Here is a 144179-nt window from a genome sequence, read left to right on the forward strand (position 1 = left end):
CTGGAAACTACATACTGTGCAACAGATGCTTATTCAAATGTAACCTGATTTTTTTCTTTAGAGCATAATTTCAAGATTAATTCTATTCATTTGCTTCAGTAACTCAGCAATGAGTCATCTTCCCATTGTCTGGTCTGTATTACTTATGATTCCTCACTACAGTAAAAGGGAACAAATTGGTTGCTAGTATCTTTGTGAGAGAAGAATATCTGCATCACTCATTCAGCAAAGAAAAAATATTGAGCAAAGTAATTGCTGCATCCTGGGAGGTAGTAGTTCTTTAATAGCACTATTCTAACTTCACTAGAGACCAAGTGAATGTCAAAAACTTCACTTTATTGTCAAATTCAGTTTCCTCATCATTTCCTAAGATCCTAGGAAAATGTCAAGTAAATCCAACACAATTAGAGGTATCCTTGACAGAAAGGCCATACTCTTCTCCCTCAAGAAGTTATTAAAAGAACATTATAGAGGCAGTTTGCTCAGTACCTGTGGAAAATTGATAGCTTGTACTTCACATGTTCTTAAACTGAATAAAAAAATTACTCTTGGCAAGGAGAGCCTGGAGGTTGATGCCAGAAGCATACAACATGATGTGGATTCAGTAACGCAGGATGCTTTCATGTCAAACACATATTTAGGTAAATTATTTGTGGCAAGCACACTTCACTACTGGTGTCACAGAGCCCCTCAACTCAATGACTTAAATAGGTTCTTAAAATGAAAAGATAAAGGGGGAAAGTACTTTGCAACTGAATTTTCTTTTTAAAAAGATACCAAGCAATTTCAATACTTATACTTTGTAATTATTTTAATGTCATAATAAATAATAGATATGTTCCCATATGCTCTTCCTGAAGGAATTAATGATTTAGGCTGAGCTATAATATGCTTTGACATTACAGCAGGAATCTTTTTAAATCCGAGATTTAGGTGTCCTAGACTTTCCACTTAATGGAATTCTACTAAGTGGAATTGGGCATGTTGTTTGACACTTGAAGTAATATCCTACTTTGGGTCATAATAATCTTGCCAAGAAAAAAGGTCTAATTTAAATCTGATATTTCTAGGGGGAAAATGTTTAAAGCTTTATGAAGCTATTTTCTAAGCCAAAAGTAGCTTGATAAAGTATAGGCTGCATTTGCTTGTTTGTCAGGGAACCACTAAACAAGATATTTTTACTAGCAATAAGACTTTTACAAAAAATTTATCTCTAATTGACTATTGCTTCAATTCCGTGTAAATATATATATATACAGTTTTATGCATGTGAATAGTCCCATTTAACTCAGGTAGAATATACACATATGTCAAATAAAAGGAATATGAATTTGTTTGACCTACGTTTGATTAATAAGTACTGGACATTAATTATGTGTTAAAAGTAGAGGTAAATTCTAACAATCTTATATTAGCAATGTAAGTCATAAATTTATGTATGAGAAGGCTGTTATAAATTTCCCTACATAAAATATATAGCCCACAGGTAAGAAATAATATCTTAATAAGCTTTATTAAAGACCATAGTTTGAATTATTAATTTATAATATAAAACTACACTGAATAGAATTTTAAATATTGTATGAAATACCTTATATCTTTTTAAACACCTTCTCCATCTGGTATCTTTTCATTTCAGAATGAAATTTCCTTGGCAAAGAATAATTTTGCAGATTTTATTTGGATAAATTCATGTATCTTAATGTATACCACCACAGAATAAGTTGGTGCTAACATTGTGCATTTCTATTATATATGCCACACAAGAAGATGCCTAGCCTTTCCATTTCCCTAAACTTATGTCTCAGATTTTCTCACCCTAAATTCCCTATACTATGTCTCAGAGGAAGATACTGATCAGCTTTATCATAGCTCACAGACTTTGTCTTCCTTAAAACATCTGATCATTTCTGAACATGATTGCATGATCAAGTTATTTGACAGAATGCTGTGCAGTTCCTCAGCACAGGAAAGTCATGGTCAGCATCAGATAAGCAAATACAATTATACATTGTGGTTTACTCCCATAGGTTCAGGCATCCACAAAGCAACCACACACATGTGCATATGCACGCACATGTGCACTCACATATTTTGTTTTCCTTGCAGTTACACACTGTTAGATTATCTTTACCAGCTGTGGCACTCTTTAAAGGAGTTCACTATCTCATAAGATCAAGATCTCCTCTGCATGTATGATGATCATTCCTTCAGGAAACATCAAAATGGGTGAATTCTTTGTTCTCCTATTTAAGTCCTACAGCATATATTTTGGTGAATAAATTTCACTTGATAAAGAATATATACAGTATGTCTCTTTCTCCTCAGACATCCAGACACCTAATTATCCCCTCTTCTTTCCTCACTCTCTCTCCTTGTTATTCCAGTATTTTACATTTAATTACTCCCTTTGTAACAAACTGAATCACAGTAACCAACGTTAGATCAATAGTTCACTACACAAACAACTTCCTCGTAGTTTAATTATGGTTATTTCCCATGGTTGCGGACAAGACAGCCCTTATCCTTTTTCTAAGTTAAGAAATGAATATTTTGTGCTTGGAACTGATAGTTTCTATGCACCAGCTATTTTCTTAAAATGAAAAATGTGAGGAAAAAACTATGGTCATCCAAAGCCTTTTTTGAAGTAAAAAGAACCTTTCCACTGCCTGGAACTGGTCTGAATGATAGGCTTATTGCCACTTTGGATAAAGAGAATGAAAAAAATCTAATACGGAGACTCCAAACTCACACTGTAGTGATTATGGAGAAGGTTAGGTGACTTTGGAAAAGGAATCTAACCTACTCAGATGAGCTGTTCTCTGCTTTCCTTCTTATCAGGGTTTTCACAGTGTTAGTCCCAGCATCACGTACTTGTGCCTTTATTTCTTTTTAAAATTTTTTTAATGATTATTTTATGATATATGATAGAAATTGAATCAGATGATGTTTTGTAATGCTAAAGGTCAAATTTATACTCTGTGTGTGAATTTAGAACTCTATTCTCATGCAAGTGCAGGAACCTGCTCTATGGAACAACTATTTCTCTTTTTTTCTTTTTTTGCAGAAAGTATCTAGAAAAGAAATGGTAAATAAACAAAGAAAAAATAAACCCTGGGACTCTTTCTCCCTAAACAAGTGGATACTGGAGATATTATATGGAACAGTGAGACTTGTCTTAGGTGGAATTAATATTCAGCCTCTTTTACTTGGATTTCAAAGGCAGCCATATAACTATGAATTGAATGGTACATTAAGCTAATAGAAATCTTATTAATTTTATTGTTCAGTAATAATTTCAAAAGTCTGATAAATTTTCAAAAGTGCAGTCTTGGCACCTGCTGTATCTAAAACTATTAAATGTACCATGAAGTACAGATATTTGCAAAATTTCTTAAGTTCTTATATATGTCACTATATTTTGTCAAATTATGCTTATGTGGAGCATTGTCTTATTTTCAATAAGTCTGAAGGGGATCTGTTTTGGGATCCAGAACAGCACATTTTCTGAAGTCAAAAAGGAGGAGATGATATAGGAACATATGAGATACTAGAAACCTTACTGAAAAACATTCACAATTCCTTCTTTTGGGGGATGCATAAGAAAATTTCTTGTGACTGTCCACAATGTTATTTTACCTTGACAGATTAACTCAGGGGTGGGGGGAGAGGGGGAGGATGCTGGAAGGAGAAGGGAGACATTCATTTTGATTAACACTGTGTATGTTTATATTCTTATTCCCTTACTTTGCCTAAAGGAAAGCACTGTGATTTAGAACTTTAATGAATCACTGACATTCAGAATTTGGACATTCTCTTAAAGTTGGGGGTTGGGAATACAAATGAATTTTAAGTGAAGCTGAACAAGGGCATTAGTTTACATTTAAACTGAGTTCAAGTCTTGCTTTTTTTTTTTTTTTTTTTTTTTTTTTTTTGGCATGGGCTTAGAGTCAATGGAACTAAGCCAGGCTATTTAGTTCAATTTTTCAGTTGGAAGTCATAAGTATGCCCATTTAACTTGAATCTTTTAAATCTTTTAGAGATTCTTGAAAACTTTGTATGTTCTAGATTTAACTTTATAAGTAAAACTTTTTTTTTTCTTATATTCTCTCTGTATATCCCCTCTGTAGTTAGAAGTGTAACCTTGAAATTAATCATGAAGGATCATTATCCAAGTAAGAAAGCAAAGGTAGAGATTCTCAGAAGAGTTGCACATAAAAATATTTCATGGAAGCCAATCCCACATTTATTTAAGCCAGCTGTTTGAGACCAAGACAGTGATTCTGAGGCCTTTAAGGCACTGCTGACAAAAAGTACATTGCAAAAGAAAGTAATTACTATCAAGCAAAGGCAAGAAATTTAAGGAAGGGGGGGGGGGAAGGAAAAAATGCACCCCAAAATGAAAAGACAGTCTTCCTGAACATCATCAGGAAGCGAAGAAGCTGAAGTACTTTGTCAGTCTGTCGGTCTGTGAGCAGAGACAGTCCTGCTGCAGCCAGGGCTCCTCTCTCCTGCTGCATGCACAAGAGCATGCCACACCATCTAAATGCTATCCGGACTTAGCGCTGGGATTTTAGACCATCTTCTGAGGATATATTTTAACACTGAACATGCTAGAAGCTAGCAGGCTTGCTAGGTCATCTGACTATAAATAAATTGGACCAAATCCTGAGGGTATATGTATGCCATACTCGTTACACCAGAATGGAAATTCCTGAGCTAGCCTTTAGCTAACGGTCCATTAGAGCAGCGCCGAGCAACACCACGTACAGATATTAATCTATGTCGCCACAACCCAGCTGAGGCAGGCACAATTTCTCTCCAGATGCCTACAAAGTCATTCTTCTGTTTTCATTGATTATATAGGCACTTATTTTAGATGTTTCCTGAAGCACCTGATATTTAGTCTCACATCTGGTAATGAGTTAGATGGTCTGGATCTGGTTGTGGTAAAAATGGTCTGATAATAATTTAAAGGTTATAATCAAATTGGTATCACATTATTACTGTAGTAATTCTGTTACTTTTTATGTGCGTATTGAAGATTCTCACGTAAAGCAATATGCACATTTCTGTAATGATCACAGACTAGGAAACATAGTCTTTCATAAAATATTTAGCAGATATGGGCATTTCTCTAATGGTAACCAGTTATGTATCTGAGGATCTCTTGTATTTTAAATTCCAATATTAGGAAATGAAAATAAAATGAAATATTGTGACCTAATTTAAGTGAAATAGAACCCAGAATTCCTTATAGAATAGATTCAAAATAATATAATAGGAAGCAGAAAACATCATTACCCCTTCAGGTCAGCTTTCAAAGAAGCCTTTTACACACAGTGCTCTAAAGAGGATGCTTTTGTCTCGAAAAGGCAAAGCTCAAAAAGCTTTTTTTTCTTTTCTTTCTTTTCTTTTTTTTTTTTTTTTTTTTGCTAGCAAAGCTATTTCATTAAATGATTATAAAATAATAATTCAGTCTAAGACTTGCATATTGACTCTTGGTCAGATGAAAAGAGGCTGATCTGCTTAAAGAACCTGTGCTGGCCTTACTTAGTCTAATATTACTCTTCTACATCCCTAGCTATGGCAGTCTTACAGCTGTTCCACCTAAAGTTCAATAAAACTAGGCCTTGGGACATTAGATGTCCTTTCTTATCCCTTCTTATCCAGTTATTAAGGAAGTGGACTTTGTTTTTTACTTTGGAATGTAGGACTGGAAAATCACTTGGCCTTCCCTCTGTGTTCTGTTTAACACAGCAGAGAAATTGGAGATTTTGCTATGCAAATAGATCATTTAGCTGTGATTTCATGCATGTGAAAGGGCATACACACACATAAAAATTAGCAAATTAATAAACCTTCCAAAAATATCCAATAGAATAAAAAAGTTTGTGACTAAGTACAGTCTAACCTATATTTAAATTTAAAGTGGATACATATTACTGATTATCATGAGCTAAACAAACTAATAATCTACTGTGTGTATAATTAGAATAGGTCAAGTTGTGATAACAAACATAGTTTCCTTTTCACTCTGTAGCCACGGAAACTATATATATTTTGGTGCTTTCTTGTCTTATTTTTACTATATTAAGCCTAATAAAGGCAGTTAGGGTATGCCTTATAAGCATTTCTTGTTTACACATGAAGAGAAGTTGAAGAGAAGCTCTTGCCCACATCCAGGGCAAGATCTGACTACATTCTTTTTTTTTAGCTCTTGATGAATACTTAAAATAAAATAAAAATGAAGATTTAAAAATGGCTTAATTTAATTGTAAATTACTTTAAAACAAGTTATTATTCATTGATTTTTAATTTTAAAGATAACCCTTCAAAAGTTTTTTTTTTTTTTTAATTTTACTTAATGTTAACCAATAAAAATTGAGAATAGATTCCTTGTGTTTTCAGTGGCATCTCTATAGGACTATTCCTTTCAATCTAAAATAAGTGTGTACGCTGTGTGGGAAGACATAAAAATGTGAGAGGTATCTATTTCTTTCAATTAGCTATACAGAAAAACAAGATGGTTGTTATTTAGATAACTAAAACTGAGGAATTCTACCCAAATAATTAAAGTGTTTATACAAATGTTATTTAGATATTAGCATTTCCAGTGCTAATGAACTCTGAAATTTTGAAATAATGTTTTGGTGACAATTTTCATTTTAGAGTTAAAATGTATTTTTAGGAAAAAAACTTTTTTGATCTATATATTTCAAAATCACAGCTATACATGGAAGCAATTTTTATGAATCTGGCACGTCATACATAATTCTGCATTTATCCTAATACAAGCTCGGTAGGGAGAAGATGGTAAAGATACTCAGTTTCCTTAGTCTTGCCTATATGCAAGCAAAAGACAGGTTACTATATAGGGTTTGTGTTCAACTATCAATGAAAGAAAAGTAACAGCATGTTATGGTCGTGAATTGTCTTCAATAATTTCAGTTCAGTCCTTCAGCTAATATGCTGAATATATGTTATGAACTATGCATAACTGTTTGCCTGTAGATGACTGCAAAATTAATAAGGGAAAGGGAATTTTTAATTGGTAGTTTGGATCTTTTATAGATATTTTGAAAGAAAAAAATATCAAAGGGCAGGTTTTTAAGCTGGTTATGGAATGGATTCTCAAGGAATGATTCAGAGTCTGATTCCCACTGAGCATTTAATTCAAAGAATAACAAAATATTTATGCAAAAAGAAGCAGCTTCATTAGATAACATTCAGAGTCATTTGGAACAGTTATTTGCCAGTGCTTTATCTTCTGAAATGGTTAACCTTCACCCAAATCCGATGAGGGTGGAATTGGAGTCAAAGTTATAGACATGAGTGCTATACCAGCTGGGCTACAGAGAAAAGGGGTTAAAAAAAAGGGCCATCATCTCCACTTTCTGTGAAGAAGGACAGAACTGACTTAGACACCTACACCTTGGACAGTACATAACAACACATTAATTTGACCATTTTTCCTAGGATATTTAAAAATTGGACATTGGAAAGCTGACTTTGTTCCCTTTTGTGACTACATTAGTCTTTGTAGATGTTAGTTACCTTAATTATGGTCTTAAATTAACTGAATGTGATCACTAATTTTGAAAGTCTGTATGGACTTTTAGAAAGCCTTGTCACCTGACAGAAGTAACAAAATCCATAAGTAACAAATCATTGGCTATCTTTGTATGCAATCAACTTGTAAGTACCCTTCATTTCAATCACCTTAGCACTCTTCTTCCCAAGATAAAAGGGTGTAGTGATGATAATGATAGTGAGTAATGCTGCAAAAACAGAAAAAATATATCTGGTGTGATTATTGAGTTGCTGGATTGTTTGCAGTTTAGGTGTAGTATCTGCTTGCAAAGAGATTACATGCTTATTAGATCCTTGAAGTATATATACACTTAACTTGAGAAAAAGGACCTAATTTACTGTTGACTGAAGTCCACGGGACTATTTTCTTTTGTCAGAATGAAAATCAATGGACTCATGCAGCACTACATATCAATTTCTTCCATTTAGATTACAGTGATTCTGTGTGCCTGATTGTGTATAAACAGACTTCTCACTCCTTCAAATATCTTGTAAATCATCCAGATATAGGAAGATACATAAAATCATACATTTCTCTACACATTTGCATATTTCCTTGCAATTTTTAAATCTGCTGAATATATTTTTTAAAAAAGATAAAGCTGAGGGAGACACGAAATGTTTCGTTCTGAGATTTCAGAATTTTAAAATGCTGGTTAGACACAAATCAGGATTAAAAGTTCAAAATCCCAATGAAGAGCGAAAAGTTATTACCAAATGAAATATTTCAAAATTCTCTGTTTTTTCCCTATAGAATATTTGCTTGAACTGCATTACAGCAAGCTATTTCAACATTTTATCTTAGAAAATGTTGATGTAATAATTACATTCCCATGAAACATTTTAAAGATATGGAATTAGTATTTTACCACAAAAGATATAAAAAAAGGTTCAATCAGCTTTACTTATTAAGAGAAATGACTAAATATATGCATAATAATATCACTGAGAATATGTTAGAGATAAAATAGGTTAAATAGAGATAAAATAGGTAAGATTAAGTGTCAGACTGAGATCACAATGAAATTATTGTGATTTATGTGTAAAAATTCAGATTATGTCATGAGGTTGTATTATAAACCATTCTGCTTTCAATTTCTCCTCACTTACTATATAATTGAAAGAAATAATAATAAAACTAAGGGAAAGAACATGCAATCAATAAACAAAATTGGTTCTGATGTTCACTGTGTTATAAAAATTTTTACTTTTTTTCCAAAAAAGTAAAATTCATTCAGTTTGTCTGAGTTTCTCCTAATTTGCTACAGAACTTGTAGTGCCAAAGGACAAAATTATTTTGTTATATTCAGAAGGGTATGTAAATTATAATGGCCTGAAATTGTGATTTCTACAAAAATAGGGGACACTAGTCAAGACTGGAACTGGCCAATATACCTACAATGAACTGGACCAAGTTATGGATTTCAATAAATGTGGATTTATGGTTTTGGGAAGACTGGACCCAAATTCAATAGTTTAACAGTGTAAAGTCAACCTTTTGAAATCCTTACATGTACAGACTAGAGTAGAAAAATGCATCTTGGGTTCAATAATTCATAAAAAATATACTCTGTGACAGGGATTTAGGATCTGCACAGCTACCTGAGAGACTTTGTCAATGGAGAGTCTTTTGTTTTAAAGATATTAAAGGAAACTAAAAGCACAGCAAATGGTGGCACCTAACACAGACAGCAGCGTGTGAGCATGGAGTGGGGACAGAAACTTTGCTGAAGCCAGTGTGGGGGATAGGCCACAGGGGATGGTCCCAATCGAGGGCAACTGTCCTGGCTCAGCATAGCTACTCCCTATAGGGAGGACACGGCCACCCAGCCTGGCTGCAGGGACTGCCTGATGCCTCTCCACAGGAGCTGGGGCAGGTGGAGGTGGGTCTCTGCCTCCGGAGGCATGCGCTGGTGATAAACAGGTCTTTCACCTGAGAAAAGAGCTGGAGGAAGTAAACAGGTTGCAGAGCACCCAAGGAAATTGTCCAAGTCCAATCCTCTCCGACCAGGTTATTTTAGATATTCCACACATGGATGGTGCAATGTTTACTATCAAAATTTACTTCTTTGAAGATATTTGATGTTACCCGGGATTTGTGATTTAGCAGAGTGATACAGCACTGTACTGAAATCACAATACAAGCATTAAGTTACACTTAGTAAATTAGAGCAATTGCAATACACAGTTCAATCACAATAGCAATGCGATTCCCATTATTGGTCTCTATAATATGTTCACCATCACAACCCTGGGCGTCTCCAGTCGCTGGGAAGGAATATCTGGATTGAAGCCAGCTCAAGCCCTTTGCTCTCTTCAAAATTCCTCCATTAGTTGTTTCAGTTTAATACTCTATGTTAGGATGAGCCACATATACACTTCCCTTCCACACTGGTCTGGCTAACTCAGGGAGATATTCACACTCTTTTGAGGAACTCAGGGAGAAACATTTACACCCCTTGATGCACTCAACTGACATAGCTGTTTATCTGGCCACCCTCTGGTCCCCTTTGTGTTGAGATGAGCTCAGCTTTTGGTGCAATAGCTGTGGTCAGTCACACCCTAGGCTACTCCTGAGCTTCATAGGCACCTTGCCCTTGCCCATCTCCTCTGATCCTTCTTCCATTGTAGGGGTTTATTGGTCAGTCACAGAAATGAAAATGAGATTGATAGGATCTTCTCTGAGATCCCACAGAGACAAGAGCCTGAACCTTCAACTGAACGGGAGGGGCAGGCAGAGCTTGTGCTTGTTGGGTGGCAAATGGGGACTCCCAGGTGGGGAGGGCTGGGAACCGCTGACTTCTGGCTTCTTCTCCACCCACAGGTCTGCAGCTACCAAACAGGCTCAGTGCCCTTGTAGTGGAGGAAGGGCTGGGAGCTCTGTCCAACGAAGCGGCTGAGCCTCACAGCAGCACCGGGACAAAGCAGCGAGTGGCAGCAGTGGGAGACTCCCTGCTGCGGGGGACAGAGGCCCCATCTGCTGACCTGACCTGCTGTCTAGGGAGCTCTGCTGCTTACTGATGGGTCTGGGATGTTGTGGAAAGGCTGCCAAGGCTTGTCCAGCCCTTGGACTATTACCCACTGCTGCACTTCCACATGGGCACCAACAATATACTAGGGGAGGCCTGGAGCTATGTTTTTGTGGTATTCATCTATTTTTGTTCAAAGGAACATCTTGTCTAAGTCACTATAAGCTGTAGATTCTAGATTTTGGTGAAAAAGAAAATGTTAGCCTGGACAGTTTGCATCTCTCACATTTACGTTCACAGTTTAGTTTGAGTCTCGGTAATTTGAGTCAGACTTTAAGAATCACCCAAAAGTTAAATAATGTAACTTCAGACTTTAGGTCCAGAAACCAGAATATAAAATGCTGACTTAAGCATCTTATTCCCCTCATACAGTCCACGGAGAAGAGCAGGGTGCTTCAGAAGTATTACTGGAAAACAAGTAAGCCAAAGACTTGTTTCTGTTCATGTGACACCAGTCTCAGGCACATGTTTCAGGAGCTATACGCATTATTTAAGAGAAATGGACAGGGCTTTCTTCTCCTTCCTTCCTTCTTTCCTTCCTTCTTTCCAAATGAATGAATGAAATCTGGTCTTTGTAGAAGTTATCAGTTAGAATCACCTTACTGACAGCTGTTATGATAGTCCCTTCTCAGTTCCACTCTCACATCTGGAAGCAGGCTGTAACTGGTAAGACTGATAGCATTAATGCTCTTCCAACCTATTGAAGATGGACCTCTATGCAGAAAAGAACGTGGGAAAAACTCTAAACGACCTGGTCTGACCCCATAACTGCTGTGAGCAGGAGGTTGAACTAGAGACCTGCTGAGGTCACTCCCCCACTGAATTATTCTGTGATCCTATGAAATAAGGCATTAGAATACTCCAGTAAATCTATCTTTAAGAAATTATTTGGCTCTTTTAACTCTGTAATAGCATTTGATTTGTGTTACGGTATATTTGGAAGGATCTATTGGACAGTTTCATTTTGTGCATTGTGGAATAATTTTAGTTATTTCTCAAAGCTGATTTCTAAAGGGCTTTAAATGTTTAATCTTTTAAAAACATGTTTATACAAGGGTTTTGAAATTTGGGGGGAAAATGTAGCATGTATACTTTACATTTATCAGTATATATTATTTGAATACTCAAAAATATCTAATTATCAATTCACAGAAGGACCTTTTGTACGGGAACTTATCACCTGTACTAGTGTATCTGCTTTCAGAGAATACTGTTTTTCCTGAACACATCAGCGTGGTATTATATAATTCACTGAGTTAATATACTATACAATCCTAACTATTCTTCTTTAAAACCTAGAAAGACCCATTGGATAGCCTTAGAGTTTGAATCTCAAGCGATGTGCACCTAGTTGGTACTAAATTTTTACATATAGATCATGGTAATTGGTCATCCTGAAGAAACACATCCAGTCGCCATATAAGCTCTCATACAAAGAACAGGGTTTTTATAAAAAAAACAAATAAGACAAGCAGGCTTTGTCCACTGCTTTTAAACAATTCCTAGAGATACATATATACAGAACATGTTTTCTGAAGAAGTGGACTAACACAAGAAGTGTCCTCACTAAGAACACAAAAATCTATTCAAAATACAGTGGAAAAAATGGTAGCAATTCCCTTTTATACTCAGTAGTCTAGTAATCAGACCATTCATTTAATACAAACTTGAAAATCATCTGTATCTAACTTAATGTAGAAGCACACAGTGACCTCTGTGAAAAGATTCTAGTCATTGTCCTAACAAATTTTCTGAGCTACTTTTCACTTACTCTTTCTGAAGGTGATTTGCTCTGTGACGAAGGTAGTTAAATATTCTTTGGAGCAAGGGCCAAAACCTGAATCTTCCTGGGGAGTGCCTTTCTCAACTAAATTATCTGTCAAGTCCAATTCAGAGCAAAACTAAATGTCAAAATACTGAAATTTCCCAAAAATCTCTTTTCAAAAAATATATATTTTTTTGATTTGGTGTTCAGGGACAGAAGGTCACAATCTGAAAAGTGTACACTTTTTGTTCCATTGTTTGGAGTGAGTAAAATGGTGGATGGAGATAATGTATTTTTTATGGGTCAGCAGTAATTTATCACTTTACAGTATAGAGGATGGACAGTTCAATCAGATGTGTATCCCTACATTGCGCATAAAGGTAAATCCAGCTTTTAGTGACTGCATCTGAAAATATAGTAGTATAGTTTTAAAAGCTCCATTTTCAATGAATGTCAGGAAACCAAGCTACTGGGAAAATCAATCTGATGTGCAATTTCATGACTACAGTTCTTTTCATATTGTGACTCATTCCACTACAAAATTGCAAAAAGTCTAGCACAATCTCCTGAGCTTTGAAAGAGCAGCTAGAAATGCTTTTTTTTTTTTTTTTTTTGTCATTGTAATGCCTTAATTTAAAAAGAAGTGATATAAAAAGAGGGAGGAGACAAAACAGCAAAATACTCATCCTTTTCACTTTGCTGCACCTGTAAAGAATTCTTAGATTTTGCATGAACAATCCATTGTAAAGTCTCATTGTTCTCTCTTTTGCAAGTGGTTAGAAGTTTCAGTCACCCTCAGAAATATGTTAAGTTATGCAAATGTAATGGATCCAGACAGTCAGTGAAGCATGATAACCGCTCAGCAGATTAACTTTGCTAATATCCTCTCATGGACAAAGGAATGATAACTGAAATGAATTTAAATGGAACATCAAACTTCTGTGTGTTTGTAGCACATGAATACAGGAACACGGTATCATAAATATGTCATGTTTTAATGGGATATCATATCAAATTCAACCTATACCAGTAAGTGTTTTCACCTCTTTTCAAGCATTTGAAACACTTGAATATTTTCCTGCCAAACATCTGGTAACATAGATTAAAAACCAAGGATAGTAATAGTAAACTAACAGAAAATGTGATTGGTAAGACCATCTGAGTCAACTGCAGCCCCCTGTGGTCATAGACACTGTAAAACAGATGTTTAGTCCAGAGGGCCTCACATTGTGATCCACAAAACATTTTCCACTCCCTACGGCAAACAGGTTTTACCACTTCTATTGCAACTATAGCTTGGGAGAGGAAGAGACAAACAGATCAAACACACTGCTAATGTTCTAAGTCTGTACAATATCAAGTTAAACTATTTCATACACCATATAAAATATATGCCTCATAAATAGTAGAGAAGCACTTCTGCATAGCTTGAATTCTTTTATTTATATGGTTTCCTCTGTTACACAGAAATGTGAAATCATTTAGTTATACCTTTTTACAAGAAGTCTTGAATAAAACTTGTCTTATATATTAGTCTTGCATCTGTTTTTACAAAATGCTCTTCTGATGCTTGTGACTTGGGAAGAAGGCCCTCAAAATCATAGGAATTAAATTTTCCTAGTACTGTGAAAACTTTTTTGCATTTTTATTGACCAGAAAAATATGGGCATCATGCCACAGTAATAGCTGAACACAAATATATTCCACTGACTATCATGGGAATGTAAACATATACGTGATGTTGAGACACACTACAGATATCTAAATTAGGTGTTTAAAACCAAAACCTATACTAGTGACTTTGATAAGCTGTGAAATGTGTGTAAATGTTCCTCTCCTCTGCAAAAATTCCTTCTGAGGGAACATTCAGTTAACTTTACTACTTGTTCAAATCAACTGCTCGATATTTCTCTCCTGCTGTTGAATTTTCAGGGTTCAGAAGCTGATGAGTGATACTACTATGGGCGATACATGGTTTTACACAAATTTTCAAAACCTTTTACACAGAAAGTAGCCAAACATTCAAGAATATCATACTAAAATATACATTGAAAATATCTTGTCTAAATGGCAAACTTAAACATTCTGAAGATAAGAAATGCAAGGTTTAAGGAGCATCTGTTCCAGAAGAAAGATATAAGCTACAACATTTAATGGGTATCATCACGTAAGTAAAAACATTTTTCCTCTTTGACTAGACCACACAACAACTAACATTAGAGATTAAAGAGAGCTCCTTTTTTTTTTGGGGGGGGGGGGAGGGGGGAGAATAACAGCAACCAGAGAAACTGTTTAGTCAGTTGAGACAAACAGATGAGCATATATTATAATGTGGAAAAACTTAAGACCTCAGGACCGTGAAAGTCTAGGAATATGAATTCTGCACTGAGTTTATGTAGTAAGCAAAACTACTCAAGTTGGGAATAAGAGGGAACTCAGACTGGCAAAAGTTAATTTAACATTTTCAGGTTGTCATATTCAGTCTGCAGAGATTTTATATGATTTTCTGATGCTTATGGATGTACCTACATTAGAATTTTAACTTCTGGATTGGCATGAGTGCATCAATGCAGCTATTTAAAGAAGGCAAATCTCAAACCATGGCAACACCATTTGCATCAAGATATACTGCATAATGTAAATTAGACCTATATTGAGAGTTTGTACAAGTATGGCTATCACCCCAACATAGAGAAGAATTTCACCGTACACAATAAAGCCACCTTCCTCAGAAAGAATGAGACATTAAAGGATGTCCCAATTCACAAAGCAATCTTAGCCTGGGCATCAGCTATGGGCATCATTCTCCATTCCACTGTGCTAGCATAGTTTTGCTGCAAGTATTCCCATTGCATACTGAAAACATAAAAAATGTGTGAAATAAATTCAACAATTTTAAGGTTATAGAGTTTCCATTGTCTGCTCTTTACTAGCACAAACACTGCACATGGAGCAGGTTGCTTTACAAATTCTATAATGAAATACTTGCAAGAAAAAGATTGACAGATGCATAGCAAATACAAATCTATTTCTGCTTTGCTGATGGCTGATTACATCCTGTGGAGTATTCTGTTCCCTGGGAAAAAAATTATGAAGTTGCTTTATCTTCTCAGATGCTATATGACATAACAGTTTCTGTTATGTGTGGACTCAATGCAGCTTCAGGCAAGTGAAGTATTCAAGAACTCGAATAATCTAGCGGGACCCTATCCTGTGAACAGAGTCAGATCAGTTCCTGCTGCAGTCTCAATTTTTGTGTGTTGGCTGGGCTAAGATAATGTAATGCATTATATTTATTACCTTATATGATTTAAAAAGTGGCTTTTTAAAAAGTATCCTTTCCCCAATCTTATTGATTAACATGTATCATATCTGTCCTTTTCTAAAGGATACATCATGTATGAAGAACAGAATTAGTCCTTAAAAGTCTAAGTTGGGCTGTTCAGGTCCAAATGTAGTAGTAAATTTGTTTTGATCAACCCAGTGATTGGATTTTGTCTGTGCTAGCCAACAGATTTAGCCAATTTATTCATCTGTGATGATAGTAAATATGAAATAAAGTTTCAATGGCTATGCCAAAGATAGAGTAAACATTTTTAGGCAGTGGATTAAGTATAATGAATCTGATAAAAACAGAATGTAAGTATTTATCAAACATATAGCACCTAAGATGTAGAAATGGTTATAGATAAGAATCAAAACAAAAATGCCTGGGTTTGACACTTTTACTGGAATAATTTCCTAATTTTGACTGAGTAGTAAAAAGTTTAGAGGTTGCTTTGAAGCTGGTTCTTTAAATTTCTCTGAAGTACAAGTGGTTTGCTTCCCAACTGTCCATCTCAGTATATTATTCATTGTTCATCATCTGTTTTATTTAATTGTAATGAGTATTATTTTTTCAACCTTTTATATTTATTCTGACATTCTGGAATTCAAATGCCAAAATCTGTTCAGGAGTCTTGGTTATCACATGCTTATTCATATGCAAAAACTATGCTGGGTTTGATGTTTCTTGATTGCTGTTATCAACCTGCTCAATCAGGAAATATCATTGCTTAGGATAGCATCTTACATAGACAGTGGGAAAATCACTGTGGTAAGTTTTCAATTGAAGAACAAAATTCTGATTCAATGATTCAGGAACTCTTATGAAAGAGTATCATTTATTTAGAGTAAATACAAAGTCTGATGAGCCAAAGGAATGAGGGCAGAAGAAGGAAAGGAGAAGACATAGTAACAGACTTCAAATAGATAAAAGGTCTAAGGAAGGTCACAGTCTGTTCTCCAGGTCTATTATGAAATGTTTAGAAATAATGGACTAAAACCAAAGCAAGGAAGATTCAGGCCACATATTAGGAAGAACTTTCTGACTCATATAAAAACATACATTGGAATAAATTGCCTTGGGTGACGGTGCAGTCTCCATCACCAGACTTCTTTAAGGACAAATTTAAAATATCCATCAAGGATGATATAAATGGCAAATAATTCTACCTTATACAAGAAGAGTGGACTAGAAGGCCACTTGAGATCTCTTTCAGCCTTAAAATTTTATCACTTTAAGAGGTAACGTAGGAAAATAATCAGAATTTTAGAGTTAGTTCCTGTATGACATTATGAAAAGTATAAGAGCTTGAGAAATATTTTTATGATTGTATTTGTTTACAGCATTTTTGAGATCTTACTATGATTTTCCCCTAAACTGCTACATGACAATTTCATCAACATAATTTTTTTAGATGATTGGATATCAAATGCTGTTGATAAAGTAAATGTTGTACTGCTTTGTTCTATTCATCATGCTTTAAAACTATTAGTGTATTTTTAGGTCTTTATTGTTCTTTTTTTTTTTTTGTACTTCTGCACAAAGCTCTGTTTCTGAAGACTTTGTAACTTTTTCTCATTTAAGAATGGTCTGTATAAAGAAAAAAAATGCTGTCATATACTTCCATTGTTTCGTTTCTACTTTGAAGATACATTAAATTGGCCTCTACTTCTCTGATAATTACAGAATATCTTTTATTGAAATAAGCCAAGGTACATACCTCTCCAGAGTTCATCTTATTGCAGCTAATACATATTTTATTGCTAAAATTTTACAAGTGTTTCAGCTAAAGTTACATAAAAATCTTACTGACAAGAAGAAAGCTGTAGCAAGGAAAAAACAATTGTTTACTCCTTGTGTTAAGATAAATATCTAATCTATTTATAAAAAATGTCCCAAGTGGATGCGTAATAAAGAAAATGAGAACTCCTCATAAAAAGGAATAACATGTGATGCCTCTACTTTGCTATATTCTCCTGTTGATATATCTACAATCCCTTTTTAATACTTGTATCAAAAATAAATAAATAAAACTACAGTGCAATATCAAAGTATATGTTGATAGGGTACTTGAATAAAATGTCTTTAGTCAACGAAACCAGATTGTTGATCTCTTTTTCATGAATTGATTGAAGTGATTTGAAAAAAGTATTTCAGTTTTTGTTCCCACCATTTCTAGGACAGTTTGCTCCTCCACAACTGTTTTGTTTTAAAGACAGGAAAACATCTAAGTTGACACCCATATTTGTTACTTTTAGGCTATACGCATATGTTCTTCTGCCAAAATTGGGATATCAACTTGACTAGATTTCTGAAACTTTATCTTAGTTTAAATAGCTCTCTTTTCCCCCTCATGGATACTGCCTTCTCTCTATGTCCTCCCTTAGTGAATTTAAGCAGCAATTACATTCAGTGCCAGCTTTCTTTGCTAGGCTAACCATGATATACTCCTTTTATTTCCAGCTACCTGCTCATTATAGCAGCATTATCTCTATCTGCTTTAGTCTGAATTCATGTTTCTCATTACTAAACAGAATTATAAATCTTACTTCAGTTAAGATCTCCCCAGTGTCTACTATCTCTAATTTAACTATCTTTCTTGATACATCCTACAATAGTATTTGCCTTTTCACAGCTTCACCACATACCACTATTCCACTTCCTTTTTCTTCTAAAGAATTTTTCAGTTATGATCTTGAACCTTGTAGCAGAAATTTGTATTATTTTCCAAGTATTGCATTCTACATCATCCTAGAATGATGCCATCAGCATGTAGACATCTAAATTTTCACATATGATACCTTCATCCCTAGGATATCAACATTTACTTACAGTTCTAACTCCACCTCTTCTAGCTTATTGCATTAGCAGATTCTTACTTTAGTATTGAAGTAATTGATAAAAAATATTTAATAAAATCTGTCCAAAGATTGATTCTTTATGAATTTTATTGCAATTCTCCTTAGCCCAATGTTCATCCTCCCAGTATAAGCCAGATGTCAGTTGGTTTTTGTTTGCTCTTTGATCCATTCCTCATTTTTATAGTTCTTCTACTGCTCATCTTCTTTATATTGAATAGTAATTCTTATGGTAATACATTCAATGTGTCACTGAAGTCAAGAAAGATAGGACCCAATGCATTTTATTAATCTAGAAAATAAATCATCTTATCAAAGAAAGATATTAGAAAACAGTATCACAGAAGTTTTCGTCATATTCAGATGGAGCTTCCTGTGTTTCAGTTTGTGCCCGTTGCCTCTAGTCCTGTCACTGGCCATCACAAAGCATGTCAATGCTTACATTTTGCAAACTCACATTGTATTTTATTTCATTATTTTATGACCTATATATTTAATATATAATTGTTCTTTGGTACAAGAGTTGTTTTAAGCATTGAGTGTTAGTTATGTCTGACTAATGAGCCATTTATTCATGGTTTAATGCTGAAGTCTCAGGGTTCTTTTATTCCTAAGGTTGGTACAATTTCTATACTTCTATTCAATGATCAACATCAATAGTTTTATTGAAAATCACATTAAAGTATTTAGTTTGGAGTCATGCTGGATTATCTTCAACATGTAATTAATCTTTGTGGTATCAAAGCAACTTTTTTTTCATTTCTTTTTATTTTATTTGCAATTTCTAAGTTATATATTCTCCTTAATATATAACTCACCTATCATTAAATGAATTATTTGAGACTTAAACATTATTCCTGACTGCATTTCTACTCTTTACTTTTTCTCATTTCTATACCATCCTGTATGTCAATGTTAATGGTCCCTAGTTTTATTTATTTATTTTTTTTAAGATACAGCTTACTGTGATTGCTTCTCTGTCCCTCAGCCTCCACGACCTCCACTGACTTGTGAGTCTCCTTCATGCTCACTGTGAGGAGATGGAGGTGGTGTTCAGCCTAAGGTAACATCAGCAGGGACCTAAGGATGCGACAGTTGTCTCCTGAGTATTGTTTCTGCTGTTTCATCCCAGTCACATGCTGCTGCTGCCTCCCCATTACAGCATCAGCTCCCCTCCAAGCACGGCTGCTGCTTTCTCAGCCCAAGGAGGAAGTGCTATCATAAGGATCATTCTTCTGGCTGCATGTGTGAGCAAACTGAAAAAGGCCAGGGCTCATTCCCCGACACTGAGGCAAATGGCACAGTTTGACTTTTGTCCATATTAGCTTAACTCTCTTTCCCTTCAGAATAAGGCAGTCTGGCTGATGCTCTCCATTGGGGATACTTGCTCTTCAGGCTATGATGCAAAATGGATGTTCACATGAGAACACTGAAGACTATATCACGGCTGTGCTTAGTTTACTAGTAAATGGGCAGCTAGGTATCTATCTCAGACCAAGTGGTGCAATGTGATCATGTCACCCTTGCAAAGCCTTCAGTCCCTTTTTGGCCTCATTTGGAATGCTCTAGCCCAAAACTATAACTGTTATTTTGTGCATGCTTTCTTTTAGGTTATAGTGTCCAAATTAAAGCACCTGTGCAGCAACACATAGAGTGAAATTTTTATAGCATGAAATTCTTAATACGTTTTCTATGTCCTGAAGTTTGGCATGAGAAAAGGTGGAGGTACTTCCCACTTCTTCACCTGCTGAGACCATGGTAGAGGAACTTTTAGGGCAAAGGCAGCCAAATTAGTTGCAATCCCATCCATACTGTCAGTGGGCAGCACTGTGTCTGAAATGCCTCTGAATCTTAGAGCCACAGCTAAACTTAGTTCAGAGGGAACTAGATGGTTTTCTCGAAAAGGCAAAAAAGGAAGTGAGCTATACTTTTGCAAGGAGGACTATCAGGGACCAAGAGCTAGGAATGAAAGGTAAGTTATGAAACAGTGTAGTCATATTCTAGGGAAACTCCAGAGTTTGTAGCATGCATTTTATTTTAATTTTACTGAGCCACAAGAAATATGTTTCATCCATAAAGAATGAATACTTTCTTTCCATCTTCATCTTTTATCTTCCTTTCTCTACTTTTTTCTAATCTGTATCTTAAAATTCATCACCTTTGTCGTAAATGTTGAACTCTGTTCTCTCCCCACCCTCCTCGTGCACAACTTGCTTCTACAGTTTTTCCACAATGACATCTTGAAGCTCCTAAATATCTATTACAGATTATTTGTTTTCTCATTCTTTACATATGAAGGAAGAGCTTGATATATCTAACTAGAATCACAGAATGGGTTTTTTTTATTTATCCTGTTGTATGTTTTATTAATCTAGTTAAAATGTGCAGTTTTTTAGAATGTCTGTGAATTATTCTTCTACTAACAGAATGGCTAGCAGACTATTTTTTGAAATGCTTGGAGTTTACCGTCAATTATAATTTGGCTTACAATAATCTGTAGGCAGTTACATTTCTTGAAAGCATGCCCTAATTTCAAAAAGGAATCTTAACAGGTTGCATATGTATATATTTATACATACACATACATATGTAAATTTAATATTTTAGCAATGGATTGCATGATGTCTCTTCATAGCATTATCCAAATCTATTATTCATAGTTGATTCTTATTGTGCAGTTAATTTCTCACATCGTGCATATATTTAAATAAGAAAACTTTTTTTCCCTATACTATTATTAAATATTATCTGTAAGTAGTTCCTAATAATTTCTTATAAAAGAATAACCACAGACTCTCACACAGTTCAGAAGCACATGGCTTCTCATTTTAGAACTGTATTATAAAATACTGTTTTAAATTGATTTACACTAATAAGGGATATTCCAACATTATTTCAGTTCCTTTTTTCCCCATAACTTGAGGTTCATAGGAATATAAAAGATGTAGGGAGCAAATGCCTGATAAAACTACTGCAAGTTAATTAACACATAATTAAACTTGAAAATGTCAGAAGAAAAGATAAAAATGTCAAGTCATTTTCAACTATCTTATCCCTCATATAATTAGAAAACTAATAATGACAGCATAATATTTTTCAACTGGAAATTAAGGATCCAAAAATAAAAATATCCATGATTTACCACCTTTTCTCATTTTGTTTGTCACTAAGCTCCATTTTCCTCTCCCCTACTCTTCTTTCTGACCTGTTTTTTTCTCTCAAATAATTCATGAGTTATTCTAAAGTAATCTCAAGATTTTAAATCTGAGAACATTGGTTATTTTATTATTATTATTATTTTTAATAGTCCCCTTTAATGATGACCAATGAGGAGAAAATAAATTTGGAATTCAAACCCAGGGAAAAAAGACTATTTAAAAATATTCTGGTGTCAAGGCTATTTCTTACCATGCAGAAATAAATTTGATTTCACATTAAATTTTCCTTTTCTGAGCCTGCAGCCAGACATCATGGAAAGTAGCTGATTAGCTGTGTTTCTGAGTGGTGAAGTGTGAAAGGCCAAAAAACAATCCTACTGAGAAAAGCAATGGGCTTGGCAGGTATATGTGCATCATTGCTTGCTTGCTGAATGTTTGCCCTAGGAGAATAGTATGTGTTATGGATGGCGGTTATTATTGAGATGTATTACAACTAAGAGCTTTTCTGTACCATCAATATTTAAATAGAACTTACCACTGAAATTAGTGGCAAGGTCTGATTAAAAATTGATTGCGTACTAAGGGCCCCCAAGGACATTTGGTAGTGAACTAGTCACCACTTGTAGATATATTTTTAGCAAGAACAAACAATCACTTCTTGAATAAAATCCACTGGGGGGAAAAAAAAAACAAAAACAACTGTATTTATTTAAATCCACAAAGTAACGAATCATTTTTACTGAGCTATAGTAATCCATAGCAAGTATATGAAATAAAACATTTTCTATTATATATAAACTCACTGATAAGCTAATTCAGTCTTTACTTGCTAAATGTAACTTCCTTTTAAAAAATCCTGTAATTCTTTAAAACTACTCTGTTTTTATACTGTAAATACCCAAACAATACATTAAATTAATATTGCCAATCAAAAATATTTTCCCACTGTCCCAAACAAATAGAGTATGTGATGTTGATGACAGTACCTTACTCATTCTATCAGTAATACTCTAGTGTGAATAGAATGGTTAAAGAATGCTTTTCACTTCCTCTCCCTCAAATATATGTCATACGTTTAATATTATGCTGAGGCATATAAGTACTGTACTCTGTCACCTCATTTACTCATTTGAGTTTGCTAGTACTGTTTCCATCATACCTCAGTATTATGGAAGTGCTGATGAGATGAACTTGTTTTTAGAGAAAACATCTAGAAGTGCACAAACATACAGAGAAAGTCCAGCATTTAGACTCCATTTATTTCAGAGGTCAGTGTGAAAGAAGGACCATCCTTGTGGGGGTAACCTATTTTTTCTGCAGCAGCTCAGAATTCCTTACAGCTTATCTTTTTCTTTGTTCACTGTCTTTGCATAGTGTATCGTGGCCACACTAATGCAAAGATTTCTACATCTGTGTCTACATCCTGCCTCTACATCTGACACTTGGATCAAAAATGGAGTGTTATTAAAAAAAAAAAAATTAAAGCCTTGTTTTCTTTTCTTTTCTTTCTTTTTTTTTTATTCTAACTATGTTTATGGACTTGCCTTAAAACTGTTATGCCAAATTATAATACTTGTACCATCTACAAAGGAACAGACATTTTTTCTTGCTTTGAGAAGCCATGAATCTCCCTTTTTGTCATGCTGCAAAACAATGACCTTGAAACAATTCAGGAACATGTTTTCTCCTAATTCCTGCTGTGCAAGAACTGTTGGAGTGTTGCATACTCTTGGCAATGAAAGAGGAAAGACAGGTTCTCTCTCTTCATCACCAGTCCATTCAAGGTATTAGAAAACTTCAGCTAGCCACAATGAGCTTTAGATCAAGCTATAATTATAGGAAATTAATGGGCTGGAAGTTGGAATAATCATGATTGTCATTTTCATTCATAAGCTCTTATCAAGTGTTATATTCAATGACCCTAAACATGCTTGTTTGCTTTTTTCTTTCTCTCCAGCTCCACTTTCCTTTTTATCCTTAATAATTCATAGAATCCTTTGTACATCCATAATTGACTCATCTGTGTTTTGTATAGACTCTTCTTCCAATTCGTATATTTTAGTGTATTGCACTTTGTTCATTGGCTTCCTGAATTCAGTCAAATTTAATATCCTGAAATCGAATATCCTAGTACTGTTGAATTATACAGTGCTGTTCGTTATGATATATGTAAGTAGTTCATGGTCACTGCTTCCAAGCTCTTTTTAAATTTCAGTCATTTGTGTTGCAAAGAAATGCCCCTCTGTTTAATTTTAGTTATATTTGTCAATGGTTTTTAGTCAGTCATATTCAAGACTATCACAGTTTCTTATTTTAAATGGAAAGGAATTATTTCTATAAATTTTCCAAAAACCTTAGGTCCACAATATCCACATGCTATTTCACTGTTAGGTCTGACAATCTAACAGTTTCTTTTATATTCACTTTGTACACTGAAGTCTCTGGTACAATATGCAATCAGCTTGTAATGATGTTTCCTTTGTTTTGCTTTATTTTCCTTTGTGGCTTTGAAATCAAAGCAGAAGTTATTAAAACAATGGAATTGATAAAATTATTTTAATTTCATAATGTCACAAATGAGTAGAAGAAATTTGTAACATATTACCATAGAATATGAAAACAGAGCTGCATTGTTTCTTGCTTTTATCAGTAGGAGACAAAAAAAAATGTTGATACTACAATGCAAATGTTGCTGTCTGAGCCTATCTGCACTGTTTAACCTAAGAGGAAAATACAGCCCCTTCCCCCAGATATGTTAGTTTGTAAAAGACGTGACAATTTAGCTAAAACAGTTGATAAAAAAAGGAATTTTTAAATGGTGTTTGTATTTCTATTTTGCATAGATTTCAAAGTCTCCACTGGAGGTGAATGAACTTACAAGTCACTATTTGACAACAACTGCCCTACATCAGCCAAATCTAATTTTGAGTAAGACCAATATGTAGAAGCCTGAAGCACTGAAGTTTCTCGGGATCCATTTTTAGCATAAGAGCAGCTGAAGAGTTTGTTGGAGCTTGGATTAAAGAGGCAGAGAAAGTAGCTGGCACACAAAGTCTTAAACAGTTCCCAGCCACCCAGCTGACATTTCACTTTTGACCATGAGTGATATGCCATTTCTCCCTGCAAAGATGTTCAACTTGCACCTACAAGTTCCCCTGGTGACAAAAAAGTGATAAAAACCATGTTTCACTTACTGTTTCCTACAGTGACTTTAGCATTACTTGCATTCATCTTACAAGCCCTCTGGAGTAATGACAAGTGCTCCTGTATACCTCTCCAAGCCCTACCTAATCCAGATGTGAACAGCGCGAAATTGCAGTGTCCACTGTGGCAAGGGTCAGGGTTAGCTCTGTCAGGGAGAGACAATGAATGCTTATCCAAAGAGATATACTATATATTTATATTCTATGCTCATCAGCTGCAGGAAGAGCTTGCATTTTTCCTTCATATACTCTTGATGAATCATGCTTCTTTCATTTCATGCCCAAATGTACATAAGCTTGCTAGGCACTACTTAATAATTGTTTGGTTTCTTCCCAGAGATGTCTCTAATATGCTGCTTTGTAGATCAGTATGGAATTAAAAAGGAATGTTCCTAGATTAAGTGATTAATATTCAATTATCATAATTACAGAAATGACACAATTGGAAAAGTAAATTGTCAGGTGCCTACTTATACTTGCTTATATCTATCATTTACAATCAATTCTCATAGGCTGGAAAATAAAATATTTTCCTTATCATCTAACTTGTCCGTTGAATCATCAATATATTTTCAGTGGAAAAAATATAAAAAATGTTTAATTCACATTAGTTTCCACAGCACTTGGATTATGTAGTTGCTCTAAGGAAACAGAAAGAATTTAATAAGCAGATGCCTGCTTGTTGAAGATGACCTTTTCTGTCTCCTTCCTATGACCACAGAATGGATAACACTTGCTGTCAATACAAGCAGTAATTTTCAAATAAAAGATAGATGCAGAGCATCAGACCCACACTGTTTTAGGAAACAAGATAACTAGGTAAAATGACTACCTGTGGACATGTTTATAGTGTCCTAGTTGGATAGGATATTAAAGTAACTGTCCGTTATACTCTTAACAGCTATAATCTCATACAGTGCTATTCACCAAATGGTTCTGTGCTCCTGTAATAGCACTGGGCAGGGTCCTGCAGCTCAGCTCAATTAAAGCTACTCTGACAGGGCAAGACTATTTTGGCAGACAGTACTATTGCTCTTTCATATAAAAGAGCCCTGGGAACACAATAAGCAATCTCTGCACCATAATGGGTGAAATAGAGCTAATGTTCAGTGATGCAGTACAGATTTACTAAGCTAATGCCAGTTGACTGTGCTTGGACATACTATACTTAGCTTTCTGGAAATGGGTTCACATTTTAGTACCATGCTGACTAGCTCTCAGTTCTGCTGCTTCAATCCTGTAGTACATGTGAAATAGAGATCGAGACAAAATGTTAGCTAGAGATTTACATGTAAAATTAGCTTTGAAATAATAAAAAATCCAACAAGGGAATGGACCATTATTTCTCTTATTTTCTGGCTGGCATATGAAATCATCCTCTATTTTCCTTTTTCCTCCTCCTTTTCTTTTTCTTTTTTTCATTTTATTCTGTTTTTCTTGGAATATAAAGTAAAAGTTGTATGTAATTTACCAGAAGATTAAAGTCATTGCCATTACTTATATGCGATATATTGCTTTTCATTATATATATATGTATATATGAAAAATGTGTGTCTATATTATATGTATAACTATATCTATATCATCTATATTTATCTCTATATATCTATCATAGATATTTATTCATAAACCAATTATTCATTTGTGATTTGTGTATCTTCTTCATAATCTGAATTGAATTTTGATAACATCCATCTTGTCACTCCAAGTCCAAAGTAGCTGACCAACAAACATTGCCAATATTCTTATTACACAGGAGTGGATCGAGGTAGGAAAACTAATTCCATGGATCTAGGCACAATGTAACTAATACTGTCCCTTTGTATTTTTCCTAAGGAAAATTTCATAAAAAAAAAAAAAAATCTGATCAAATACTGTTGTATTCAAAATTTAGTGGCTTCTTGTGTGACTCTTTAGGGCCAAAACTTGCAAACAGAACTCAGAGAGAGAAACAAACAAACAAACAAGAGAGTGGTAGAACTCTCTTTTCCTTCTGATAAAGTTCAAAGTTGCTATATGTAACACAGGTTTATACAGGTTTAACTTTCAGATCTAGCCTCTCTGTTCATCAGTATGAACAAATAGTTTGTTATTGATGTTTACTGAAAGCGAAATTACAGAAATATCAGTTCTTTGGCAGGACAAATGGCATATTTACAAGCATGAAATTTTGTTTTCTATTGCTATTTCTGATTTATTAGTATCCATTTCATTATTTCACTTAGTTAATACAATAAAAGAAGCCATACCCTTTACAAGATAAGATGGAGAAACAGATGAGTGAGTAATTTCACAAACATCAAAATCAGTAGCAATCAGGATCAGTTACACTTTGGGTAATATATCTGCAACACATAATTTGGTGATCTACTAATTCTAATGACTAAGTATGTCACCCAGTGTTTCTTAACAAGACTTGTGTGATAACCTAAGTGATATTCCTGACTCACATTAGAGTCTGTGACTGAAACAGGTATAAAGAGATTTAGTCCCAAGTATAAAACAATACCTCTAATTTCTTATTCACTGCACATCACAAAACCACTGCTGTGATCCAGAGTCCACTGAAATCAATACACGGAAAAAAAAGAATCCCATGAGACTCAGCAGACTTCAAATCATGTTATGAATGAGGAATAACTTGTGCGGACACAGGTCTCATTAGCATGATACTAGGCAACAACTGCAGTACAAGGGATGGGGTGGTTGGGAAGGACATAAGGTCTATTCACAACATTGCTCTGCCTCATTGTGCATCCAATAGAAATACTGAATGAGGCACTGTCTGGGCATAAAGCTGTACTTGTACTAACATCTGTTATGATTTGTACTACAGTTTGTTTGGAGCTAGGCGACAGAGATGGAGGTGTCAGTTGCTGACCCCAGAGGAATGGCCTGTCCCATGAAGCGGCCTTTTTCCATCTGCCTTCATAGTGGCCAGCAATGGAGCAGGCATTAGACCTTCTGTCTGATGTTATAGCTCAAAAGCAAATTTATCTTATTCCCAGCAGAATCCCAGTAATTTTACACATAGTTTCATATAGAAGTCCTCAAAATCAACTTCATATCCATTCCCAAGTTGAATCCAAGAAGCATTGTCCTCTTTTGAAAGCACAGAAATGCAAACTCTGACACTAATAAGCAGTTGCAACGCTCTGGCTGTGTTGCTATGTATACATACACACTAATACATGATGATAATCCAGAATGTGATTTAATGTGTCTGAAGTAGATTTGCATAAACATTTTAGATACCTAACAAGGATTTAAATTGCCTTCTAAATTAAAATGCCTAAATTTTCTCATACAGTGATGAATTTCAACTCACTGTCCCTGTACCAGAAGAGGTCTTTGGGCTACTCTCAAGAGGTGCAAAAAAAACAAGTAAGGAAAGCAAGCCTGTTTTCAGTAGGGATATATAGCTTGTACCAAATGCCACTAAAAGGTATTCCTAGGTTCACTAACTGAAAATAGCATGACTATGCACCTAAGAGAAAGACTGCGGAAGAATCTGCCTAAGTCCATTGTCACATAAAAAATGGTTAATTATTGTAATGTCTGACATGTCAATTAGCAATGAGTTATACCATTTTCCTATTCCAATTTTTTAGCTTGTTTTTAATAGCCATACCGATATAGAATATAAGAATTAGCAAAAAATAAATACTAGACTACGTATGTGAAGAAACCACAAGAGAAACAGAGGTTTTTATCTCTGAGGCAAACAGTTGTACTGTTAAGTGTGGGAGATGGCTTTTAGTGCCTAAACTTTGGCTTTTAGAGCCACCATGAAAGCCCCACAGCATGCATCATTTCAAGCATCCAGACACTGCTACATCAGCTTCCTAGAGATACTTGGTCATATCTGGTAACTATTTGTGAATATCATGTTTAACTTTTTTCCCAAATCTAGCAAAAAGATATTTTCCTATCTAAGAAAGAGGGAAATACTCTTAAATTCAATTAAGAGACTCACAGGATTATCTCCTGTATAAGAAAGAAATAGGATGAGTTTTGAGTGGAAGATTAAATGCAACACTTGAGACACTCAAGATCTAGGAAACTGATATCACGATCTATCTTAATGTATATCTCAGCAAGTGCTCCTTAAAGTGTTTGCTGTTGGAGCTCTCTAGAAGTTCTTTCTTATAGACAAGGTCACATGTGGAAGCTGCTGAAGGTATAACTCCTTCATAGGGTATAAACAAATACCGAAACCTTGATTATTACCTTATCGGGGAAAGATGGTAAATCAGGGAGATGAGGTAAAAGAAATCTTGAATTGATCTCAAATTAAGGAGGGTGGGCATAGTTATTTTTTAATTGCTTCACCTATGTGTTTTGTAAACGTGTGTTTTGCGAACAACTTCTGTAAACAACTGTGTTGATTTTGAATGTTACGTATAAATGCTTTTATTTGCATTTTATCTTATTCTGGCTTCAGCTGAGTGTGATTTTAGGTGATTAGACAACAACAAAGCATTCCTTACCTTGCTGACAAATCTGTAAACCAGGGCCCCGATTAACCAGTGTTCTACCTCCCAGCACATTTTCCACTGTATCTAGAGGGTAGTGGAGCAAGTCACTGTTGCACCAACTTTGTTGCACAGAAAGAGAACTCATATCATAAGGTCATCAGAGGAAGAAGTTTATTCCAATGGTCATAGGGACATTGGTGACTCTATGGCAGTCAGAATGATATCAGAGTACGTTGGTGACCTGAGGGTGACAGAGACAGTGTCAAAAAATAAGAAGATATCTAAATAAAGACAACAACATCTCTCTTAGGAGCCCTTAAAGGTATCTGCTTCTCTTTATTGCTTACCTGTGGATCTTATGATCTTACTTTGAAAAATTTTTTCACTGGGTACCTAAGATTTAGATATAGGCTAGGTCTTGCCCCATGTTTTCCTTTCCAGAGGAAAGCAGAGGCTATACATTTACCACATTGTACATTCAGAATTATATAATGATTCCAAAATTTGATAATCCTGCAAATTTATTGTCCATTTTCTCTGAAATTATTCCTCAGAGCTATAACAGGAAAGCTGATTTGAAATGAAATTAGTAAATAAAATCAGGGAATATCAGTAAAATGAATATTAACCAATGTGGTTTTAAAAAAATAAGATTGATTTAGATTTTCATGAGATTTAAATTAGACTGACAAAGCTAACCATTCACATTATAAATACAGAGATTTATATGACATTTGATTTAATACAACATGAAATTGTGATTAATAAGCAGTCCATATTAAGTGGGTTAAAAAACTGGTCAATCAATGGAACACTGAAAGTATGGTTCCTAAAACATTTAAAAATAGTTTGTAAATGAGAGGGAAAAATACAAAATTATATAAAATTTGGTAAAATTCACAAGCAAAACAAAATGTAATGGAGTGGTAAAGCAGTGATAAAATGCAACTGGAACTAAGTCACATAGCAGAGCTTTCTTGGAAAATATGCCTTTAAACACAGATATACGAAGTTATCTATTTAGAAACAGAGAATGTAGAATACATATCTGAGATAGATAGAGAATGCTTTGGAAATCAGGAACTCAAAAACCAACTTTGGAATCTTATTTGAAAAATGACTGAACCTGAGTTCATAATGCGATGCTGTGCCAAAAAAACCCTCTAAATGTTATATTTAGAATTACAAACAGGGAAATATTTAGTGGAAGTTCAAAGTAGAAAGATTCACTTTGCATATCATTAATGAAATTGTGTAGGATTCAACTCACCAGTTTTAGACTTATGGGATAGAATCTACAATGAAGCTGGCCATCGTTGCCTCTTTTTGTAGTCAATAGAGAGAAAAAGACACTTTCAGATTATGGTGTCTGATGTATTTTAGCCGTCTCCTTTACGATAAGATGAACCATGCCTTAAAGTTCTCATTTCTCTCCACTGACTATCACAGTTCATTTGTTGTAGACATTTGTGTTTTGTCAGATGCATTCAAACCAGTGTGCCCAACTTCAGATATCTGCACCTTAAAAAGGGTACTGATAAAACATAAAAGAATTTGGAGTCAGAGTACTTGTTTATAGTAGTATTTGTAATCACTTGCTTTGTATTGAAACAGTAAATCTTAATCAAATGATCACGATAAAATGATAGCTATAAGATGACTTGATCATGGGCAGTGGATCTAAAAAAGAAAAAAAAGATTTATACTACTTTCCTCCAAAACAGACATAAGTTGTTTGTCTGTTTGTTTGTTTTTTTCCAGAGAACTAGTTGATTCATTTGAAAAGATTAATCAGAACTGAACTAGTTCTAAAATCTCCAGCACTGTATTAGCACTAATTTAATGCAATACGTATTTGCACCAAAGATTGTGATTTTCTTCGTATCACAAAGTCATGATTTTGATACTGGTGCTAAAAAGTTCCAAATCCTATGAATGTGACCTCAGAGACATCCAGCCAGTGTTTCTACCATCTTAAGTTACTCATGTTGCTATGAGGTGTGTTCTTGTTTTTCCTCTAAACCTTGGTAAAGCTACAAAGTGCAAGACAAACAAATCAAAATTAGCTAGTTCATCAGACCAAGAACTAATGTAATTTATCTCTCCTTCTTGCCCTTGCTGTTATTTTGGAAGAACTGAAGTAAAATATTGACATTTGTTAATTTAATTAATGTGGACAAAATGCATTTGGACATCTCTATAATGTTCCAAGGAAATTCTCCCTCCCTCTCTCTCTCTCTCTCCAAGGGTATGTGAAACATTATGGGGCATGAAACATTGAATTTGTATGTTCTAGACTGCTATTTACATATGCTGGAAAAAGTGTGTAACACAAGAAAAATACACTGGTGTTAGGAAACTATATAAGTATTGTAAGCATTAAGCTGACATTTTCAAGGAAACATCTGTCAGAACTACGAATTCTTACTTATAAGACATGATGGTCAGCTCAAAACCCATCTTTTCATATTACAGTTGGGGTTATTTTTTCACAATATATATCCCTTTACTTTTATCTCCATCAAATTTTATCTGCCATCTCTTCCAGTTACGGTTTCTGTGTACACAGAGTATGCTTGAATGACTCTATTTTATAAATATAAATAATGCAATGTTCATTAGCACAAAAAGCAACTATAGCCTTATCTTCTACTAAAACTCTTAAGCTATTTTTTTCCCCACTATCCCACTGGATATTGAATGAATAGTGAATATACAAAGATAAGCAGCTCTGCCAGTTGAGATACCCACCCCAAAATGCCTGGTTAGCGTGGTTGAGCTATTTGAGATTTTAGGTTCATGTCCACTCTAAATATAGTAGATGACACTTGAATTTGTCTTGCCAAATAGCAGGAAGTGACACTAGCATCTGAGTTCTGGAACAGCTGTCAGTCAATTTACAATAAATGCATCTGAAAGACTGTGGATTTGCAAGATGGAGATGTATTTTAGAATATGTTGATTCTAATTAGTGCCAATATAAACTGTATGCTTTACTTTCCTTGCAGCTATCTGTATCAAAATTTGGAATTCCACGTGTTCTGCAGGACTTTTCAAAGAAAAGGTAAAGCTCATGTTGCAATACACCTGAGAGCCAGAACTGTAGCAACTAGCCTACTTCAAAAAGAAAAAACACTGTCTTGGTAGAATGAGCAAACATTTAGTCCATGCTCAGCATTTAGGATGAGCTTCAGAGCTACTTTTAGATATCTCTGCTTAGGTATCTATAATAGAAATATCAAGATGTGAAGCAGATATCTAATTCCCATTGTCGCTGATGAAATCTAAGCAATACAGTTAATAAAGTTTAGGAAATTATTCAGCTCATCCTAAGCAGACTCCTATATTTGCTCAGCTAATCACTTCATTGAGATCAGTATGGTTAGAGGATTCCTTGTGCTTGAAGGCCTATAAACAACTCAGAAAAGCTCCCGTTTGTCATCAAGTATCAGGGCCCTGAGTGCACGAATAGATCTTAATGGCCCTGACCTCAGGGACAGGTACTGTCTTATCTCCATTGAGTAGAATAAAATTTTATGCTTCAGCAAATAGGGAGACACTGATGCTGAGGTGCCCAATATCGGTCTTAATCAAACAGTTAATCTAAATTTGGAAACCAGTTTAATTCAGCAAAAAGACTATGCACCTCCAGAAATGTGCATTGTCCTAAATAGGTGTCCAAATTACATGGGATAACATACTTTTTGGAAGGGCACAATTCCATTAACTGCCTGTGAATCCTGGGGCTAGATTTAGTTTCCTAAGGATAGGCTTCCAAAGTCATTTTGGACTCTGTGGAATACCAAACCTCTGGCTGCTGCTTTGGAAGGCCTTGTGTCTCTCAGTTGTCTTGTGCCTTATATTTATCAGACCTGTGCAGATGACTAGGACACCCTAAGATTTCTCAAATGTCATAAAGTGTCTCTTTTCACACAGTAAGTCCTGCCATCATTGTCCAGCTTAATCTATACTTTTCTTGAAAGCTAATGTAAAATGAGATGAATCCTCTTTTATACACACACACAGAGTATAAATAGCACTTGGAATATTTCAGGAAAAGATTTAAACAGGGTCTTAGAAGCAAGGTTAATATCGCATATTCACATTCATACAAATTTCTTTGTTCTGCCACTGTCACCTGTGTTTCGGTGCAAGGAAATCTGTTTTTTTACGTTTATGTTTTTGGTGTACATTCTGTATGGTGTATTTGTCTTTTGACTATTCCAGAGTTGAAGGGAAATTATATCTTTTCTTTCCTCTCCAAACAGCTCAGCAAAAACCCATCCAGATGACTTCAGCAACTGTTATCACTCTTAACTAAAACTCACTTGTTTTCTCTGATTCTGTGGGACTGAGATATTGCTTTATTTTATTTTTATTACTATTTTGACCAGAAAAATATCACTGTCAAGAACAAAATTAAATCATTAATTAAATTGCATGTTCCTAATTAACAGCCTATGCCTACAACCTGCTAGATTTCCCTGACACAGGATTATAAAAGGAGTCTGTTGGATTATAATCCATCATTTGCAGGATTCAAAATGCTATTTGTAAAATTACATGTATCGTTTTCTGTCAAATCCATTGTGTACATCATTTTCAATGCAGTTCTACCAAACAACATCATTCTCCTTTTTTTTTTTAAAAAAAACCCCTTCTCTCTAGATATTTCCTGCATTAATATCTATGAATACCTACTGTCCTTGGATGACTATAAAATAAAAACTATTATTATATACTAAAACTTCTTTAAATTTTATGAAAGGAAGTTCTTAGTTATAAAGATTACTATTATATTATATTATTATGTTATTTTTTCATATTATTATTTTGTACTTTCTCTTTCTGCATAACAAACCACAAGGACTGATGCTGTATGAAAACACACAACTGTTTTCTTTACCAATACTCTCTGAAGAAAGAAAGAGAACTAGCCTTTACCAGGCACTGTAACTCTTAGCCCAGTGCTGCTCTAGTAGTTCAGTGTGTTTTTGGTCGTGTCCCCCAGGACAGAATAACTGTGGATGAACCAGGAAACCTTCACCATGCATTAGCAAAATACAAGCACATGTGTGTCTTTATCAACGTCAAATAAAGGTGCATTTGCCTTCACAGAAAAGATTTTAATGCCCTGAAGAGAGCATTGTTCCTAAAAATAAATATAACAATATCAACACAATTCAAGTTACTCAACTTGAATTTTTTAGCCCAGGGCTTGAAAAGGATAAATTTCTCATGCAAGCATACTGTGTTTTAAAATAAAAACCAAGCACTGTTTTAGGTGTGTGTGTCTATTTAGCCTTTCTCAAAATTCAGACTGTCTGTTAGTTTCCCACTTCCAAAATCCAGTGAAGTACATTGGCAGAAAATACTTCAATTTGCACAGTTTTTTAATATCTCTTCTGATCTTTATTTAAAATACAAATAAATTTCAAATCAGCTATATAAAAAATATTATTTAAATTTTGGACAAACAGAAAATCACATGACAACAACAGTTCTCAGGCACAACGAAGAAGACGGAGAAAGGGAAATGCAGAAAAGTAGTTTGTGCAGCCATGATATAGATGAGAGATGTCATGGTATTTGCAGAGAGCTACAGTCCCCTAACCCTCTTATCTTGTCTTTCCACAGGAGAATCTTTCTCCTGAGCAGGAAAGTTCCTCACCTTATGATTTACCACTCAATTCAGATCAGACACAGGACAGGAAAAATTATATTGCAAGAAAAGACTGAAATACATCTCTTGTGTATCACATCTGAACGGTTCCCTAAGAACCTTTATAGATGCAATGGTTGCCAGAGTATACCATGCACTGATCCCTTCAGTCTTCAGGGAGAGTATGAGCCAGTTTACACAGCTCAGCTTATTCTTTATTCACTGCTATGGCAGGGATTCTCAGCTCTGGACTAAACACTGTCTCAAAATTTGGATGATATATTTATTGGCTGTCATGCTGACAATATTGAAAGACTAAAACAAGAAGCTTTTACCTAACAACTAAAATTTAGATGGCTAAAGCTAGGCAACATGAATCCTACCCAAAGTGATTAACTGCCCTACTCTAAGCTGTGTTCTCAAAATATGAACTGTGCTTTACCTGCCTTTCAGTTTAATCCAACTTTCTACTATCTAGCTGAAGTTATGTGTACAAGCTCTGGGCATATCCTTATTTTACCCTTGTTCTGAGCCAATCCAAAGCTTTATGGTAGCAATTGTTATAGTGGCAAACCCACCAAGAGGAAATGTATACTAGCTTAGGCTTGACTTCATATCAGTTTGGCTGCATGACTTATAGTTGGTTCAAAAAAGTGGCAAAGTGGACTTCTAAATATATGTAGATTAGACACGTATGTTTACTGCACAATCTTTCTTTTTTCATGTTTTGTGATTTAAACCCAAATGTAACAGACTGTACACAAGAAAGTGAAATTTTGGGAGAAAGAGGCATAATTTAATTGAAAAACAAATCAAATTGCACTAGCGTCTTAAAGAAATAATTTGTTATTGTGCTTGTTTTTGTGTCAATTTTCAGCTTCGTATTTCCCAATATTTTGTCATTAAAATTGAAAATGAAAGGGATGCCCATTTACAGTGTAGTTTCCTATTAAAAACAGTGCTGGCTGATTTTGTTGACACTTAAAAAGTGCATCCAAGTATTAGAGAGCATATACTAAGTTGATCTATTTGGTAATAGCTATATGAACATAGTTTAATGTCATCAGTTTGCTGAGTTAAGGATCTGATCTTGATGATGGAAAATTCTGCCTAGTGTAGAAAGTTGTAGAAAGTAAAATTGAACATAGTAGAGAGCTGGTAAGTAAATGTTATAAATATTAGTATTGGTTTTTTTATGGTATAGAAAAAGTTTCATGAATACCCATATATTTAATACTTCTTTTTGCATATGTGCTGTACTGTGTACAAGCAATATCCATTTAGTTGTGTTCTTTCTGATACAGTCTGAAGCCATATCAGCTGAAGCGATGATTTCATCAAATCTCAAACTATACATCATTAAGTTTGCTCAGCATTTGATACAGGACTTCTAGGGAAAACTCATGAAATACAGTATTACTGATTCTGTGAGCTGTAATCATTCCACACAGAGGAGTACTGGACCAATATCCAGTAATTACTCTATGGAGATACCATGAGGGCTCTCTTTCAAAAAATATGGATGAGTCTGGACCTGGCATGTGATGTGATGTGATGTGATGTGATTAACCTTTGTGTCCTGATCCAGTTCTGGGTAATTATGTGTAGTGATTATTCTTGCTTAATTTAAATGTTTTTAATGTATATAGTCTTACTCCTAAATCATTACCCTACACAGCTGCTACATAATTACATCATAGAAGGTCTATTTCCATGGAAGTAGATCTGCTCCTACTTTTCCAGACCAAAGAAACTAGTCTCTTTCCAAACATATGAAGATGAAATTGCCTCATTATATCTGAAACATATACAAAGCAGAAACAACAGACAAATAGGCAAGAATACAAAGACTAGAAAAACTTTAATAATGCTTTAACAATATTTTTTTCATTCATAATGCTTCTTCTCATATGTTATCTATTAGATTCCACTGATCTGTTTATTATTTTTCAATGTTTTGTAAACTTCCTTTGTGATCTTAAGCATTCACTTTCATTCATTTCTAATTTCAGAACATTTTTCTCTTTCACTTCTTACTTAATTTCTATTTTTGTATTTTATGCTGTATAATGACTGTCTTTTGGAGTCCAATTTGATCTTCTATATTTGATCCATATATTTCTCTATTATATTTTATATGATAATGGTCTCTTCTTAAAATTTTACTTGTGGCACTATTGAAAAACACTTTTCTCACAAGTACAGATAAAACATCTTTTGCCAAGAAGCAAAACCTCACCATTCATACTAATTTTATGAGTATCAAGGTATTTCTCTCTTAGTTATAATATGCATATGCATAATAGTCCATTTTCAGAGAGAAAGCCTCTCTACAAATCCTGAAGGTGCTTAAATGCTATTCTACTTGAGAGGAATCTCATAGTTTTCAGTTCTGTGTTACTGGTGAAAAGACCTAGGTGGGACTTGATGTCTAGCGGTAAAGTTTATGAGGACCTTGCCTTCTTTATACCTACCAGTAATTCCATTTCCTTTAAGTTGATTTGTAGATCTCAGCTGAATGCAGCTTAAGACCTTAGTCAGCTCTGATGTGGATAGTAAAACATCTGAAATTAACTTGAGGGAAATAAAAAAAAAAAAGGTCACATGCTTCCTAAAGCAGTCAAGCAATATAAGGAACATTTATTTTTTAGTATTTTGTGTTAAATATCTAAAACTATTATAAAATAACAGAACAGACAAAAAGCAACATATACAATTAAATCCTGAGGCCTGAAATTTCTTTTTAGTTAACACTTATTGAAGTCAGTGCAATTCGTCCCCTGTAGATGGGTATGATTCATTCCTCAACTTTTATTACATAGTATACAATCTTTAGATGTCTCTATTAGAGAGAGAAGATTGTGTTTTCCTCTCCCTATAGGAAACACAGCAGTTTTCACGTGGATTGCTACTAGCCCAACAGTTTTTTAACTCTTTGGGGATACAGAGCTCCTATAGGTATAAAGACAAAAATGAATATGAGAGATACTTCTCTGGAAGCCATTTTTTCCTGAGCAGAAAATGAAACTTTTGGGGAAAATTCCACAGTCTTGGGTGCTGCAATAGTATTCTACTCAGCAAAAAGCTTTTTTGATAAAGGGCCATAGATCACAGTCAAATGGCCAATCTGCAAACAGAATCAGAAATGAGTATCTAAATGAATATCTAAATGCACAATCTAGCAGTCAATTTTTTGACTGTTACATAGCTACAGCTATTCCTAGATTTAGCAAAATGTCATGCTACTCTTAAAGAAGGAGCCATTTGATACAAAAGACTAAGGAGATTTGGTAATTCAGTAGAAGAGGGAAAAAAGCAGCAACAGCAAACATAAGACTTTTAGAAGTTCCAACTTATTTCAAGATGTGTAGAAGAAAACCTTGCATAAAGTAAATAACCCAAGAAATAAAAGCATCCCAAACACCATTTGCAAACTTGATTCTATTTTTTTCAGAAAAACTGTCAAAGTAGCAGCAAAATAGTTTCTTGTTTCTTAGGGGAAAGCAGCACTTATACACCACAGGTAGAAGGAAGACATAAATAAAAAATAAAATAATATTTATGTAAGTATATGGACATCAAGAGCTGTGTTTGTGTTTCTGAGGATATTATGCTTTGTCAATGATGTACCATGTCAACTTCTTCTTGTCTGTGATCCAGGGAAAGTCAAACCTGTACTCCTTTTTCCTTCAGTCATTCATCTTTTTTGACAGGTTACACTGCTAACAAGTGTGTCAGTCAAGGAATGTGGTACATGTGTCTTGTCATTTCACTTTAAATAATAAAAATGCTTTCATATAAGAGGGCTGTCAATATTAGTGTTTGTGTACATATAACCTAAATTGAACCTAGGTGAGGGGTACAGAGAGCTAGAAGCAGCACAGAAAAGAACCTTTGGTGCCTACTGCACTCATAAACACAATCTTTCTCAAGTCCTGCAGCTAGAGTAACTGAAAAATTAACTGATTTATTGAAGTTATAAAGCATTGGACTTTTTGGCTTTCTGCTTGCTTTTACAAGAGGCCAAGCTATGGAAAAGAACTTGCAAGGTTTCTGGATCATCCTGGTGAAGCGATTATCTTAAGTATAGGATTCAGAAGCTAGACATTGCTACATGGTGCAGAAGTATGCTGAGGCAATATCATTAAATACATAGTCTTCACTAAGTATACACTACCAAGAACATGAAAGACAGGATTCAGGTTAGATTTTGGACTTTAACCTGATCTAACACGATTGTTAATATATACTTAGGTACACATATAATGACTAGAATGAACATTTCTGTGATGAAGTCCTTATGGTATTTTGGATGTTGTTAACCTGTGCAAGAAGAGAAGACGGTAGAGATAGAGGAAGATATTTCACTGATTCAAGCAATAACTAGTAAAGAAATGTCAAGAAATAGCTGGTATAAATAGTAATTTTCATAATAAATTGTTATGAGATTATTACTGTATGTATTGTTATTCATATATGATGACCATTGCTATGCTACTTTTTCACTAATAGAATCTGTGTAATTTGAAAATATCTATCTCAGATTGGGAAAACATAAAGACAGGAGAAAGCAGCAAAAGACACTCTGATTATCACCATAGACAGTGCGGGAGACTTCTCTGACCAATTGCAGACACCTACCTGTATAGTCAACAAAAAGACGCAACCTCTTTTACAGCCACAGTTCATCTGAATACTTCAGATGTCTGCATTAAGATGAGAGAAATCACAATCTAGAAGCACTTATTTCTCTCCACCAAAAGGATTTAGAGAGACTAGACCAAGTATAGTGCTGCATTCTAATTACAACCAAGCCTCAAGGGCAGGATATCAGATCAAAAACAAGCAATTGAGGTCTATTTCCTTTTAATAACCACAAAGTTAATACTTACATATGTATCAATGCAGTAAGGCTATCTGAGTTATCAATTCTGTATACTCAATTCTGCGTACGGCACCAGTATAGCTCAGAGTTGTTTATTACAGTTTTGTATACACAATCTGGAGGGAACTCCACCTATGCTGTTAATTATGGTGAGTTTTGATACTTTTCCACACGGTTACATTATGTGACCCCTGTATCAGGTAAACTGATTTTCCCTTAAAAGGTTTCCGTTTAATTTGATAATACATCCATTTTGCGGATATCAGTGTGCCTTTTCTCAACAGTGTGTCTCTGTTCCTCTGTGGACTGTATATTTTCTAACATAACCCATATATTCATTCATCAAGGCAAACTTTTCTTTCAATCTACATTAGCATATAAGACATGGTTTCCTACTGTTTTTAAAAGTGTGTTTCAAGATAGCTTTAATATATTCTTGGTCACATACACATATATATTTTAGAGTATCCAGATTTCTTGGGGTCTTTGGAAATTCAAGTTACAAAGCACTAGTAAAAGATAGTAACTTCTAAGCACTTGTTATGAGTATCTATCTAATTACAGCAATGCTATTTGCATGTGGGTGTTTTTGTTCAAAACAGCAATACGCGTTCAAACCAAAAACATCTGCAGTTAAGTGGGATGATTCTCATCTGGATCAACTGTAAAACTGTAGGAATGAAAGTATATCAGCAGAAGAAACATGCAAAGTGCACAAAATACTGATGTAAGAGCCTGTACAAGAAAGACTAACAAAAAAATATAGAAGGGCTATCTATAAAAATTGTTAGTATTCTAGTCTGCTTATTAAGAAGGTTTTTCTGTATTGTTGGTTTTATTTTGATGTCCCGCTTTGAAGAAAGAAAGAATTTTATAATTCACTTTTTGAAAGTTGTCTGTTGTTTTCTTCTCCCTCATTCAATACCCAGACTGATTATGTTTGCACTATGATGCAAAACTTTTAAGCTCTAATATCATTACAAATTACTTTTCAGATGTTTTTGCATTATCTGAATGAAATCTGAAAACTATTACTTCCTTACCTGCATTGTAGTAAAGTTAATCCTTTTTTGCTGTTTGCCATGTATGTGACTGCTCTAAAAAAAAATCTACAGCAGTCACTGCCTTGTCTATTTTTTTTTCTCCAAAGCCTTTTTATTGCTATTGTTTCTTGATAACATTTTCATACTTCCTGAGAAAAGTCTGAATATTAATGTAAATAGCGAACATTTTTTATGAGTCAAGGAGTAAGATTTTGAGCATCAGTGAGCTTCCAAGTACACTGTTCATATGCAGCATTTAAAATTGCAAGAGAAGTAAGTCACCCTGTGCTTTAAAACTGTAAAATAAAAATGTTTTACCTGTTCATAATTCTGAAAGGTAAGTGTTGAAATGAAAACCACAGTTTCCCTGCAGTCCATATGCATGCTTACTTTATTGAAACTTATGAAATATGTATTTTGCTGAAACACCTCACATGTTGACAATGTTTGCTCACAAAACCCTAGAATACTGGGGATTTTGGATACACGATTTTAATGTTACAAACTTGTGTAGGAAAATAAGAAACATACTCTCTAAAAAAAGTTTTATCTTCTTTCACTAATTCTAACTATATCTGTATCTATATCTATTTATGCACAGATATATATGTGTATGTGTATATCAAAAACTACTAATATAAGCATATGCTTCTTTTATATTAAGAAAACTTAAACTTCCTTGCCAAACCATTTTGTAACGTTCTAACTTTTCTCCTCTGCCATTTTGGTCCCAGCCTGATTTACACTGAAAAATAACTTCTTGCAATCTTGTTCTCAGTCTTCAGTTTGTCTCCCTCACTTTCCTACCTGATTGTTTTATAGGTCCATTTGTAATTATGTTCCATGTAGTGTGTTGTACAGACCAACCAATGATTTGATGCTGCAAAAGTGACTTTCTTTGGACAGCCTAACCTTGGAAAGACTGAGTCAGTAAGAACATCCTGATGACAAGTGAACTGAGGAGACATTTCTTGATTGCAGAAGGAAAAAAATTACTAGAAAGTTGGTGGACAGATAGGTTCAATAATTCAAAAAATTACAGGCAATTTTTATTTTTATTTTAGTGTTCATTCATGGAGAGATACAAGGAAAAATATGAGAGTGAGATTAGGTAAGGTAGAGATATATACATGAAAAAAATGATGTATAATATTAGGTTATTAAAATCATACTTAATAGCATCTTTATGCTTTTACATGTTAATATGTTTTGCATTAATCAGATGATCCAATCATTCCAAAATATTTCCAGTTTTAACTATGCTTTTAAATTTCATTTATTTCAAAAAAATGATCACTGTGAAAAGTATCTGATATTATACAGTAGATTACAAAATTATCAATTCCGTTAAAAAAGAAATGGTTGGCCATTTTGAAAATAATTACAATGGCAACTGCATTTATAATCTGAAGAAGATTTAGTTCTGTTCCTGCAGATTTTGTAAGATCTCTGTCTTTAAGCCATTTTCAACCCAAAAGCTAGAAACACAAAAATTCTCTGATCTCAGATTCCCTCTCATCTTGATGATTACCAGTAATTCATCATTCAAATATATAATTCCTTCAGGACTATCTATAAATATCCAGAACCCCAAGTGCTGTGAAAATATTTCAGAAGTATACAATGGAAATTATAGTGAATTCTTTCTTCAAAAAGTTAATGAATAAAATAATAATTAAAAAAAAAAAAAAAAAAACCAAAGGCTTCAATCAAAGATCAGCACTGCATTACTCAAGTCCATTTGAAAAACGCTGAAATTCCGCAGGTCAACGTTTGTGGACAGTGGCAAACTGTGGTAAAGCAAGTAAATTTTCTAAATTCAGTGCACTTCTTCCACTCTGTTTGTCACTTAGAAACAAATGTAAACTTCCTGTAACTCAGAGACTGACTCACAGGACCTGGAGTCAGGGTAACCAAGAATTCATGGATAGTGAACATTTTTAGAAAGTTTAGACATTTTCTACATATGGCACATATAGATTATTTGCATAATTATATTAGTGAGGAAAATGCAAAATATATACATACAGCCTGTCAGCAGTACTTATAAACTTCAGGTCTGTTCACCATTTTAGAATCACCTTATACTCAGAAGTCAGGGCCCAAGTGTGAGAATCAGCCCTTCATGACACATGGACTAAATTCATGAGAATTCACTGCCTATTTTACAAAATCATATATGGATTCAACCAGGACATAACAAATCTGCATCCTGAGAAGTGAAATACACTTCAAGATTGTTCTAATCAACTGTATACTCTTCTGTATCATTTTCAAGTATCATTCTCATTTACATCAGATGGAATGTAACCTTGCTGGAGACTTAGTTCCTTATTAAGATTAAAATTGAAATTCTTTATATTTTCACATCCACGTTTCCTAGTATTGTAATTATCTGCTTAAGGCTAACATTAAATATTAATTTCAAATTACTGTTTAAGAGAAATTCTATAAAAATTCAATGATAGGATGTAAGTTTGAACACAAAGCTGAGGATAATTAGGTTCTTTGACAGTAGTATTCAGTGAAAAGTGCCTTTATTTGAGCAAATAATATCCCCAAATTTGACCTAGAGCCCTCCTCTTCTCCAGTTGCTTTCCAGTGCTTCTTAGTACTCTTTGGTTTATACAACTCAATTTCATATATTATTTCATTTTTAGCTTGTTTACTGTTGTTAGTCCCTGGACTGCATTTAGCACTTTTGCACAACATTTGCAAGCAAGACAGAGCATACTACAGATGGACAACTCCCAGTGAGAGATATAGGAACAAAAACAACAGAGATGCCGCTGAAATAGGATACATAGTTAAGAACACTGGGAAGAAATCAAAAGACTACAGATCTCTCCCAAGACATTTCTCAAAACAAAGCACTGATAATCTCTGATGGTAAAATAAGCTAAGTATTATTATTACAGTAGCAAGTATAATGTCCAATATTTAATTAGTGTCATTGTTATTGGATGTTTCAATATAAATTACTTGAAGCAGTGCTGCCTTGACAAAAAGTGACAAAACATAAGATGTGATGTATATATATATTTTTTTCCATAATTTTTATGTCTTCTTTGCATTTAACAGTCCCAATACGGAGAAGTATTGCTCAACATCATGTTATTCCGGTATGCCTAATGAGCACAATTCAATAAGGAACAGAAGACAATGTACAATGGGAAGCCCAGTAACAGATGCAAAGGGAGATCTGATAGATGGGTAAATAAATAAAAACATATCCACAATGATAAATAAAAGAGGTGCCTTATGAGGCCCAAAGAAGAATAACCAGGGCCACCTGCTGTGTAGTGCAAACACAACCAATCTGCTCTAGAGGAAGCCTGGTCAGACTTGAACCACATTTCACCTTATGACCAGGGATTACTCCCTCGAATGGATATATCATCATTGGTAGCAGTAAAGCCTGAAATACTTTTTACAGCTATAATCAATATCATCATGGTGTTTGCTAAATATAGGGTAAAACTATTTTATCTGCTCTCTTTTAATGTCTACTTAAATGAAAACATAATGCTTTTCTCTCACCGAATGACTAGCAGAAAAGCTGTTCTATGACGCCTTTCAGAAACCATTTAAAATGTGGTTGGTGTAATCATAATTTCAAGACAATTAGCACTTAACATGAACACAATATATCCTGAATCCTTTGCAATCTCATATAAATGGCAGTCTTTGCATTAAGCAGGTATCTTCTCACGCCCTGTAGCTAATTAAGTCCTCAAAGTCTTGGATAGATCAAATTTTTGTAGGTAGGAAAGATAAAAAAAGGAAGAAGAAAGACCGTACATAGCAGTAGTTTTATTTATTATTACTAGACTTAAAATCTTTTTCACCTGAAAAGGAAACATTAGTACAAAATTATTACAGACATGTCTAGAGCCATGACATCTTTAAAGAAAATACAGACCTTCCTACAATTTAACCTACAAAATACAAAAGTAGTCTCTGGTTCATGACAGACTTTTATTGTATCAAAATTTATTGAGGTCATATATCTTTTAGCTTCTAAACAAAGATTTTAAAAGAAATGAATGTGGTAGTTTAACAAAGACTATATTCAACAAACATGAGTTATACATGTGAAAATCTCTATCTAAACAAATACCCAATGTCAGAGAGGAACGCAGTACTGACAGTTAAATGCATACACAGACAAAAGTTACTCACAAAAAAAAATAATGACATTAGCTAGAAACCATGAGTTAACTGAAAGAATAAATAAGGACAATTATTTTGAGGGAGATATCTCCCGAATGTTTAAACTTTCAGCTGATGCTTCCAAGCTTTTCTTTAAAATTATGATTGTTGAAACATTAACCTTTCTAAACAAAGCTTTAGATAAATGGCATCAGGAGGAAAAAGCTAAAGAGTATGAAACTGCAAATTTTGAAACTGTAATATAAGAGATGAAAAGAGCTGCTGAAGTCTGTTTATTTTGCCACCTGGTCTTTTATTTATCATTTTTATGCTTGAATTAGCTTCCATATAGGTGGTATATGATCTCAAGTTGAGAAAGACCATCATCAGACTTAATAGCAAACTCTTTTTGCTTTTATAGTCTCCAAGGGCTAGACTGACAGTTCTTGCCTAGCATTTCTTCCCAACAGACACTGGTTGTGATTCCAGCGATAAAGATGAGCAGGGACCCTCAGTACAGAAGTAGTTAGGAACAAGGCAGATGCAGCTGTGGAGGAGGAGAAAGCCTGGGATCTCTCCACTTGTTTTCAGAAACATGCAGATGTTCTATTAAAATGCATTTCTCCTGACAAAACAGGGAAGTGTGTGAGACTTTCTGAATTTTAACTGACTTTTGGTCTGCTCCTGCAGCAGTCTATCTATCTAGGCAGTGTCTCTTTCTTAGGAGGACTACACAATTGCAATTTAGCCTTCTCTGAGGTCAAGACCTTAACGTACATCCAAAACAGACTGAACAATTCAGCTCTGGTAATGGTAAAAAGAAAAGAACATGGTTTAAAACCTTCCCATATACATGCATTTGAACTATCCAGAGAATTTTTTAGCTTGATTAAAAGCTCAGGGCCCTGAACAGAATTTTTTAGGTACAATACGCCTTAACAGTATTAAGGAAAAATACATGTTGCTATAAAGGCTAAGAATAAAGAAACAGATCTATTGGTGAGTGAATAATATAGCTAAAATTGATCTTTCCATCTTCAGTCTGCAGCAAAATAGACTGGTTCAATGCTAAATGATTCCTACTGAAAAGTTAACAAGCAGTATTGATTTGAGGTCTTTCTGGAAAACCAGGCAAATTTAATAGAAGCATCTATGGTTTCTTGTGACCACTTTTTTCTTTCTTCCTTTTTTTTTTCTTTTTCTTGAGAATCAACATCATAAGGAGCTTTGGCAATATAAGGGCTACTTTTACCCAACATAAGCAGCACCGCAGCCCCACAGCCAACCTCTGGCAGAAGCCCCGCCCCTCCCAATGGTCACGTGTCCCCCTGGCCCCAGAAGCCCTGCCCCTCCCAGTCACATGGTCTGGATGCACCACCTCTCTCTGCCCTTGGTGGGCACCAGGGTCTTGTAACTGCCATGCCCACATGACCTCAGGGCACCCTGTGATTGGCTGCCCACTGCCTTTGGACCAGGAAGTGCTCATATATCACAAGATGCCTGCCTCTCTCCCTCTCTCTGTCACTGTATATATGCATACATATATATACACATCTATCTATACACACAAGCACACATGTTTATACAGCGTGTATATGTGCAGTATTACTGGGGCAGACTTTGGGGTTTGTACAATGCTGCAATACACAGGTGCCAGTGTCTGCAAAAATGGGAAACCAGAACAAAATGCCCACTGCAGCAGAACAAGGGCATGGGGGCAATAAAGAAAAGCCCTGCTGAGATCCCGCCCAAAAGACCAGGTGAACCAGCAGAAGCAGACGTGGGGCTTGTGAATCATACAGAGGGTGGGTGGTGGGGAGCTCTCCTTGCCTGCAGCTGTGGGGGAGTTTACAGCCACCATTACGGGTGGCAAGCTGGTGCTGTACATGTTTCCTTATTGCTAGGTTGATGGCGTCGCAGAAAGTTTCAAAGAGGCTCCAGGGGACTGACTGAGGACGGAGAAGTCAGCAGTGTGCTGAGATACGTTTGCATTCCTGTCCAGGCCCACAGCAACCAGAGGGAGGGGAACGGGACAGCGGCGTTCGCGATGAAAAAGGGAAAAGCCGGGAGAAGCCTGACTGGTGACCACCTCCTCATATACCCTGTTCATAAAGCTTGTCTGTGCATGATGAGTCAAATTGTTTGTCCAGTGTCTCATTTCTTAAGTGTGTAGTCGCAACGTGTCAGTGAACGTGTTTATGCCACTGTTTCTGTTAGAAGGCACTCACTATGCCCCTAGGAAGGTGGGAAGCTTTGGGGGTATAAATCCCCTTTTGGAAGCTGCTAGAAGGTGGCAAACTGCTGATCTGAACAGAAGCGGCAGCCTGCCTTGCAAACCAGGAGGCTTGTACCTTACCCAAGGTGGCAAGAAAGTGCTCTAAAGGAAACAAGGTGATTGTGGCAGAGATGGAGGCAAGATGTGAGGCAGACTTGGTCGGTATATAGCAGTTTTCCAAAGACAACACTGTTAGGTAGATATATGTATGTATGTGTGTATCTTTATATAGATATGCTATAAATAAATATAAATATATATATAAAAATTGTATCTCTGTATAAATATATATTATGCATATTTGTGCAGTTCATACACACACACATATACCTACAAACATATATATGTGTATGTTTATGTATACATGTGTATATCTTTTGATATATGAGCACTTCCTGGTCCAAAGGAGATGGGCAGCCAATCACAGGGTGCCCTGAGGTCATGTGGGCATGGCAGTTTCAAGACCATTGTGCCCCAAGGGCAGAGAGAGGTGGTGCTGCCAGACCATGTGACTGGGAGGGGTGGGGCTTCTGGGTCAAAGGGGACATGTGGCCACCAGGAGGGGTGGGGCTTCTGCTGGAAGTTGGTGGTGGAGCTGTGGGTGCTTCTTGTCCTGGATAAAAGTTGTCCTGAGATTACTTCCAGCTCTTCTGCCACAGCTGTGACTGGCAACTGAAACAACATATTTCTGTATGAGTCGTTCCCATCCTCTCCTTCCCTTTCCTGGTGGTAGCTCTTCCACTGTCCACTGCCCCATGGGACTGGGATGTACATGCCCAGTCTCTAAGATGAATGTTTCACAGTCCAGCCTCCCCAGACTAAACTCCATCACCTAACCCAGCTGAAGAGTGTTTAGATGCAAACTACCCTATTTGCAACTATCTAAGTCCAGCATCATCAGGACTGCAGACATTCTCATGCTAACCGAACATATCCCACTAAGGGTTGCTTCTGGAGGTCTGCAGAAGGAAATGATAACTCTTAGCCTCTGTGCATGAGTCATTATTTTATGTTCTGCAGATCAAAAAAAAAAATCTTTACAGAGCAGCAATATCGCCTTATAATGTATGAACAACTGATTGATGGAAAAATGATTACACAGTTTATTGATGCTCATTGGGGCTCACATCTGTAGTTTCATAAGAAATGACCCACTAAATAAGATGTATTCAGGTAATAAAACATGTTTACCTTGTATATCGTACATAAGTATGTATTATATGGAAATATCCCTGTTAATACCATCATGAATGTGAAGACAGAACAATAATAATAGATAATAGGATATGCCAATAGTTGAAGTTGGCTATGAAAATTTAATTTAGCCTCCTAATGGAAAAAGTTATGATACAGCGTCTAATTGCCTAATAACAAAACTATTTTTCTACTAAAAGTCCACTGTCATCCCCTGCAAGTGGGGATAATGTCTACTGCATGAGCTTTTTGCTTCGATTCTATTCAAAATCATATCTGTCTGTCTGTCTGTCTGTCTTTCTCATTCTTCGTACATCCTTATCTGCAGTTCACCATTCCATTCTTGTTTTGAAGAATTATTCATGTTCTCCATGGAAACGTGGGATTCATAGCAAGCAGCAGAGAATAAATAGTGTTACGCTCAAAATCTTATCAGCAAAGAGGAAACATGCTTTATATATAGTCAAGAATTTATTTTTAGTATAATTTAAACTGTAACAATCTAATTCAACACTCATTGCTAGTTCAGATGTAATTATTAAAGAAAGAGAAAGAATATAGTTATGTAGAAAATGTTTCAATAATAATAATAATGATACAGTTAAAATTGTTAAACACACACTTCTTAACTTTTACCTCTTCTTGATGTTTTGTTTACCCTGCCCCTACTCCTGTCGGTCCCAAGGTCAGTGATTTCATTCTGGTGGGGGGATGGAAAGTGCTGCATCGAGTTCGCACTGCTTAAGGCCGCTGCTATTGTATCAGGTCTGTATTTCTCTCTACTACATCCTTCTGTTAGAGCTGTAAAACCATGGTGGTACCATACAAAGATAAACAAAAGTAAATAAAATTAGCCATAAACACCTGGTCAATTAGAACAATTTTTATTAGAGCTAAACCTCAGTCCTGAGGCCTTGCAAACTTATCTCAAAGCTTACACCTGTTACTAGCTAGCAAAGCTAGCCTGTTACTAGCAATGGCAATACCATATTCCTGGGCTGCATAGTCACAGTGGGTCTAGTGAAACAGATCATTAATTGTTAAGGACTTGTACTTTGGCTTTAAGTCTGAAGAAACCTAGCCTTACAACAAACTTCTGCGCTGCTTCCATCTTCTGTGCCCAAACAAAATTTAAAACATTTTCAAAACATTTCTTCTTCTTGCTATGTCTAAAAGCCCACCATTCCATTTTAGCATCTGGAGCTCTGGGGCTGGTATTTAAGTCTGAGCTGCTGAGGCACCAGCTATGCTTATGGTACAGCTGGGATGATGGTCCCTGAGATGGCAAGCAGCTAAATCGGTTCTAACAAGATACCACTTGATATAAAAATAAAACTTTAAAGTAGCAACAGCAAATTACTTGTGCTTCAAAATTTATTTCTCTGTGTTTGTAGAATTCCTGATAGAATGCATCTCTGACTGAGGGCACAACTTTATGATCAGGATAAGCACATTTTACTCTGTGTTGCTACTAACCTGTCCATCGTCTTGTCTCCAGCTTTATGTCCCACTGTTTCCTTTCTGCACACACAGGCACTGTGCCCACAGTAGCATTCATCTGGTTGATCATTAGGGAGACAGACAAATTGACTGAGCTGAAAATAAGGAATTTTTATTTTTTAATTTATTTTTGATGGGTTAGTTTTCAGCTGGCTATATTCTCTGGCCAAGCGGACCATGTGGCTGCATGAGTGCTAGTACCATTGCAGGGGAAGCAAAAGTGGAGAACTCAAAAAATAGGTGAGTGGAATATCCTTCACCAGATGTAGATGACTTTATACTAACTGTGAAACATCAGAGCAGTGTGATGCTTCACAACAGCAACAATAAATTCATTGCAGTCAAATAATCAGGATAGATTTCCTTGCACCTGTGTACTATTACATTGCATTTAGGAAAATGTGTGGCTTCTGTAAAACAAGAGTTGAAAGCCTTTTACTTGATAATGTACTTAATTGGTACTGCTGACTTGACAGTGAACTGATAATTTGGTCAGCCAAGCAGATCCTTCAAGGTTAAATGTCGTCTTAATTCTAACCCTCCCTGCTTCCTCACCTCCATAATGAAATTACTAAAGACAGTTGCTGCTTGCAATGAGATCAATCATGAGATTAAGCATGAATCTTGTCAAAGAGTGGATGGAGGACATCCTGGGATTTGGGGAATTTCTTCACCTCAACTTCAGTCAAATAATCCTATAAGAAAGTATTACTTGCTTGAAGTGTGGAAGTGTACTACCTAATTTGTATTCTGTTTATGTTTCAGATTTTTCAGTCTCATTCTTCTATGTAGTAAGGACAGAAATTTTAGATGAAATCTTACTATATTTTGCTATCACTATCTGTCCTTTACCACAAAGACTTAAATGTGATATATAAATAATATGTGCTAAAGGATGAATTATTGTCATGCATTTCCATTCACAGTGAAAATGAATGAAGAACTGCCCAATCACCACACATCATTATTTTCTTTCCCTGGCTCTTCAATTCTTACCTTAACAAGAGATGTGAAAGTGACCAAAATGGCTAGGACAGCCCGATACAAACTAAAACACATTTCCTAAACTTAGGCTTAGGTATTTGCTCGGTCGCGCTTCAAACTGAATCCAGTTCAGCCCATAAGAGTATGATGTGGTATAGATGAGTGTCCCTAATGGATCAAGCTTTAAGGATAGATGCCACTCTCCTTATGTGAGAATTATGACAAAGCATCATGGAGGGTCATCTAGCTCAGCTTTAGCTGACTAAGCATAGGTGACTATATGATCCAGTCACCCTTGATTCCCAAGGGTGATAGAGAGCAATGGGCAATCCAATGATTTGCTTCATCTAGCGTATTTTAAGCATTCATTCTAGGATGAGAAGAATCATATTTGAAGACTGGCTGTTTCTTTTCACTGATTGTAAAGGGTGTCAAGAGTTACTGGGTCAGAGGTAGATGTGAACATGGAGTCAGCTGCATTCCTCTGCTACATTTCCAAATCAGACCATCTCTGAGCTCCTCCTGCCTGGAAACCCTGATGATGCAACACTGAAATACTGATGGAGTTCAGGTCTTTCCTGACATTAGGCTGTAGCTGGGAGAAGGTAGCTGCAATTGCTTTCTGAAGTGAAGAGCACAACAGTCTGCTAAACTGAAATTGAGATATAGGATTTAGGCAGGCACTATCTGTGAAAGCTATAGTGAAAAAAAACCCTGATCTTATCAAAACAAAGCTTGATGTTTTTTTCTGTCTGACAACATTGATGTAAATAAAGGCATTCTTACTGAAACTTTTGAACCATTGGTTTTTTTTTTGGGGGGGGAGGGGGGACTTTTTCAATCAACTCTACAAACTATATTTATAATTATAACACTAATTGCTGCTTCTGGTAAGCCAAACAGCTGTCAGACAAAATCTTTTTTTTTTTTTTGTCTTTCGACACAATCATATAATCACAAAAGCCTACATGTTATCTACAGTTCTCTCCATAATCTTTTGCTAATATGTGAGCTACTTCTTGATATGTAGATACATATATGTGAGTACTATATGCTATTGATGTGTGAGTAACATAAACTATTGATTAAAAATTTTTTATACTTTATCAGGGAAGAACTGATGATACAATACACAGAAACAATAATGTTGTATGATGTGTTTTTATATATATGAAAGCATTTGCACATATTCATTTCAAAAAGAACAAAACTAAGTTGAGAGGTAAGTTAGACTACCAGCTTAGAATGGCACAGTCCATATCAAAGTCAGAGATAACCACTGGGAAGAGTATCAAACTATTTCACAAATAAAATCTTTTAAGATATAGGCACATGAAATACACATTTTTTTCTGTTTTCAGCAGAAATAAATGTCAGTTATCCAGAAAGATACTTTTGCATATTTCGTTTTGCTGTGCTGTACACCAATATGTCAGAATAATCAAACTGCCATACAATTTTAAAAAACTATTAAAGATATTAGGAGAGTGGGTCACTTACTGAGAAAAATGCTTGTCCTTCTATTGACAGTTTATTAGAACAGTTTTATCTGCATATTTTAAGAGAGAGAAAATTTAATTTTCCACAGTTCCCCACGCGTTCAACTGGAGGAAGATACTACCTTTCACTCATCTGATTTCTAGAGACAGGAAAGATCTTTGTTAAATCTTGTCTGTCATAAATTGTGCAGTTCAAGTGTACATTGACATAAACTATTCCACTCAATAAATGTAAGATTTTTCTAATGGGTTTTGCCCACCCATCAGTCTACTTCTTCTGGGTTTTCCATATTTGGGAGAGAGGTGTCTGCTGTAATAGCTTAATTGAAAGTTATTAGCAGTATATATACAGGAGGTCTTATTCAAATATTACATACCTTTACCGTTGAACATAGGAGTGCTGTTCTAGGTACCTATCTTAAGGAAAAAAAATGTTTATACATAGGTAGAAGAGTGGCAGTCTAATCATAATTGGCAGAGCAATAAATACTCTATAATTAGAATATTTCAGCATTATGAAGAGACATTCAAAATTTATATTAGAAAATTGAAGATTTGTTCAGTGAAATAGCAGAGCAGCATAAAGAAATAATCAGTAAAAGATCATATACCATACAGTACAGAGTAATAATGATACAGTTATTTTCACATCAGAACCATGGTGGAAAGGCAAATTTCTATCTGATTTAGGTGGAAAGAAATCTTTCCTCAAAATGGACATAGTTATGCTTGAACCACTCTTTCCTCCAAAGAACAACTCAGCAGTATTTCCCAGAAATAATTCCATTTTTAATTTTAAACTAACACAAAAGCAAAGACAGATAACATACTGATTTTTTATAAACTTCAGCTGAAATTCATTTTTAATGTCAACTAACTTGTATTTTTTTTAGTCATGATGATGATCAGATAATCTAATTTCTCAGCAAAATTATTCTAATATTTCCAGACTATAAAACATAATCCTAAAGTTTATTATTTTTCCTAAATTATAAAACTGACCCTTTTATGTCTGTATGGATACCTTGTATTTAAATCATTTTTATATGCAGAGAATAGCACCAGTTTAGTTGTAATCTGTAAAGCAATGAATCTTTCTCTATATATGTAGGAAAGAAAGAGGGAGAGAGAGAGAGAGAGAGACGTGTATGTGTGTGTGTATAAGTGTGTGTACATATATATAGGCACATATACATGTAGATAGAGAGATACACACATATATATGCTGCTCTGCATAGGGAGAACAATCTGTTATAAGTTGGTCCTGCTTTAGATGAGGGTATGGGACCTTATGTTCCCCCATGATCGTTCTAGTCCTTAGCTATTCTAAGCTATTCTAAGTTTCTGTTGTTCTATGATATACATAGATAGGTAAATCACATCTGACACAGACTTCACGGGAAGGCATGTATATACGTCTGTGCACGTGTGTATTTATATATGGGGAAAATTTATGAAATATTGAAAGTCAAGTGTCTTACTGGCTTTTTTTTCTTTTTGTAAATTTAATTACTGAGTCATGGAATCATAGGAAAAAAATTGTTTAGATTAGATTTCTGAAAACTATTGAGTCTAGTTCAAAGAAGGGCTAACCGCAAGTTAGATCAGGTTGCGCTTGACCCCTTGCTCAGCTGAGTTTAAAATATTCAAAAATGGATATTTCATAGCCACTCTGGGCAACCAGCTCCACTGTTCAACAGTTCTTACCTCGAATTTTTTTTCTGCAAGAACAGTCAGAATTGTTCTTGTTGCAAGCTTATTGTGATGTATGCTACTTCTGCTTTCATCATGTACATCTAAAAAGAGTTTAGATCCGTCTTCCCCAAAGCCTCCCTTTATTTAGTGGAATACTGCAATTAGATCCCACCTTAACCTTCTCATCTCCAGGCTAATCAGACTTCGTCAGAATCTTGGTACCTCCTTCTAAATTATGTATTCCAGCCCTCAGATATTTCTGTGGTTCTTCACAGGAATCTTTCCAATTTTTCTAAATCTACCTTGTATGGAGGAGTGGAATTGGACACAGTAATCTAATAGTGGCCTCGTGTACTTAATAAAGGGGAATAGACACTTCCCTCAATCTACTGGCTTTGCTCTTGTTAATGCAGTATGCAGTCGGCCTTCATCTCCACAAGGGCACACTATTGACTCATATTAAACTTGTCCACCAGGACTCCATATATAGAGTATGTGTATATAGTGCATATATGAAATTGATAAAGCTGACAGATACGGATTATTCTCTTTCCATAGAAGGAAAAGAGGTCCTAAATATTTGGTTGTATTAAAGAAACTAACAGAACTTTGCCAGCTGGGAAGAGCTAACTAATGTGTCAAGGTACCTTTTACACAAAATGTAGCAATTCAAAAAGTTACTTAGTGAAGTTGATTTGATCCTAAGATGTACAGAAATTGTTCTTCAATGGAAACTTATGAGGAAAATGTACATAATTTGTGGAATAAATAAATTAACATGATAATGCCTTTAGCCCTTGAACTCAGTCTGCTCTTAACCTCTGCCTAGGCTGCAAAAGAAATCTGGCAGCAAAATCAGGCATATCTTGTGTAAATTTTCTGTTCCCATTTCATATTTCTGTTGTGTCCCTTTCAGCTCTTCTGGGAAACTACCTCACGGTGGTTGATTCAAGGACAAACTGAATCTATGCAAAACTGCGCACACACAAAAGACCTGCTTGCTGATTAAAAAAACAAACAAACAAAAAAAAACAAACAAAAAACCAAAAAACCCCACAGAACTGTGTTACTGCAATGTTAGATGTCAGACTCATCACTTTACAGATGACAACATGAAAGCTACAAAAAATAGCATAACGTTCCCATGGCTCCTTTGCTTAGAAGGCAATAAATAAAGCAAAATTTGTATTCCCCTACAATTGGAGAGAAGATTTCAAAGTAGAGCTTGGCAAAAAGTCTGACATTTCTGTGATTTCATTGGAGGAGTAACAGAGATTATTTAAAAATTTTAGATAAAATTGTAGATAACCTAGATGTTTCTGAAAATATATTCATGGAAAATCCTTGTCCCAAATGCCATTACAATAAAAATATCTTATAAATCTAAAAAGCACATATTAGATCTCTATTAATGTATGGACAAGATATACACAGGTCAAAATTCAGGTCAAAACTTAGAATTTAATTCTTAATTCAGTTGTTATTTGAATTATTAAAGTCCCAGTCATGATTCCTATCTTTCCTGCCCCGATGTTTCAAAACCTTCTGACCCCAGAGGATTATAAATAAGCATGGAAGATCAAATTTGCTCTTTTTGCAATTCATATGGACAAGTATAATATTACTCTAGTCCATAGTCCCTTGTTCTTAGGTTAATTCTTGCATTAATTCTGCTGTAGCTGACCTGGAACAACACAGTTCTCTGCCTCTGTAATACTCACTGAACAATTCATAACTTCTCAAACCACTTCTCAAGCACTAAAACTAACCCTCTGAAGAGTTTTAAATGGTATGTTTTTAGGAAGCTGAAAGTCATAATTTGCTTATCGGTGGTTATGCAAGGTCCTCGTGATTACTGACTTCTCAAAGTTATCCAAAAGCTTTACTGGTTGCCCATTCTGTCCTGCTGCTCCTCAGCACCTTCACCACGGCTGGCTTGATAATCGCTGGCTCTTTGAACTCAGCAGTTCACTGGCACAGCAGCAAATGAAAGATTGGAAGAACGGTCCTTGCAAATACCATTTTCTTTTTAACAATACACGAGGAGTATTTGTTACCAGCACACAAGATGGCTTTGCCGAGTCTGTAATTTCTCTGCATCCAGACAACTGAGCTACAAATGCACGCAGAACATATGATTCACCTCAGCTAGCCATCTAAAAGTTAAATGGCTACTCTAAGCTAGTAATCTAGCCTCCATATTCAGTCAGTTACTCAAGAGGAATAGACAGCTCCCAGAAGGTAATTCATCCTGTCTTGGTTTTGTGTCTGAGATAGGAGGGATGAATTGTTTGTGGCAGTATCTATTTCTCTCTGTCGACTAAAAGGGGAGGGAGAAGAGGCCTAGACAAATAGCTTTGACTAGATGCCTGTTTTTCAGGAAACTAGTGTTAGGTGAGATGAATCTCACCCAGAATGCCCGTTTCTCCTACGTCAATAGGTGAGTGTTCCTCTCTCAGCTGCATTTGCAGATATTTTGGTCATGCTGAAAGGCAAAAAAAAAAAAAAAAAAAAAAAAAAAAAAAAACCCACAAACCCCAAACCCAAAAAACCTACACTGGCTTTTAGCAGCTTATCAGGAAGTAATTATTAGCCTCTAAGTTCCTTAAACATATCTCCACTGCAAATCCTGAAGATTACCCAAACAAACTAACATACTTGGCTCTTCAAACAAACAAACAAACAAAACCAAAAAACATATCACAGAAAAAGGGAGGAAGAAAAAGGAGAGAAGAAAAGGTCCGTGTATAGGCCTATAGAACTTGGCTGAATTTAGAAGGTAGGAACAGTCTGGGAAAATTACAATACATGATTGTCAGTGAGGAGCAAATAACTTTTATATTTTATAAAAAATTTCTTACACCTTTAAAATGAAAGCCAACGTAAGAAACTCACTGTGTGCATACAATGCACTTTCAATCCATATCCATAGTTAAAGATATTACCAATAAAGAAAAAAATATGGGACTGTTTATATCAAAGTTTATTTTGGGCTTCCCATTAACCCATCATAATCTGCAGCTTGGTATATTTTGCCTTGAATAAAATATATTTCTTTTTTAATTCATCAATTTCTGTGAGATGAAACAAGAGCCTTGCAAATGAATATATAACAAGAATTGTTTCCTAATTCATCCAAACAATGGCTTATTTCAAACAAACAAGTTAGAATTTAGAGAGCCTCTGTACGTATGTGAAAGCAAGCTAAGGACTAGGAGCCTTTCTGGTACTATATGTTTCTTGGACAATAAACTAGTTGTGTGGTCTAAAGACTTCTTGTAAGAAATCTCTTAAGCATCTACAGGCTTAGGCTGTCTGAGGCTGCTTTAGAGACAAAGAATGAGTTTTATGTATTATGGAAAGAACTGGTGAATATGCTTTGTAAAAACTTCAGCAAATACATGCAGCCATCCTTGAGATGGCTATGAGATATGTACAAATGTATGTGACACAAACACTGCAAATTAGGTCAGCTATCATCACTTTTCATGAAGTTGCTCTGATGCTTGCAGGATGCTACATAGAAAACAGCCATAAACTATTTCTCAAATTTCATTTAAAGCACTTTGTATATATTGTTAGCAATTTTGAGAGTGAAGCATGCATTACCTCTGTATATTTTGCTAAAGGCAGAAAATACATAGTGTTTGTGAAAAGGCAGTAACCATTTATATGGTTTGGGAGACCTCTGTTGGGCATCCCTATCTTCTACAGCAAAAGCTGTCAGAATCCTGTAGGGCTGTAGGGAGCCTGAGTTACTGAAGCTTGTTTTCTTTCACATAGCTGAGAAGCACGGTCAATGGAAATTCAGCTGTGTAGTTTGTAGTGCAGAAACACAACTGTGTACCTTTGCAGAGGCCCAGGGGAGCCAGGAGAATAGGACTGGACTGTCTGTAGATCGTGTATTGCTTCTATCAAATGATGGCCAACCTTTAGTGGATGGGGAATGTAAGTAAAGGCTTTTTTTTTTCTTTTTTTCTTTTCTTTCTTTTTTTTTCTTGCATGCTATGGGGATAATGAAATAATCCCCAATGCCTGTTCTTCAGCTGTTCATCTAACAAAACCCAGTATTCAAGGTGTTGGGAGGCTCAGACAAATAAAAGACTACCAGATTCAAACGTCTTGAGTTTTCCTGCCCAGCTTCCTAACCCCAAACATGCCTTACATTGCTCCTTATCCACTGGGCCCCACACCTAGGGTCCAGTTTCCCAGCTGCCCCTTTCCTTTAACAACTGCCATCAATTCAGTCGTAGAGTTACAATTTGAATGAACAAACACATGATACTTTATGATTAGCTGAAAACCTGAAGATAAGGAAGTGAGAGATGCCCTAAGATTCTCCCCTGATTCCTAGAAGACTTTCTTTCTGGATGTATTTTTTACAGTTGATATTTAGCAATAACAAAGGCCCACTCGAAATACTAGAAAATATAATCATAGTTTCCCTATGGAATTAATTCCCAGGTTTTTCCATAAGTATAGGTTAACCTTTCTATGGCATCTTGTAGGAGTGATTCCAGGCACATGCATACTTTCTTCGGAAAACTTAGAAGTAAAAGGTTAATAAGCTTTTTTTTCTTTTTTTTTAAATTTATTCTCTAAACCTTCAGCAATATATTCCACACACCACAGCAAATGGCAACAAACCAACTGCCAAAATTTCACCATTCTTACTTTACCTGAAGGGACACATCATTAAACACAACAGATCTTTGTTATTGAGGATAAATGACTAAAATTTTGCACAAGTTATTCTTTTTTGTCTTTGCTGACATGATGCAGAAGAGCTGCAAGTATTTTTTAGACCATGAGATCATGGAAGGGACCTCAGGAGGTCTCTAGTCCCCCTTCCCACACAAAGCAGGGCAAGCTCAGGGATCAGACCAGATTGCTCAAGACTTTGTCCTGAAAATTGCCAAGGATGGAGATGGCACAGCCTCTCTAGAAAACCTGCCCCACTTCCTGACTGTCTTCAGTAAAACAGGGAATAAAGTTTTGTTTTGTTTTGTTTTGTTTTCCTAATATTCTATAAAATAGGGATAATCATTTGAGAAGACTTTAAGAAATGAATGACTTTCCAAAAATTATATGGTTAAATATATAATTTGGATGAATGGGACAAATACAGATTTGTATTAGGAACAGCAGCACTGAGCCCAGCTGGACATGCTGAAAACCTGGCTGGAAAATGTACATTGTCACAGAGTTTTCCAGTACCAGATTATAGCAAGTATCTCACTGCTGGTGGAAGCTAAATTCAGCTAGTACTATTATCATGCATATATTCTTTTAGTTTGTGAACCCTAAACTATTGCTGCTATCCAAACAGCAATCTTGACTGTTTATTCCTTTCTCTGATCTGATGCATACTAGAGAAATGCTGAGACCTTCTCAGGAAGGATAGTAAGGAACATGTCTTTTCCAAGACATACCTAGCAAATTCATTGATTTCATTCACTTTACATAAATTTCTAGCATATTCATACTATTTAGACATTGCAGCCAGTGATGGAAATAAAATCTAGGCAATTCTGTCAATTGACCTATTTAAAGTCTTAGTAAGTGTTAACTGTTCTGGGTAGAGCTGCTGCTAGTAAGACTGGGACAAGAACTGAGATAAAATCAGGATCTATAAGTGTTTGAGTTCCAGTTACAAAATAGAAAAATAAAAATCTGAAATGAAGCAGATAAAAATGAATATAATCTAAAAAGTGTGAATCTGTTAAAAAAAATGTATTGCTATAACAGTTGACTATGTGTTTTGACATTCTCTGTAGAAACAGAGGTACAAAACAGGACAATATTCCCAATTTCTGCTGGTGATTGGTATCTTTTAGGTGTCCCAGTCCCATATGGTGACTTAAGTTTTCTCCCAGGATGATTAGTAAAGTGAAATGAATGAAAAAATGCTGCTACCATGAGTCTGAAATTAAAAAGACAAGTTTAATTTTGAAAACCAGTGGAGTGTTCACACTTTTCAGGATATTATTTGAAGATTAGCTAACTTACATTAGCTCCAGAATCTAAAATGTCTTTATTTACAAATATATATATTTACAATGAATCTAAGCAACTATTTAACTGATGCAAGTAGGAATTACTTTCTCAACAATTCTAATACTTAGCCATATTAACATTTGACATTAAATATATATTTTTTAATCTATAAACATTGAGTTAATGGATATTACATTTATCTCGATTAGAATAATTCCCTGTACATTATGAGGCAGAAACAAACAAATCAGTGCTATGTTTTCCTATCTTGCTATGCTTGTGCCATTGCAGTTGTAGTAAAAATGTACTTTAATTATCAGCGTCTGTCTTCAGACTCTTAAATTTCACTATATGCATATTACTTAATGGATCTAAATTGTTATGTTTAAATTCAGAGTTTTGCTTCATTTCATTTTTAATTTTGCTTAAGTCCTAATTGAAAGATGCTGAAACACAACTATAGAAAAGGAAATGTGTATAAACATTTTTTCTAGAATGTTTTTTCCAGATGCTTAGGTATAATTGAAAGCTTTTCTAAACCAGATATTACGTGTACTTTGTCTGCAGAAGTCACACAGAAATGCTTCCAAAATCATTCTCTTTAAAAATGACAGAAGTATAATATCAAAGTGTAATAGGCAATGACATATGAAAGGTTTCTTGTGTAATCTAATTTAGCTGTTTAATGTATTTTCATTATGCATTATGCTCATACATATGCATTAGGATATACATAAAAATGGCTGTTAATAAGTCAGACTAAATGTCTGTTTATTCCAGTAGTTCTCAGATAGTGGCCTGTAATGAATACTTAGAGGAATATGAGAAAGAGGAAATGTACAATACTTCCCCCACTATATCCACCTAAGTTCCAGAAATGTAGGGTTTAGGGACTTCCTCCAACGTGTTTTTTGACAGCCTTTGATAGATTTTCACTAATACATTGTCTAATAGCTTTCTGCAGTCATCCACAAATTTGGCATCAGAAATCTAGTGTGGTGATGAATTACATAGTTTGATGATGTGTTGTGTGAAAATAGACTTCTTTCTTACTTGTTTCAAGAACTGACTTACTGCCTAGTAAGTTATGATTCCACTTACCTTTCCCAATTATGTAGATTTATGTAGATATCCATGTATCCATCTACTCATTCTTCTTTCTGCTATAGTTTCTATTATTGAGGCTATTTCCTTTAGTAATGAGAGTATTTTAACCCATAAATTCTTAGAATTAATAATTAGACAATTTCACATCTTTAGTTCCTTTAAGAACTCTTATATGAATTAAATACAGTGGTGGCAATTTCTTTTTAGTCAGTTTATAAGGTTGTTCTAAAACCTCTTCAACTGATGCGTTAATCTGATATACTTTCTCTGATTTGTCTTCCATAAAGGATGGCACTGCTGTGGGAACTTTTAACATCTGAACACTCATGCAAAGAATTGATTTAGCTTGTTGCCTATGACTTTACCTTCCTTGAATGCTCATCCACACATTGATCATTAGTTCTGCAGGTGTTTTATCAAGTTTCCTGTTTCTGGTGTGTTTTATTAGTGGTTTTAATATCTTTAATAAGTTTTCTTCTAAATCTTTTTGGCTTAACTTTTTATGACTGTCCATTATCTTGTCAGAATTCCCGAATTTCCTCTTTTGAACATGAAGAATATTTTGTATGTTGTCTTCTGACAGATGTTATACATTAAATCTAAGCTTTTAACATAATGTCCTTAAACAGCTTTGTCCTACCTGAAAGCATTCTGTCCTTTCTTAGTGCTTGTTTTATCTCCTCTCTAAAAAAAGTTTTGTTGTTTTTTACATTGCACTGATTTTAAAGTTTACTGGGGAAGGTTTTCTTTAGGGCAGCTTTTCCTGTGAATTAGAATAAATTATATGCACCATTACAGAGTGTCTCTTCTACAGTCACATTTGAACTGTGTCCCATGCATTCCTCAGAAATAGATCTTTTGTTCTCATTTCATTTGTGGATTTTCTGAACAGTTTTTCCAGAAGGTACTGTGACTAAAAAATCAGTCTTTTCATTATGACATTTTCATAGGCTACCTACGGGCAGCTGAATGGTGTCATTATAATGATTTCTGCCCTCATTACGCTGATCTCCCATAGTACCTAGTTGGTCACAGTGCCTATTGTACCTTGGTTGGAAGGTAAAAACATACCTTTAGTATCGTATATTTTCAAAGTTTTTCTTTCTAAGGTTTGAGACGATTCATATTTCAGTTTCAGTACACAGACAGTCTGTTAGTCTGTCATTTCGTGATACTTTATTGAGCTCAGAATTTCATTTATCGTACAATTCCATTTCTTTGCTAGTGCATCTACGTGGCCATTACTGTGAAGCCTATACCATAGAATAAGTATATTCATGGGATAGTATCCCATATATTGCCTTCCTCTGGCTAGATTTCTGAGACATCCACTGTGTCTGTATCTTTGTTAGAAACAAGGTATTCACCACCCAAGTGTTTCAGATGGTTCACGTTTGTATAGAGCATATATTTGTTCCTCCTTGATCTGGTTTTAGTATGATGGTTTTAGTATGAACTTCTGATTCTGCTCTCCTCTGCCTTTGATCAGAATTTTATCTTTTCAAAAGTCATGTATTGTTTCTTTTTTGAGAACTCAGAATTTCTATGTCCTTATCTTCATGAAATAATTCCTCCAAACTTGTTTGCCCTTCTGCATTTGTCTGCTTCTCCTCTAGTTTTCTTTAGAAACTCTTACCATAAATCCCAACTATCTTATCACAAGTCACATAGTTTTTTGAGTTCTCACTGGCCTTTGGAAAACACTATAAATCTGTGAATAATCTGTCATTATTTAGCATACTATGCTATACTATGAGCATATACATTATGATGAGAGGAAATATTTTTTTCTCATTCTAATGATTGAGAAAACACTCCCAGAAAATGCTTTATTCTCTCCACTGATTATGAAAGGATCTTAGGGTGACAGGCTCAGAGGCAGACATTTTCAGTGTAGACGTACTAAGACATTCTCTTCTTGCTTGAAAAACACCTTTGTAGAGAAAAACCTCTTGCCTATTAATTATGATGAAAATTATGTGTCAGGTTGATTCAGTAATTCAGCTCACATCCACCTTTCTTTATCTTAATTTCTGAGATGGAGCTAGAAATGCCATCTATCAATGAAAAATGACAGGCTTTTTGGTTTGCTTTTTGTTTTTAAAGTGGCAGGGAAAATTCAGAGAAGAAAAGCTTATCGCTTCCTGTGCAAGCCATCTTGCAATGCCCTGATGGTGCTTGCCCTTATATGACTTTATATGGAGAGTATCAGTCACCCTAAGTAGACCTCTCTTCTGCAGCATTGAGTTTAGAAACTGTCTTGAGACTCTGGATGTTGTGAAACTTCCTTCTCTTTTTGTTCATAATTCAGTACTTGAACACTACATGGAACAAAGGGATTATTATTTCTCCACATCATTTCATTAAGATTTCTACTGTATACTTTAATTAGAATATTGCTTGTCAAATTAATTCCAAATTCCCAAATTAATTCCTCCTGGAAGGGCTGGTAACTTTAGTTTCTCTAAAGGTAGCATGGCATTTTTAACAGGTATGTGATCTAAGTCATATTTACAGTTTATGAAAAATAACAGTGCTCAGTGAGATAAGTGAAGATACAGGCAACATAACTCTCTTTTTACTAGGTTCCAAATTTCTCTGTCAGTCTATGTGTATAAAGTATGTGCAACTATGTGCGAAGTATCAACTTTGTTTTGTTTTGCAAGAATCCAGTCATCATGATGAGATATATAATATCTTCTACACATCCATGAATATTCTGACATTCTAGCAGTTAAAATCAGGAAGGAACTAAGCTGTCAAAAAGTATAAAAGACATTAATCTTTTCAAAATATTACAAAGGTAAAAAATTAATGAGAGCTGGATCTCACACAATAATGTCATATGTTACATTCTATGGGGGGGTTATTTGTTTTCTTTTTAAGAGAAAATGATAGGCTATCGCCTCCTTAAAAATACTCAAAAAATAGTTACTCCTCTGGTTTAGTCTTCCCTTTCTATGACATCTCCCTTATCTGAGCTCATCTCTTTTGCTATGAAGAAAGGCTGAAGTCAAATAACCCCAGGACAGCCTTCACATAGAAATTCCCTTAAGTTAAAGGGAAATCATTTTTCAGCATATGAATTAACTTTCATCTGAGAGACATTATGAAAAAGGAGCAGACCATTCTTACCTCAACTAGTGACTTACTTTGTATAATATTCCATCATTTCTACGGGCATGCCTCTGGAAAAAATATTCTCTTCCTGGTAACATTCACACTCATAATCAGCATTACCTGTAGCTTTTCTGTCATTTCTTTTAAAAATGGAAAGAGTAAAAATAATCTATTTTACTACTTCTAGGGCTATCATCTTTGCATATTTCTATACAATAGTATATACTATATTTCTGTGCTAATATTTAAATATTACCAAATTCTATTTCAATAGTTAAGATACTTAAAATTGTATTTTTTCATACTTATGCAATATCCTAAAAACAATCTTCTCTGTAATAGGTAACAAAATGAAGTGTGCCATTTACATTATTAAAATACAGCACTAGTTTGAGTAAAATTGCATTATAATAGTAAAAATGCAATATGACAAAGCATGCTAATGATATTTAAACATTCTGCAACTTTTTTTATTGATACTAAATTAACAGAAAATTTGCATATTTAATTAGGCCCAGAGCTTGCAAAGACATACATATTTTCCTGGCTTCGTAGCAATAGTTCCATTCACTTAAATCTGTCTGCTTGTGAACAAAGCATAAAACATATGAATAAGCTCTGGCAAGATGAAAGATTTCAAACTGACTTGCATGGGACAGTAAATCTCAGTTTGTCTGTTTTCTGTTTTGGAAATATCCAACAGTAGCTCTAATGGAGTCTTTTGAACACTAATCCAAAAATAAAGATAGGTAAAGATTTCAAAGATATTAACAGAAACTATTGTCCATTTTTTGTGGAGTTAGTAGTTTAAGAAACTAAGTTAAATTTATTCTTTTTTTTTCCTTCTGCAGTCATATGAAGAAAACAACTGGGGAATACTAAGAATACACAAATATTCAAAACTATAAAAAAATGCATATTTTTGCCATAAACTGCATGATTTGGAGAGGGAATGAAGAAAGAAGAAATTAACAGTCTGAAAATATACTGAACAGAAGGTAAATATCAAAGTGATTACGTGAAGACAATAACAGATACAATGGCATGACAGGCACAATAACATAATAGCACTTGACTCTTACGTTTTTTGTGGAGAATGTAATTTGTCTGAACATATAAATTCCTTTTCATTGTAATAATTCCTTCCTGTTGGTGAGCAGTAATTATTAATGATTCTGGAAGTAAAAGTTTTGGGAGGGCAGAAGTTGTGTGTGTGTAGGGAGGGAATTTGATAGAAAATGTTGAAAGAAGCATCCTATCTACTCGATAGATTTATTACCTGACTTAACAGAAAAGCTGCCTTGGATTCCCTGAATAGTTAAAGGAAAGATGGATATGATCTACATTTAAAAGCCTAGACTAACTTCTCCCATAATATAGGTGTTTCTGTTCAGTGATTAACATTGTGGATAAATGCAGGACAGAGACAGGAAAAAAAGGATCAACATAGTGTTGTTGAAGGAGAAAAAAGCCTGATGGCCACTGAATGACCACTTCTGCTTCCTAATCTGCAGGGGTTTCCAATTTCTTCCCCCCCCCGCCCCGCCCTTGTTCAAATTAATAACTTGGATTACCTATGCATATGGAGAAGTGCTTGGCTGGCTGAAGGCCAGTCTGCATATTATAGAGTGGTAATATTGTAAGGAAATCACCTTTAACTTGAAGTAGTACTAATTGATGCACAGGAATATGACTATTTTTTTCCCCCTCTCTGTCTACAATCAGCCCGGAATGCACATGAATGCTGCTGCCCTTTTTATATGTGCTCTTACTTTGAGAGGATTTTAGTGCTCTTAGAAGCTGTTGAAAGTATAAGCAGGTAGCAGGAAAATTGCTCAATGATCTATTTTTGAAAGAGGATTTACAGAGCATGAGATAATTTTGGCAGAAAAACAGCCAGTGTTTATCAAAAGTGTTTCTTCTCCTTTGTACCACTTACTTTCTATTCAATGTGAGGATAGAAAATACCTTTACTATAAATTAATAGGTACACTCTACCTATAAAGAGTCTATTAGCTCTCAGGACATCTGTGTTAGATCAATGTTAGACATCAGTATTAGGGTGAATCTTAAAAAACCTATACCAAATGATTAGTGAGAGTCATTCTAGACTAATGTCTACAGTGTGTGGCAGGAATCTTGTATTTATGGAATATTTCCTTATGATGTTTGAAAATACTAAAGCATCTGATTCGATTGCCAGCTATTGCTAGCTGTTGCCAATACTCATAATTTCATTGTACATCTTGTAGTGCTAGACATTTAATTAATGTAACAGTTCCTGGAGACCGGTAATTATCTGAGAATGTCAAGCATATGTATGTATGTATGTATATAAACATATGAGTACATACACACACACACACACACACAAATGTTTTGCTTTCATAATCACAAGGAAGAGCCTGGAAATGTAACCAAGTTTCAATCTATAGTCTCGAAACCCAAAAGATCAATAAACCCATTTCCATTTTATTCACTGCTACTTTAAAGACAGTTACATTTGGGCAGGAGCTCCCATATGGCTTAGAGAAATATAGAGAATGATTCTGCTACCCTGTTCTGGCAAACAGAAACTGGGAGACTAGTGGCTGCAACTGCTCTCAGGGGCATTGCCTAGTTCTCCGGGGTTCAGCGCTCAGTCCTGGGCAGGCATCCTAGTGCTGGTGGCCATGGCCCACCACTCCCAAGCCCTGCCACCCTGGACTGCTCCAGCTGTCTGATGTTCCTCAGGTCTGCATTCGTCTCTGTCTGACACCACCTATGTCTCTCTCAGCAGCCCAGTTCTTGGAGTCTTTGGGTAGAAGTAGCAAGGTCATGGCTTTATCTTATTGGGACTGCTGTTATAGCAAGACTCAAGCAGTTCGCCACCTTTTACCCATGTCTAAAGATGGCCCCAGAGAGCCTGTCTTCTGAGTTGCTATGCATGATAAATACTATGTGCCTGTATGAAAACTGAGGACAATTTAGTTCTGCTTTGGTATTAAAAATAAAACCAGACAGCATTATTTATGCCCCTAAAACAGTTTCAGGTCCTTTCTGTTCTTGTACATGACAATGATCTGTCCTAACTGTGCAAGGGCTACAGCTTTGATGGGGACCGTTCCAGATGCATCACAAACAGAAAAATGTGTGATTTGCAATTCCTTTTGGCCAAATGAAGAAGTGAAGCATTTAATATGATCAGTTTCATCTTGACAAGCTCTATCTGTGCCTTCCATGTCCAGCTTTTCTTTCAATGTTTTCTTTTCTACAGGCCACCTTTATTCTTACTTCTCACATTATTTTTAAAATATTTTGCATACAAGGAAGATTTGTTTGTATTTCAGAAGTGAAGCTGATTTTGTGTGCCACAAAGATTTAAATGCAGATTTATTGTTAGGGAGACCCAACCTAACAATTACATTTTATTTTTTGACTGTAACAACCATCAGTTTCTTCTGTTATAGTAGTAATTAAAGAGGCATCTCTCAATGATTTCACTATTTTGCTTCTAGCTTGGGCTTCAAGATGGGAAGTCCATTCTTCCCAAAGATAAATATTGTGTAAAATTTCAAATAGGTATTTCTATCTTTATCATTTTCTCGTGGAGATTCTTTTTGTCTTTTTTAAGTTTTTATTAATCTTTAACAGAGGTATTTTCATTTATAAATAGGCTAAATATTGTCCTAGACAAAGTATATTTTCTTTTGCGAATGACACCTTTTGAAAACATTTTTATTTATCTACAGAAAATTTAAATAAAAAGATATGTTAACTTTCATACAACACTATTGATGTGAAGAGCTGTGGGTTTCTCTTTCTTCCAAATTATTTTAAGATGTTATTCAAATAGAGTGTCCTTGGAGCTGCGTGTGGGTTTACCTGCAGCCTGAGGAATACAGCATCTATATGACAAAATCAAATGGGGTAGAAGAAAAATGTTTTTTTGTGTCTCCTTTATTATAGACACATTTTTTGTTGGTTTTGTTTCTCATATTGACACGCATATTCTAATTAGTTCTTCAAAAGGTAGTGTATTAAAGGAAAATATTGGTAATATAGTCAAGCATGAAGTGTTATTATCAAGAAAACACACTGATTTTATAACAATAACCATTTTATTCAAAATATTACATTTTTGACCAATAGGATAAGTAATCCATCTCATTCAAAAGAAAATTTCAGTTCAGCACAGAAAAAGTTCTCAAGGTACTGTTGATAAATGAAACATTATGCAAAAGTTAAAGCTGCATGGTACTTGCTGCATCATCTCCTAGATTGTCTTTTTTCAGTCATCAGCACTAATTTTAATATACTTAATACTATTACAGTGGTTGTAGAAAAGGTAATTACGCTAAGTGGGAAATAAAGTTTTCTTTGAATGTCTTTTTTCACATAATATAATAATCTTCTGTTGTTTCCTGCACTAAAGTTTCAGAAAGGAAAAATATGCTAATGTCACAAAAAAAAAATTCTCCCTAGCTTTTCATTTAGCATTTCTTTTGTCTTGGTTTGTTTTTTCCCCTCAGAAATGTGTTGGTTTAGGAAAATGCTTTTATTCCTTACTGATTAAGCAGTGACAGATGAAAATCAAATAGACCTCAAAAGGTAATAATGTTGAGATGGTGATTTGTACATAGAATAAATGAAGTATACGTATCAGAAACAGCAGAAGAGCCTTAGGAATAAAATATAATCATAAATTATTGTTGAGACTACATGTCATAGTGAAATAACTCCTGGATTCCATTTAGATATAAGGAGACTGTTCAAAAGTAACAGAAACACTCTCATTTGCAGAATAGCTCAGAAGAAATTATTATAGACAGGATTTAGGCAAATCAATTTTTCTAATTTTCAGTTAAAACAGTAGCCTCTTGGCGCAGGGCAGGGACACATCCATGGGTGTCGGGTCGGTGCAGCAGGCTGAGCCCCAGCAGAGTTGTTGCATGAAGGGGCTGGGCCGCCAGCTGGGGCCCGACACCTAGAGCAGCCGGAGGAGAGCCCTGTGCCTTGGGTCCATGCGGTGCTGGAGGGGCAGGAGCCTTTGCTCAGAGTGTGTGCATGTGTGTGAACAGAAATCTTTGAATATAAATCTCTATGTTACTTTTGAAACACCCATCCCACTTAGTAATTAAATCAATCCTAGATTAAACATCCCTGAATGGTGTGGTCCTATTCTTGCGGCTATCGCACCTAAACTCCACTTTGACAAACAGTGCTGTATTACAGATTCACCTATTGTGTCAGAAATGGCCCTTTATATCCTGCTCCAAAACACAAAGCATTTAACAACATTCACAACCTTGTCATGAATGGTCAACACATGATTTTGTTTATATGATGTAATTCAGATGGTTAAAAAAAGTAAAATTGCTACAATATTAGACAGAAGGCTATAAAACCTAAATATGTTTGAAATAATAATTGGACCATAGTCTAATTATTGGACTAATTATTGGCCCTATGGTCAGAGTCATAGATGCACTAATTAAAACAATATTTTCCTGCTTACAACACACCATTCTTCCTTGAACCAGAGACTGCTCTTAATGTCTTGAAGTGCAGCCAGTTTAGCTCTTCTGTGCAATTGCGCTTGTAAAAGAGAGGAGGCAAACATCTTATATGCTATATAATGAATACATCAATAAGGATTTCTAAAAATAGACTAGAAGGGAATGACAAGTTTTGGGTTAAAAGCTGACCAGACTTAATATAGCAAGTGAAGAATGGATATTATTGAGAGAAGCAGAAATAAAAGGGAGATTTTTTTTCAAGTGCAACTGCAAGCATGTGATCTGAGGATTTCACAAGCTCCATATTCAAAGGAGAACTAGAGCACAGCCCATAAGATCATCTGGAAACATTTTGTTGTAGATACTTGAGCGTATTTGAAAACCATAAAAGTCAGAGCATGGATATGCTGCTTATGAAATAAAACTGAATTAATTACACCTATGTTGAAGCCTACATCTTAACTTGTTTTAGGGAATCCTGTGTTCCAAAATAAGATTTCAAAGCGCTTGGCATTGTAATTTTTATTCTTCTGTTTCATTTCATTAAGAATAGATGAAAAATAGAGTGGGTGGCTTGGATTCCTTCTGAGACATATAATTATATGAGAAATGAAGGCCGAAGGAACTGAAAGCATAGTTAGATAGCATGCTAGATGAAAGAAGGATAGACTGTCTTTCCAACATGACGAATATTTTAAATGCTTCTTTTCTTGTCCCTCTGAAGTCTCTCTAGGCAAACTTTGACTACCTACACCTTCTTTTTGAGATGTAAATTTTGTATATAAGAAGGAAAAAAACATTAAAATAGTAACATTCGTTAGGGAAATAGAATTATTTTTTAATCTTTTGTCCGATCTTAAAAGTCAGATTTATCTGTTTGTTTAGAAAATAAGGGGGAAAACAAAATAAATTTCTGTCCAGTGAGTTGAAATAAGCTACTCTCATATGAACTGTATTTTTATTTCTTTGAGACACATCTGTCAGTGCAAAACAGTGCAACAAAATACAATAAATATATTCAACTCGCTCCTGACTCTTGAATGTTCTAGTCCTTTGCAATAATGAACAAATTTATATATAATCAAGGAGAAAGAATACAAACTAAATGGGCCTTTGGTGATTTATCATACAAAGAACACCAAACTCCAAGTAGCAAACGATCAAAATGAAGAATCCATTCTTAGCTTATGCAAGCAGTAAACAGATCATCAGAGAAAATAAACAGCAATGCTTTCTAAATTATTTCATAGTCAGGCTAAATCCTGAGAAGCATTATCTGTATTATTGTATTTTAAATAGCTCTAGTAGCAAAGTATGATGCTTTGTTTATTTACTGAGTTACTGTAGTAAGTCAACTGTGTCAAAGACTTTTTAGAATCTGAGCACAATTTGCTGACCACTATGAAATAAATCACATGAGTAAACCAATTATTAAGGAAAAGGCATGAAATCAGTCTGTTCTGAACACTTCGAGTCATGGTTGTCATTTTTTTCTGAACATAAAGTCAAAAGTGTCTAATTGTATATTCATTTAAGTGCAATTTGAAAATAAGTTTTCACAAAACGGTATTCATATGAAAAGGTTTTCAGCTGTTTCTTCTGGAGAGTTTCAGAATGGATGCAGAAACACAAAAATGGTTAATATTGATGCAAAGCCTTCATATTTCTTAGTTTTGAAAATATTCTGCTTATTTTTACTTATACCCATATGTGTGTTCTGGCTTTGTACAGAAAAAGTCAAATTCTTTTGCAAGGTTTCATATAATACTACATTGCAAACAGTTACTAATGTTGGAAATGATTAGGAGATAAATATTTGCAGTCCTTCAGTACAGAAATGGATAGAATACATCATCATTATGGCTTTTAGAATTCACTCACTCCTATATAACTCCGACATGCAATCTACGTTCCACTATTTGTTATACAGTATTTAATAGTGTTTGTTTCTTTCTGTTTTTTATGGAATCAAATTGTGGCAATCACTTTAGATTAACACTGCAGAGCTCATACATGGGCAATTACTATGGAAGCGTTAACACAGTCTTCACTGATACATGAACAAGTTTGCACAATGATGCAAACTATTATGTCTATCAGCTATGAAACTATCAGCCGTCTTTCTACATATTCTATCCTACAATAAATATTAAGACCAGTCACGCTTCTTCCATTGCCAGTGTTGCAATTCAAATCACACTGTATTTGCTAACTGTTTGCACATAAGCAGGTTTTACATAGTAGCTAACTTGTTATCTCTGTGGATGTATGCAGATTTTTACTGTACGTTCAGCACAAGGGAAAGCTGGTATGTTGTTCACTGTCATTTCTTGTCAGAAGTTGTTGTATCTGTCTTGTCCCACTGTGGAAAGTAGTTCACATACTTCCATCCATTATTAAAAGACACCTGATATATCTAAAACTATCCAAAAGAAAATAAACCTTATTGAAAGGACATCAAGGACTAAATAATAGTAGAGGGTTCAAATATTAAATTTAACTGAGAGATCAGATGAAGCTGGAATAAGCTTGCCAGTATCCTTTCAGCTTTTCTTAGGAAAGAGAAGTCAGTGAAAAACAAACCCTAGCACAGAACATTTGCCCTGCTGAAAGAACCATTTGGAAAATTTCATAGAGTAGAGAGGCAAAATCAACCATGAGCCAGCTGTATAGCTAAACATGCTGTGTTGCATGCTTAGGAGACAAACAACCCCCCCGGGGGTGTTACACCTGAGGCACAGTTAACAACAGCTCTGGAAAAGATCTGCACCTGAACCACAGAGCTGAAAGCAGCTCCCTTTCGGCTGTGCTGTTTCTGATGTGCCCAAGCACACATTCTCATCACTGTTAAAAAGGCATCCCCTGTAATGCTCTCAGGGGTGTCTGTATGTGGCATGGAGCAGAAAGGCAGCTCTTGGTGCAACTCAGCACAACATTGCACATCTTTAATTTCAGAGCTGTGCCAAGTTAAAAAACAAACAAGCCTTACAGCAGCATCTATTGTTTAGACAAGACAGCTGAGCTAAAGTAAAATACATTTTCATTTATATGGCATCTATTCTTCCACATTTACAGCAGATTAGGACATTTGAAAACCAAAATTTGAAAATCCTCCACTATTGTACCATGAATTTTTTTGTGTAACCATGTTTCTGATCTCCTATGCAGAAGCTCTCACCCTAATACACAAAGCTGAAATTTTGCTGTCACTTACTGGTTTTATAGAGGGGGAGTCAATCTTTCATTTGGTAATGTAATATGAAACTGCTGACAAAAGCATTGAAAAAATAAATGATGTGTATTTGGCTCTTGAGACAGTCAGAACTAGTGGAAAAGTGCATTTTGCAAACTTCTCTAAATGGCAACCTCAACGAGCACTATGCCCAACCAAGTACTATATATTCTGTAAGGACCAATCACCCACTATGTAGGGTTGTATGTAGCTATGGTTGAGAATAAAATCTCTTTGGAATACTGACTATGAAGAGTTCAAGACAATTAGGTCACTGTATGATTACTGTCAGTAGTATACTATGAAAAATAGTGGATAAATAGACCCTTTAATGACAAATTTCAATTGTTCTAATGAAGAATTAATTCAACCTCTTATCCTGTAAAATAAGAAGGAATGAGGATGATACAGGCTGCTAAATGTGTAGCTCCTACCTTTTGACTTTCCTTACATCTTTAGCAAGCATTCCCTCGAGGTAGTGTTTTATGGTACAATCTTATTAATTTCTGCTAAGCTAGATCAGACAGTAGAAAGGTGTGAACTTTTTGTATACTGGGGTTAAAGGCAGACATTCCAAAATGAATTTCACTGCCTTAAGTCTATTAAGGTGGTGCCTTTCATAGCATTTCAGATAATTCTCTATTTCTGCAGTTTTTAACTATAAGTTGAAGTTTTCAACTCCATCCATTCTTATATAAAGAAGTGGATGTGGAGGTGAGGTCTTGTTCTGTTCATTTTTATTCTATGGCATTTTAGAAGTGTTTTCCCATTTAAGTGTAAAACATCTGTTCAACAGAAAGTTTGTGAAAGCCCTAAAAGTTATTTTCTCCTAAAACAGGAGTCTTGCTTTCACCTCACACATTCTGAGTAATGACCTTATATAGACTCATTATAATATGTAGGAGCAGTAGAAATCCCAGTAGACTGCATGCAAAATCAAACATCTGCCATGTTTTGGCTTGTTGGTGCATTATACTTTCTCAATGCTGCCTTTTCTACCTGAACATATCCACTAAATATTAAAAACAAAGGTCCTTGATGATACAGGTAGAGAATTGCCTGTCTCTTAAGAGAGTTCTGACAAGTAACCAAATATATTGTGCAAAACTTTTATATCTTCAAGTCTTCATATCTTCAAGTCTTCATATCGCTTGGCAGTGACTTCACATGTCTTTGGCAGTGACTATATATATTTTTTTTTTCTCCAGTTGCACTTTAAAATTTGTTTTCTGCTGATTAAGTCCTCTTCCACTTTCTTTTCAACTTTTTGACTGCCAAAGATGACTCAATGAAGAACATGAAATTTTGTAATGCTCTTTGAAGTCTTAAGCTCCACGTAATAGTTTTGTAGACGGACTCTTTTCCAGTCTTAATATCCTCAGTATTTCCATTTCTACATCTGTAAAATGGGAATAATGATATTTCCCTTTATTGTAATGCACCTCGGGAATTACTGATGTATATAACTATATTTTCCTTTTCTTTATTATGCAGTTCCTAAAAATATGTCTAGATCAGTGTATTCTCAGACTTTTATTTAGATATTTCTCCTCGTTAGGGACTTAGAACCACTTCTTTCTCCCTTAATTTGATTTTACTTTCATTTTATGTCTGAGTTCTCAAACATAAAAAAGTACATGAACTGTGAAACTGAGATATTTCTTTATGATTTTCTTATTAAATGTCCAAGTTTCTACTTAATGACTTTTTCCATGGTTACAAGTGGGGATTTTGCAACTGTAACACCTTTTGCCTAGGTCAGATCAACCAATTCAAAGAATCATCTTCTAGACTGAACTTTGAACATTTTTAGCTTGGCCTTTCACTAATCTGCTTAACATGTATTTTGATCTAGAAATATAATTAGAAAGACAGATAACAAAAACAGGAATAAGCAATGCAGTAAAAAATAAACAAAAATAAGATCAGATTAATTTCAACTTTGGATTTTACCTCAGAGAAATTGGAGCTCTAAGATACAAATAACTTAAACCTTTGAATGACCTGACCAGCATGCATAAAAAGAATAAATCAAGAGAAGGAAAGATCAGAAAGCAGAGTGAAGAATACAGATCGCAAGCCTAAAACAAAGATCTCAATGAAAGAAAAGGAGAGACAACATAACCAAAGTCATAGAAAGTTCCACATAAGTTCCAAAGCTAAACAAAAAGCATTTACACAAGATTTACCAAGATTATTCTAAGTCCTAATACTTCTTGAGGGCTATTTGGAGAGGCAAAAATGTTAGACTTTTTTTTTTAATCAATACTTCTTACATCTAGTTTTATTGTAACAGATACATTTCATCTCAAATTTGGAGAAAAAAATATTTTCCTCTCGTTTGAAAGTTTTTCACATTTCCTTTCCAAATTTTTTTAAAGATAAAACACAGGATTTTTCTGAAGTGAACATTAATTTCATTTATTGGGAGAAATATTTTTAAGGAGAAAAGAATGGAGTGAGCAGCACCAATACCTTTCTTCCATCAAAAAGAGAGAGAAAAAAATGACTAATCATTTCTAAACACATTGGATTAATCACGTGCACAGAAATTTCTGCTTATAATTTATGCTGAGTTTTCTGCCCAGTCTCTGGGGAGCATTACATAGGTTCCCTTCACTCTTTTAGAAAGGAATAGGATGTGAAATGAACAAGCTATTACAGACTTTACTTGTCTTTGATCAAGTTTCCTGAGGAAAGAGACTACAATGAATCAGTCACCATAGAGTAGCTATCGCATGACTTCATGTTACTGCTTTGCCAGTAAGCGTGTATTTGCTGTCATAAGCACCAGCTTCCTTCTAAACAGTCTATGACTTTTGCTGGATTTTAAAACCCTAAAGAGATCATGTTGTACTCAGGAAAGTGTAGTGTTACAAAAATCTTTTATTTGAAGGAGGACTTCTGTATAAAAGGTTCTTTTATTGAATATATATAGTTTTAGAGTATATAAAAAGGTTTTCTGAAAAAACAAATTGAATAGAAAGCCTTGTAGGTTCTCAATTGCAGAGTGTACTAGCAGCATATAAACTGCCACTATAATCTATATGAGCAGCATGTGAACTTTCACGTGATGTTTAAGATACTGGTTTTCAGCTACAGAACATTTTGTAGCTTTTCTGAAGCACCACTCTTACCCTTTACAACATTTCACTTCTTGAATAGTAAAAGCATTTTCTGGAAAGCGTTTGAACTCATCCTATTTTCTTGTTTCATGAAATTCTATGTGAACTAACCCATTTGGTGTGAAGCTCACCTTTTAAATTAATAAAACTCCAAATATTCAAGGAAGGACTCATAGTAAAGCATTTTAAAAGAGGAAGATGAAACGAGGTAACTATTTGGAGTCCAAGTAAATGGTTAGTTAAAATTCATGATACAGAACTGCTTGATGGTCAGCATTTTGGAAACAGGATGCTTCTTCAGGGGCATAAATATGGAGTGAAGAATTATGATCTAAAGTAAAGGCACACTTTTACTTTCTGTGAAGGGCAATAATCTTGCCCATAGAAATCAAATAATATGATAAGGACTGTATATCAATGCACATATGAGCTTTCTCAAACCTTAACAAGAATTTTCTCAGTAAAATTGGTCTGAAGTCCTTTAGCAGTTTGGTGTAGCTGTACTGTGCCATGCACAGCTGAAACCTGGGCCAAGGGTTACAGTAGTGTTGGGGGAGGTCAGTGGTGCTGGTCTTTTATACAGAGTAAGAGCAGACCAGCAGCTAAAGGCTTCTGGTGACTCCACACTTCAAAGACTGTTCAGAAGCAATTTTTATAATGAGTGGCCACATGCTGCAACTGATGATACCATAGGCATACAAGTCTAAAAATGATTCCTGTGTGTTACTGGAGTCAATTAGAAGTTCATGGTTTCAGTGCAACACCATTAGTGCTCACCTTGCTTACCTATAAAATAGGATATCATCATATTCATTTGCTAGAAGATGTAGTTTCAGACAGCATGAAGCTATACATGAGAAGCAGCAGTAAAATGTTGATAGAGTAGTATATTATATAGAATTTTAAAAAAGGAAATATGAAATTTTAAAAGATTAAACAATTGGAGGCTAGCTGGAATAGTTTCTATCAAAGCTATATGTTCCCTAAGTTAAAATAAAAAGAAGATAAACCTAGATGCATTAGTTAATCATAGGACAACTGTGGGACATAAATAAGATTTAGATTGTTCCTACCATCAATTACAGTATAGCAAAAGCAATCTTCACATGAAGTCTTTTCAAGAGAATGATGGAAGCATTAAAGAAATGGTGTAGCAGTTTAATGATGAAATCTTGCATGGAATACTCATTGTGAGAAATTCTGATCATCTAGACCAGAAAAGTTCAAGAGATTTGTTCGGACTGAACTGGTGGAAAGAAAGACTCAGGAAAGTGTGTTTTATTAAAGGAGACTAGAATAACTTAACATAATAATTGAAGCTTAGAGGAGACACAATTTTCTAAGTACCTGATCTTGTAAACATCTAAAAGAGACCAAAACAAGTATTTGAACAAAAAGATAGTGTTGACACATGAATAAATGTTTACAGACTGGCAGGGAATAATTATAGATTGAAATGGGAATAGACACAGATTGAAACATATCATCAGAAGAGTGAAGTTCTAGGTTTGAAACAGCATCTGCTAAGAGTTGGGTTGTAAGTTGTTTGAATATATATACAGGATTATATGATGTGATGGCATGAAACAGCAGGAGTCTTTTTTTTGCTATTCTGTGAGGACCCTTAGTCTATATATTCATATGAAACAGCTTTTTCAACATTTTTAAATGAAATATTTTGGTCTTTAACCTACATCCCCTAGAGGAAATCTAATGAAAAACACTGGACAATAATTCCTCAACGGCTTTTCCTTCTTTAACAAGACAGTGGCATGGGGAAAAAAAAGAAAAAAAAAGAAAAAAAAGAAAAAGAGAAAAAAGCCTGATTCGATACAGTCTGACTTTCATTTTCGGTAAAAGCTGATGTGTCATTGTCAAGGGCCTACTAACCCTTTTTAATCTTACAGGATGCTGGAGCACTACTGAGTCATATCTGTTACTTCTTAAATTTGTTATTCTACATGTAAAACTGTCAGAATAGAGGAGAATTATTCAATAGGAAATAAAAATAACATAGTTTTATCTTAAGAAAACTCACATAATAAAAACAAGAAAAAAACACAAGTAAATTCCACAATTTTTTTGAAAAAAATAGTGACTAATTTTGGAAACACAAACACTTCACAATATGCTAAAAGGAGATTTGTTCTTCAGGCTAAAAAAATGATTTGGGTGATTTAACAAGCAGTAAGCAAAACTATATGGATTAGTTATTGTATTATTAAGCAATACCTGTGTTTTCTTCCAGAGTCTTTAAAATGGATTTTAATGAGTACAAAGCCAAGGAATAGAAAACAGAGAAAATAATTTGCATTAGCCACCATCTATATGAATTAATCCTCTCTCTGGGCATGCACATAAGTGAGAGAAGAAAATAGAGAAAAATACTTTCATTTAACAAGATATTGATTCTCTTATATAAGGTGATTCAAGGAGACAATTTTTTGTACTTCATGATAATTTATCTGTTTTTTCTTTGCACCCTTCCAGCTCTGCATATACTCATCATTGAGACTTCTAGGATTAACAGTAAATGTACTTCAAAGTAAAAAGACAGTTCAACTTTTATGGGGACTCTTACAGGCTCTGGGGAATTTCATCAAAGTATTGCCAAGTCTAAGACTGGAAAATCAGGAACACAAGGAAGGTGCAACATCACGTCTGCTCCCAAGATGTAGAAGTATATGTGCTGGCTCTGGGCATAAGTGTCAAGGGAAAACAAAAGTGGTGACATAACTATATGTTTGTGATTTGTCCACGAAAGATGAGGAGGTCTCTGTAGCAGATATGGCAAGAGAATAACAAAACCAAAAGTTTTAGAATTAAGCAATAGCAACCTGTAAAACAAGGTATACAACAACAAAAAAAGGTGAGTTTGGTCCCAAACCTGGAGATAAATTATAAGCAAAAACTTTTCCCAGAGCTATCCAAAACCTCCAATTTCAGCTGGATATCTGAACAGAGTGATTAGATCATGAAAAAACATAATACTATTATTTTAGCAAGGGGTAAGATTGAGATTATGGGAGAGATTTGGCTGTTTCTTCTTTCCATACGCAACATCCTTCTGTCACATAAATAAGACTTTAATTGTTGTTATTCTTTTTTTACCCTCCCTAGACTCATATTAACTCCTGATCTTAGTTGCCTTTTCCCTGAACAAATACATAATATTGTGTTACTAGACATCGTTTTGCTGTTCGCTTTTATGCATCGTTAAAAAATTTATTGTTAAAAGGGATTGTAAACTAAACTAAGGTAATAAGTCTGAAGAACAGCTCAGAGACAATACCTGCTACCAGGGACTGGAAAAAGACATAAGTGGAGATCGCTAATATTAAAAACCTTGAGTAAAACTACAAGATAGTTTCTTACAAAATCTGTGTTTTAATCCTACACTCAGTCTCTCCTGGGTTGAATAACAAACTCAAAACTGAATTAAAAAAAAATCAGCTTTAAATAGTCTTGTTTTTGGATTATGAAGATGAGACTAGGTGAAATTCAAACCATTCAAAAGCATGATAAATTTATACAGAAAAAATATCAGTCAATCAGTGGCCTAGGTATAATGGTTTATTATTTAAGTGATGGAAAATAAAGTGATTTTTTGATATGATTACAGTTCTGCCAAGGGCTGATTAGTAATTTATGGAAACCATCCATACAGTAACAAAGAATCTGGCTAATTCATTTTTTTTTCAGTTTTTCAATTTTTTTGCATGATTTGACCAATGTGTTCTTAATAGAGTAATCAGTCAATGGCTTCTAGCAGAACTTGTGAATGTAAATTAAAGTGGTCAGTAGGGCAGTTACCAATTTTCTTTTAAAGGGTTCACTATTATGGCTGTTATTTAGAGCGGAAATTTGTTTTGATAAGAAATTGGCCTTTCAGACCTTGGGAAAAAAGGATAAAACTAGGTATTCCCTTTGAAAATAGTGCCATTCATTTTGCTTTTGGTTACTAACTTCAGTTAATGTTTCCTTGTTTCTTTTTTGTTTGTTTGTTTTCTTTGGTTTATTTCAGAGTGGTTTACACAATTATTTCTTGTATTTTCAGTTCTGCTGATTCTTGCACTTAATGTAGTCTTTTTGTCACTGACTTAATAACTACGCACAGTTCTCAGGCCATAACCATCTGCTATGCTATAGTACTTCTAAGGTGCTCTGCCAGGTCATGTGGCATTATCAGCATCCATTAAATTGATCTTCTGAAAGCCTTTGTATCTGGACCTGACCTCTACCATTTTATTCAAACATAATGAGAGGTAAGAAATAATTCTAGTCATTTTCTTCTTAAGAAAATAGTTTATTTATGCACTTGCTGACCCTTCTGTGCAGCTGGACAGGTATCCAGCAAAGAACTGTAGACATTGTGATGTTTGGTGCTGCAAATCCTAGCATTAAGTAATCTAGTTCAAGCATAGAATTTACAGCAGTGAATTAAATATTCCTTATACTTTCACTACTGATTATATAAGGGAAAATAAAGCTTCACAGCAGTCAGCATAATGAAGCTTGTAAAAATGAAAGTTAGAGAAAAGACTGTTTCTGAAATTCTGCTTTCTGCATAAACTTCCAGATCTCCTGTGTTGTTATTAGGCTTCACCAAAGAGTAGGGCTTCATTATGCTGTAATGGAGCAGGCACACACGTATGGTGCATTAAAACTAAAAATAGTCTAAGATCCTTTTCCTTCCTATGCATTTTCTGAGAAGTGGTAAGTGGGAGTTTGAGTGTCAGCTTTAGTTTGTTTTAATACACAGTCAAACTGGGAAGTTTTAAGCCATTATTGGAAGTAGGATTCAACAGAAATTATTTTCTGATGGTCCATCATACTATGTGAGCTTTTTAACTTTAAACCTCTGCTGAAGTCAAATCTGTTTACCTATGCACTGGAAGAGACTGGGAACTTTTGCATTGTCACCAAGTCTGAGATGGCAGGCTGTAATTAATAGATGAAAGCAAGTAAGAAATGACTTCTTAGCATCTCCCTGCTGATCTGATTTACTTCCGCTAAGTGATATTGCGATCAAAGGTGAAAAGTTCTGTTACATGATGGAACAAGGATAAATGTTACCCAGGCCAACAGAAACAAATCATAAATATAAATGAGTCACTGGTATGACTGCAAGAATGGTATGTTAGTTGGAATACTGGGCTAAGACTGGGATCAGGGAAAATAAGGAAGACCCCAGGGACATAAACAAGGTACTAGCACAGCCCAATTCACATTAAAAAATTGTCCCAAGTGGAAACTAAAGGCAATCAAATATAAATTTTAATAACATCCATATTTGAAGGCAGATAAATGTTGGGGACCAAGATTGAATGATGCTGTGTAAGACAGCAGAGAATCTCTAAGGCAGAAAGTAATGATGTGGTAACTATGATTTGTGGCCAGAATGTGTGCACATGAGTTGCCAGTGACCATGTGCCTTCTTGCTTACGTGTCAGCAGTCACGGTGTGCCTTCCTGCCTACGTGCCAGCAGCTGCGGTGGGCCTGTCCTGCTGGACTGTCCTGCCCACCTGCTAGGCATCAGAAGACGTCTTCCTACCTATCACAAGATGCCACAATGCCAAGGAGATACTTGGAGGAGTGGCTGAGCTTGATTGCTATATAACCAGCCATTGTGTTTTCAATAAAGGATCTTTTGCACTACCCTACTTGAGGTCCGTGTCGTCATATGCCACAGATAAAGACTTGCAAAAATTTTATTCTAATGTGTTTGCGTATTAACAGAACTCATGTTAGCCTGACTGCAGGCTGACTCTAAACATAATGATATTCCATTTGAGATTTTCTGTCATGAAAAGTATCATTGTAGGTGAACTTCAAATGGTAAGCTTCCTAGTGGGAGTTACTGGAAAAAAGATAAAAAGAGTTATTTTCATATGCAGATAGGCTATGAGTTGCAGAAAAGACAAGAAAGAACAGGCAAAATAAATCGAATTAATTTGTTCAGTGCCCTCACTGGCCACTGGACTATCTGGCTTTCACCTTTATTTGGAAATATCTGCTAGAAGTCTTCAGGCCCTGTGATACCTTGGGATTTCTGAACACAGATGGTTTTCCTGAGAACTGTGCCCCAAATATTCATTTTGCATTTACTGAGTAAGCCTCATTCATCAGACTGACAGCCTCATAGAAATTCTGTACTTGTCTTTGCTTTTTTTTTTCTTAATATAATGATGAAACAAACATCACTGTATAATTTAAAACATATAGTAGAAAGCTCTAACTGAATTTGGCACATTTTCCACAAATTATTTGAGACACATGAGAAGTTAATCTGGTCTTGCAGTCTAATGCCTGAGAAAGGGGAGACAAATCTAAGATATATGTCTCAAAGGAAGCAATTAGATAAAGCAGACATAGTGTTCTTCTAATCCTATAAGGAACAATATGCTTCCTGATATGAGTCCATGCTGACTGCCAATGACTTTAACACACAGCTCCCTGTGGCAGAAAAACAAGTTTTCCATTTCTCAGTTTCTTGCTCCAAGAATAAATTTTACTGGGACCCTTTTGTTTTGCTTGAATTATATATTATTTTTTAATGTGCTCTTTAATATTTTTTTCAAAGATCAATACTGTAAGTTGCATAAAAATAATTTTAAAAATGAGTACAAAAAATATTGACTAGGAATATCAGTGATGTAAACATGGCACACAAGCATGTTGGAAAATATTTACAAAGGAAATTAAGGAAAGGTATTTTACTACTAAATATACTGTCAACACTCTGAGATCTTTCCAGGTCTTTCTGTATCATGGAAATAGTAGAATTCTAAAATACAGGTTACTTAATGCCTAGTACAAAAAACACTAAAGTTCGCTCCTTTATAATTACCTAGGGAAGGAAGTATAGATGCCACGGAAAGGAAGGCACAGCAAACCCCCTGTTACACTGTCTTCTTCCTTCAAATTCAGGAAAGTTAAACCAAGAGGCAAAAAATAATAATAAAAAACTGCAGTAATGAGCATACCTATTGTCAGCTTGTTCTCTGCCATAAGTTTCAGAGATATATAACTTATAATCAGCATTAGATTGTAACCCATATTGCAAATGCAAGAACACTTACAAAGCAGTTTTGAATTTGGGGTTTGCAAAAGTCATTGGAGGAGGTTCGGCTTAGTTCCAAGAGGCTGGGATCCATGGCACCAGAGAGATGTTGGTGGAAAGAGTCCTCTGCATGTCACCTAGTCCAGCCTTTGGCTTGAAGTGGTCTTACTGCCAGTATTAGATCAGATTCCATGCAATGTGTTAGAGACACAAAGTGTACTCAGAACAAGGTATGAGTGGTTTGATTAAACAATATGTATGTTCATACAAACTATATGCACACATATGTACAATATACACATGTACACAGAATATACAAAATATACCAACATTTTTTGTTTCATTCAAATGAGAGATCAAAGAATGTCTAACTCAAGATTTCGAAGACCTTTGAGAAGTACCATTTGAATATTAGCCTACTAGTGCTAGGAACTATGGGATTCACCCCAAACCTCCTCTCATGAGGTTAATTACACTTTACAGCCTGGGATCAGATTTTGAGGCTTTTCTTTATTATATTATTATATTATATATTATTATATTTATTATTTGTAGAATAAATAAGCAAAACTAAACTATTTATTATGTTCATTTGATGTCACTGAATGAAAGTGAATGATTTCCACTGGTGATTGCTAATGGCAAACAAAAATTTGAGGGTAGTTTTTTCAAATGTAACTTAAAAGTTTACCAGCATTGAAAGTCAATTAGAGTTCCAAAGTTTCTAAATTTAGACAATGGTCTAAACAATTAATTTTAAAGGGAAAAATGCTAAATAAAAGATGATAGAAAAGAACACAAAAGAAAAATTAATGAGATGCATAACTACCTTTGCAAGTACACTAAAGTTTTTTCAAAAGTTTACCTTTTATTCCCAGTCCTTAAATTGGAAATACCTTAAGTTGAAAATTGAGAGAGCCAAAGAATCACTAGCCTTGTCCATTTTCTCCTTTCATCATGTGCATTTGTTTACATAATACAGAAGAGCAGCAGGGCAGAATAATTACGGCAATCAGTCTCTGAACACATTAATCTGCTCTAAACTGCAGGGAGTAAATGATGCAGAAAGAAATTCAGCAGAGAAATATTTCTTTTGTTTGTGGCAAATCTCATACCAATTTTAAATCATGCAAGGGCAACTTGTAATTTATTTCATGGTTGCCTAGGCATCAGCAATTAAAATACCTGGTAAAAAATGTTTGATTTGAAAAGGCATATAAAGCATTTAGATTATTCTGGCTAATGAACATGCTATTGTAAACAATAACAAAGATTCCTCTTTGTTTATTCTTATGAAGAATAATTCTTGTTAATCACTATATTCTTCCAATAGACTGTAACTAATGGTCTCCAATAGTAAATGGCAAAAATTACTTGATCTTTATTTCTCTTTTCCTTTCATTCCTTTGTTCCTGTTTATATTTTCATTTTTAACTCTTTTTCCTTCAGGGTACCCTAACCCTACATAAGAATTTCAAAAGTCACTGAGAGCAAAGCTAAATTTGCTTCAAAAAATCACCTAAGGGGGGGGGGGGGATGAAACAATTTCTTACTTTCAGATCCACTTAGGGAATATTTTCAGTGAAACAGAAAGAGTGAAAATATGTTTTCAACTTTCTTTTTTTTTAAAATGATTCCAATTTGAATTGACTTCTATTTAAAGCTACCAAAAAAGTGACCTCAAAAGGAAGCAAATATTTTATGTCAGAGTGAAAGAAATTAAAAAATGCCATCAAATGTTTCATTTCATATCACACCAAATGGCTTCTCCCTAATTCTCTTTTTCAGTGATGAAGAAACAACAGTAAAATCTTTTGTGATTTTCGGCTGCTTGTATTCCTAAAGTATCTTCCCTGGCTTTAGACTTACAGTGAAAATATTGTCTCCTTGCTGTGTTTAATTTTGAGGATTTTTGCTCTGTTTATTTTTCTAGGAAAAAAAAGATAGTATATTGTTCTCAGCTATTCATGTTATAATGCAGCAGAGCAGTGGGTACAGAGCGTTGGCGAGCCGATACTGATATTCTGAGCATGGATGCAATAAGGATCCATTGTGTGCCTGACTTGGGAGAAAGCAAAACTCCCCACACCATTAAAGCTAAATAATCATACCTCTAATGGTATGCTCTAATCGACTGCTGAATGAAACAATAGAATATAGTAAGAATACATTTATGATAATACCACTTTATCAGCCCTTGAATGTGCCCAGTGTGTTCTAGCTATTTCAGAAATTTGAGCATGTGCATACTGAGCTCCTTACAGGTACAGCTCATGTACAAAATTATATAACTTCTAATAAAAGGCTATAATAAATGGCTTAAAGAGCATTGAATGCTGCATGTCCTCTCCTAACAAGTCTGACTTTTCATGCTTACTCAACATTAATTCGCAGTTTATGAAGGTTTTAATCTGATCAGTAAGGACCACTGTAAACTATTGTGTAGTTTTCACTGTTTTGATACAATCACCTGTTTTCACACCCCACACCCTCAAGTAAATTGAAACAAACAGGAAAGGCAATGTGCTTTAACAAATAAAAACTCTGTTGAATTAAACTGGTAATTTTCTTTGATAAGATAGCAGATTTCCTAAACAAAGGAATAGCAGACTCCTGCAGCAATAGCAGCAAAGGAATCTAGACTTTACTGTAGCATTTGATTCAGTACGGAGTGGGAAATTACCTGTTGGACTGGAAAGCATAAGGATTAGTATAAGAACTATGATGCGTAAAAGGAACTATATAACAAGAAGAAAGAGGAAGATAGAGGTGGAGAGAGGTTGCTAGTAAAGTTCCTCAAAAAAATATAAACCTTGGAAATACTTTTATGCAATTTTATTTTATTTTTTTTTAATTAATGACCAGAACACTAAAAAGTAACGCCATTTAAGACAGAATATTCTGTCAAGGCAGATAATACCAGAATATCAGCAAGAAAAATTGTATGACTGTATAGAGGTTTGCTCAAATCAGTGAGAATAACATTAACAACAGAAAAAGTAAGCTACTAGAGTAAATGGTGCTAAAACCATGGCTTCTTAATTCAGAAACAGCAGAAGACAAAGTCCTAAGTATATTAGTTAATTTCAAAGTAAGTATGTATAACCAACGTGATTCAACTGCAGCCAAGAAAGTAATGAATCTATGATAAGTCAGGCATGGTAGTTTCAATAACAAATACAAGACATTAGTAATACATCATCTGTATTTTTTTTTTTTTTACAATTCTGTCATACTCAACAAAAATAAAAAATGCAGGCAAAGAATCTCAAAGACCTGCTTTCTCAGAAAGGAAAAACAGTCCCTGTGCAGAATATGATTCCTATATATAAACACCATGGGGTAGGCAGGTGGAAGAAATCTGAACATCCAAGAGTGATTTGTATCAGGCATTAGGGAATAAAAACTTTCAAACAAGAAGGGTAGCTGGGCACTAGAATAGATTGCCTTGGAAAGTCCATTTATCCTCATGACTGGGTGAAGAAGTTTTAAAACTAATCAAAATATACCACATGAGCTTTAATCTATACATACTTTCGGCATATAAATAATAACTGGTTGATGATGTTATGAATGTACTTCTCCATTTTAAATTTCCTATGCATATATTGATGTATTAAAGAAAAAAAGAACCTCTCATGTAAATGACAGTTCCTAGAATCAGTAAAGCAGTTCTACAAGGTCAAAATGTATTGGACTGGGATGAGGAAAGTACCTTATGATTTTGGCAAAGAAAACTCAAATATACTCAGAAATATATTATTATTCACTCCATAAAATAAGAAACATTTTGTTACCATTACAAACATTGCTCAAAGACGCTGTTGGATTCAAAATCCTGTAGGCCTCCATGATATAAACTCTTACATGTCATTGGCTATGTCACTGACACTCGCTATACCAGAGTTATCTGCTATGTGTCGCAGAGGCTGCTAATGCAGTCTTCAGCAGGGTGGATGTCACTGACTCACCAGCACCACCAAAGCAGGCAACAGATCAGCTCCTCCAAACACTGCACGTTGAAGTTCTTGGTAGAGAAGTAAACATAGATGGAGTGTCAGACTGGTGCTTCAGATAGAGGACCGAACTCACACTGCTGACCTGAAGTGGAAATATCTTAAGAGATGCCATACAAAGTGATCCAGAAAGCCCTTTGCCTCTATCAAGAGCTACTTTCAGGGGCAGTTTGATAAGACAGTTAGTTTATCAAATTGCTGTTAATGAAAGTGCCCTCCAAAGGCATAAAAATCAAACTGTCAGTTACTAAAACTGTTTAACATACAGTCAAACCAGAAATACGAACAGATATAGTGCCATAAGAGATAGGTGCTGGGCAGGAAAAGTAAAAAAAATCTGGAAGAAGCTGTACAACAATGTTCATATGTTACCCAAAACAGTCTATGGCCTTAAAATGAGGAATGTTACATCATTTTATAATGAAAGTAGTAATAGGCTGTTAACTGAACAAAAATAATTGGATCTCAGGCACAAACATTTCAAGAGTGCATTAAACCATCTGTTTGCCATCTCTGAGGAAGTATTAAATAAAATTCTACAATCTCCACACAAAGCAGCTGGTAGCACCAACCAGATATACTTGAGTGTTTTAAATCTCCTGTGCAGATGTCTTGGGAAACAGCATCAGGCTTTTAAAACACACTTGTGAAATGAGATGAATGTGCTGTGAAATGCTGAGAGATGAATGTGCTGTGAAAACTGACCTGTCAGGGTTTACCAGAGAGGTATCTTAATAGTCTCATTAATGGTGTGCTAGCATAGAGTGTTATATCTATAAATATCTCTCTTATAATATTATATATAGTAACAATAAAATTATGATCTTTGACTCATATTTAGTTTGCATAATTAATAGTTCTACCTTTTTTCCCTCTACATATCTTTTTTGTCTGTTAATTTTAAGAAATCAGATCATTCAAGAAACTCTACAAAACTGTATGACCCTATGCCCTTTAGGGATACCAGCATCTGCACTTCTTGCAGTTCAGTAATAAGTGCTAAGAAAAAGTCATCAGCTTTTTGAGTGTGCACAAATGTATGAAGTTAAAAATTGGGATATATACTAGCAGAAGTAGCACACATGTCTATGCCTCTTTTGGAGAAGTATTTTCACTGCAAGCTGAACATTTCTTTTTGCAAAGGCCTGAGATTCACAAGTGTTTTGGATACCTACTTTCAAGTGGGAGCCTGGATGCATTTGGTTTCCAAGAAAAAAAATAATATGAACCTGTGTAAAACTGCAAAATGCAACTTGAGCCAGAAAAGAAATGCCAGGATAAATTAATGATTGAAGAAAGTGAGCAAAGCTGTTAAGGAAGGGTGAGTGAGGGGAAAGGATCTTGTACTAGAGAAGAGTGGGATCTTTGACAAAAACAGAGAAATGAAAGTAGAATTCTGAAGGTTTTAAATGTATATTTTCTGGCTACCCAGTGACCTTTAAACTGGACTTTACAGGTATAAGTTTGGAGGTATGGCAGTCATTCTTTGCATAGGAGCTTGCTATTCACATTTTGAAAAATGGAAATGTAGTCTAACACACTCAAATGAAATGTAGATTTCAATATGAATGTCCACTGGAAAGCCTGTGGACTAGGCAGGACAGAATTACAATTTCCATCCTATTTCCATAAGAACAAACAGGAAAACACGTACTAATTACAGACCAAAGAACAAAGTTTTCTACTTCTTTTTTGCTTTCAGCCGTAAGACACTGTCCATATGCTTCAAGCTAAGCTATGCTGGTTTTTTTTTTCTGTTGTTCTTCAGAGCTGATAGGTTTTTCCCATAAGTAGAAATGCAATTAAGTACCTAAAACCTTTTGATTTTCAAAGACCCTTGGGAAGAAAAGTTACTAAAGATCACACTAACTATGACAGAACATGATAAACTACAAAAAGCTTAATAACAGCACCAAATAAAGCAATAAAACACCAAAGTTAATAAAATCACAAAATGAACAAACCTAAAAAAGACACACTTGCTATGTAAAGCCATGATTTCCTTGCATAGCTGGGAGAAAACATAGACTATTTTAATCCCTAGTCGTGAATAGTAAGGCTTGTTTGCAGTGGCTGAAGGCAGTTACTTATATATGCATGGTAGAACAGGAATTAGGTTTTGAGGAAAATAACAAAATATTTCACAAAGATGGAAAACAACATTAAGCCTAGCTCCAGACTAGGCTTCTGTTATGCATTTCTTTTTCCCACCACTCAAATGGTGTTTGGGGTTTTAGGAACTATAGGTAGAAAAAACCTTCAAGGAAAAGTCACGTTTCATCTCTACCACATGAGGTTAATTTCTTATGTAGAGAACTAACACAAGAATGGGAAGTTATAAAACTGTTTTAAATGTTAGCCAATGGATAGGTGGGCAATTTCGCTTTTGTTTTGGTCTGGGTTTGCAGTTTTGTCAGGAGGCAGCCTTTAGGAACCTTCTTCGGGTAGTGAAGATGAGAAAGAATCCAGCTTTATATTTGCCTACAGGAATCGCCACATTTAAAGTGATTGTAAAGCAGATGTTGCATCTGGTACATACTTCTTAAAAACAATATTGCTTAGCATGGGAACCAGGTATCACCTTCAAAGAAATTATGTATTGCTGTTAATTTGTTTCTTTTCAGGGAACTAATGCAAACATCAGTAGAGCTTAGGATTTCACTTCCTGCCTTTTACTGAAGTCAATTCAGAGTGCAGAATTGCTTCTGGCAGCACACTGCCTGGGGGCAAGATCAATGACAGAGGAACTACCTGTAAGATGCATTATATGGCCATTATTTAAGGAGTGGAGTAAATGAATCAGCTATACTGCAGAATGCCTCGGATCTGTATTGCTAATTACACCTTTAAGGAGAAATAGGCATTCAAGTCCCCTAAGTTACACTGGGCTCAACAGAATGATGGTGGAGTAGAGTAGTATAACTAGCAATAATTGAATTATAAATATGATATAACACATGGTGCAGACTCATCATCTTCACATAATTAAATGTTAACCGTTTTGCCCCTATATGCCTCATAGTATTAACTAATAATTTTCTGCCTGCATAGTCTTTCTTGAGTGCACTATGTGCATATGCAAGTCTCATCTCAGCTTTGAGATACAATGAAATTATTTTAAATGTTAATTACAGTATTGGCCAGGATAACTAATTTCACTGACTTCTGTCTTGCTCTAAACAGACTGTACTTGACGGATGGATAAGCATAAAATTGCCTTGCTATTAGTTAAAGGAAGTAAAAAATAAACTTTATACACAGTCTGAAAGTTTTAAGATTTTCTTTCTGACTTTCCTAGTTCTCTAAAGGTAGATCAGTTTGGCTGTGCTGCATTCTGTGTTTCTTCATGTAACAGGCAGAAATGACTGCAGACAAAAATTAACTTTAATATGGATATAGATATAATCTGTGACATTAAAAAAATACAAATGATGATTGGACTCCTAAATACCACAATTCCTAGTGAGTTGTTTGCTCCTTACTTAGATACAAAATTAAATGCAAGAACAACTTTCTAATTAGCAACAGCTATTTGCATTTACTGATCTGTAGTGCTGTGCTCATATTTTGTACTTGCGCTAGAGTTTAGTAGAGAACTTTACAACATTTTAAAGAGAATTTGGCCTAATATTTGTGACCCTATTGAGGACTGAAGGGGCTTTTTAAGAGTATTCAAAGCAGGTCTCAGGCCTAAGCAACCGCTGTAGTCATTTGGGAACCCAAACTACTGCATAATGACTTCTGTTACATTCTTCTACTTCAGCTCCAAAATTCACAGGTAATTAATCTTTTCCTGTTTTATATCAGAAAATACTGCTGTCATAAAGCACCTTGATATAACAGACTCCTGATCTCCATATACCTCTCCCTTTGCCAGCCAGACTCCCATTTTGGTTTTGTTGAAGACATGGTGACAAAGAATTTTAGAAAAGAAAGAGAGGCAGTGCAAGTAATGGGTTTAGGGAATGTCGGCCGCCTCAGCCAACTTCAGATGTGGACAACTGCAACAGCTACCCTGGGCACCACGCTGCAGTGAGTGGCAGAACAGATAAGGCTCCTCTTTCTACTTTGCAGGAGTGAAATCCAGATGGGATGCTGCCAAGGAAAGGGGTTGTGAGTGTCGAGTGATGGAAAGGTGGGAACACCAGTTCTTGTTTCCCATGGCTTGTCTTCTTGTGAACTCTGCTCCAACTTCTTTTCCTCCCTTCTCTTCTTCCTGTGTCCGGAGCAGTCTAAATGAGGCCTGTTTTTTATACTGCTGAGAAACTTGAACCAGCTCTGAAATTCTTGAGTCTTGTCTACCAAACCAGAGTTTAAGGCTGATGTTCCAGGGGAAGCAATGGCTGAAATATTGCTTTGTCTCTGCTATAGGATTCATCAAGTTTTTCTGAATGCCACATGACATTTTTAAGACATACATTTATATTTTATTTTTATATAGATATTGTTAAATCACATACATTATAATCCTTTACAACTGTCATGCTAACCATTCATGAGTCTCATGTAGATTCACATAACTGAAAATAAAGCAAAAGCCAGTGTTCCAGCCTGCAATCGAGCTCATCGAATTGCTGAACCTTTAGACATAAAATTTATTAAATTTAGAGAACAGATCCCATTTTTGGCCAGGAATCACAAAGGCTCAATGCCAGTTCATTATTCCTATCATTCAATCATAAAAACTGGTATATGCAATTAATTTGCTATTCACAGATACTGAATGCCAGAAATAATCCTGGTGTTAAATCAGACTTCTTGAATTATTCATGATGTCTTCTGTAATATTATTTTTGCGACTCAGAGAGAAACAAGCAATATTGCTACTTTGGGAAATAAGTCACATGCAAAAGTATTTGCCTTTTAGGGCTATCTGATGAAATTTCTAAGCTTTGATATAATTAAAGGCAAAGATCTAGATTATTGCAATGTTGAGGCCACATTTTTTTCTGCAAAGAAACAAATTAAAATGACAAAAACAGACACGAGACCTCTTCTTTAAAACGCTTGATCCTTAAAACAATATAAATCAATCTATACCATGAAACAAAAATGTTTTGCAGTATATATTAAAAAAATACAGCCAATCTTAAACCATGAATATCTCATCTGATTCAAGGTGAGCCACTTGCCTAGTCTGATTATGATTCAGTAAGCAGCACAGAAGGGGTTACATGGCTTTCATATAATCATATGATCTGGTGTCACTCAGCTGACCACCGGTAATTTCTGCCTAAATCTGCATATTCCTAATCATACATTCATTTGGCCAACAGAACTCCAACAATTTGTCACTGTGCCCCATGACCATATTTCTAAAATGGTAAGTGAGAATTCTGCATTAGATTTTTCAGTGGGATTGTAAATGTAATTTTTACAACCTGTATTATTAGTAGTAATATTTTTTAAGCAAGGAAAGCTTTTTCTTTAACACTGTGGTCATTTGGCTTGGCCCACAGTTAATGTAATGATAATCAGACTTACTACATTTACATAACATTATCTATCTATCTTTCTTTCTGTCTTTCTGTCTTTCTATCTTTCTGTTGGAAGATTAGCTTATAGAGTCCAATTAACTCAAAGCATCAAGGGCATTTCATCATGGAAAGCCTTTTTCTTTGTTTTTTCTTTCCTCCAGAAAGTGTGCATTCATTAGGCAGAAAAAATTAAACTGAGAAGCATCGGTGCAGAAAAATGAAAAAAGGCCTCCTTGAAAGTAGCTTTCATGCTCTGAACAAGTTCTCTGTTTCAATTTCTTTTCCTCCCCTCCCTTGCATTTTCAAATCATTGGAAGGATAAGGTTATTGGTGGCATTATCAAATGCCTCCTGCCATACTGACTGTGATGTATTTCCTAACCTTTACTCTGGCTTTGACTGGGTGATCCAAGCCACTACATCAAGGGAATGGCTCTTCTGCAGCAAAATTAAATTCTGTCATACTCAGTTGTTTGGTTCTACATTGTGATAAACTAATCAAAAAGTTTATGCATTTTTAATAGAAGCCAGGAAACAGTGAAATTCATGGAATCAAATAAAATTTAAAATATAAAAGAACACTGATTATTTGCCAATAAGGTTTTTTTTTCCATCACAGCTGTTGACTGGTTCTAACACATTTCTAACACAGCCCTTTGCAGACACAGATTCTAATATATTTTCTATTTTCTTTTGCGACACTTGTTGTGCAGTGATATCAAATAAAAGTGTTTCTGGGCTATCTGAAAAACTGAACAACAGGCAAGCGTGAAAAAATAGGATAAAAATGGTCAGATGCTTATTGTAGAAATTCTATATGACTGCAGCAAGAAGATCAATTTGACAGTGCCTCATCTAGCTGCAAATGAACCACATTACAGATGCAGAGATATCAGCAACACTGAAAAATAGAAAAGGAATACATTATCATCACTGTATTGCATACATACTCCTGCTCAACTTTTTTTTTTTTTTTTTTTTTTTTTTTTGGACTGTCATTCCTGTTTTTATCATTTACAGCTGCTTCAAGAACATTAGAAAAGACTATAGTAGTAGACCACAGAAGTCAAGAGGGAATGAAAACCACACAGAAAACAAAAACAAAACAACAACAAAAAATGGAGCTGATAATATAGGAGAAGATTCTCTACTTGTCTCTCAAGAAAAGGCATCTCGCAAAAGTTCTTACACCAATACATTTAGCAAGTAAATATGGTTCTTGACAACTCAATTCCAATCTTATTTCAGACAGAATAAAGTAAGAGTCGTCTGGAGATCTGAGATTCTTTCTTTTTCAAGGATCACTCAGAGAAGATGCCTAAACAGGACTGCATACTTGCTTGGATGTTTGTGAAAAATGTCAGAGGTGGCTCTCGTGCCTGTGCAACAACCTGTAAAGGTATCTGATGCTGTTTTGAAGGAGTGTAAAAAGTGGAGAACAGTAAGGATAGAGAATATGGAAGGGAAATATAAAATTATCTTTTCATGCTCCGGTGGAATATAGATGTGCAATTGCACCATGCTTTGGCTTGACCCAAATAGAAAATGAGCTGAGAACTTTTTACTGTGCTCTAGTATCTGCTCTAAATTGGACTGAATACTTGAGACCAGTAATGATTTACTTGATGCTTTGCATCACGGTGTTCCTCATCTAAATTTGTGCAGTAGGGTATGAGCAATAGCATGAAAACTATGGGTTCTTATGAGATCCGGGACTACTCCATAGTGTTGCATGAGAAACTCATTCACTGTTCCTCCCTGAGCTGATCTGTCTGGGAAACACTGAACAGACATTTCAATAAAGGTCTGTAAAAACTAGTTATGAGAGAGGTTGATGGAATGCCTTTCCTGACACAGTCAGCCCTCATTTTGCTCCCTTGAGCCAGGAGGATGACCCAGATCTAGACTTGGATTCGTTGATGTGTGTCTCTCAGCTTTAGGGTTCTGGCAGGTGATATTACAAGGCTGCTATCAGCCAGAGGCAGTGACAGTTTCCTCCATAGATTTTTATGTAGACTTTTGTAATATAGAAAGATTTCAAAGTCTGTCTTGTGCACTTGACACAATAAGAAATAACCCACCTCCAGCCTTTTAATATTTAACTATATTGGCCCCAGTGAAGCTAAGGACAGCCTGGAACATCTCTTGCCTGATGAAAGCAAACCGCTAAAGAAAAAAAAATATTTCAGCAATAGAACTGTGATGGCACATTTGAGCCTTGAAAATTCTTAGGAGATACCAAATAAACCTGCATTATGAAAAACTGGAAGATGAGTTCTCTGAAATGAGACCTTATTTTTTGCAGGATGCTACAGAAGGAACATTTCAACATTAAAGTGCATCATGATGTCATGGAAGAGAATATAAAATCTCAGGGATTCAGGAAGGCTGCAGATGACTGCAAGAGGAATCACACAGCTGCCTCCATGGCATGGTAGAAGATTGGGGCATGCAGCTCATCCACTTTTGTCACTGATTGTTTCTGCCAAGGAAACTCCATCGAATTTGCAGCAGTTTCAACCAACATGCAAACAATGCAACAGCTGGGGGACTAAAACGCATATGTGAAGTCAGAAGAGCAACAACATGATATTGATAAAATTAAAATGTCAGCTGTGTTAAGGGAAGCTGTTTTTTGGGACCAGGGGATTTTTCCTTCCAGGACCCCTGGAGCCAAAGTCGCTGGTCTCCGAGACTCAGTCCCAGTCTCAAACAGCCAAGGCTGCTGTGATTCCCTGTCCCTAGGTCCTGCCAATAGCAAGGCTGAACTCATATAACCAACAGGCAGGCAGGCAGGCAGGCAGGCAGGCAGGCAGGCAGACACACACACACACACACACACACACACTACAAACATGGCTAGCCTCACAGACCAGCATAGACAGAAGCATCTTTACTGGCACTGAATACAGATAACAGGACTCAACCAGGAACAATATGTTTGCAGCAGTTGCAAGTATACAACATGGATCGCTCCAGTAGCTGACACCCAGATCCCTATCTCTCCAGTTACTGGCACACACAACAGGCTCATCTGCTTCTTCCCCATTGGGCCCAGTTTTGCTACATCCTCATCCAAATTTGGCATTTTTAGTAACAGGACCAGAAGTTACCTAGGTGTTTTCAGTCTTATATAGTGTTGCTGAAGGATGGATTATCCAGCCACTGCTGGGCCTACAAGATTCAGCTCCCCAAAAAGTCCCCAGTACTCCCCTCCAAATAGCTGTGAAGTTGGGCTGTTTCTCCCCTAACTACTCCTAACCCATCTTTTACATCTGTCCACTCTTCAGAAAACTATCTGCAACTTTTGGCAGCTGCTCAGTCTGATTTGTTACATCCAGTAGCTTCTCAGGTCTGTTGAGCTGGCTAGACCTCAGGCCAGGGCCTAGTCATCTGCTTGAATACCTTAACAAATCCCTTTATCAAGCCATTTTAAGATGCTGAATTCATGAAGGCCTCATGATAGAGAGGAGTTCTGGAAGGGAATTTTGAAGAAGCAGGTTGCTTGCAAATCAGCATGTCAAGAATATCATGAAAAAACCTTCTCTGAGGACCTGGGAAAGGTCTTGTTTTGTGATGTTCTTGACATCATGATGTGTGTTTCACCAATGGGGCACAGTCCCACTGGGTCTGCACATGGCAGCAGAGCCAGGGCTGATAGCAGGGTGTATTGGTGGCCCTCGGCACCGCAGGTGATCAGCGGGGTCCAGGGTCTGTGATGCACCACTAGAGGGGTGTCTGGGATTCTTTCAGATTCTGGGGTTAGTCACACTGAACTTGAGAAACCATCATTTGTGAAGTATAAGAATTTATTAGAGCTGAGCAGTTCTACACATATGACGGACACTGGACAAGCCTAACACCTAACACCAGATAATCTAAAAGTATAACAAAGCTGAAAAGTATAGTAAAGCTAGAAATATAGCAGCACTCAGAATACACGTGTCAGAGCTCTAAGGTTAAGCCACGAATGCACGGTATAATGACCATTCTTCGATGCATGGTACAATGACTGTTCTCGCTCTTTCCTTTCTTTATGGGCCACTCCTCCAGTATAGTTTTCCCCAGATTGTTCTCACCATGCTCGAGCTGTGCCAGGATGATTCAGGTTCTCTCTGGCAGTTGATGTCAGGGGCGTCCCCGCTGTTGGGTAGGTTGTCGGGTCCACAGGCCAGCTGACAGTGAATCTGAGTCCACTCAAATGTATGTGGCTTACTTTTTTTTACTGTTCCTAGTCTTAGTTCATTATCCAGTTGAACAGTGCCAGACCACAGTTACACAATAGAACAGATGGCCTCAGTCAATAACAGTATGGATACCAACAGGATGCTCAGCAGGATGGTCAACAGGATGGTCAACAGATAACAGTATGGATGTTCAACAGATAAATACACATGTTCAACAGATAACCCAGTGCAAAATTTCATGGTACCTAGATGCTTACAGTATGAGTCTGTGGTGTCACTTCTCCTGTGTTGACTAGGTTTGCTCAGAGCTCATGGGGTCATTGGAGGGCTACAGCAACCCCACAGTGTGGTGCCTCTGGCCGTGGTACACCCAGGGTCCCTAAACTCTTGAGGCCCCTAAACTCTTGAGGAGCCCCTCAGAGCAAACTCCTCTTCTATAAGCTGCACCATCCTGAGTCTCATGCTTACCTGTGTAGAGTCTATCAGGTTCCCTCCAGGGGCTTCTGCGAAAGGCAGTGGGGCTGGGGATAAGGCTGTGGACGAGCTGCAGCGACATCTGAGGGGCATCCAGGAAGGGACTTGCCAGTACCACAGGGCCGAAGGCTCTGCCCAGGAGGCAGCACTGTGGCAGAGTTGGAGCTGGCACCGCTGCAGCATCATGGAGCAGGGACTGATGGCCCTAGGCTGGACTGAGCTGGGGGCTGGGGGTCGGCAGTGGGTGCCAAGGTGTCTGTGGTGATGTTGGTCAGGGCCATTACAGCCTATTAGTGCCTTCAGGGCCCTGACAGGTCAAATGACAATGCCCTGATCAAATGACAATGCTTATTTCTCCAAAGTCTGACATAGATACTTAAATGTTATTTGTCCTTTTACTGGAGAGGTAACTAATATCAATAGTAATTACTTCCTTCAACTAAATAGTGTAACAATAAATTCTTATGGTAAGTCTTAGGGTACATTAGGTCAGCTTTTATGAGGTACATGCATCAAAAAGTATTTATACTCCACACATTGTTTAAATAGTACCTATATGAAGAGAAAATTTATATTACAGTGCCCACTGTCAGAAAATATAATGACTATTCATGATTCTAGTATGAAAAGTGAGACTCTAATGGCACTGATTTGACATTAAATACTATCCACTCTTGGGCTAATAAAGACATTTTCAGTATTAATGAAACTAATCCAACACTGCAGATTTCTGCCTGCTCATTACAATAATTTATTCATAAAGTGTTCATTTGTTCATTTGAGACCCTGGTGGAGCGATGTACCCAACAGAGACAGTTCTAGGAACATTTCTAAAGTCATCTCTAAGTTCTCTCTGGCTCTTTCCCTTGCAGTCCCTTTAAATGTCTTCAAGCAGACAAAATCTGTAAACATGAGCCTACTCTAACATTTTCTAAAATGAGTCCATGATCTGTGGGGACACAAACCAGTAATTCTTCACATTTATGTATTTTCAGTTCAGCATTTCTCTGGCTGTCATACAATTTGTAAGAGAGACTAAGGAAATAAAGTCATATAACAAATACTAAAACAGAAATGAAAATAAGCAATACAGCCAGGGTTTTTCAATATTTTTGAAAAGACTTGTTAAAACTGTTCACAACTTCCTGCTGGAAATGCCTGAAGAAAAGAATATGAGCAGCTACTTTCAAATAATCATTTACGAGAAAAAAATGCTGAAACTCTGATCCAGCCTCTGTATAAGACAAATATGTCTAGCATGGCTTAAGCTGTGACTATGAAAATAAAACAGAAAAGTCACACTGTAAGAACTTAGATGGCCTAATTTGGGTATTTTGAGGTTAACCCCCTCCTTCACTCCCATTTTCTTCCTGTTTGTCATGGGACAAACATAGAATCACAGAATCACAGAATGGTTGAGGTTGGAAGGTACCTCTGGAGATCATCCAGTCCAACCGCCCTGCTCAAGCGGGGTCACCTAGAGCATGTTGCCTAGGATTGTGTCCAGTCAGCTTTTGAATATCGCCAGAGAAGGAAGGAGACTCATGCCCCTAACACTTCACAAGAATAGTACTTCTTTCTTTCTCTGCTTGATGGCATACCTCTGACAGGAATCACAGAGGGGTCTCCTAAGCCCAGCTTTTCCAGAGGACTGGCTTTGGCACCTCATTGATCAGGAATCTTGCTGCTCTCAGTCTTTTACCTTGAGCCTAATGCTTTCCCTTGCAGATACCTTGAGAGCTCAGCTACATACACGTGTGTATGTAAGTTACACTCACACATCCAGGTGCTTAAACATTTAGAATGACAATGTTAAATGTCACTACCCATAAAAATCCTCTATGTTTTATGACCAAAGCCTGAATCATCTTTTAGTACAAGTGTCATAATTGTTTGAAACAGTGCTATACTCTCTTTTGCATTTTTATTTGTCTTTTATGCTATCTCTTTTATATTTTTAACTCTTTATACTATCACTTTTATGTGATTTCTTATTCCTTTTTATTATCATTTGATTGGAATTGTCATTGCAGAATGCAATTTAGATGCTTTTTTTATGGTATTTGGCTTTATTCTGGAGCTCTGGACACCAAACAGCATATCTATTTAATTATTTAATTATTTCTCTTCACCGAAAGAAAACGATGTGTCAAATCTAGATTCTGCATGAGCTCTCACTCTTCTCCAGTATCTTACATTTACTTCTAAATATCAGAAGTAAAATATTGTCCCCACTGAAACAAATACCAAATCTCCCTTGGATCTGTCAATGCTAAGGTTGAACTGCAAGATTTTATATAAGAATTATATTACTGAAATGAATGTAACTTTGTTATGGAATTCAATATCCTTGAAAGATCATACAATGGAGAACCTTGGGAGAAAAACAGATTTATCTGCCTAAACAAGTACTCTGAAGAATTTACTTGGCATTCCTAGCTGGAGAACTAATAGTTTTAGTCTCACAAAAGCTTCCACATTTAAGGAATTCATCACTGAAATATTAGTCTTGGTTAACACAAATCACTTCCACACTCAGTGAAGCAAGTCTTTCAGATAATTTTGTCTGATATTTGTTCAGCTTCATACTCTGCTAATTTAAAATTCCTCCTCCTCTCCCTGTTTTGTAGCATTTAAGCTTTTCCCACTTTCCCACTTACTCTACTGACTTGTGTTTTTCCACAGATGATGGTTCCATCGCCTTCCATTCAAGAGAATTTTCCAAAGCCAAGGCAACCTTAATACTCTGTGACTGGAAAAAAGATTCAGAGAAGAGCTAAAAGATTAATTAGTTGGATTATTCTGATTCAGCACTATCACACTCTTCACTGTCACAGCTTTTCTGGTTTACAGACATCCAGGCTCCCTCACTGGAGGATTTCCAATGTCCAAGGTAAACCCTTTCCTTCCATGAATTTAAGAGGAATTGCTGCTCTAACAGATTGAAAATAAAGATTAGAAATAGATAGCCAAATAATCCACTCAACATCCTTGGCATTTTAATGTAAATGTAAATGTAAATTTATTATATTTAACTTCAACTGCAGTTTATGTTTCTCTATTTACTACAAAATAAATTTTGGGTGTCTAAGGGTCTCCTATGGATAACTCTGCTGTTGATGTTTCAATTAAGAGTCTGCATTAAGTGGAATGGAGCAAGGCCCTGCAGCTGGCTTTCACCGGTGTTGTTTGCACTTTGGACACACCTTAATTAGCTAAATTTTGGAAAACCTAAATTCATTCTGTGTTTCCTTAGAACAGGGTGAGGAGGTGGTAAAATTATACTAGCTATAGTAGATGCATTTTCAGCTATAGAAGCTTCTTTAAGTGTGGGAGTCCAGTCTTGTCATATTGTTCAACAGTCTACTGAAAGGCACTTTGATACTATGCAGATGAAGGAGGATAAGAACTTCATGGAACAGTATATTATGTAAGTTATTATTTAACTTGAGGCAAGAGTTTTGACTACAGAATCAAGACAAATTACTTATCAGAAACTCCAGAAGAAGAAAAACAAAATGATGGGACAAAACACTGTGCCTCATATGCACAACAACATCATCAGAAATAGGATTTAGGAGGAAATGGATACTTACATTCAAGAGCACCATCTAAAAACCCTACCTGTGATGCTATAGAAATGAAGGATGAAATGAAATGAATGTCTTTTGGTTTGTTTATCCCAATTTTTCAACATCATGGAATATATTTTCAAAAATTCCAGACTTAAAACCATACTATCTTGAGCAGAGCACATGAGCAAAAGTGAGCTGCAAAGTATACTCCAGGGAGAATATTTTATTACTGGATCCTATGAGTTCCTTTTACTAGGAAATAATCTCTGGAATCTCTGCTGTTCTTTTCTTCAAGTTCTTTGTCTCTTACTTTTGTTTGATTTTGTGCATGTGAACACTGTTGTTGTCAAGTGTTTGGGAGTTAATAATTCTGTTCAACAGCATGTGAATGCTATGTCATCATTCATTCCAGATTTAGACTATAGGCACCTGTTTTATTTATGGAGTTGTGCTGTAGATTCTTTGCATTTTTAAGAAGAGTTAAATGTTAAACAGCATATGATTCATTAAAGATCTGCAGTCAACATTTCCCAAAATAGACAGCCATAAAACACATGCATTGTTTGCAGTCTTTTGCAAATGTAAAATGTTTTTCTGTATTTGTATATAAAATGTTCAAAATAACAAAGGTATATCCTCAGCAATTGTATTTTAAGTATGTTCTTGGATGCTTGCCACTGATGCTGATTTTAAGAAAATATATGCATTGATTAGTTCCCATGGTAACAGCATCTACAAATTGATTTAAACAGTGATGAGTGACAGATTGGCTTTTTCTTAAATTGTCTCCAATGGTTATTTGAACAGATCCTGTGGCTAGAAAGCCAATGACAGATGTTATTTTTTAACTACTACCAGGAAAACCTCACTTCTTTATGCAGTATTGGTTGATTTCCCTTTAAGATTCCAGCAGAGCTCTAATAAATTTTATTAAATCTGTATCTTTGAAAACATTTACTGTTCTATATGATAGAAAAATTACTTCCTAAAAGTATAAGTTCTTACAGAAGGATAGCTATGACTGGTGCTTTTTCATTCACAGTATCATATATGCTTTATTAAAAAAAGAAAATGGTAAAACTTCCTGTTGCTTTTTATAGCAATAATCTATTAAATTATAGCAGTTTAGAAAAATGAACCTACTATTTCAATATGTTTATGTATTTAATTAATTATTTCTTTAAAAATAATTAAATTTTCAGGAACAACAGGAACAACTACAAGTCTAGCAAAATCTGAGTTGCTGGAAAATAAAAGGAAACTGTTTCCATCTTTACATGAATAACCTGTTTCTGGATATTGCATTTCCATACACGTATATTATACATACCTAACTTTTTTAGTCATATAATATAAGGCACTTTTTTTGTGATCCAGCTTCAGCATTATGGCTCCTCAGCAGAAGTTTGCTTGTAAAATTTACTTTAGCTGCATTTTAAGCTACAGTCTTTGCTCTGTAGGATATACATTACAGGAAAATTACTGAGTAGAGATACCGAAGTTAAGGAATCTGAAAGTAGCTCAGATACTAGAACTGGTATAACCTTATTAGTTGCTATTCCATCTGGGCTAGTATACACTGCTTTCTCTTATAATAAATTAGCATCAGGAGAACAGTGTACTGACATAGTTAAACTGCTCTGGTGTATGAGGTAGTCCAGGAATTATTAGTTGACACTACTGTGTGCAGTGTAAAATACCATTAATGTTCAACCACACATACTAAATAATGTCACACTTAGATTCCATGATGTTTAAAGATGAATATAATCTTGAAAACCTTTCACCGAAATCATATATTCAGAAATTGCTCAGAGCCAAGGACTCAGACACTAAATAAAGCAGATATTTGTCAAATTTCTAATGTCTGTGTTACATAAATAGCTGTTCAGCACAGCATGGGACTTACAAAAAACTCTTGAAAATACATAGGTAGAAGTATATCAACACAAACTAACAAGAAAAAGCAACACAAGAGTTAGAATTATTGTTTAAAAACTCAAAGCTTAAGTAAATCCTTATAAATGACTGACTGATTGAAAATTGTTATAAATAATGTGAAAAGAGCAGGACTGTTTTCTTCTAGAGCATGTACTCATTCTATAGCACCTGATTTCTGGGCAATATTATGGGGACAGCGATGGGATATAAGAAGAAAGGAGTTGTCATCTGAAAGTCAGAACTAGATGAAAAATCTGTTCCTTAGAGATCAAGGGAAATTCTGCCTCGTAAGAATTAAGCTGAACCACCCCTAACATTACTTCCATGGTACTACACAGACACCTTCTCAAACCTTAGCTTTATGTTATGCCCTACTTTCCTTAGGAAGAAAATGGTCCTTGTTTTGCTCAGCCAGTTGTGTGATGTAATTAAAACTCAGACATTTGGAATGTGGGACCACACTGGATCATTTCTTTGAGCAGAAGGTTGGGCTAGAGACCTCTTGAGATCCCTTCCAACCTGTATTGCCTTCTGATGCTCTTATACAGAAAAAAAATGAGATCCCCTCAGGTTCTGGGAAGAATATTTGACAATTGGGTATACTCACCTTGGAGAATTTTAATTTGCATCATCAAACCTAAAACCATTGCTAATTCTACCAAATTTGCATCAATGTTGAAACTGCAAACATGTCAAATGGATCATCTTATCCATAGGTGCTTTTAAGGTAGACATTGGAGGGTTCAGAATTGCAAGATTTACTGAGGAATAGCTGATTATAGAAAAGTAAGCTCTCTTACAGACAGATGGGCACAGTACAGCATAAGTAGCTACATAAAACTACTTATACAGCTATAGACAATAGACATGTCATGGATGTGTATTTAGCTTATATGGCTATCAACCATGGGATGCAGTACCTGTGTGACACACAAACACATGCACAGGATCACAGCAGTTCTCAGAGTTATTATAAAATATCCCTATGTACTGTGAAGGGAAAGCATTTTATCTATCAATCTGAACAACAGTGATGCCATTCCAGCAGACTCATCAGCATGTGCTGGCACTTTTTCTCCCCTACCATCTGCAGCATATGCAAACACACTGCAAGAAAAACACAAATCACCCACTTAGGTCATTTTTCTTTTTATCTCCTGCTTGCTTAGGGGTACATAACCTATCGCCAGGTAGCATAATAAAGAGTTTAGATGGTCTACTTCTGTTGTAGTTTGCCTTTTATTTCGGACAACTGACACCAAAACAAAGAGCTAGTTAAAACACTAATTCTGAACTAGAGCAATGATGTTTCCAACACTGTAAACATGTTTATTGCTCAACAGCCAGTTGTACAGAGCATAGAAGACAAAACCTTTCCTAAACAAAATTTAGTAACACTTCATTCCTGGAGGGAGATCACATATCATTTGAATATATATATATTTTTAATTTCCTGTTTGACTAATAAATATTGGTGCATTTTTGCACAACATGATATCGTGTATCAGCGTAAATGGCAAGTTCTACATCCATGATAAATTCAGTGAATGACTAAAACTTATCCCTTGTGCATAAAGGTTAGTCTGAATCCAGACTATGATGCTCATCACTTCATGAGGGATCATTAAATTCTTCATGAGTGTATAAATCTGCAAGAGTAGTCTATGGATTTTTGCATGCTTACTACAGGAATATTAGAAGGAAACCAAATATTACTGCGATGTTTCTTAGCTGGTAGTTTTATTACTGCAAAATTCAGTCCTCTGTTTAGGTGCTGAATGTATTTAGCATGTACATATTTCACATATGTGAAATATATTTAGACTGTCTTCAGCGCTGAACCTATCTAGGTGCTGAAATTCAGCTGCAATGCTTACTTTCACGGATACAAGAAGGATCTTTGAGTGCAGGAGGGATCTAGCCAGCTCAGGACCTTTCAGTCTTCTCAGTACCTTCTACTATGTGGAGGACACACACTTGATATTCCACCCTTACAATGATGAACATTTCCCTTCTCATGTACTAGCACATCCTCTGGAGCAGTAGCACTGGCAGTAGCCTAAGGTGGAAGAGCCCCTGAAAGAGTGCTAATCAGTCTGTTTTTTGCAAGATCCTTATGGGAAAAATTGAAATAAAGTCATCACTTGCACACTTTTGAAACACAGTCTTCGTCTTTCTTTCCCAGTATCACCCACCAGTTCTACTTGCACTTTAAAACAGAGAAGGCCATAAATATAAAGTAGTTATAAGAGTAATAGCATCCCCAGAAGTTGCCAGGAACAGTTTGTACCAAGGAAACACTGGGCATATGCTGCCTTGACAGCCACTGGCAGGGCTTGAATGCATATGCTGCACTGTCAACACACCTTTTTAACTACCTAAGAGGAATTGTGCTTTTTGTTTTCTCTTTTTTTAGGTAAAATTTGCAAAAAAGATGAGTTTGTGCAAAGTTTCAAATAGATGTTCTTATCCAGGAACAACCCTGAATTATGCTTTTTTCTTTCTAATTTTTAGTGTCCTATTCCTCTGTGCAAGAAATCATACTAATTTATTTCATCATAATATATATAATCTCATATTTGTATAATAACTATTTTATTATAACTACAGATTGATGGGCTAGGTGACTGAAGTGATTATCATTGGGTGTTCCATATGTTTAAATACATTTCAGTCATTATAGGTGAACAGAAGAATATGGAATACTTTCATTCATATAATAACAATATAGACAAATCATGTGTGAATATGTATTAGTTTTGTGCGTACACAAACACAAATATATGTAAAAACTAATTGAAAGTTGTAACTATCTCTGCCACATACCACTGTTACAAGTACTAATGAAATTGAACATAAACCCACTAGATTTCCCTAGCAAGATTTTTTTCTGTCATCCTTGAAATAAAACAAAAAAACCCAAACAAGCAAAAATATTCAGACCCAGTCTTCAAAGCACCTTCTCTTTCCAAAACTCTTGGAAAAGGATTGAGTTTAGCAATTTACCCAACTGACAAAGGGCTTGATCCAAATCCCATTAGAGCCAGAGAGATTCTTTCCATTAACTTAAATTGGCTTTGGATGAGGCCCACGGTGCACATGGTTTTAGTGATTTGTGCTAAACATTTGAAAGGGATGACAACAACACATTAAAATGACACACTGAAAATGTGCCTTCATGTTATACTAAAAATAGCTGCTAGATCAGCTTTAAAGAGAGAGCTCATCAAGGTTGTTGAATAACCAAAGTAATAGCTGTCCAGATGCCATAATGAGATTTATGTAAAATATTGCGTGGGCAGAAGTTATAATTGCTTTTTTTGTTGTCACGGAAGAGAAGTTTTCATTTTTCAATTTCCAGCTTTGTGAAATTCAGTTAACAGGCAGAGATTAGAGTTTAACTCCAGGTTATCACTACTTATATGGCAAATGCATATATAAAAACTGTATGCACATCTGGTAGCAAAATCTGCAAGTCATAGCCTATTGTCAGATGGTACAAATGTTCCTGTGATTTGCAGCGTGAAACTCTGGGGGTTATAAGCACTAAATGTTTCTCTGTTCTAAACTTTATATTTGAGACAAATGATGCTGTCTCTTAAAATTCTCTCTTTTTCTTTTTTTATTCAGATGAAAGATAACACTTTAATTAACATGAATATTCTCAACAGCTGTTTGAGGAGAACTACCTAACTATGCTGAACTGATAGCGAGATCATTCCCAGCATGAAAAGAAAAATTAGCACAGGCACAGTGTTTTACACCAGCTGTGTACCTCCTTAAAGAAACTGAAGAGTTCTTGTGGAGAAGAGAGACATCCAAAGTATGTGCAGGAAGCTTTCAGATTGTTTTCTATAACATGTTCTCAAACACTTCTTGTTTATCATGGAGATGTCTCAGCTTCACTTCAGCCTTCCTGCACTCTCTACTGGCACTTATATTCGGAAATTGCATATTACTTTCTATCATATTTGAATTTGATATCTAAGCCTTATCTGTCTGATTACAGGCATCCTTCTCGTCCTGTACATTTATTTAGTCTCTACAGTTGCAAGCCTGAAGAACTAGACTATTTCAAAAAAAAAAAAAAAAAAAAAACTTCGATAAACAATAAACAAGTTCTTATACAAAGCAATCTGTTACATGAAAAGGAAAGCATAAAAAGGACTAAATCAGCTCTGAGTGGAAGTTCCAGCTGTAAAGTTTTAAAACTGTTTACTTTTTAAAACTTTACTTTTTTTTTTTTTTTTTTTCACTTCTGATATATCACCCAGTCTTAGGATAAAAAAGTTGTTGAAATGACATCTAGTGCAAGAGAATCTCTGTACTGCAGGGAAAACAGGAAGCATAAATGTTTCTGGTAAGGAATTTGCAAAACAAAAAAAAGTAGAAAGGTTAGAATTTGTAGAGGCACAGAATGTAGGGATACAAGTTTATACGGTAGAGATACTGTATAAACTTGCAGTTGCTTATCAGCATTTTGATATCAAGAAAGCTGATTTAGAGGACACAGCTTTTCCTCCTTAGTACTGCAGTAAGTATACATCAATGCTATCTGCAGGCATAATTTTGTATTTAACACTGAAGAGCAAATGAGATATTGGAATAAGTAATTGAATTTCCATTTTTTCTTATGTATCATCAATAGAATTAGGAACTGATTTCCATGCATGCTAGCAAACTCTGCACTGATTTACACTGATATAAATCCAATGTGGACTGTGGTATATGTATACATATACTGAAGTCTACTTAATATCAAGGATAGAATTTATTATCTAATCCACATAATCTTCCTTCCTGATGGTACTTGATGAGAGGGAGGGAGGGAGGGAAGGAAAAAGAAGGAAAGAAGGAAGGGAGGGAGGGAGGGAGGAAGGAAGGAAGGAAAGGAGATAATGGAAAGGAGGAAGATAATGGAAGGGAGGGAGGCTAGAAAGTCAAGTGCTTCTGAAGGTCTTCTCTGAATGGACTGTAGAAATGACAGTTAAGAAAAAAATATTTACCAGAGATGAAGCATTATCCTTAGCGGTGGCAAGTTTTCTGACAAAATTTTAGCAGTCCACTATCATCTGGACCTGCATGGATGGATCCTCAGGTTAGAGTGATGGGGAAAAGGGTGATGGGGAGAAAATTTCCTAGTTCTTATGGCTCTCCAGGATTTTGTCCCACAGTAAAAATAATTAATCTGTCTTTTCTGATGGCAGGACCTTAAACTTACTTTTTGCCAATCCTGACCAAGCAGCAGACATTTGTTAGGGAGAAATATACTAAGTTTGGGGGAATAAAAGGGGAAATGGTTCTAGCAAAAATATTTTAATTCATGGAATAACAATCTATGTAAGCATCTCTACTTATTAAGATATGTTTATTTCTTTGTTGTCTTAATTTAATGAAGAAATAGATTTCAGGACACTGTGAAGATTACAGTTCTCATAGATGTGCTTCAAAAATTAACCAGTGGGGAACCCCTAAATTGAATCCTATAAAGAGCATTTGAAATGACATTTTCAGACAGCTCAGCAACAAATTCTTTTTAATTGTTTATGTTGACCTTCCTTTTTCAATAAGAAATCCTCTTAGAAAGTGTAATGTTTCCCTGAATAGAAAAGACTTAATTAGGCTTAATTTGCACAATTAGGGATCATAAACAGATTACAATTTGCATTGCAAAACTGCAGAGCATCATTAAGGTTACATTTGGTATGGTAGTTATAAGAAATTGTATTGAATAAATATCTGCAGCCTAAGGTCAAACAATATAATGAAGGTATAAATCCTTATCTGAGAAGATAATTGCTTTTTTCTGGATATTACTGTCCACTCTAGAAAGGCTGTAGCAATGTGTATATTTGATAGATACTTTAATATATTATTACACAATTATTTTGAAGCACCTTATGACAGAAGTCTTTTTCACAGCTTATTACATAGAATTATCAAAAGTCTCTGCAGTCAGTCATCTCTGGTGGGGGCAGTGCTTAACAAAGGACAAGCAAAATTCCATTCATGGTAGGCCAAGGCTAACATGAAATCTGTTCCTGCTGTGGTAGCTGTTGCTGTTCTGGTTTTATATTGCATACTATTGTCAGATAAAAGTCTGGTAAGTAGTATGAATCCATTTTTGACAAAGAGAATACTTAGAAAAGATCCTCTTTCTAATTGTATTGAATATACTCAGAATAGTCCTCATAACTATTTGTTATTTGGGAATAGAGTCCACAGACAGGAGGGAGGCAAGGGGAAAAGATAGCATTGTCAAATGCTTCTTCAAACTTGAGTGTCTCCCACAGAAATGACTGATCACTGAAGCAGCACCTTGGTCTGAAGAATTATATTTGGCACCTCTTAAAATCTGAAAAGTAGAAAAAGCCTTGATAAGGCATAGAGTGATGGGACAATCAGTGAAGGAATAGAGAGCGAGCATTAAGTGTTGATGCATGAAGGTAGCTACAGCAAGGTACCTTGCCTTCTCGCATTTATTTTGAAAGATCTATTTTGAGATAAAACTTTGAAAAAGCATTTGAGTTTCTACTAGAATAAAGATTTCCTCTAGTAATCTATAGTGTAGATGGAAATAATTGAGACCTCTTTTCATACTTTCTAGATTTGTACACAAAACATCTTTTCCAATACTAGCTGATATACTTTTAGAAAGAGCTTGCAATAAGATTTTGGGGACTGGTGTCTGAAATTTTTTGTCTTTCACCTGTCAGTCCTAAGAAGTGGAGACTACAGGAAAGCAAAATTGCTTGGGTTATGTGAATTGGTTTTCCCATCACTACTGAAAGTGTTTTAGTTTCACTTGGAAAATATCTGAATATATATTCAACTAGTTATAAGTTTTGTCCACCAAAATGCTGTGTGTTCAATATGCAGAGGAGTTTGCATTCAGCAGAAGCTGAAAAATAAATGACAAAATCTTGGTTGCAGTTACGCCATGCTGATTTAATGCAAAGTGTGATGGGTTCAGATATGGTATTTTCAATAATATGCATGCAATTTCACAGAAGTATGTTACATTTATTCATAGCAAAATAGCAGATGCTGTATTGCGTCAGCTTGAATGAATATACGTTGGGTGGAAATATGCACTAGATGGGCAAGTACTTCTGACTGGAAAAGGCTGCAGTTGAGAAATGAATGTATTGATATGAATGAAAAGGTATTGGCTTTGACAAAAAGTTACTGGCTTCTATAAATATGTTTTGAAAGAAAACCTATTTATATATAAAAATATAATTCTATCAGTTGGAAGACACTGTTATTGATTTCAAAAGCAATTGGCAATGTATTAGATTCAGCAAAATGACATTGGTTTCAGTGTGTGTTGCATGTATCCATCTTCCTGAAATTGTATTGTGTTGAAAGATGAAACAAGCTCAAACCCAACTCCAAGGTCTCTAGTCTCAAAACCTTTGTGATAAGCCCATATAGATGAACACTACCAGTCTTTAACAGAGCTTGAGGTTTTAGTTTAGATTCTCTTAAGATTTTTAGTTGTCTTTATTTATATTTCAAAGGCTAACTTTTTAGTAACTTGTTGCTGTCACTCATTCACAGCTCTTTATTTTTTCACTGATGCACTTCATTACAGTTGTGCCTTTGCTTGAATAACTTCATAAGCCATGGTTTCAAGATTTATTTGTCCAATCTTTGGTTCACAGAAAACTTGAAAAGTGTTTAAATAAGAAAAATATTACAGACAAGAATTGAAGATGGGAAATGATTTTACTCTGACATGAAACAGAGGAATAGTGAAAATAATTTCAAGCACTTCTGGAACCTTTGAAATAGCTGGGCTGTTTTGTTTTTAGAGAGAACAAGAAAATAACTTTCTGGCCATAATGAGTAACACACTGGTAAAGTTACTTGGATAGGATGTGTGAAACAGAGTCAAGTTATTCTTCTGGTTCATATGAGGCACTTCACACTGGGACTATTTATGTCAGATTTGTGTCAGAACCTTTCACCAGTAGAGAAAACCTTTTGTTCTCCTTCTCTGAAAAGCTATTTATATGAAGTAGAACATTTCCAATGGGAAGGATTGAAAGTCTATCACTTCCTCCTCAGAGAAGAAACAAAACCCACCACAAGCAGGAAGGCAAAGGTCCAGGTACTATTTCTGGTTAGGTGGATATTTGATCTGGATTTGACCTGAATTTATTAAGCACTAGGTGGTTGTCGTCTCTCTTTCTTTTGCTGAAAAATTGGAACTGAGATCCTTTCATCAACTAAGATTATGCTCAGACAGTATGCTCCCACAAAAATATTTTGGGGAAGCTATCAATTTCCATCAGCATACCTGAGAATATATATGTTCAATAGAATAATTCCAAATAACTTCTGATGGAGGTAATAAAAAATTTCTGTAACGACATCCTATGGTTGATTCGTATGGAATCAGGTTTATGACTGTACCTTCCAATGTGCTCCTGTTCATCCTACTAGGGTACATTTATTACCTTTATTAGGTTTCTGTTTCTATGAGTTCTGCAACATGCAGTAGCCTGGAATTAACATTTATCAATATTTTTAAGAGTGCTTATGAAGGGTAGGATACAGTGTTTGGAAAACTTAACAGGTTTTACTTCAGCAAAACGAGATAGATATTTCAAAGAAAGAAAACTCAGCTCAAAACGTCTGTTAATATAACAAACAGTGTGATGGATATATCTGTCCTTTTATTCATTAATCCAAATAAGGATTTAAAACATTACTTTCGGTTGTCCATCTGAAAATTTTTATCCTGGCTCATGAAGAAACTGGGGGGGGGGGGGGGGGGGGGCGGATTTAACATTGTAAAACAAGAAAAATTGATCACAGGGACCTATGTCTGAATATGATCACTAGCAAAGAAAAGCAAATTCTAGACTTTGATTTCAAAGCAGATGATATGCAAATTCCATGTGAGGAGAAAATGTTGACCATATAAATCAATAATGCACACAAATTATGATGTTTCTGTTCCTGCTCTAAAAATTTATCAAAGAATAAATAATTGTAGTAAAATAGCTTTGTTACTTTCATTAAGAATATTCCTTGTTAGACTTTGGGAAAGCTTTCAATGCATTTTATTTTTTTAAGAGCCAAATGAGGGTCTATATAGTTAAATAATAAATTAATGTAAATAAAATAATAGCAACACATGAAGCACAAAGGGAATAGTGATACGATAGTGGTCAGTGGAAAAGCAACACTCCAGCTCCCTGAACTCTGTAGAAAAATGTGTAGGTCCCCAGGTTTGATAAGGTCTCATAATAGACCTTAGATTCATACTCGATGAAGATTTGAGAACTCCTCCTGGGAGAAGTAAGCCAGTTGAAAGTGTGTATGCAACGTTCCTCTAGGCCTCTTGAAGATATGCAAATGCAAGCTCTGAGGGTCTGCTGGTATGGACATTTTTGTCATTGTAAAACCATTCTGTGGGGCAACTACCTTTGGGATTGTGTGTTGCTGATGCTTTGCTCATTCTCACTCAAGGAAGATGTGTGGAACATTTTTCTCTTTCTCTCGTCAGTCTGTGGTCTTGGAACTTCGGAGGACTCTGTGGCATGTTCGTAAGTGTGCCAATCTGGGAGAAGTTTCCATTTGTTACGCAAGACTTTCACAAGTATAAAAGGTAACTTTTAGGGAGTCACCAGACTGAAAAAGGTTCAATTTCACTTTCCTAAATATAAGTTGCAGGAGATGAATGTCATCTTGGAGTAAAATGAAGTGTAATGAAAGACCAAAATGTTTTTTGATGAAGAGAGCAGAAGGTCCTCCACTATTTGGATACAGTCCTAAATTTTACAGCTTTGATTTCATCAGCTCTTGCTCTTCTCACAGTGCATGTTGCCAATAAAACACATTCTTATCTATGAAGGGCATACTGGAATAAAACATCTTTATAGAGTTAAAACAGCATCCCCATGAGGGTGCACTACTGTAAGAATCTTGACTTAAAAATAGTATTATTTCAGGTTACTAAAATAGTTTCTACATAACCAAAATAAAATGAAATAGCTATAGACAATGTCATAAGGGAAAAAATTAGATAGGCAGTTAAGTTTTCAAAAAAAAGCATAGTATCTGATTCATATTATTTTAATAACCAAGCTTTACTTTGCTGTATTTTGGATGGGAGAGGGACTGATCTGTATTTTGACTTCATTTCTTTCTTTGTTCTTTCCTGCTTCCCTTCCTGCACCACTTCCCATTAAGAAACTGAAAACAAACAGTTTATATATAGTATAAAAAAGAGTGTATATATGTATACACACACACACACATATACATATATATATATATATGTATAAAAACCCAATGTTTTCTGTAACTTAGTGGACTTCCAGTGGACTGGAAATTCATACAGCTGCCCTGTAAGCTTGTTCCTGCTGTATCCTTTGCCTGGAAGACACCTGTTCAGTAATTATATGGCCAGCAGTACATTAACAACATTGCCTGCTGGATTGCAGGTGTTTGAATCTATAGGGAGAAGGTCATTACATTACCATTTCCCTCCATCTGGCCCTAAGAAAGCAAAGTATATATGGGCTGCTGAGACTGCTTACTTTGGAGGATGTTTCTCTGTTCATTTATCATAGAACAGCACATACCACATTTCCTGAATTTTTAAGACACCAGTCATTATGAATTTTTTTTACGAAAGAGTAGTTTCAAGTAAATCAATTTCCTCCTGAACTTGCATGCACACTAACAAAAGTACCTCTAAATCCATGTGTGTGCATTCCATTTTTTCATCTGTTCATACTGTAGCTTAAAGAAAAATGTTCCCTAGAGGATGGGGAGTTGGATCTGGAGTTTTATATCCCCTGATGTCAGTCTGATGTTAGAAAAGTTGTAAGGAGACACTGCAATGTGGACAGGCATAAAGCACATGAGGCAAATATTCCATCTCTAGATACTGCCCTACTAAGTGTGCTTAGCAGGTATTTCTGAATCTCTTTCCATACTGAGCCCGTCTGCTGGTGAAGTATGTTGATTTGGTGGGTAAAAACAGAGGAAATGTTTTAACTTTTCCAATCAGTGTTTGTATAGCATTGTTTCTCTATATTCAGTGAGAGGTAATCACTGAGGAGGAAGAAAAAGTACTTAAGTCATAGCTTTCCTACTGGAAATCTGCTGGCAGCTTGCCACTGGCCAATCCACTGGTGATTCTGAAAGCTTTTTATTTTGTTTGCAGCTGTCCAAGCATCTTTCACTGTTTCTACACAAACCCCCCCCCAGACATTTAGCTAAGCAGGCTGCTAGAGCTGTGCCTCTGTGTCTCCAGAATGGAGAAAATCCCCCATGGGTAGAAGCTGAACAGCCCCAATTTACACGAGAAATAATGGCTTCTAATGAATTATCTTGGCTGAAAATCAGATTAGTATTTTCAAATATTTAAATAGCAAGGTTCTGGAGCAACTTGCAAGGACTTTGGGGCGGGCAATTATTATGGATATATTTATGGGCAGAACTGTCTGAGATACTCGGGCAAAGCAGGAAAGGACTTAACCCAATGATCCAGAACATCCTTTGCAGTCCTTCCTACACAGTCAATAAAACAAAGGAGAATCATCTCACTGGTGCAGCTGCTCTCAAAGGGAAAGGTCTGGCCTACAAATACTAGGTTATTTGTTCTAACTGGTGACAGTTCAACAGAAAATTACCAACAGAAATGAATCAGTGAAACCTTTAAGCCAAATATTAATACTATGTAAGGCTTATTCCGAAACATTCTCCTTCCTTTTTACATCTCTATGGAAATACTGAAAGTGATTTTACCAGTATATGCTTACAATTATAAGATCTCTTCTTGAATATGAATATTAAGGATAAAAATTTGTCTGTGGAAAAAGTTATATTGTTGAGATGTTTCAATAAAACAAAACTTTCAACTGTGCAATGAAAACCAGAAACTCCTTATCAAAAACTTTTCAATGGTCTTCCTTTTCCAATAGAAGAGACGTTTTTATATTTTTTTCTTTTTTTCTGTTTCTTTTTCTTTTTCCTCATCTTCTTTTAATTTCACATAGGAGATTTAATGTTGTATCCCCGATCAAATAAAGTTAAGGATATATGTATGCTAGTTGAGATCTTTCAAAGTAAGTTAAGCTGACTAAGATGATGTGCCTACAAGACATGGAACCATGGAATACTGTCTCTTTCCGTAGCTTGGGAAGGTAGGACTCTTATTTACCTTCTTAAAGGAAGGTGGAATTAATCCAGATGTTTTATGGTCCAGCATTTCCGTATAACAAGATTTTGGGGCATACTAAGATTATATACTCTTCTGATCTTATATATCTTGTGTTAAAGAGATCACTTCTCACAGTGTTTTCAGTTTTTTATTTTTAAACTAAATTATCATTTTCCTGTAAGAAATTCAAAATAATAGCATATATTAATAGCATTGCAAAACTGTGTAGAAGATACACGCTTAATTCTGGGAGGAACCTTCTTACGAGAAACTAATGTTTTAGAAAAAGAGGGGAAAAAAGAAAACAAAACAGAAGTTCGGCTGTTTATCTTCTGTCACTGAAATATGATCACTATCTTTAGAATAAATCCTAAAAATGTAATGGAACTAAGTAATGAATAGAAATGCTGTATTTTCATTATGTCTTGAATATGAAAAATACTCTAGTGACTAAATCTTTTCTTGATATATTTATTTTCTTAGGCTGTTGTCCTATAAAAGCATGCATGAAGAAATGTAATAATGATTACTCTTTCTAAGGCTTGAATACAGATGTCTGGATATTAGTATCATACTGACTTATCTGTAATGCTAAACGCTCTGGCTATATCTTGGCAAGATGCATATAAGCATGGAAAAGGATGTGACTCACTCAGAGAAAAGAAAAAAACAAAATGAAAAAGTAAGAGAATAGTAAATGGAAATGAAAGATAATTGATGTGATGGAAATTAATGCATGAACAGCTTGGCATTTGTGTAGCATAATTCAGTGCAGTCAATACAGAAACCACTTTGGGAAAGAGTGGAATGGTAGCAGATGAAATACAAGCAAAGTGCTTTATCTGTCAAAGCAACCTGATCCCCAAAATTAGGAGCTTAAAAGCCTATGGGTTTTAAGTTCTAAAGAAGATGTATGTTAATAAGGGATATAAAAAATGCTATTTTTTAAGTGTGTGTTCATGTCTTATTTCTTCTTTTGTAGTTGTATTTAAAAGGCATAAATTGGAGAAACATTAGTTGAAGCATTTGCCACTACTTTACATTACTTTGATGAGGTCTAGCAACTCAAAGCTTATTGTATTAAGTTAGTTTTGCACTAGTTCAGTAGAAAATGAAGAAAAAGGGTTTGGCAACCCTTACAGCCTGCCAGCTGGCTGTATTTTCAAAGATTAACTTTTAAAATTTAATTTTTTCATTTTTTTTATTTCATAATGTGTAACAGATTTAAAACTGCATAAAACATAATAGAAAAATAAATGATTGTCAGTCATAACATTTAGAATCATTCAAAATGATTACTTTAGCTTTTTTCTTTGAAAGTTTCAATATTTTTATTTGTATTACCATCTGTAATTTAATCCAAATGTTGAAGTCTCAAAATCATATGCTAATTAAAAACTCCATTCTCTAAAAAATTCAGACATATAAAATGAAATTTCTGATAAAAACTCTTAGCTGCCTTTAAGACAATTTTAAAACTGCTCAAGTGTTATTTAAAAAGAATGTGTATGAGACTATTAATTAATATGAAACTTACTTTGATTTTTTGTTATAATTACAGATACTAATGAAAAATCTATCACAACATTTCTACCTACAAGTGCAGGAGTTGCACAAAATTTCAGTAAGTATAAAATATATGGGAATTCTGAAGAGACTGTAACAGAGTAAAGAGAAACACATCGCATGGGAAGAAGACCAGAAGATCGTTCATTCAAAGAAAAATACTGATCCTTTGGGTGTCTTTTAATATATCATTAAAGAGTAACTAAAATGGAATGAATCATCATATTTTTCTTAGGTTTTGAACATGTTCCATGCAGGATGTTACTAAAATAGGAAAATGAGAAGCAATTTATTTTCATAGATTAAAAATGGACTAGAAATCAGAAAGTAATACTAATAATAAAGGATCAGTTTGGATAACATAGAAAACAGACAATCAAATGTTTATGCCTTTCAAGAAAGCCACTGCTTCAGAAACATTCACTTACTTAATTCTTTGCCAAAGGTAGTTCACAAATCAGTTTCAAATAAGAAATGCCTTGATCCAGAGCTTTCAAGCCTAGGCAGGAGAGAAAGAGGAAACTTTCCATTAATTCGCTTGCAAAATTTAATAATGCTACAGCTATTTAGTGACAATATTTTAGGGGTACTTGACAAACTCCTAATGTTCACAACTTAACCAAACTACTACAGGAATGAAGAAATACCACCTGTGTGTTATAGGTTTGTTTTCCTTTTATAATTTATACACAGGATTGCAAGGTATGAAACCTGCATAGTTGAGGCTTCCATATGAACAGAGACTTTCAGATTCAGTGTATTTTTACCATCCTTTTACCGATGTGTGGTTCCACCTGTTCAGAGGGAAAGAGTAATTCAGCCATGAGAAAGCTCAGAGCTGAATTTACACTTCAGTTGCTCCTCCAGCCTCATTTGCTTGCCTGAATGATCAGGGCACTCAGAAGGCAGGGTGGGAGGGTGGCAGGACTGGAATGGAGAGAGTCAGTGATACAAAACTCTTAACAGATTCTGACTTCTTGTTTTAGAGGCTGTCTGCTCAGACAGCTCTTTGGAATACTTAAAATACTGAGAAAGTAAGATTTTTCCCTGCTCTTCATCAAAGGAATTTAGAGACTTTATGCTTATTTTAACAAATAAAGACAAGACATAATTGTGCTTAGTACAGTAAAATGTGAGCACCTAAAGCTATAGGAAACCACAAATCCCACTACCTTGGTTTCTTCTTAATTTATTTTACCACCCTTAAGTTCTATTTAATGCAGAAAATGATCAAAACAGTAAATATTTTGATGCAATTTTACAGCATTTATAATCTTGGCCACCTGTCTGCCTGTTGCACTCAATATATACTGGTGAATGCTAAAAAACCCCCGTCGTGATTGATTATTTTATCTTATAGTCTTGACTGCTTTACTTGCACCTTGCTCACTACATTTCTGCTGGAACTGTTTCTAATTCTTGAAACCTTTATCTAATTTTCAAAGTTTTCTGTTTTTCAGAAAGCAATCATGTACAAAAAACACACTCTGGCACAAGTGTCTTTTTTAATTTAATGCAGAATTTCCTGCACAATTATAGGTTTATATCAAAAGGATGAAACTAGTGCTTTAAAAATGAGGTTCATTCTTTTATGATAAATAGGAAGAGAAAATCCAACATAGGTAAATATATGTATGCAGAGTATTTCCACTGTCTCATGTATTTATTCTAACATAAGAGCAAAAGGACAAAGCTAAATTTTGAATTATGTATCACTTAGCTCTAGGCTCTATGCTGATAACAACATACTTTGCTGTTTAACTCTTCAGACATGCCTGTTAACTTTTCATCAATAATCTCAAGTCTAGTCCTCCATACTCATTTCCATACTTCATCCAACAACAAATCCTTAGAAATATCTCTTTTTCCAAAATTTTTAGGCCCCTCAGTGGGTTCTGTGCACACCATAATATAGCCTATATATTTCACTAGCAATATTTATGAAACTGTTTAAATAAGCTTTCCTTTTGCCTCTTATAAGCATGTTCCTGATTATTCTCATATTCTTATATATATTCAGCTACTAACTAGACATTTAGCAAAGATTTACCAATCTTGTCTAAGACTTCTGCTTCGACTTGCAGGGAAATCTCTCCAAAAGATTTCCAGCCCAACTTTGCCGAATCAAGCTGTTTTGAAAAGGTCAGAGTAAGTAAAATGAACCATCAGATCTCGAGAGGGCACAGCAGCAGTATGAATTAGTGTTTATGTGTAGGTCTTAATGGCTTCATTGAAACATAACCAGTTTAGTCTGTTGCCTAGTGGTTAGACATTCATTTGGGATGCCGGAGCTGTAAGTCTGCACCTTTCAGACTGAAGAGGAAGCTGAACTAGTGTCTCCCTGTCTTGAGGACTATAAACACGGTTCTAAAAAATGCCCACTTTTTCCATGCTTTTAACTACTGCAGGCTACAATTGCATTTTATCAAAACACAGAGTCCATCTTACTATCCTTCATATTTTCACAAGATCCTGCAACTGGGGCAACTTAAACCATGCCTTCCACTGAGGTAAACCTCTGGTGACTTCTCGGAGATTCCAGAGGGGTGCAAGGCCAACACTTAGTCTCTAATTATAGAATAAGACCTTAGATTTTCAAGCATTTTGGATATGGAAAATTATTTCATTTTATCCTCAAAATAACAAGTCCCTGTGCCTTCAGATAATATAACATAGATTTTACAAGACAATAGTGACAATATTTCTGAATGAATGATAGTATTTTATATTTATTCAAAATTAAAATAGTGAAAAATATATTTACAAAGAAGAAGCTTTTTATTTAATACACCTTAGTAAAGAAGCTTCTCTGTAGACCTAACTTTCAGAAACTGTTTTGACTGATTGTCTTAAAAAAAAAGAGAATGCCAGTCAGTCTTTCATAAACTGTATAGAAGGTATATTCAGGACATTTTGCCTTTTGCATAGGCTCTTTAACAATTATTCTTCCATAATTAGTATTTTGGCTACTGAAATTCATGATTTTCACAAATAGGATTACATTTATGTGCATAGGTACAGCATCTGAAGCAAATGCAAAATAGTATACTATTTGTTTCTATTTTGACACAGACTAATAAATGATATTTTCATAATATCAAATGTTAACTGAATGAATCAGGTGAGAAAAGCACAGTAGAACTATGAATAATAATATCTGTACTTAATATTATGGTATAGTCTTCTATGGTCTAGCCAAGGCTATGCAAAAAATTATTTTTTTGGTTCACTGTTCAACTCAGAAAAAAAATTAAGGTCAAATCTGGAAAAATTTTTAATTAAATCGTATGTTTCACCTGACATCTTCTCCTTACAGTATTCATTTCTGTTTCTATTGCTCTTTTACAATATCAAATAAAGAAATCTAGGTATTTTTAAATAAAAAGTATCAGACTTTTTTTCCTTTATCAAAACATATTTCAAAATATGTTTCACTTAAATATATTAGATTGCTTGCTTGTCTTGTGATTTATGTTTGGCTGAAACAATTCAATGATAATCTGTGAATGATTTAGTTCACTAAACCGGATTTTCTGAGTAAAAAATTCAACATTACAGGCATTTCTGAGACAGATATCTTCTATTTTCCCAAGAAAATAGAAAACTCTGTAAACTCTGTCTCTGACCCATGTCATTTAAGGAAGCATTTTGTACATCAGGTCATATTCCAGAGCAGGACCATAGAGCAGGGCTTCAGGTAGAAAAAGGCAGATTTTATGACATTAAGCAGCTCCAGGATGTGACATGAATGTCTAAAGAAAGCTTCATTTTGCTTGAAAAAGTTGAAATGCCCAGATTGCAAGACCAGGAGATGAGGCTGGAAGGAGGAATAATGCTTCGTAAACCTGCCCAGTGCATCCATCCTTGAATCTCTTTTGATTTGTGACTTAAGAAGCGTGTGTATCTCATGTGAGACTGGGCTACAGGAGACTTTCTGTCATTGACTTGCCACTCTGAGAGTCTCACTGGTTTTCAGTCACCTTTCTCTTAGGATTAGTTAGGAAGGTTTTCAACCAGCAAAACATCTGCCTGTACGGTTAGTATCACTTCCCTGGGAGTGTTATGCTTTCCTTCCCTCCCAGACTGTATGAGCAGAGCTGTAGTCCTCTGCTCTTCTAGATGCCTGAATCTGACAACAACTCAGTGTCTCCAAAAAGTTCAGGTAGTCATTTTACATCTGAGTAAACAGGGGTGTGAGGCATACGTGGTCATATCCATTGGTTCTCTCACTTCAGCTGTCTGTGATATTTTTACCAGTGAATTGAGGGAGAAGTTGATGCATCTTGAGCACAGTGCTGAGGACTGTGGGGAAATACTGGGAGAACTATCAACATAGATTGGTTTAGCCTTCATTCTAGTAGAAAATCAGGCCACGTACCAGTGCATCCCAAAATAGCAGTCAGTCTGGGTACAAAGCACCAGAAATGTATTAGAGAATATTTCACATGTACTTCAGCAGGTTGGTGAGAATATCCAAATAAAAGCATGAATTAAATGTACATATATCCACTGGATTCCTCTCTTGTTCAAAATAACTTTGGATTCAGGGCAGAACAACTAACAGGACAGTTATTAAAGCTCTGATATATTGTTCTAACAAACTTAAAGTATAGACCATTATTACAGGTTGATATGAAAGGGTATCTTGTTCTACTCATCAGATAATTATCTAGAACCACAGTTCCCAAAAGAGGCATTAAAATCACCAGAGGATACCCCATTATTTGCTAAGAGAAGAGGAGCTGATTTTGGACTTTCTTCAGTTAGGCAAGTGACTTCAGTGTATGCTATGGGAATACGTTTACATGTTCAGAGCACTTCATACTTGCCAGTACTTTCTTCCAGAAACTGTAGCACAACTGTATAAACATTCTAATGAAAAGTTTGTTAAAAAAGGCTGGCATAATATCAGTCCATATTGTTGGTGCCGATTCTGTATACAATTCTGTAAATGAATATAAGCTTAGAAAAGTTGTGAACTTAAAACTGATGTAAGAATGCGGGAAATCAATTCCGTATTAAGGAATTTCACATTTAGAATCTCTCTATTTATTCCAAAGCTGATACATGAGCTTACTTTTGTAGCTGACTATAGGATCTCATAAATGTGTGTTATGAATACAATGAATAGGTACAGTGCCTTTTCATGCCAAAAATTCATCCCTAGCCAGACTATATTGTCAAGTTTTCATTACCTCTTATCTGGAGAAGAGCCACAAGTATCTTGGGGGAAAAAAAAGATCTGTCTGTACAAAATAAATCCTCTAACTTTGCTCCTGCTAAAATGAATCTGTGCCTTCAATCAGATAGTGATGCCGCTATGAAGATAAGCAATCACAGATAAATTACACTTGCAAATTGTGTTGCAAAAAGGAAAGTCATTCATCTGAAAATTTACTGGGATGGATTTATCTAGCTATTATAGTCTTCTCAGTTCTTCATGGCAGTTTGTTACATGAAATGTCATAGCCTTGTATGGATGACAGCCTCTATACTAAGGTTACCTAACACATACCAATATAGAGAAACATGAAACTGCTTTATTGTTCTTTTTCCTCTCAATGAGTATTGACACCCAATATGACACTAAGACTTTTAAACTAGAAATTTTTAAGGCAAAAGAGACTTCTATTTCATAAAAATCCATTTAAGTTTCACTGAGTTACAACCTGTCAGAAACTGTCATCGCCCGTCTGTGGTTTGTGTAATACAGCTTGTTGGGCTTAAGTTTTGGCAGTGAGACAGAACCCCTACAGCTGCTCATGGGCAGTGCCCGTAGCATCTCACACCAATACTTTAGACAGGTCAGATTCTGGAAATAATGCAGAGAAAAACAAGTCTTCTTATCAAAAGGTAGAAGTAGTAGTGGCCTATGGATAGAGTCCTGACCTGAGTTCCTTAAACATTAGTCCTTAAATCTTAAATCAACAATGTTAAATAAATAACCTTAAATTAATCTTTTTTACTGTCAGAACCCAGGGTCCTTCAGCTTTAATGGGAAGATGATAACATCACCGAATGTCCTGTATTTTACACACATCTTTTCATCAGTTAATGGAGTAGCTGGCAAGTGGGATTATTAAAACACCTTCTGGGGATGCAGAAATGTGCCCACACTAGAAAACAAGAGGTACTGACTTTTTCTACGGACTAGCATTAAGACGAGCCAAATTCTAACTGAATGATTACAAAATATAGAGACAGAAAAATGAATGTCTGTAAGGAAAACCTTCAGGTCTGCCAGTGGTTTCTATGAAAGATCTTCTATATGTTTGTCTTTGCCAGCTTGGCTCCACAGAAGTGCTCTTCACATTTAATCTAAACATTCTTTTAGTGTACAGTGTAGTCCTTTCTAAGGACAGATTCATACAGGTTAACATCTTCAGGACAAACACTACAAGACTTCTTTAGAAGCTCAGGGATTGTTCTGATGAAGAAAAAAAAATAACATAAGTAATAATTATACCACATACTTACTTTTAATTAAATCTTAGAAATGTTGTATACAAGCATATAAGCATACAAGGTTGAAGTTAAATCTTTCGTTATCAGGCCATTCTAGGAAAAAAAAATGCTTGTGCTTTGGTTGTGTGTGCTATTAGGCAGATAAAATTTCATGATCATTTCTTTTATTCACATGCTCCCTGCCTCATTTAGTGCATGTGATGAACTATATAAAAGGAGTAAATCAAGATCATCTCGTAAATGAAACCGCTGCATACAGAAGATGTGCACCATAGCATTAGAAGCTGTGGAGCATGACAGAAGTAGAGAAATGGACAGAGGGAAGAGAATGGATGACTTAATCAACTAAATATTCCCAGCTGACCTGTACTCATTCTGAGCTTTTCTAGAAAAAGTTTTATTAGTAAGGGACAACGTTAGTAATGTTAGCAAGAAATTTAAGTGGGATATTTGCAGATGAAATATAATTAGTCTTTGCTTCCAAAAATACTCTTTAGAACTAAGGTGAAAATTGATTTTTTTTTTTTTAATGGTGTATCTGAAAAGAATTATAAGAAGATTTTTATAACAGCAAAATGTCTTTATGGAACTTTCCCCATTTGCTACAAAATTAATAATTGATTACTGGGGGAGCTGTCATATCCAATATCTCAGTAAAAGAGGCAACATAATCTGGAAAATGAAGGCATTCTTAGGAATGAAGAGTAAAACTGGGTGAATAATGTCTTGACTTTAACATCTAATTTGGATACTCAAAAAACAAAAGCAAACAAAGAAAAACAAGGGGAAGGGAAGTGATAATTTGTAAAATAATTTATTTATCTACTCGCTGTGGTTAGGGGATAATATGCAAAACAAATCACTTTGTTTCATTTTTCAGTTTTCCCATCTGAAAAATAAACCAATAATCTCTTATCATGCACTCATGTTGTAAAGATAAAAATCTGTTATTCATTGTCACCAATGAGATAGAAGTTTTTATGGATATATTATTTTTACGTTTTTAGTATGATACTTGGATGGCATACTTTGAATTAAGTTGATATACTTTGAAATATCCAGGATTATATTGTATCATGTCAATATGCATTTTAAAATATCATTCTTTTCAACTCCTTCCAAATATTGTTTATTTTCCTAATTTCTGTCCATCCTTTGGGATCCATTAAGTAAGCCTTGTTCCTGTGGAAGTTTTTGGGTATGCATGGCTTTTACATATGGAGTTAAATTCACCAGCTAACATTCAGAATTAAAATTACTGGGCACTATGCGTGCTTTCTACTGCAAAATTTTCCAAGTGTGTGTGTTTATAAGAAAGCTTTTTTTTTTCTTTTTTAAAAAAATATAATATGTCAGTATAGTATTCTGTTACTCCATAACAGACACTTTATTAATATGCTTCATTTATTAAATATAAGTACAAATCATTACTGTTCATGTTTAATAATGTATAATCTAATAATGAAATGTGAAATATGATTAAGGAAAAGACCTGATCCTACAGCCTTTTTTACAAGAAAATCCATGGAGTTCAATTGGACTATATTCCTGAAGAAGTTTCACAGTTTTGGTGCCCAGACTCATTCCTTCTCTTTCTTCCTTTTTTTCTTCAGTTGTACCTTACATAAATTGAAGCTATCCTACTAGGTACTCTACAGTAATTGGTTAAATGTCAGACACTGAGAGCATGGTATTAAACTGAACATCTGTCTCTTGCGTACTGGTTGTTATTCTTGCTTTTATGAGGCGCCAACCTCAGCCTTTCAGATCACTTTAGTTGACTTGTTTTTTATACTTTTTCTATTTAAAAAATACCTCTTACATCCATCAATGTTTGTCTAGTCAAGGTGCTGAAATCCCAAGCCATTCCTTGCCTCTTCAGGAAAAGATTTTACTTCTTTGCCACTCTTGATAAAATTGTGAGGTGACAGATAGCTTTACATTTTTATTAGTTCTGGAGAATCAATGTTACTTTCTAGTTTCAATTACACATAATCAGAGGGTCTCCATATTCATTTTTAAGTGACTTTATGCAATTCTTTAATATACTAACTTATTCATGTCAAGATCCTTACAGAATTAGGAGGTTAACAAGCTATGCTAAAAAACAAGCCTAAGCACTGAGGCCTTCCTTTACTTATGTAGTGCCTGCTGATGTGCTTTAAAACATATTTACAACAGACTTGCACACATTTAACACAGGATTGCTGAGGTCCAAAGGGACCTCTGGAGATCATTTGGTCAAACTGCCATGCTCAAAGCAGGGTCAGCTAGAGTAGGTTGCCCAGGACCCTGTCCAGTTGTATTTTGAATATCACTCCCACAGTAAAAAAGGCGTTTTCTTATGTTTAAGTTTTCTGTATTTCAGCTTAGGGCCCTTGCCTCTCATCCTGCTACTGGCCATGACTTAGAAGAGTTTGGCTCTGTCTTCTTTACACTCTCCCTTCAGATATTTATACAGGTTGATTAAGATCCCCTGAGCTTCCTCTTCTCCAGCCTGAACAGTCCCAGCTCTCTTAGCCTCTTCTTGTATGAGAGATGCCCCAGTCCCTTAGTCATCTTCATGGCCCTTCACTGAACTCACTGCAGTACACTCATGTCTGTCTTGTCCTGGGGAGCCCAGAACTGAACACAGCTCACCAGTGCTGAGCAGAGGGGAAGGATCTCCTCCCTTGACCTGCTGGCAACACTTGTCCTAATGTAGTTCAGGACACTATTGGCCTTCTTCACCACAGGGACACATAGTTTGCTCATGGTCAAGTTGTCATTCACCAGGATCTTCAGGGACTTTTCTGCAAAGCTGCCCTCCAGCCCAGCTGTTGTCCAGGTCCCTCAGCACTTGTGGGTGCATCCCAGCATTGCCCACGGACTAGTTTTTGGAGAGGAGTTATTTCTTGTTCCATAGTTTTCCACAGGCATCAGGGGCCTGGCATTCCTGATGGCAAGTCTATCAGTAAAGACCAAGAACAAGAAAACATTGAATACCTCAGCCTTTTACACTTATGTTTTCTTCAGTAAATTAATGTATGAAAATACTTGAATATTTTATTAGGAAAGGGAATGTCAGAGAAAGTTCTATGACTCCTCAAAACAGCAACTGTGTGCCCCAATCCAGCGTGTTTTCACAAATGCTGAACTTGATTGACATGGACAGTCTTGTGGGAGAGGAAAAGGCGTCAGTCTATCTGTTTCCATGAATATACCTTGAATATGAACTCTAATAAGGAATAATTATTAGCAGCAGCTGCCTGTCTGCTGAGAACCAATTTCTCAGTCCTTTGTGCATTGTTCAGAACTTTGGGGATGTGTCATTTTTCCATTTATTTCTTCCCCATTCACTTCCCAACAAAATATATTTAATATAATGCCTGTAAGATTTCAATCACATGCAGAAGTTTAGCTGATTCAAAATTATTCTACAGAAATGTATTATTCAAAACTTTGCAAACTTAGTTACATTGAACTTAAATGTAGGGGGATTTAGTCAAAATTGGTAAGATCAATATTCAGTTCAGGTCTATTTTGTATCTATTCAGAAAGGAAATAATGGCAGTAAATGTCAGCACTCACATTGTTTTATTATAAGCTTTTATGTCCCAGAAGTCCGCCCTACCTGTGAGTTGTAAACTTTCAAGGTACTCAGTGTAAAAATGAAATTCCATCAAAACTGTGTGTGCTTCTGGGCTGCTCATGCACGGGAGCATGTAGAATTTTCTATCTCAGTCTTCTGTAAAAATTCCTCAGAGCAACAGTGGTAAAGTGAAACAGCTGAATCTTTCACTTGTGTGAATGAATGAGTCCATGCTTAAAAAAACAAAAAACCCTACCATTAATGACTGTTGTAGGTATAAAGTCAGTCTTCAACAAGTGGATTACACGTGTGTTTGGAGACTGAATATTTATATTCAGGAGAGTAAGATAAAACCTCATTTGGAAGTTTGTGCAAAGTTGTTGAGGGAAAAAAGAATTAGGGTAAAGATAAATATGCACTAAAGCAATCTGAAAAATATATGGTACATAGGTCTTCAAAAATCTATTTTTAGCCTCATTTGGGGTCCAACTATTACTGTTGTCATTATCTGTTTCAGGTAGGAAGCAGTACTGGCAGTCCAGATCCAAACAACTTGAAAGCAAATAAAAATATGAGGCTCATAATTTTTTTAACAGTAATTATGAAGAAATTATCTTGAAAAATAACATGAGGCTATATTAATAACTATATAAATAGCTGAAAATTTCCAGATGTAAATCACAGTTCTAACAAACTGTCTAAAGTGTGAGATAAACAGGTTAGTCATTCTACTCTATGTGGATGTGTGATTGATGGATTTCTATTAATATCTTTTCTCTACTTCCTTTCCATGACCCTGAAGTCCTTTCTTTCCTACATAGGGCAAAACTAATCAGGGAAATGCTGTACAGAGACTTTTTTCTTTCTTTCTTTTTTTTTTAAGAACAGTTCTTACTAACCTTTGTGGTAAGGAAAGGATGGACATGACTATGGCAATTCACTGTTGGTGTTCTTTTAGCACCTGGCTTCACAAAAATGTCAGGTTTAAGGAAGATTTTCAAGTGATACATGCCTACTTATGCTCCCAGTTAAGGAAGATTTCTTTAATTCTCTAAAAAGGTAGTATTGTCCTTTAGAAAACAAAGGAGGGATCCACAGTTGAGCAATAAGACTAAAACAAAGATAATGCACACCCCTGTGAATTTTCTATACAGGCATAGCTTATTAGCTGATAAATGTCCCATCATTAGGGTTAGCAACAGACGTCTCCAGGCTGGTCTTAGATGATATATAGACTGAACTGAACATGAAACAGATACTAAAACTTCGCTGAAGATAGCTAGAGGTATTATTAATGTAAATAAAATCACTTTCTAAGAATATCAAAAACAAGGAAACACTACTTTATTGTCTTTGCCTCATGACAACAGAGATAAGAGTCATCCTTCCAGTTTTCTAACTTGCCTGATCCAACCTTCAGGGGCAGTTTTGACCCAGCAAAGACTTGAGTGTTTACAGAAGAAGAAAAACTGGAAGATAGGCTTATTGATAAATTATTCTATTATATATGTATAGGCATATATCTACATATATCCTAGTTATTCTTAGGATACAGTTATTGTAGCAACTGAATAATTCCACATGAGAGCTTGCATACTGAATCTCAGGATGTAGTATCTATATATGGGTATCTATATGTGGGTAAAGGAGAAAAATAGATCCGATGGTGAACATCCAAGATGAGACTAACATGGATCGGATCCTGGAGCAAGTCATGCTACCAGGACATTAGGGAAAACATAAGAAAACAGGCTTCTCCAAATCTAGTCTGTTACGGGGTACATGCTTCATGTGAGAAATCCAAGTCCTGTAGAACATGAATGGAGGAGTAGAGTTGCAAAAGATTCCCTTAAAATTTAAAACATTGAAACAATTCATTAAAAATGAATAAGCAGTTGATTTTTCTACTCGGATAGTGTATTATTCTATGCTGCTAAATGTCTGAGAGCTTATCTTTATTTCGGGAAACTGTCTTGAGGCGTAAGCTTCTTGAACTACACGCCACTTATTGTGCAAAAAGCCACACATAGAAGAATTATCCGGCGTGCTGCAAGTTTGTATTCTAGTTTTCTTCAAGTGCCTATATTTTTAATCTGGACCTCTTTCCCACAACTGATGTAGCTTAATACACAGAAATATGCAGAAATCCTTAATTGTATAATGCTATTACTGGCATGCACTGAGTAGTTTGTTATATTTCGATCCAACCTTTTAATTATGTCATGAAATTAACATTGTTCTACTATGTTATTAAACAAATTACCAAAATCTGCCCACTCACTAAATAAATCAGGCAGTATAATTGAACATAAATAGCTTCTGGTACCAACCTAATCTGTTTAGATAGCAAAAATGTTATTTTCATTTCTTTTCCTAGGTAGAGAGTTCTAGAACATCAGGAAAAGGTATAGCACCTTCTTCTTTTTCCTTGGGAACTGATACTATATCCCTCACTTATCTGAACAAGGAACAAGATCATACATTTTGGCCTTTAATAAACAAATTGCTAGCGGAAAACCACTCTGTAGAAGAGCCCGGGAAGGTGTGAGTTGCTTTCAAGAACATTCAATCCCTAATTAATTTATATAAATAGAGAGACAGAGAGTTTAAAGCTGCTATTTAGATTCCCAAGAATAATTTCAGGAATAAATTGCTGATGTCTCATCAAAATGTAGTATAAAATTGTTTTGAAGAGCCAGATCTGTCTCTGAACTGAAACCTTTTGATAAACAACAGCAGAATCATGTGGCATTTCTACACAGAAATAAGGATTACAAGACATGTAGAGGTCACATTTATTTATTTTTATTTTTATTTTTCAGTTATTCTGGAAAGACATACAAAAGAAGACTGGAATATTTTGCATGGTTTTCAGATTAAAGTAAACCATAAAGACTTAAAATCTCACTGTGTAACACTGTAGTACTTTCTTAAACCTCTCCAAATAATATGTAAAAGAGAACAGACCCAACTCTGAGCTCATATATTCTATTGGAAGTTCTGCGTAAGCTCTCCGAGCTCCATAAAAATAATATAGATCAGCATCAGGCATAGGAAGTCTGGAAATAAGTTCTGGGGCAAATGAAATAAATGTATATTTTCATAAGTTTTATTCAGCCAGAAGATGAGTTGGTTCAGCTATTTCTTCTTTCATCTGTTTCCTAATTATGGTGATATGGTGACTGTTAAACGTGGCTGCCACAATGCAGTGGGCAGAGAAACAGTCTTAGATATATGAGACTTAACTTCTCATTTTCCTCCACTTCTCTGATTTTAAAATGGTGCTTCTCTGTGGTTTAAGGTCTATAGATTAAGGATACCTTCTAACTGCAAAACACAATTATTCATCTTTCTACCATGTTACCATTCGAAGTTGTTACAAATAATACCAAGCTTTTGTCTTCAAGAGAACTGTACTATTTACATCATGAAAAGATTGGCCAGTGATCAATATTTTACAAAGAATTGGTTTATTTTGAAATATCCCTAGTGGCCAATAAGTGAAGCTATCTGTAACTACAAACAGCTGGAGCTTCTCCAACCATTTAAATAACATTTCTGTGCAGGCTGCCCATGATCCTCAATTTTTTCAGGTTTGGTATGCTTATCTGACATGTTTATATCCTTAAGAAAAATATTTTTACTTTTTAACACACATTCAGATGGGTTCCAGACATCGTCCCAGAAAACCTGCTTGAACCATCATAAAATAGGTAAGCAAACTAAGTATAGGAGGGATTTATTGTCTTCGCTGTGGCATATGGCCAAAAGTTATTCATCCTTTTCTGGCAGATACTTACTAGAAGGCCTAACGGAATGATATTGACTTATTTTTGTGTCTGTTCCCCTACAGAATAAATGCCAAAACCATAGTCTTGCTCTGTGTTTGATGGCTGTCCTTAACAGAGACATGATTCATGACTTGAATATAATCTATATTTAAAAATGCCTCAAAACCAGCAGGTCCCCTTCTTCTGTGAGTTTTTAAAGACCTTCTCTTGAATGTATAGCTTTACCAAGACTTTGGATGACAGAAACATATCTATATTATGCTGGCCGAAGAATACCACCAATTCTCCATCAAAACAGGACTGAAATACAAAAAAAACCCCTCTTTGAAATACGTGGCAGTGCTCATCCGAGGATCTATACATGATACATCTTTCTGTGGAAGGCTGAAGTAGACTCTGTCTGAAGTTCTAGTTACCTTGGCTATTCAGTCTCACCATCTTTTATGATTAGTAGTCTCTACATACTACTGGATTGTAGACCAGAAGCCATTGATCCACCCATTATTTTCATTTGTCCCTGAAGTCCACAGGGCTGGAGAAGAGAAAATTAAGCTCAGAGATTTATGCGAATCAGCTCTGTTTCATGTTGAGTGTAATTGTTATGGCTTTACCATCTGCAGTTTAATGTAGTAAGAGGCAAAACTGGTTGCAAGTTAATAAATTTTGTCAGTGCTGTGTACATTTTAAATAATTTCATTACAGACAAAACATCTGTGAAGTGTTTCAAATTGCAGTCTTTGAGCTAAGAAGATTGATTCCAGTAAGAAATAAACAAATAAAAAGGAAACAAGTAACAAGGACCTGCCTTTCACATTGTGAATCAAACATCATTTTCCAACTAAGCAGGATTTTCTCTTTCTGTTTGTCTTGATGCTTGCTTAACAACAGGTGCATTTGTGTGTATAATAATAAATGTGTACAGAAACAAGATAAGTGTGTTTAACATACAAGAAAGTTTTTCCCTTTTTTACTGAGGAACACCAAATCTTCCTAGACACTGTCACCTACTATCAATACCTTGGTATAACTGCGGTCCCGCTGCCACAGTATTGCTACAAGCCAATAACAGTCTTTGATTTGTTGCACCTGTCACTTTTGGCAGCTGCACTCTTTGCACTGTCATATTTGTCTTCCCCAACTATTTGCTTGATGCAAATGGAAAAATTGTGCTAGCACCCACTACAAGAGAGACATGGACATACTGGAATGAGTCCAGCAAATAGCCACAGAGATGATTAAGGGCCTGGGGCATCTTTCATGCAGGGAGAAGCTGAGAAAGCTGGGACTGTTCAGCCTGGAGAAGAGAAGGCTCAGGGGGATCTTATCAATGCATATAAATACCTGATGGGGAGGAGTAAAGAAGACAGAGCCAGACGCTTCTCAGAGATGCCAAGTGACAGGATGAGAGTCAATGGGCACAAACTGAGATACCAGAAAATTCCATTTCAACATAAGAAAACACTTTTTTCCAGTCACAGTGACTGAGCTTTGGAACAGGCTGCCCAGAGAGGTTGTGGAGTCTCCATCCTTGGAGATATCCAAAATCTGACTGGACACAGCCCTGAGCAACCTGCTGTGGCTAACCCTGATTTGAGCAGGGGGGTTAGACTAGATGATCTCCAGAGGTGAGACATAACTTCAACTGTTCTGTGTTCCTATGATTTTGTGTGATTCTGTTGTTAAGCTAACAATAAAAAAGCTATTGATGTTACATATAATCACAATAAAAGACATAACCTTACAACTATTACACAGGAAAATTTACTAAAATATTTGTAATAAGGGCAAACTTTTATTTATTAAAGTACTAACTTACCCTTGGTAAGATTACAGCAAACTACTGTGGCAAATTATAGTAAGTTTTAGTACTTTTAATAGGAAAATATAGGCTGAATTATGTGCTCTCTTTGGAAAAACGCCAACAGGGATACTGAGAAAAAGAAAACAATAATTCTCTTCATACCTTTATGGAGCATAAACATTGTATTCTTATGCAGTTTCTTCCAAATATATACTATGGAGAATTTCCTCTTCCCACAGAAGGGGGGATACCCCTTCCCTTGTCTCTGCCCAAGATACTTACCCATACAGAGTGTCGTATCTGCTCATACTGAAGTCAAAATTATTTTTGAGTGAAATTTGTGTCTTCTGTATCTTGTGTTTTTCAAACAAACAAAAAACCTGAAAAACTCTCCCTGTTTCTCTAAAAATAAACAAAGCTCTATCTCTAAGTTTTTATTCCTTTTGCAGTCCATTGCTTCTTTATTTTTCTTTATTCACTTTGCTTATTACTTATTTGCTGTTACTCATATCTATGAACATAGGTAATGTTTACAGCTCTACATAAGAGGAAACTAAACTTTTTCCGGGTAACTGGTCATCAATGGAAGAGTCCATGTTAGCCCTAGGACTAATGGGAGCACCCACATTCATACTGTATGTGAAGCTGTCATGAATACGTGAGGCTTAAGAACCAACTGGGCTTGCACTGAACAGCAAAAGCTTCCTCTGGAGATTTCTGTCTCAGAGTGCTGAGAGAGAGCTCAGAGCCTGCAGCCTGTCAGGGCAGATTATATTAACATTTTCAGTCTGCAGAATGGCCTTGGTCTATGCTACTCTTTTGAGTGCCTTCCTTCTAGGATCACTGCTGTCTTCATTTACTGAAAATTTATTTCCTTTCCATGAACAATGATTCCCATTGTCCTAGATTTATGTTTACCTGTGGACAATACCTATTTCTCAAGCTTTGCGACTTGCACGGTAGATCTGGCAAAATCAGTTTACCTTCTGACAATAGGTTTTATTAAACTTTTGTAAATGATCCGTGATATCTAAAATGTTGTCACTTCAAACAACAAGTGCAGCTTCTGGCACAGTATGTCTGAGTTCCATAATTTGATGGGTCAGTGTGCAGCATTACTGCTCAGCTCCTATAATTGTTTTTTGTTTACCTTTCAATTTGAAAACACATTATAAAAATAGGCCTTTTACTATCCAGATGTGAATAATTTCAGTGTAAAATCACCTTGATAAGACTTCTATGTTGTCATCAATTTCTATTTTATCTCTAAAATAAATGTCTTCAGAAAACTGTGTTATAGAGAAGACAAGTATTTAAAATCAGTCTCATCAGAACAAATGTTATGCTGAATATTTATGTTCCATTTCTGACCAGCTCTGTAAATCTCTTTTACAATTTTTCTCCAGATTTACACAAATATTCACATCTCAATGACTAATCTAATTTTTTAAAGTTCTCTAAGGACTTTGCTTTAAAATTACCTAGGTGTATCTTTGTCCACATTTATAATTTAGTTTTTATTAAGGTGAAGCAAAGTACCTTTTAACAGTCCTAATGATTGATGATATTAATATGTGAGAAGATCCAAGCACAGTAAAATGGAAATAATTACTCCAGAGAAGCTCAGATGAGGAAATGAAGAGCAAAAGTTATCTTTAATATGAAGTGGTTCACATACAACAACTAATTAACAGTCAAAAAAGTCAGAGATACAGCCAATGAGCAACAGAGTATGTTACAGAGTGACACTGTGATCCCATACTGTGACCCACAAAATCTTCAAATATTATGAACAGCCACAGAAATAACAACCAAAAAATTGAAAGCTCATCAGTAAGGATGAGAAAATATGATGTTGCTCATAATGCATTACTAATCGAGTTTTGCTGGGTTTGAGCTAGGAAAAGATGGGCACCATTGACTTATCTTGTTGTTTAATAACACTGGCTGACTTTCAGTAAAATTGTTTCAGAGTATGTGGAGCTTTCATTTACATTTTTGGATAGGTTTTGTTTGACAGCTTAGGAATTGAAAAGCGTACATTCCAAGATGACTGAGATAATTCAACAAAGGTAGTCATTAGCCCTTCCTTGCGTATGGAATTTGCTATACGCTCTAACACTCCAAGAAAGTGAGTGTGCCAAGCCCAAGTTAGCTTAGAAAGGTGGAGCAGGAGAGAGCAAAGGTCTGTGCAGCCCTCACTGTTGCTGCATATCTGGAGCACGCGCTGGTTTTGTGTTAAGTACCAGAAAGGGAACACCAGGACATTGCTCTTCTGGAAGGAAGAGGAATTCACATAACTGGGACATTGTGTATCTTACTTGTTTGTCTTGAAGTTTCTGGAGGATTCATCTGAAAAGATGATATATCTTTGCATATGCACCATGTCTACCTGTCTAGTTCCCATTCTTCCATTCCCAATCCCTCCCAACCAGAGGAAAGAAGGAAACAATTCTAGGATATGATTTATCTCATCACAAAGTACATTACTATGTGTGTCACCTCAATCATACCCTCAAGATGCCTATTTCTCTGCTTTGTTAATATTAGAGTGACTAGCTCAGGTGTGCTTACCCATATTTTAGACATATATAGTCAGATATAGTCAGAATCTCATGTGCCTGTTTATATGGCTAAGTCCTGTTCCCCTGCAGTGTATGTCAAAAATGCCAGTGGATTGGGACAAAGAGGACCAAGATAGGAAAATTTTGACAGAATTTCGTAAGGCTTTTCTTTGCTTGTGTGTTTTTAATCTATAAGGACTCTCTCTTTTAAGCGAAAACTTATTTTATGTGAAGTTTTAAATTTTCATGAGTCTTCCTCAGGTGATCCTGGAATTAGATAGTTGTTAGAGACTGGTCCCAGCTAAAGTTAGTTGATACCTTTCAACTGTTTTAAAGGACTGTTAGAATGCAACCATATTACTTTGTTATCTGGGATATAATAAACTTCCTAATGGATTCTAAAATCTCTATAAGAAAGGTGAAACTGAAAGGAATAGGTAATGTTCTTTGGGGGCTTCCTTTCTACCATATGTCATTCATTATGTTTTACTTGTCTTTACAAAATCATGGCAGAATCACTGTATATAATAATTACACCTTACTGAAAAGGAAATAAACTCACTAATAAGGATTATAAATCAATTCAATTTTTGACAACTGTTTTATAACTTGTAATTTAACAGAAGTTGTGTAGCCAAGCAAAGACATTCCTGGCAAATATAGCTAAAATGGTCAAAATGGTTTTCAATTACTTTTAAGTAGAATCAGCCTCAGGACAAGCAAAAGAGTTGTCTGGATATCCAGCTGATGGTGGCTATAAGAAAATGACACCAAGGTAATTTGGGTAATACTGCAGGCTAAACAGTTTTCAGAGGAGACATTTCTTAGTCTGAGCCCCAATACTGTCTCTGCATAAATAGCAATTTAATTTATCTTCTGCACTGTAGTTTTTTAAAAGTTCTTTAAAGGTCATAAGTCTCAAATAATGATGGCTTTAATATAGATTGTATGTGATAAATGCAATGTTATATACCACTAAATAAGGAATCCCCTGAGCACAAAAACCTTAAAATAAGCACTATGTTTTTTCTTTTACCTTTCCTTCAGTCACAGTTCCCCAAATTTCAACACAGTATAACATTGAGTAATACTTATGGAATATAAAGCAAGCCCTTATGAGCTAGGTCTTTTCTTTTAAGGGAATATAGTTTGCATATTATTTGTTCATAATTTTATAGTCAAACCATCCTCTATTAAAACAAATTTAAAACATATTTTATATTCCATCACATTAGTTTATCTGTTTTTCTTCATATATTCTTACAAAATATTTATTTATGTGATAGCATTCTGTTTCTCAAATGGATTAAAAGAATATAATTTTTTTAACTTTTAAAAAACACTGTACATAAAAAATAAGACTTATGACATCAAAGACTGATAAATGTTATGTTTGTGATGAGCTAAGACATCAAAGACTGATAAATGTTATGTTTGTGATGAGCTAAGTCTAAATTAACTGTGTACTTTCACAGTTTAACTCAAAATTTCAATGATCTGCCACCTGTGCTTTACTTATCGTTGCTCATAAGATGAACAAAGAAAGAATAAGTTCTTGGTTCTGTAAAAAGCCCTTGTCAGCAAAAGCTAAGAAGTACTTACCCTCATCAAAATTTTAACCATAAAAACTGCTTTTGCTGTTAGTATGTGTTAGCAAGAAAAGTATTTATTTATTGGTATGCCAGTTTAAATATGTTCAAATATGTTTCTATATTTATTCATATCCTCTTAACATAGAAGGGTTTATATAGTTTGAAACATTTTAAATATGTCCAAGACTTCCTTGTTCTTATGTTGTTTATTTGTCTTGTACAGTATGATTCTGAAAAGTTTTCGTGCAATGTGAACCAAAAGCCTCTTGCATCTCTGCAGGCCATCTCAGCTGGTCATGTCAAAATCTCTAAAGTCTTAAATTTCATCTTCCATCATAGAGGAATCTATTCCCTACAGGGCCAATTTATGAATCTTTAGGAATTGGTCTCCCTATAGAACCAATCCATAAAATTTCTCCCAGTAGCACCAGATACAAATGACCAATGAGAAATAGTGGTTGTTCATTTTAAAGGTTATGTTGACCAAGTGTAAAATCAAGAAGCTGTTCCAAGTAGCTGTTTTGAAACTGGCAATGTGTGTGCCAGCTGGACAAAGAAAACCTCCACAGGGTTCAGAGAGACTGAGAGGACTGAAAGTCAATGGCCCCCCCTAAGCTCGAAAAAAGAAAAGGAAAACATACAAACTGAGATTACCATTTTTCCTCTGTACTTACTGTTTCTTCTTATTATATGGTAATGTCCTACACAAGGGTATACATCACCTACAGCCACCATGGATTTGTCAACAACAAACTGTGTCAAGCCAATCTAATTTCCTTCTATGACACAGGAGCAAGCCTTGCGGCTAGGTAGAAAAAGATGTCATATCTTGATTCCACTGGGGTTTTTGATGCTGTCTCACATGACATTCTCTTAATCAAGTTTGGAAAACATGGTCTAGAGGAAGCTGTTGTAACATCAATGTAAAACTAGCTGCAAAAAAAGATAGTAGTATCATTGTTTCGCTAGCACATTGAAAGTATCCATGTATCCAGGACCATAAAATACTTTCATTAGTGATCTGATCATGAAGGAAATAGTATATTTATTAAATTTTCAGATGATATGAAGATAAAAGAGATTGCTAGGGTGTTGGAAAATTAAGAACTCAGAGAATTCCTAATGAATTGGAAAAAGAGTTGGAAAGGTAGGATGCGATCTGTAGAATGAGCAAAATGGTGCACTTAGGAAAGAACTGCATATCCATCAAAATAATACATGATGAGTAGGTAACATGAGTTGGTAATAGAACTGCAGACAAGCGTCTGAGGAGTACACACTAAACATCAGTCATCAACAATGTTACTCTATTGAAAAAAGAAAAAGTGAAAAATGAGAAAGTGAAAGGCAAGTATCCTACCAAGGTGCCTGATAAAGTATCTATAAGGCAGATAGTGCAACATGTCTTCTCTGTTTAATATCAATATAGCTCAGCTTGATTAACATGTCCTGGGCCATGCACTTCATGAGGGCTGAACAACAAAAGAGAATGATCTCATTTTCATACCCAATAAGGACAGAACTATGAAAATGATGAGCGCAAAAGGAGATTTAAGTTAGACGCTGAGAAAAACAACTTTCTGTCAATGAGGATATTTCAATACCTGGCCTATATTCTCTTTCAGAATGGGTTAGAAAAACTTCTAACAGAAATCTTGTAGCTAGAGTTTATCCTGCTTTTAGCAGGATTATCCTTTTTTTTTTTTTCCTGGATCTCTCTCCATCCTATTTTTTACAGTTCTATGACTCAGACAAACCTAAGCATTTTCACATATGAGGCAATGATACATAGAATACCAGAACTGTGTGTATAGTAAGAAGTCAGGCAGGTAGGATAAGTTAGTAATACCCATGCATTGGCCATTGAATCTTTTCATGCCCTATGGCCATCTGGTAATCTACAAAAATCTAAGAAGATGTCATTTTGGCTGAGTGAAGTCATCAGCCACACTAATCAGGTGAAGTTAGATTCTATAAGGGTAACTTAAAAGTCCATTAAAAAGTTTCATTTACTTTTTTTTCATGCACCTGCGTGGTATTTGGTATAATATGGATGGTGCGACAAAAAGTGAGAGTCATGTTATTATCCAATGAGGGATGAATCCTTCAAGTATTTATTTCAAACTTATCTAATGTACATTTTTTAAAGATGTTCACTTAAAAAAGATAATTTGCATGTTTCAGCTACATTTCTTTCAACAGGCTTCAGGGTAAACCTGTACATTTAGACAAAACAGGTCTAGGAGGCAAGCTAGATCATAGGATCATGTCTATGGATTTACTCTTAACATAATTCAATATATAAATAAGCTTTTTTTTAAGTCCAGGTCATCAAAAGACATCACAGACAAGCATGCCAAGTATCTGGCTCCCTCCACCCTAGGCACTTCTTCACTACTATATTCTGCTCAGCTTTGTGTCCTTGAAATCCCTCAGGCCTTTCATGCTCTGCCTCAGGACATACAACAGTACCCTCAGCTGCATGGTTGAGTAGCACACTCTAATGGGCTTCAATGCAGTCCTAAAATTATTTCAGACATATTTAACTGAATAAAAAATTGCACACACTCAGAACGGTCACAGTTATCCAAAACAATAAAAATATTTAGGACCACAGAAGTATCATGAGGAGCATAGATATAATTTGCCGCCAGCTATTATATAAAATGAATACAGCCAGTCTATGCCACTCAGCCTTGGGAAAAGAAAATGGTCCTAGAGCTTGCTTATAGATAGCTTCAAAATTTGTACAAAATGCATTAAAAACCTTTGGAAAACCTCATATAAATGTACAGCAGAGTGCTATCCAACAAATTATGATAAAAACAATGTGATTGCAGCCAAATATGAATGAAGTTTTATGCAGTATTCCTTCTCCAGGCTTTGTGTTCCCTATGTATGGGCTAAGTGGAAAGGAATCTCAATAAAAGAGTGAGAAAAAGAGAAAACATACAGAAGAATGGATTTTTTCACTTTTCTTGTATCCTGTCTGTGTGAATAGATTCTGAGAAAAAGATGTATTCTAATCTGTGGAGGCATCACTGTCAGATTAGTTTAGTAAACTTAGTAAAACAAAAGAAAAAAGTCTTGATAAGAACAATTATTGGATTAACTTGGAAACTTGATTTATATTCATACACAAGAATGACTACTCTATTTCATCTGTGGAAAATTCAAAACAAAAATAGGTTATTTCTCTAGGAACTAATATGCTTTAATCAACTCCCACTGCATACATAATAGCAGACAGTTCCTGAGCATCAATTAAAATGATGCATGAATGAAAAGAAGGGTGCTGTTATGTTTTCCTCATTTTAAAAATAAATGGTTTTCAGAAGAGGAAGGAAGACAAATATAAAACGGTAGGAAATTACAATATTAAAGTACATGTCACTGATACTAACATTCAGTACCAGTGTTGCTAAATCAGCAAACAGTAGATCTGAGGCACAGACATTCTATTTCCTGGCAAAGTAAAGAGAAAAATGCAGTTATTGATGATCAGTTTGTGCAGTTTTCTAACACAGTGCTGTTATATGCTTCCAAAAGTGTCCTCATCTAATCGGCATCTGTTCAATGTGATGCAAAATAAGATAACTGACATAAATCATAAACTCAAGAACTGAAATGCTTGATGTTACTCAGAAACAGATGCAGAAGTGAGACAAATTTAGAAAAATCTTTCATGTTAGGTGTGTCAAAATGAATAAAGTCCCTGAAATTCTTTGTTCATACACTAATAGAAGTGATCATCAGATATCCCTCTGACAAAAAATCCATGCCTGATATAGAGGAGCTTAGTCATTTTAGCTTAAGCAGCTTGAAGAACAGTCTTGTGTTATGAAAACGCTTTATTCAAGGAAGACAACACAATCAAGGAAAATAAATTTAGCCAAATAAGCTGAGATTGATTAATAATGGTTTCCTGACTTGTTTACTGTTTGCTAAAAACACATGCTCTTGAGTCACGAGCTTGTCTACCAAAGCTGTAGGTGTGATGAAAGTTAAAGGGAAATATTTATAACTGTATATATTCTACATTTCACTTTTTTTTTTTAATTTTGGTTTTCTAAACAAGAAAGAACATGCCATTGCAATATATACCATCTATTCAGGACTTTATTCACTATTAATTTCCTGTACTTTAACAAGAACGTAATAATTCTCCAGGGTCTATTGCTTTCAAGAGTTTCAGGTTGTGGGACCAAGGTCTAACATTTATTTTTCCAGTAAGGAAAAATATCTAGCTTTCCAGTCAGGAATTTTGGAAACAATTAACAAGAAAATTTTGAAGACTGAATTGCAGGAAAGCAATTGTTTCTTGGTCTTCTGTACCTTTTGGTCTCTCTGGGAACTGAGGGGTTGCCTAACCTGTTCTATATTCTACGAAAGGGCTTAATTTTTTCAAAGCTCAACACTGCAACTCGCCTCCATGAATAGAATTCACAAGGATCACTTATTCCTTGAGATCATAGAGCAAGACAGATTTTTTTTTCTGCTATTTTCTGAAGCTCAAACCCATCATTTTCTTCATGAATCATTGCAACTACTAGTGGAATATAGTTAAATCTAGTAATCAATGTAGTAGTAAACTAGTCATGTTGGGAGCTGATGATCAAAACATAATTTGTGGCTTGATTAGACTAATAAGAGATGGAAAAGTGTCACTTGTTTCCTTCATGGCTATGAACAGCCTAAGTTAAAATTGTTCAGTTTAATAATTTATCACAAAGTATTAGTCCATTTAATAAAATGAAATGTATAAGAAATACAACTGAAAGAGAAGAAAAAAGCAAATAATAATAAACACTAGAACTTATCCCCACTTTTAAATTCACTTTGTGTCATCAGGATTGAAGTATTTTGTAAGTTAATATTTTTTTAATGTAGGATCTTCACACATAATGGGGAAAAAAAGCATTAGCTTTTCTAATTTATCTTTGATTCACCTCAGAGACCAGCTGCTATTGAAAATCTGATTATGTGAAACAGTTATTTGCCTCTCCAGGCTCAGAAATCCTTTCTTGTAACCAGACACATATCATAGATTGCCTGAATTCAAATAAAACAGTAGTAGAAGAATGGGTTAGCACAATAGCTGCCTCGAAACCTGAAGTGCTGTTGACCTGAATCACTCTTTCGTCAAAGCTTATTTCCCCTCTCTGTTTCGTGGGGTATCATGTCACTAATTTACATATCTTTTCTTGTTCTAACATTCACTGTTCTCATATCTCCATGTAGCTGATCAGTTCTTGGCAGCTGTCTTATAATGTTCATGGTCCCAGGGATATCGTCAACACTAAAACCAGAATTCAATCAAGCAGCAAATTTACAGTCTGGATCAGGATAAGCAGATTAGGTGCCTGCTCCATAATAAGGATGTGAAGGGTTGCCATAGACAAACACTACCCAATGCAGCTCTTGCCAATGAATTTTCATTCAGATTCAGTGGTTCTCAAGCTGTAAGAGATGACTAAACAGCAAGCCTGTATTCATATTCTGTAATGGCAATTTTAGGAAAGCATCCAATGTGTGTTATATTGGCCAAAATACATTTTGCTTTCATCTTCATATTCTAGGGTCAAGCTGTGCTATGCTATTGCAGTGCAGTACAAGTTTAAGAGTGAATTCAGAAAAGATGACTGAAGGAAGTGAAATCTTTTTTAAGAAGCTTTGATACACTATAATATGGTGTCATTACAATTAGTGCAGGCCATAGAGGTTGGTGAGGATTTGGAGAAAAGATGTGACAGTATGATGGGGACATGGGTTGGAGGAAAATTGTTGACAGTGTTATCAGCATGCAATGCTCTAAGCAGAGCTAGGAGCTAAGGGTTGCATGACAGGAGCAGAAGAACTGCCTTGACCATCCTAGAATCATTCTCTATCAGCGAAGCTATGCCCACTGTTCACTCACTGCAAGGTGGAATCAACGCTTTTTATCTGACGTTGATTGTTTTAAAAGGGTGATGTGGTGTTGCACAGAAACACATGGACAGTTTATTAGAATATTAATTTATTGGTAACTTTTGCATAGGATAACATTCAAGTGTTGAATCAAATCTCTCAAACAGACTGGTCGTTCACTGTCTTGGTGATGATAGAAGTTTCTACTGCAATATCTTTGCAAAGACATCTTCAACTAGATTAGATGAGACTCCCTGAACCTCTGTTATGGTGACCAACTCTCCTGTAGTCCCGTGTAACTACTACAGCTTATGCATGATCTGTTTCTATTGATGAGCTTAAACTACATACAAAACATATCCTAACTACTCCATAGCCTAACAAACATATCTTAAATATTACAAAAGACTGTCCTATGTGACCATTCATTCACCTGCAGATAACAGTTTCTACCATTTACAAGTGTTTCATCTATGTACAGTTTAGCCAGTAGTGCATGAGGAACAGTCTGCAGAAATCCCTTGGACAGCCAGATTCTCCACCCAGGATATAAATGAACACATTTAAGCATGCAAGGAACATCTATTGATTAGTCTTTGCACAGCAGGAACTGCCTGAGGGAATCTCCAGAACTGACCAAAAGTCCCACCTGAAGAGCTCCTGTAACAATTAGTCAAATGCTTGGCTGTGAAGCTAGCTAGGACTTCAGTCAATCACTTGTCTCCAGGCAGTCTGTTTCTGGACCACCCAGGGAACTGCTGATTAAGTGCACAGGATGTGCACACAAGCACTGGCCTGATCCCCATCTGCACCACAATTGTAACCATATGGCAAATGTGAATCCCATGCTGATATCACAGTTCTGACTTAAAATCCATAATCTTCCCACTAAGGTCATGAGAAAGGAGAGAAGGGGATAACAGTAGGTGAAAGAGAATATCCCGCCTTTGCCCTGCCTTTGCCCAGACATTGCCATGTGCAACATTTCAGTCGTGCATTGTCCTCCTACCACCATCCCTCTCCCTGACCCAGATCATCGCTCTTTGAGTTTCACCATTTTCCTTCAGCAACTCTGTAACCTAGCTGAGCCTTTCTCACTCTGCTGTCTAAAGCCTGTTCTCACTCACACAGTCAAATTTTGCCTAAAAGGCTAGGAAGACGTGACTATCATAATGCTGCACCACTCTACTGTGGGCCAGATTGACAGTGGTGCCCAAGCCACTGTTTTTAAAGTCAACTGAATTAAAAACAAACAAACAAACAAACAAAAAGCTATTGTGTGCTGTGTAAGCGTACCTCCAGCTGGCTGTGAAAAGATTTTTGAGAGGTCAGTGCAGGTGACTGCTGTCCATCATCTATGCTATATTCCTATTATTGAAAATTTAAAGTCTGGAAAATGAAAGTGGTTAGTTAGATTCTTCTGCCAGTAAGAAGACATGGTCAAGACTTGTGTAAAATAAGCTAGTTTTCCTCAAGGTAACTGATTACCAAATTAGGTGACAGTTAATTAACTCAATACCCTTCCTAAGGCTAATTTGAACAGTCCTCAAACACTCACCAGTTTACATGTGTAGTTTACACTAGAATGCCTCTGCGGAAGAGCTTAAACTCTTGCTGGACTCTAA

This window comes from Dromaius novaehollandiae, chromosome 1 (assembly GCF_036370855.1).
Source record: "Dromaius novaehollandiae isolate bDroNov1 chromosome 1, bDroNov1.hap1, whole genome shotgun sequence".
NCBI lineage: Eukaryota > Metazoa > Chordata > Aves > Casuariiformes > Dromaiidae > Dromaius > Dromaius novaehollandiae.